The 144,179-nt window shown below is 43.9% G+C and overlaps 1 protein-coding gene, 2 long non-coding RNA genes and 1 other non-coding gene across 8 annotated transcripts; 2 read left to right on the forward strand and 2 right to left on the reverse strand.

Moving 5' to 3' along the window:
* Window positions 1–36,126: 36,126 nt before the first annotated feature.
* LOC123282205 (uncharacterized) lies at window positions 36,127–57,928 on the reverse strand. 4 transcript variants are annotated; one of them, XR_011499390.1, is made up of 5 exons: window positions 57,848–57,928; window positions 57,403–57,580; window positions 56,256–56,433; window positions 54,140–54,272; window positions 36,127–52,165 (listed from the first exon to the last, which is right to left on the reverse strand). It is a non-coding gene; the product is annotated as an uncharacterized lncRNA (long non-coding RNA). The 4 variants fall into 4 exon arrangements; XR_011499388.1 differs by lacking the exon at window positions 56,256–56,433 and having other exon boundaries at window positions 57,484–57,580; XR_011499389.1 differs by lacking the exon at window positions 57,848–57,928 and having other exon boundaries at window positions 57,484–57,600.
* On the forward strand, window positions 47,988–57,440 carry LOC106823551 (uncharacterized). The gene is made up of 5 exons (XR_011499394.1): window positions 47,988–48,115; window positions 53,249–53,887; window positions 55,388–55,425; window positions 56,366–56,407; window positions 57,392–57,440. It is a non-coding gene; the product is annotated as an uncharacterized protein (transcript).
* A 116-nt stretch (window positions 57,929–58,044) lies between the features above and the next one.
* On the forward strand, window positions 58,045–61,657 carry ZNF281 (zinc finger protein 281). 2 transcript variants are annotated; one of them, XM_044762694.2, is made up of 2 exons: window positions 58,045–58,176; window positions 58,288–61,657. In XM_044762694.2, exon 2 carries the CDS (start codon window positions 58,306–58,308, stop codon window positions 60,961–60,963), a length of 2,658 nt encoding a protein of 885 aa, XP_044618629.1. In that variant the 5' UTR covers window positions 58,045–58,176; window positions 58,288–58,305; the 3' UTR covers window positions 60,964–61,657. The 2 variants fall into 2 exon arrangements, with proteins under 2 accessions (XP_044618629.1, XP_044618630.1); XM_044762695.2 differs by having other exon boundaries at window positions 58,049–58,176; window positions 58,292–61,657.
* Window positions 61,658–62,856: 1,199 nt separating this feature from the next.
* Window positions 62,857–90,980, reverse strand: LOC123282269 (uncharacterized). Its single transcript, XR_006522307.2, has 3 exons — window positions 90,904–90,980; window positions 90,516–90,701; window positions 62,857–78,300 (listed from the first exon to the last, which is right to left on the reverse strand). It is a non-coding gene; the product is annotated as an uncharacterized lncRNA (long non-coding RNA).
* Between the last annotated feature and the right edge of the window lie 53,199 nt (window positions 90,981–144,179).

Raw genomic sequence — 144,179 nt, forward strand, 5'->3', positions numbered from 1 at the left:
TGACACACGTGCCGTTAGGCCATGTGGTCTCCGTATGAACACCACAGAGTGTCCTTACTCAAACCTAGATGGTGCAGCCTATCACACACCTAGGCTGTATGGTACTAATCTTATGGGACCACCCTCTCATACATGGGCTGTCGTTGACCGGAACATCGTTATGTGTCGCGTGACTGTAGATGGACGATCTGGGTGGGCCGGGGCCTCAGGGTGCAATGCATGAACTTTCCCTCGCTTTCCCATTTCCCAGCCTCCTCCATTTCCAGACATCCACTTATTTTTGCTTTCTTTCGAGTCAGCCCTGCCTTCCCTTTTCTATTTCCTTACTGTAGAGTCTGATAAACTATTCATACACACAAAAAGTCAGATCGAATGACATGTGTTCCTACCCCCAGTGGCTTTTGCATTCTGATTGTGAGCCCAGCCCTTTTGTCAAATTGTGAAATTTCGGGAACTTGAACTTACATTGAAAAATGCACTACAAAATGTCAAGTATACACAGAAATAACAGTAATATTAATAACACTTCATAGGGTGACGGGTCCAATGAGCTGATCTTTTTTAAGTGTCTGGTGCACAGCACACACTCAATAAATGGTGACATCACTATTGCTGCCTAGCGAATCTCTATGACGGATCAGAAGCTGTCATCTCTGCGGTTGCCGTGGAGACAGGGCATCTCCCTCACGTCCTCCTTCCCGGTGTAAGCCAAGCGCGGTCCGGTGTTGTGGCGATGAGTTTCAATAGTTACGAATTTTATACTATATTTCTCATGAGTGTTTTTTAAACTTGCAAAATGTGTGCATTTTCCCACTGTGATGAAGTTCAACTTACCAACAGTAAGGAGCAACCAGTGGTGGGTCTCGCAGGGGAACGGCAAGCTTGAAGCGCAGAGACCCACTTTGGAAGCCCTAGAGAGGACGTACGTGTGATGGGCATTCAGGGAAGGCCGCCTAGCCTCACATTCTTCTTTCCTTAAATCTCCCCACAAGCAAGTTAAACGTGTTTAATGAAGCGAATTCTGTAACGCACCTACGAGATACCGTTTGCAGGACACGGTTTCGAGGGGATTCGAGGCTGACGGTCAGGTCCTGGGAGGGGGGCTGAGGCTGGTGGGCCCTCCTGGACTGGGACCGAGTAACCGGGTTGTGATAAGCCAGGAAGCAGTTCAGTGGCAGCTCCTGCTCCCGCTGTCGCTGCTGTGCCTTTTTACTCCTGCAGCCCCCTCGTGCCCCCAGGCAGCCTTTCGAGCACCTCCTTCCTGTAGAATTTCTGTAAACCATTGGCTCAGACGCCACGAGGCCGTAGAAGCAGCTGGCTCTGAGGGTCTGGCAGGATGCACGAGTTGGTTGTGGTTCCGAATATCACTGAGAAATTCTCCGTCCCTGTGTTCCCCAGGAGAGAGGGGAACAGTATCCTCTACCTTCGGGGAGAGACAGCAAACTGGCCAAGCTGCAAAACCCAAGTGCATTGTTCGTACGGGAGTGTTGAACATCGTTTCTTCTTCCAAAATGTTTTATGAGGGTGACTGACAGTGAGCCGCGGGGGTGCTTTCTGAGACTCCCACTTGTAGAGTGAATTGCCGAGTGTGACATGGTCCCTGAGTTAACTCCTCCTTTGCAGCAATATCATGATTTCCATGTATAATCCGGTGGCCTGTTACGGAGCGACAGGGACTCCGACCACCCTGAACCCAGGCTAACACAAGGATTCGGAGACAAGCTTTGTTTTTCATTCGTCTCAAAAGGGTCACGCCATCCGCTCCTGAACAGTGACTTAGGCTGGCTGAGGGAGAAGCCGGGGACAAGGCACGTGGGCAGAGCTCCACGCTCACCCCACCGTGCACTGTGCGTGGGGTTTCAAGGACACCACAGACGACAGCGATACGTGGCACGTGTCCCGTTTTCTGGTTGGGGCAAATTGAGGCTCACCGGGGTTGATGAGGGACAGAACGAGAAATAAGTCCCAGACCCAGATCTTGCCAGTGCAGCTGCCATTTTCTTCCTACCACATCATGTCAACACACTTTTCTTTTAAAAAATGAGGGAATGACAGTTGACAACCTATGCGGTCTCTTGTCACTCTTGTGTTTTGTCAGTACGACTCTGAAATACGAAAGCTGGCTTTTCAGGCTCCGGGGAGTGTCTTGGTCAGCGTGGTTTCGAAGGCTGCGTCCCACAACCAGGCTAGTCCATCCTGAGAAAATTAGTCGTACCCTGAAGTCAGAGGCAGAAGGAGATGACTTAGCGTTCTTTGTTTTTACTGCATCTAAATACGTCTTGATGAGTGGTCCCTGAGTAAATGATGGGAACAAGACAACGACCATTCAAAGACACTTAGAGATCCTGATCCTTTTTGCAGCAGTTTCAGAGATAGGAGCAGAATTAAGAAATCAAAACGTTTTTGAAGAAACTCTCGGCAGTTGAGTTTCATGCTATTAAAATAAGACGTTACTAAACTAAAGCTGCCTCCAACGGCCACACGGCTCCTGAGGCTCGTCTGCACAAAAGTAGCAGGGTTCTTCTGGGGGACGTTGGGAGACCCATAAACCCCCTCTCATTAAAACAGGATTACAGAAATGTATGTTCCATGGGAGAAAGTCAATTTTTAAATATAGGTTTTTTTTTTTTTTTACTTCTAAATAGAGTAAAACTGTTTCCCTTTATTTTAAAATGTAAGGCGCATATTCCTGAAAGCAACATGACCGAAGCGCTCTTGTCCTAAACGTCTACTATTTATTTGTTTTGCCATTATCGGGTGTCTCAGCAGTGTCTCGTCATGCCTCATGTCACACGAAAGCAAACACAGTCACGTTACATTAATGAGCAGGCTGAGATCATGTAGCTGACTGGCTATAATTCTCTGCCCCCTTGCTATTAAAACATGACTCTAAATCCTAGCCAGCTCTGGAACAAAAGGCCCCACAATTAGGATATAGTAACAGAGTTCATGGTATACACAATTTGATTGCTTCAATGCTCTTTGTCGATCCATTTTCATTTTACCTGCTATTTGTATGTGGTAGTAAAAAGTCAAGTGGAAAATCCACTCTTTGGTATTTTAGGCACAATATTCATTTACCCAACATGTTTGGCAGGATAAAGTAAATATAGGGAAGGCGCTCTATAATCCTGGTGTTTGAAGTCAGAGCTAAGCCCGCCCTGCAGTGTGATTGCAATCACAGACCTTTTCCATATGGATTCATGTTTCCAATGAGACCTGGTAACGATCTCCATCTAAAGGGATGATCAGTCATCCCCAATACCACCTGATGGTTAGCCAGACTAGTCTTTACCAGATAGTAGGATGTCAACAAGCACTAACTATTTGGAGCAGAAATAAACGTTCTGTTTGGGCTGTTAGTTATCCAAAGGGGCCAGTACAGACTCTGAGGAAAAGCAGAGCTACGTGCCCAATATATTAAGCAAAACAGCCCCAGTAACAGTGGGTCCGCACGACGCTGTCTTCCTGGCGGGGAGCAGCCATCGCCGAGGTCTGCGCGCACCTCCGTCCTGCCCGTGAGCTGGCACGGTTAGAGCTTAGAGGCTGCACGGAGCAACCGTCCGCAGCTGTATGACTTCCTTCAGTGCCAGCACCTTTCATTCTTTCCAACAAGTGTTTGGAGGAACGTGTTGACGCTTATTAACCTGTTTCTTGTCTTACAAATGTGCTTACGCCTGACTGGTGGCAAACCCGCCTACCTGACAGCCCTCCGTGTAATCGACACGGCGGGAAGGGCTGCTACACTGAACAGATCTGTGCGGAGTTGTTATTCTTTGCAATTACCTTCATTAACGGAAAGCATGTGTCAATCAACTCCGAACTTTAAACAAACGAGTGGTTTGCCAGAAAAATGCATTTCTGTTTCCTCTGGGCGCATGTGCGCTTGAAGATGAGTATATGTGGAGACAGGTAGGAACGCTGTGTTAGAAACATGTTTTTGTAATTTTCTGAATATATGGTTTCCCCTGGTTTGCATTTGATAACTTTAAATGCAAATAAAGTGCACAACAACTCCAGAGAATTATGTCAACAGAGTAAGTTTAATAAATAGCTAATTTATGTACTAGTGGGAACAGATAGTTTTAAACTAAGGCACACTCCTTCCTGAACTTCTGCAGTAACAGTACACATGTACGTTGATTTTAATCACCACTGCTCACAGAGGATATAAATTTGAAAACACGTTTGCCCTCCTGCTCTATCATAGTGTAAATGGACCACGGCGTCGTGACTGTCTTGATCTGATCAGACTTCACTTGGGTCCGGAATCTGCAGCCAAAGCAGAGAACATTCCGGGAAAGCATTGGGAACTTCTACGGGTTCTGAACTCAAGGAGCCCTCTCATTCCACCCTTCACCGATGGTTCTGGACCCATCCCTTCTCTCCTTGCAGCAGACGCCCCCCTGCATTTGGTCATTCGCTCGACCGACCCACATGGATGGAATCACTGTGTGTGCACAGCGCTGCGGGGGAGTCACCAAACGGACAAGATGCTCCAAGGAGGACGGAGGGAAGGAAAGAGGAGAAAAGCTGCAGAACTCGCCGCATTTCCATTTCCAGCCTGTGCCTTAGGCAAACTCCTTTTCCGCTTCCCAACAGTAGCCGTTTCCCTCCACCAGGGGGTGTCCAGGGATAGAGAGAAAAGACAAGGTGGGGGAGGCAGCTTCGCAAACTCCTCGGCAACCGCCTTCCCTCCCAAGGGCCGGGATGACGACGGAGGAAGGTGAGCATCTCAAAAGGTCTGGGGACCTCAGTTCATCCTCAACACAGGAGCCAGAGGGTCCTTGTGGACTGTCCTTCCTTAGCCTCCAGCTCTCCGGCGCTGCCCAGCTCCGCAAGTGAGGGCCGAGACGCTGCTCCCTGCCCTCCGCCCCTCCTCCCCTCATCTCCTCCTGCTCACCCCGTCCCTCAGGCCGCTCCAGCCCCCACCTGCACCCCCCTCAGCCTGGCCCGGGCTGCTCTCTCCACCTGGCACTCCCTTCTCCAGATACGCTCCCGGGCCTCCCCTTCAAGTCCTTGCATATGTCACCTTTTCCATGAGACCCACTCTGACGGTGCTTTCAAAAATCGCAGCCCGCTCACTCCGTGCACAGGCAGTCCTGCCCCTTTCAAACAGCCCTGCAGACCTTCTAAGGCACTACATGACTTCTTTCCTGTATTTATTGTGTGTCCCCTCACGAGGGGTAAGTTCTGAGGGGTCGGGGCCTCTGCTTGTTTGACCGTGTGCATCGTGTGCATCCCCAGCTCCTCGCTTGCAACCTAGTGTCTCTTAAATTGTTTTTGAATAAATGAGCATTTCCAGATCCCCGTGACCCAGCACATCAGCGGTGGCTTCTTTGGAATGTCCTTCACTTTCGGCCCACTCACTGCGCGGGGAGCTCACGATGGGAGAGACGGGCGAACGGTGTGCTCCGAGCAGGGGCTCAGCTTTAGTGAAGTCCTTCCTCCCGTCTCCCCGACCTGTGAGCTCGGGGAAACAAACGCCTCCTCTCCAGGTGCCGGCGGTTTTCATTCCTAAATGGAGACGAGGGCGACACGAAGCGCCTCAGAGGGCTGCGGCGGCTTCCCCGGGGGGCTCAGAAGACGAGTGATGCTCGCAACCTCTCAGACGGGCCGTGGGGGACGCCCCGGGGGCTCTGGCAAAAAAGAAACCTGGGGAGAAACTGAGGGCTAGTCCAGAAACTCTCGGTTCCAGGCGTCCTCGGAGGTGCAATGATGGATGCAGGTGAAGAAGCTTCTGGAACACTTTGAGAAAATTTGACTCTGGGGCGCTGACTTGGAAAAGAGGTGCCCACGGGGGTGGGCTGAGAGTGGGGACATTCAGAGGGAGAAAGTCTTCGAAAGTTGTGGCATTTAACCTGGAACCGAGGGGGACCCACAAAGTCCATCGTGGCCCTGGTGTGGGGCTGAGCATATGGGGCTGGGTGGGCGCTGAGCAGGGCTGTCTTTCGGGACTGGACTCGATCCTGTACCTCAGGCAGGGTCCTTACGACACACAGCCCTGATCGTCTCCGTAAGGAGGGCTCAGAGTTCCACGCGGACCTGGTAGTGGAGGCTGTGAAAATGAGCCAGACAAGTAGAGAAAACTGTTCATTACTGGGAAGGAAGAGGCGCCATTAAATTAAGTGGGAGGAGGGGGAGAGGGGAAAGCGTTTATAAGATGCCCAAGCGGGGCATGCAAAGGTCTGGACTTTCCATCATCAAGGAAAACATTTCTGGAGGTGACGGGTCCTGTCTCTTTGTGTTACATGCGATTGCTCTGCCCATAATAGTCCAGTTAGCACACTCTCTTTGAGCCCACATGATTTTTAAAAAATATGAATGTCTCAGCATTCATAGTTTTCTGCAGCTTTGTTGAGACGTAATTCACATCCCATGCAATTCGGCCATTTAAATTGTACAGTTCAGTGGGTGTTGGTACATTTGTGCAACCGTCACCACAATCAACTTTAGAACATTTTTATCACCACAAGAGAACTGTACCCACTAGCCCTCACTCCCGGTTCCTCCCTCCTCCCAGCCTCTAGCAATCACTTACCTCCTTTCTGTCTACAGATCTGCCTGTTCTGGACATCTCGTAGGAACGGAATTAAACAATATGTAGACACTTGTGACTGACTTCTTTCACTTAGCATGTGTCTTCAAGGTTCATCCAAGTTGTAGCAAGTATCACTGTTTCATTCTTTTTTAGGGGTGAATAATATTCCATCATATGGACGTACCACATTTTGTTTATCCGTTCATCAGTTGACGGACATTTGGATTGTTTCCAGTTTTTGGCTATTATGAATAAGACTGCCATGCACGTTGGTCTACAAGTTTCTGTGTGGATATATACTTTTATTTCTCTTAGGTATTTATCTAGGAGTAGAATTGCTGGGCCATATGGTGACTCCGTGTTTAACCTTTTGAGGAACTGCCAGGCTATTTTTCAAAGCACATTTGCAGTAAAGCAAGACATTTTATAAATGCTCTGGCCTTTCAATGACAAGAACTACTTTTCATCCTACCCTTCCCCTAAGAGCTGGTCCGTGCAGCCTGAAGATGCCAGGGGGGCCGGCCTGCCCCGGGGGGCCAAGGGCAGGTGTCTGGGGGGCCTGATGGAAGAGAGTGGAAGGGAAGCGGACAAGGAGGAGAAAGAAAGAAAAGAAAGGGCAGCTGAGGCCAGGGTTATGAGGGCTGAGCTGCCTTTTAGGGGCTACCAACTCCCAAACCTAAAATTTATTAATATATGTGGATTATGAGTTTTCCGAGTAATTCTCTCAAGTGCTCAAGAGGGGGTGTGTCTGAGCTCCACGTAGAAGGCTGAGCATCGAGTGCTCGGCTGCAGCCTGCTCACAGGGCGACTCGGGTCCTGTGCTGAAGGGCAAGGGGGCAGGAACTCACCTCACCCATGGAGCGTGTCTCCTCCCCGACACGCACAGGAATCCCCGGGGAGCTTTGAAAAACCACGGAAGCCGGGGCCTCGGGCCAGGATTCTGCGGGTGCTGGCCCGGGGTTGGGCCTGGGTGCAGGCATATTTCAAAGGCTCCCCAGGTACTTTCTATGTGCAGCCAGGGTTGGGAACCTCTGATGCAGACACACCGTTTTTATATTTCAACAAACATTCTTAAGATAAACACACTGCCAGGATGATCTTCCGATGTGCCATAGAACGTTTTCAGAAGCGCTTCAGAGCCCCGATTTTTGCTGCTTCTAAAAAGTGCTCGTGAGTAAGGGATTTTGAGTGCAGTATTAATTGGCCTCCTTAACTGGTCAGAAGTCACTCTCTTTTGGGATTGGGGAGCCCGTCTGTTGGGACCCATGAAAATCTCCAGTGGAGCTGACCCAGGTGAGTGTGAAATCAACGTGCTTCCAGAGACCCTCCAGCCTAGAATTGTTCCCGGATCCGAAATTTGAGTAATGCTCTCTCCATCATTCATACATCCCTTCAGTATGTATTTTCTGGCAGCTTCTAGGTGCCCCGTCGTGACCTGGATCAGCGCTGTGGAGTCAGGACACTGCATCTCTGAGCTCTGGGACTTCAGTCTCCGTGAGCTCAGTACCTTCCCACCGCCACCCGAGGCCGGGTCACCTTCTTCTCCAGCCCAGACCTCTGCAGGTGCCTCCTGAAGGGACTCCTTGCTTCTGCTCTTAGGCCTCTACAACCCCTTCCCCTCACAGCCCGAGGGATCTCTTTAAAAGTCGATAAATCACCTGCCACCATTCCCTAGCTCAAAGCTGTCCAATGGCTTCTCATCGGACTCAGAATAAAGTTCAAGCTCCTCACGCCTCACAAGACCTCACCTGTGACCCCCTCTCCATTCTCATGGCCTTCCTGCTCATTTCTTCCTTGGGGTCTTCACACGTGTCATTCCCTCCCCTTGCACTGTCCTTTCCCCAGATCATCAGTGGGTGCTTTCCTCTGCTGTGGCCCTTGGGAGACGACAGGTCTCTCCAAAGCAAGGACCCTGTGCCACTCATCTGTGTGTCCTGCACAGCATCCATAAGGTGTAGTGCATTCAGGAGGTACTCAGTAAGACACTTGATGTCATCAATGGACAGAACTATAAAGAAAGCCACCTGCCAGGAAAATCCCTGCCCAAAGTTCTCCGGAACAGGTAACTCAAAAGAGCCAAATCAGCATAGCCAGGCCTGATGGGGTTCTCCCGCGGCTCAGAGAGCTGCAAAGATTTTACGCTTGTGCAAGCAGATCTCTAGAAGAAGTAATTTTCTCTTTAGGAGAGTGGCAGCGCACAGGATCAGCAGTAAATTCCCAGTATTTTACAAGAAGATGAAAAGTGGAAATCATATGAAAAGTAGTAATCATACACCAGCAGCACTGACCTCTGAGCGTTAATGGTACGGTGCCATAATGCGGCCATAATTTCTCTCTCTCTCTCTGTGTCTCTGGCTCTCTCAACTATGGGAAATGCTGAGTGGCAGGTCTACACAGCACGAAGGAAACCAGCAGTAGTATAAACAGGTACGTTTGGCCATAACACAGTCTGTTTCCTGTATTTCTTCTCCCGTTTCAGTAATATGGGCTTCGCCTCTGTATAAATAATGTGGACAATAGTGTGGTACTATAAAGACATGGTCCCTGATGGCTGGGGTCCCTGGGTCACACCCTCAGGTGAAGATGGAGCCCAGGATGGAAGATAGACACCATTCCAATCTGTTTTCTTCTATCTTTGCGCTTAATGGGTTTTCTGAAACGTTCTTGCCCCATAAGCATTCATTCTGCTTACTGTTTCGGAGTCGCTTCTCCTCATTCAAAAGTTGTTTATGACCGTCCTCAGTGTACGGTCATATTTGGAAATATATGGAATAAAGAAAAACCCGCCACTCATAGTTCCACCACCCAGAGAAAAGTCTTCCTAATTTCTAGATTCCTGCGTGGGAAAACTTTAAAATATTTCAACTTTCTTTTCCCCCATGATTATGAAAGCAATACATCTTCATCACAGGAATTTTGGAAAACGCAGAAAACGGTAAAGCAGCAGAGGGAGAAACAGCCCATGAGGAAGAAAGACTTTTCGATAATGAGTATTTCACCGTGGTGCACATGGCAAACCAAAGCATTGGGCTGATGGTGGAAAAATTCCGAATAAACAAATGCAAAACAAAGATGTTCCCCTTGGCCTGAAACCAGCAACACTCGGAGCCTCTCAGCATCGGTTCTAGCCCAGCTCTGACACTCACCAGCCTTAAGCCTATTATTCTGTTGATCCTGGGTTTGTGTTTTCGTTTTTTTAAGTGAAATCAATGGCTTACCTCTCAGGAGAATTAAGAGCATAAAATGAGGCGGTAAACACAAACGAATATTGCTCTTATTTATAGTAATATTCCGGGGCCGGTTCCCACGCATCCTTCAGGTCCGTTAGCGCAGCCCTCCCTTGGGGAGGCCTCCCCGGACCCCCAGGCTGGGTGAGGTGCCCCCACTAGGAGCTTCCACAGCTACCGGTCCCCAGCAGGTTGACTGGCGCTCAGTGTTCTTCGCTGGCTAAGCCAGTGGGGGGCTGGCTGGTTGGTCCCGTGTCCTATCCCAGCACCCTGCACACTGCTGGCACCGCGGAGGCTCCATAAGTCTTCGTTGGCTGAATGAGTGAGACTGCTATTGAGTCATTGCCGCAAAGAACGCAATAGTTGCTGGTTTGCTTTTTATATAACGAAACCAGGAATTGAGCCATAAAGAGCCAAAGAAATAAAACTCAGGAGACTCCAGCCGCTTAAGGCAGATTTGCATCCTGGATGGATGCCAACGTCCTCTGTAAAACCGCCACCCTGGGCATTCACTGGGTGTGAATTTTGTGCCGACAGAAGAAAATCTATTAAAACTTCATAACTACGACTTTCCCCCCCCCCCCCCCAGGCCAGCTCCTTGAGGCCAGAGGTAACAAAGGGAAGACTGCGGAAGCACGAGGCCTGGGAAGCCCTGGATTCCAGTCTAGCCTGGCCCGGCCCAGCTGTGGGGTGCTGGGCACAGGTCACTGCTCCCCAGCTCTGCTTGCCTGTCTGTAAAATGAGGTGGTGGGGAGGTTGCTGACCCTTTGACTTATATTGACCTGAAACGTAAAAACGTGTGAGTCCAGCAAGGAACCTTTCTGTCACAATATCTGGCAAGAATGAATCCATTTAAACCAAAAAATGTGGAATAGTAGAATTTGTGCCGTGTGCACGGCTAAGTCTGTGTGGTCAGTGTGTGCACAGAGGGCTAGACCAAGAGGAGAAGCCACACCAAGACTCCACGGGGCTGGTGAGGACATGTGCCATGCTAATGATAAACAGATCCACACAAGTATGTGTGTGTGCGTGTGGCAGGGCAGCGGAGTGGAGGGCGGGTTGGGGATCATAGGTAAATTTTCATTTGTTATTTTTGGTAATTTTCATAGGGCGCAATATGTTTTTCATTGCGACATATCTGTAGCATGATTGACAGGCTATTGCCACCATCTCCCAAGGTCTCACAATTGGTCCCAGCGCAAGGACGTTCTCTATTAAAATTGTAAAACTATCTCTAAGCATGTTATTTTGTTGCTAAGCTCTTGGCCTTATTTCATTTTAAATGACTCTAATGAAGTACCTAACATGTTTAACTATTACCCTGATATTGTATTTAATATGTACCTAATGTATATTAAAAGCGCATAATATCAAATATCTCCAACTTTACATTATAGCGTTAATGACCCTGTGTTCTGAAACTAGTAGTGTGCTTACTGAATTATATAAGGGATATTTTCAGGAAAGAAATTGTTTAAGATTTGGACGGGTGAAAAAGTAGTTTTTGTTTTCTTTAATAAAATATTTTTCATGAAAAAAGTTTCGTTCACGTGTAGTTACTGCAGGATGAGAACTTGTGGGCTATTCTGGCACTATTCTTCCCCGCCCCCCCCGACCCCCGTCTCTACTTTATCACTCTGTGTTCATTTAGTAGCGAAAAGTATCCTCCTCAGCTGAGGGAGGATGTTTCCGAGGAAGGTACTGGTTATCTAATAATAAAAAGGATGCTTGACTCTTCCTACCGTGCCGTCCTTCAACATCACTGCATATTTTGAGATGAGAGTGATCTATTACACATGGAAACTCTTCACTATTACTTTACAAACTTTTAAAAAATAGATGTTTCAAATCAAGAAAGAAATGTGTGGTAGACTAGTAATTTCATCAGAGCATAAAAGAAAAAAAAACCTCTACTCTCTTATAACAATGTTTAAATTGTATAGAGAAATAGCTTTGTCCTTTGTTTGAAGAGAACAATGGCACAAGCCTCTGAGGGAGGATGATTTGTCTCTCGCTAAACCGCCCTAACTGTTTATGACAGCAAAAAGACAGGTATCATTAACCTTAGGTGTTGACAATTGAGAATTCATGGGAATGAGTTAGAAAAACGGTGGACGGGTCCCACACCTGAGTTTGTGGAGAGCAGATGGATTCTGTGAGCCATTGTCACTGACTCCTATATTACCAGAAAAGAGTCCCCTCGAATTTTCACAGAGGGGGGTTGGTTTCTTGTCCCTTCCTTCTGAAGTTGAAGTGAAAATTCTTTTCAGGAAAAATGGATCTATATTCCAATCAAAGTATTTCCCCAGGTCCTAGAACCAAGTTTATTTGTAAATCCATAATTTACTGAACTGTTTTGCCTTCCTTTGTAAGCGATTCTTGTATCAATTAGTGATGGATTCCTGATTCATTTATTTCGGCTGCTGTTCTTGGATTTTAAAAGCTTGCATTCCTCAAGATCACTCTCTTCACAAAGACTGTCAATAAATTTCAGCCCAGGACGGCGGCTCCAGCTCTCTTCTCCTTTACGGGGTGCTGCTGTCGGCATTCGGAAGCAAATAAGAATTCGGTGACCCCAAGAAAGTATCGGATTAAAACCTACCAATAAAAAATGAAGCTTTCCCAGAGAAAACACTCTGCAGCTATCCTTCACTTCAGAGGCACGTGGCAACAACAGGAATTTGGGCTAAGATCTGGTCTCAGGGTGGCACACATTCATTCACGTTTCAAAATCTTTTATATATGCTTATCTTCTTATGCGCATATGGCTGGACTACATTAGATCTACTTAAAATCTATTGAGAGTATTGATTTCTCTTCTTCAGAAAAACCAACACAGTGAAATAGTCTCCCTCCTCTTATAAAGCCCATTAGAGAAAACCAGAATCGTGTTGACATCAAGAAGAACGCTTCCTAATGTACGTGACAGATCGCTGTGGTTCAGGAGACCCGACTCTCTTTCAAATCTAATTAACTGACGTTGTCACACTTGTGAGCTAGTTCCGGCCCCCGTTTGCACAGCAATCACACCTCTATCAACATCAACTTCCTATTTCGTAACCAGAGGTGGCTGAGAACAGGACTAATTAACATGTAACTCTCTTAATGATATTTTACCAAAGTAGCACTATTACATCCAATAATTACACAAAGTGTTTGATTTTCATTTGGGCAATTTTGTAAAAGATAATCTTCAATAACTATGAGACTGGAGTTTAAGAGTGTACGATTTAGCTGAAGTGTTTTAGTAAAACTCGGTAGATGAGTCAGAGACCCTGAACTCCCTTAATAGCTGTTATGATTTTGACGTCTTCTTATCTTGAAGAAATTGCCGAAAAGTTGAACAAAACTAATGTGGATGGCTATAATTGAACTGGACAATATCTATATGGGGAAGAGGTGAAGTCACTATATTTAGAAACAAACGCTTGCATCCCATCCCAACTGCATATTCAGGTTAAATGTGTGCACATCCTGGGAGCCGGAACATCTGTTTCTAGCTTGTTGTTCCTCTTGGCTGCTTTTCAATTGGATTTCCTCGAGCAGGTCCCAGGCTTGTCACCGCAGCCAGGGTCTGTTAACCATCACCACCGGTCCTACATTAAGTAGGAGGTTCAGGGCTGAGCTAATAACTTGCCTGCCTTTCTGACTGATCGCAGTGATGCTCTCTGGGGCCGCTTATCATCAGCCTCCTCGGGGAGGGTGCTCTTCTTTGTCTGTACCTCTGGGGAGAATTGGTTTTGTTTCTCCTTGTTCCTGGAGTTATACGTGAAAAGACAGAGCTCTCGCTCTTGCTTCTATGAAGCGGCCGGGCGAGGCTGTGCCCGTGTGCCCTTTCTGCAGGGACTCTAAGTATTTTGTGTGTGTGATGGTTCTCTTTTCCTTCTTCTACTCTGCAAAATAGAAAAGGAACTATCATTGAATAGGGTTTAAGGAAGCCAGGCAACTTTCAGAAAGAAATAGAGTACTTGAGCGTTCGGAATCGTGGTTATGATTGGGCACCAGATCCCAAGTGGAACATGTTTAATGTTTATAGGGTGGCAAGTGTGTCGTCCACATCCCAGGGGGTGAGCTGGGGGTGGGCTTGGAAGGACATTGGCAATTGTCAAGATGCTTATAAAGGTCTTTATACAATTCAGTGGCTTCCACCTCACAAGTGGCGCAGGCTGACCCTATCAAACGGGATGCCCAGACGCAAGGCTAGATGAAAAGCACGTAGGAAGTTTGTGAACTGGCAAAAGGGGGACACCTTGGATTTGCTTCCCCTTTCTACCTTCTAGGTGGCTTCTGAGACAGCAAAGAAACTTGGGTTCAATCCCCGCCTTGTATCCTGGGGTTGACACCATCCTGTTGCGACTGCCACAGCTAAGCTTTGATTGCCAGGGGCTCTCTGACAAACCTTGCACTGAATGCAAACATCACAAGTATTCCTTCCCTCGGGCAGGCCTTTCATTGGGAATTGTCTCTTTTGCCACACCTTGCCCTGGTCCCTCCTGTGATCTGTTGCAAGCTGAAAACAGATATTAGACGAGTAACCTGGAAGTAACACCCCGAGGGACCAGGCCCAGTTACAGAAGCACAGGAAATCAGATCAGCACACAGTACTATTCTGATGCATGTGGTGTTCCTCTTTTGGGGGAAATCGAGGAGGCAGGTGGACATTTTCCACATTTCTAACCACCAAAGTCATGAGTAAACCCAGCGCTGGGCCTTACTAAATATGATGATAAAAGCTCTTTTGTTCTGATTTTATCTATCTCCTTTGCTTACCCATTTTATAAGCACTTCTGGAAAAGGAGCCAATCTTTAGGAGTTGTAGTCATTAAAATCTGCTCGTTAGCCTGCTTTCTAAGTCACAGAATTCCATTGTTAATGCAGTTTGAGCTTGAAAGAGAAAATAAATCGATGACATAAAGAATAAGCAGAAAATTCTAGCATTTTGAGGTAAGCCTGTGATTTCCCTTTTGACCTTGCAGAAAATGCTGGCGAATAGTGGGCATTGCCTAGATGGCCAGCCTTGCACAGAGCGCTTCACTGCATTGTTTCCCTGAATTCTTACCAGAAGCCCACGAGGTCTCTGCTGCCTTTATGTTTACTGATCCAAAACTGCAATTGTTCCAAAAGTTCATCAGCACAGCAAGCGTCGACTCCTCCTGTTTAAGAAAAATCTGAGAAATGCCTCTATCCTTCCCTCCCTTCAGCCCCATCCCGTCCACCCCTTATAAGCTGAGGGGAACTTGTATCGTATGTAAGTATGGGATCAACCTGAGAAAAACCCTGAAGAAAGGTGACGTAAGTTGAAAATCACCCGAAACTACAGCTTCAGTCTTGAGCTTTTGCAAAGAAACAAAAACATCTGGAGGGAGGAAAAGGCAGCAGAGAGTGGCTAGGAAAAGGAAGACCCTCATGGGCAATAAAGGTGGTCTCGAAACTGTTAATTTCAACACCACTAAGACTATCATTATTGTGATGCCCTTATCCTTAGATATCCTAGATATCTAACTAATCTAGCACTCCATATTAGAGGGACTTTCCTACTTTCCTTCTGGCACAGACGCAATTATTTAAAACCATAATGAAAGAATTCCCTTAAGAACAGTAACATGTAAATACCTTGACCAAATCCGAACTATTTCCAAATTCTGTGTGTGTTTATGGGGGGGGAGGCGGTGGGGGGAGGAGAGATGCACATTAGAAACTAGCAGCATTAATTCAAACTCCTTATTTCATTCAAAAAATCTGCTTTAAATGATTTCATTTACTACATCTATTATTTCATTGACAATAAATAACAATGTGCTCATACTTCCTGTTTTTATTGCCATTTTCTTCCTGTTTTAGGACTTTGTTTTACTTTGACATAGTTCCGCTCAGGCACCAAATTCAATTTTGCGTCCTACTTTCTCCCCCTCAGCATTATATCTCAAGCACAGCATTTACTATGGTCTTAAATAAGATGCAAAGACAAGATTTTTAATGGCTATATAATATTCCATCTAGTAGGTGGTCCAGAGTTACCCCCATAGCTCATGTTTTGAGGTTGTTTCCAATGTTTTACTGGCAAATATGTTAGTGTGTGCAAACATTTTAATAACTAGGATTTTCTTTATGTTATAGTCCCAGAATTAAATAGGGTGCATAGTTGGAGGGATCTGAGGTTCTTTAACTTTTCAGTAATAGAAAGAAAGCTCTCTTTCAAGGTTTTCTTTTAGCAGAGGAGCTAAAACTGCGACTCTAGTGAACTCGTGTATCTGACCCACATCTTACTACTAGACGGAGTGGTTCCTGGCTTATTCAGAAACACTAAGGTAATAATCATAAAGAAAATTTAAAGTGAAAGAAGCACATTTCATATCTTGCGTTCAATACAAGCAAGTTTTCCAGAGGTAGAAAAGTTCTGATTTATCTCCATCGGTGTATAAATTTGGCTTGTGAATATATCTTAGGGAAGCTAGATGGAAATAGGAGGATGCAAAAACAGAGAGGGTGTATGAACAGGTCTGTAATGATATAAAATTTATTCTGGGGGCGAGGTAAAACTTAATGGTTCGTAAATAGCAAATTCATTATATTTTTAATACTCGCATTATATTAACACCATATAACATCTTTATGGTACCGTTAGTAGCATTTAAATCCTTGACTCGACTTGAAAAACAAACATTTCCAAATCTTGACCATGAAATGATTAGCCAAATAAAATGTTTTAATAAATATTATTGGATTAGAACATGGTTGGTTGGCTCATAAACTGTCTTATAAATGTTTTATGTCATCTGTTACACTGCATTTTTAAATGTTAACAAATTAATTTATTTTAAAGGCCACATCAAGGTGAAAACACCTTGTTTTCACTGGCACATCAGGCAGCAGGACGATAGATCATGGAGCCATTTCTAATTCAGCACATCAGTGGCAGAAGAGATGTTAAGACATAAAATGTGGTATGGTTTGTTAAATATTCATTTATAATTTGCATTCATTATTAAATTATGTGTTGGGCTAATCTTTAATCTTAAAAATACATAGAGTGTCATAAAGCTCTCAGAAGACATAATAAATATTTTATTATTTAGTGTTACTTTGAGTGTTGACTAGAATGCACACAAATGTTTGTCTGTAATGATACTTAATTATTCCAAGGAGATGTGACGTGCACTGGTATGAAGTTCAATAATTCACTCAAGCCTTCAGGTCACTAAGAGAAATATCAGTTTGGGGACACCATCTCTTCACAATTAACAATGATTCAACTGCTTGCTCCTCATGGTTCCACTGTCATTTCATTGCCTAAAACCATTTCAACACAGGGTGGTGACTTTGAGGGGCTTATTTTTTTGGGGTCTCAACAACCATCACGATAAACTTCACTTTTAGTATAGAAGCTTGAGAGTTGACATTCTCAGAGATTCAGTCCTTTGAATAGACTATCCCAGAATACGGTATATTCCAGGCTAAGAATTCCCATGCTTGAATAGTCAACTATTTGATTAAGCTCCATAGCCGTGATATTCAATTTGCATTTACTAAACTGAAAAAGTACAGCCATGATGAGAAAGCTGGATGTGACGGAGTGGTGATTTGTATTATAGTCGCCTGGTAGCTGCCCAATGAACCATGTAAAAACAGTTCATTAAAATGTTTATGTGCTTGGCTGGTTAATGCAAAGAAAGCTTTATTGCAGGCTTATAAAACCTTGGTAACTTCAGGATGGAGCCAGATCAATGCATTGTAATAACGTAGGCATATGCTTCATCTCTCCGGGAGTGGAAAGAAGAATCCAGAAACTTCCTTTTCTTCCTCATTTCTATGACCACATATTTTCAGGTTTTTAAAGCTAATCTAGACTTAATTCCTTTTAGCTTTTTTTAAACTAGATAAAATTTTCCAAGTTCACTTGTAGACAATTTGTAATAATTTTTTTTTTGCATAAAACCATGGAGTATTGTTTGTAGTAAAATCTAATCAACGAATATGTGATGACTGCAGTTTGTTTGGAAGTTAAACTTTTATGGAATCTCAACTATATTGAATATCCAAAAATAATCAGTATCAATTGGAAAACAGATATGTTAATTTATTTGTCAGCTTGTTTCTCCCATTTCCCTCAACACTTCTGGGGATCACAGACACATTTTAAGCCCATGAGGATATGACCGGGAGACTATAACTATGTGATCTTTAAAAAAATACTTAGGGGCTGGCCTGGTGGCTGAGTGGTTAAGTTTGCGCGCTCTGCTTCAGGGGCCCAGGGTTTCGCCAGTTCAGATCCTGGGCGCGGACACGGCACCGCTCATCAAGCCATGCTGAGGCAGCGTCCCACCTGCCACAACTAGAAGGACCCACAACTAAAAATATACAACTATGTACCGGGCCGCTTTGGGAGAAAAAGGAAAAATAAAATTAAAAAAAAAAAATACTTCTGAACCATTGGGTCTATAACAAGAAATGATAAAAAAAAAACTTCCTTAAAACAAACAAAACACTCATTTTTAATAGAAAGTTGACCTATGTGGGCATTTACCTTCACAGGGTGGGCCAATCAGACTTATAGCCGGAAAGGCGTATTTCCAACCCACCTACACAAAGTCTTCCAATAAAAATGGGTTATTCATTCGATTAGTATGTTGAAAAGTGCCTCAAAAACCAGCATGAGGAGAAAATATGCTTGCAGGAGCCAAGCCGAAGGTGCTAAAAATCATAAAATAGTATAATAGTAAGAAAGATATCTTCATATGTTTCCTCTCCTTCTCTCGCGGTGCACACCACTATTTATTATAACAGAGAAAGACACCATACAGTACATTGTCACAGTCAAAACCTATCTATTAAAATAGATACTTCTTGCACACAGCAGACGGTCTCAAAATATTCTTAATGTCCTGTGCATCAGCCAAACTATGGAATTTGAGAACCGCACCTTCATGTGCTTGTGAACATCAAAATCTACTCCCCGCCCCCCACCTCCTGTGAATTGGAGGTTGCGTGGCTGCCTCTAATTGGCATTTGGCGCTATTTTTTCCTAATTCCCAGGTCTACTCCACCTAAGAGAGCGTTCTTTTGGGATTAGGTGTTATATTATATAAAGATGAATTTGACTCCAACACATTATATCTATTCAAAAAGTATTAGTAATAAATCAAAGCCAGCACCTAGCATAATGCTTTACACATGGTAGACACTCAATATACACTTGTTGAATGAATGAATGTTGAAGGAGTGGACTTCTAAAATCTGCTTTGAAATGCAGTGGCTGGGTCCTCTTACCTGAGGATATGAGGCCAGGTAGAAGGAAGGGAAGGGAAGAATCCATGAAGGTAAATACATGAAGCCAAATATTGACCTGCTCTGGAGGTCTAGCCTAGTGTTCAGACGGACACAGAGCACCATTTAAAATATCCCTTAGCACACTACTCGATGGACATCAGATAGTTTTCCTTCTCTATGCAGGTTTTTAAAGCAGACTTGGGTTGAGTTGGGTCTGAAGCCACACCAGTTCAAGACCATTTAATTGAGAATCTCTTCTTATCTTTTGAGATTGCACATCCCATCCACTTTCATATAAGATTAAGAGGCTGTAAGCAGTGATGTGGCCTCTGGTTGGTGATGACAGATGAGACACTTATGTGCACTGACCCACATCTTACACCAGCGCTACAGACGTCAGTGGCCACACCTGATTCGATGACTGTTGTGGCTTCAGATGATACTCAAAGCAAGTCAAGAATCCATTGTTACCAGAATTGTTTGACTAACATCTGTGCGCGTGCTCGTGTGCAACTACGGCAATGTGAGTATAGTGAGAGAGGTGACAGCACAAGAGGGGAAAGAAGGTCCTAGATTTGAAACCCGCCATACCCATGATTATGGCTTTCCAATTCCTAGGATGAAAAAAAGAACTTGGTTAAGTATAATTAAGCTTCTTCATCTTTTGCATCTTTCAAAAAAGCTGGGTAGTGTGCAGAGGGGAGGGTTTGCTCACCATGTGGGTCTCCTCAAGCCCTCTCAGATTTAATTGCAGGCGTAAATGACCCCCAGTCCTGCAGCATATCAACTTGATGTGTATAATTGATAGCCAAACATTTTTTACAGGCTGTTAAATGGTGAGGCCACAATGAAATGTATATAATGTTGATTAAAGTGATTTTTTTGTACAAAAGGGTCAGAGACATTAACAAGTTAAAAGAAAGTGTGAGCTCTGTTCTTATTCCTCTAACCCCGGTTGAGTTTTTTCCCATAATTGACACCACATGTTTACGATGCCTATTTTTGTCAAATTTAAGGCTGTGAGTCTTGAGTGTATTTCGAAGTGCTCTTGAGATTAAGGCGCTCACAGAGTGCTCGGAAAGGTGGATTTCAAACATTATTGCAGCACATGGTAACGGAGAAAGATTTAAATAAACCCCCCTAGCGTGCCTTGTATTAAATTGTCTGGCTCATAATGGCAGACTAAAGTAAGAATAACTCTGAAAAGGATTCAAACGGACACCTAAATGATAATTACCGGGTAATTTTGTTTTGGTTATAATTTGCAGTGTTATTTTTATAACTGACATGAGACATAATATATTTTTCAGGGTTCTGCAATAGCTGAGCAACAAATGGAAGCTGTCAGAAAGCATTTGTAGGAACAGTTATTGCAAGCTGTGAGATTGTTGAAATGCTGCACGGACTACATTTTTTTAAGCCCATCCATCGAACACTTTCCTAAAAGTGTAATGGCTGCAGACGTGTCGTGCAGCGAGCCCTCTGCCTAAGCTGTTAAAATCCTCTTATTCTCATTAATGTGAAACCGGCACGGTATCTCTCAAGGATCTTTTCAACACGTCCTGTGTCATTATGTAAACATCCCTGAGCATCTGATGCTGTGGGGGCTGTGGTCTTGACTCTCCTCCTGTCCTCGGACCCGTCGACCGTCTCCCTCATCCTCACTCTCCTCTCTTCTGTCTGCTCGGGATCTCTCTGCGGCACCAAGACACTGTAGGGTCTTTAGCTCTTGGTCCTTAACTGGCAGCCCTCAAATCTACTGAATTTACTGACCTCTGCCCGAGCCATGAACTGAGACCGACGAACAGACCACCCAAACTCACGGCAACTACCAGATGGCAGTTACACTTGGCCCTTCCCATGCGACATAATTTCATGGAATTCACCTCTCTGCTCATATGGCTCTGATTATTTGCTGACTTGTAATTTCAGTTGCTTTCGTGCAAGTCTTATCTTCCTTGCCAGACTGTAAGCTCCTGGACGACATGGGCGAGGCTGGATGCTTTTTGCATGTCCTCCCTCCTTCCCTGGGCTTCGCATGGTGCTCTGCCCAGTGTGGGAGCCCAGGAGATGTGGGCTGAGTGAATTAGTGACATTTAAGCTAGAGACATGGAATATCCTAAAGATAATCCAGGTCTGGATGCCCAGAGATTGGCCACATCCCTGGCTAAATGGATAGCTACTCAAAGTAAGTTCACAGTTTCTTATTTCCATAGATATGAAATCAAGAGGACGTATATTTTGAAATTTCCGCAATATCTTATTTCCAGAGATTTGAAATCAAGACGTTATATCTTCCTTCATCGAGGAGGAAATAGCTCTCGGGCCCGGCTGTGGCAGTACAAGGCTGAAGGAGTTATAATGATCCTTGAACTCAAATCTACTGATAACACATTTTATTAACTGGTTGGAGACCAGAATAAGACTTGTGGGGGAACCCAGCATGTCACAAGCAATTCTAATTTCCAGGCACAGAAACTGTACATTTTAGCAGTAGAATTTTGTTTGACTTTACTAGGGGGTTCTACCAAGCATTTAATTTCTTTTTTCCCTTAAATTATAGGAAAATAGTACCTCCCAGCCTCAAGAACTCAAATCCATTGAACATTATAATACACACACTGGCATTGTATTTTGTTTGCTTGATAGTAATTTTGGGGAAAAACACAAGAAGCTAACTGACTGTGTTTCCTTATGAATGTTTCTAACTTGTCCAATTTTTCTTGACTATCTCTTTTTACACCACATAGAGATTAAAATAACCAAACCAGTTACTGAAATAATTCAAACAGGAAAAGTCAGTACTTTTTCACTTACACTGTTTTCCACAAAGAAGAATTCTTTCATTCCAAATTATATTTTCCTCAATCTCTGTCCAGTCTTTGATATTAAATTTTCATTGAGATGAAATATTTTTCTCATCATAAGCTCGTCAACGCAGGTATTTCTAATATGTTATAAAAGTGAAAATTCAAGAGTCCTGAAGTTAGAAACATGTTTGTGTCTTTTTTCCATGACTAACCCATGTCTATTCTCTATGAAATTGATGTCAAAAAAGTATTATATATTTTCAGTAGGAAATGGAAGGCTGCCCCCTACTATCCTTGTCAGACCGTTGTATCCCTTTAATCATACTTTTCATTTCAGTACATTGAAATTTCCGTTACCAAGGACAACATCATAAATAAAAGTGTTTGTGAAATTTTACCTGCAGCTTCCTAACTTTGTGCATTAAGCATGAGACCAGCAGAGAGGTGGTCAAATGTGAAAATTTATAATCATTTATTACGTACGGCTGAAGCAAGAGGGGAGTAAAAGCGTGAAGGCATACATCTATAAACGGAAGCCGAAAAGCTTAAATGAAAAGTAAAGTGAAGTTCTGCGTCTTGTCATAAAGTAATGAGAAGCTAGAGCCTTTATTCATAGCAACCCCAGATGCATTTACTCTCAATCTAGCTTCAGCAGTAAACGCTTCCCTGATGGATTGCTCTGGACTTACAAAGAAATATTTGTGCTCTACATAATAGTATACTTAGGAGAATGACTGCATGGTTGAGAAGATTCCATAAGGCTTTATAGCTGGTGGTGTTACTGTAATTTAATCACAATGTAGCTAATGTAGTACTTTCATATCATAGGTTACTTTTTTATTTACCATTTATTAGTAACTGACAGAGTCAATCATCTCTACATCATAAACAAATCATGGAAGGATTCCACAGGAACCCGAAAATCCCGGCAGAGATGGACGGGGCTTGTTTTCCGCTACCACCTGCCCTGTAATGAGCTGGCCATCAAATTATTATTTAGATCTGTGAAATGTAAGGCAGGCTCCTGGTCCGCAGTCCATTGGCCAAAGAAAACTTGGGAACATTTTATGTCGTGAATGCAATTAGCAGTGCACGTCGTGTATGCACAGAAATAACACACTGACCCGGTTTGAGCAACGCTTAGAAGCCATTTCTGAAGAATCTTAAGGTAACCAGCCAGAGAAGTTTTCTAACTGTCCTGTAATATATTCATGGACGTTAACACAGTATTGAGCTCAAACCAATGCTTTCTCATTAGAATTTTCTATAAAAAGTTTTTGTTTTTACATTTGAAAACTAAATGCAACTGCTTTTATACTTGCTGTTTCTATATATTCCTCCTTTGATAAATAGGTAGATAGAAAGGCAGGTAGACAGAGACAGACAGGAATAATTAGTTGTTACATAAATCAAGCCACGTTAACCCGGTTGATCCAGAGAGTATTAATCGAGACAGGAAAAGAAGGGTAGTCACGTACCGAAGCTGCGCGACGTTGTGGAAAGCAGACTGAGGGCAAAGCCAAGTCTAAGTCAAGGTCTGGTTCTCTGACCCTGGACAAGTTTCCCGACCTTGGGGAATCTCAGTGGTTCCATCTGTAAAACAGGACTAATGGGATTTATCCTACTAATCCCTCTGGATTGTAAGCATCAAATAAGATATTGCATGAAAAAATTCTGCAGACTGAAGAGGTGCACACACTGTCGGGGCTTTGGACATAAAAGACATTAAATAAATGCAGCATTGAGTGTTCAGAGCAGGTACTTTTTAGATATTTGCACAGCTTTTATTACCAAGTGGGTGCAAAAGTCATACAAAAAAAAAATGTCTGTCATTCAGCTAATATGTATTGATGACCTACTATGCATCAGGCACTGACAGAGCCCATCGCAGTAAGAAGAACTGACGCAAGTTTCTAAAGGGATGGTGAATTTGAACTAGGTCAGATGCTGGTCGACAGCCACACGTCCCAATCATCCTTCTAGCATCTTTGCTCCTGGGACTCTATGCCACTCGGCCTTCCAGCCTAATTGATCAGATTTTCCAAATTTTTAAATTTCTGGGCATTTACAGACTCTTAAATTCTCTGCAGATCTTCAACTCTCCTAGGGCTAGTACCATGTGAAGTTGTTAGGCTAGAATTCAGTGACAGTGACTGATCCCTAGTTTGGGAGGTGACACTTGTGGAAATAAAAATAGCCCTGCTCAAAAGCACAACCTTAGATTAACAACTCAAAGCAAGAGAAACAGTCTTCAGGTAACTGGAGTGACCATTCAGTTGAGAACAGAAATGTCAACACAGGCATGGCCTTTATTGATTTCTTCGTGGATGTTATTTAGTTCCTGGAATGTCCTCCCCTTTGGCTGTCAAAGTCGCACTGATTCTTCAAGGTCCAGTTGAAAGGTTACCTCTTCCATGAAGTCTTCCCGTCCACCCCTCATATTCCATCACATGATTTCTTACTTATAATTCTAAAGTTCTCCTTATATTATAGTTAGCGCCATGTCATTATTTATTATACTTTAAGTTTTTAAAAGCAAGGGCAAGTTGTCTTCATCTTTGAGCTCCTTTTGGCTTCTGGTCTGGTCTCTTGCACAAGAAGTTAATCAAATGGTCATTGAATTTAATTACCACCCCTTTAAAAAAATTGTGATACAGGCATTTATATACCATTAGCATTTGTCAATTTTGATGACTTCAAAAACAAGAGTTAAAGCTCTTTTATGCACAATGAAACAGCTGTATATTGGTTTCATATTTCTTTTATGAAATTATTATCTTTTTGGGGGTGAGGAAGATTGGCCCTGAGCCAACATCCATTGCCAATCCTCTTTTTTTTTTTTTTTGCTTGAGGGAGATTAGCCCTGAGCCAACATCTGTGCCAGTCGTCTTCCACTTTGTATATGGGACACCTCCACAGCATGGCTGATGAGTGGAGTAGGTCCGTGCCCGGATTCAAACCTGTGAACCCAGGCCACCGAAGCAGAGCATGCAGAACTTTAACCACTTGGCCACGGGGCTGGCCCCTGAAATTAATTTTTAAATATCATCAATTTTGCATTTTAAATGCAGTTTAACTTTATTTTGTTTTTCTCCTCTATAGTACCTTTTAATTCTTCATTCTGTACATCAGGCGACATAGAATTCTGGCCGGAATGGTCCTCCGGTATCTTCTGCTCTGGGACGGGTACAAGAAGACTCCCGGGACGTGGAAGATGAGAGACCTCCCAGGGGTCTTAGCTGTCTCAGAACTACAACAGATCCGGGGGGTCAGACCCCAGCAGAAGAAAACACGGTGAGGAGCCCTCTGGGCGTGGGTTCTACGTGACCTGATGTTGATGGAATATCAAGAGGAGACTGAACACATTCCACTTTTCCAGCCTCCCTGTGGCTGAGGCACATTATCTCCATTCTAGAATATCGAACATTTTATCTCAGGACAAGAGTACAGAGCTACAGCAAAATAGGATTGATAAAATATGCCTCAAGCCCTCCTACTCGAGGTAATTTTTAACCATTTTCTAAATACATTTATCTTCCTACAGTATAAGATGTAGAAATAAACTTAAATATTTGTATTAGCGATAACAGAGAATCATGATTTAGTGGAAAAAACCGTTTGGGAAGTTCTGTGTATTACATCAGCTCTAACACCACAGCAAACCCCTTTACCCATCTGAGTTTCCAGTTTCACATCTACTAAAAAAAAATTAATTTTTCATAATGTTTTTCATGTGAAATGTCTAATTATACCTTTTAAAATTAGAGACTAGAATAAATTAGTTCAAGTTAAAATTTTTGAAAGTCTACTCTGTGCTAATTTCTTTGGTGGGTATGTGTGTGCATGCACATGTGTGAGCCTATGTTTTGGAGGATGTTGTGAAGAGAAAGATACATAAGACCTGTGGTCGGCCCTGGTGGGGGATGCAGACCACCGCAATGTCAAGTGGCTCACCCCAGAGGATGACCTATGAGGGACTTCATTATTATAAGCGGGATCTCTTATAAAATATTGGAGACATATTTCCCAATTCCCTTTCATTTTAGTTGATTTAAATGTCTGTTTTCCTTGACAGGATTCTACCACCTTTCGTGATTTTTTTTCTATTTTTTTTTCCAAATCTTAGGAAGCGATCATTCTTCCAAAGAAGCGGTAAATACATATGGGTTTTTCATGATTTGATTAATATTTAACTCTTTAATTCAAGTGCTGTCAGAGACACCTTTAAACCTCATTTTTCTGGATACACACAAAATAGAGGAACTTGCAGGTTTAAAGAGCTGCTTGGAAATTTTAGGAAAGCAGTTTATGACATTACAGAAATCAACCCAAAGAAAAACTAGCTGGGTTTAGACAGATAATCCTCACTCTGGAGAGGTGTAATATGGAGAAAACAAAATAGTAAGGGGAAAATATTTGACACAGTGCCGGGTGTGTAGAAAATACTCAAATCCTTGTTGCCTTTGAATCTCAGGGCAGATGCTCACAATTACTCCTGAAACCACTTGAGGTTCCAGACATACATCCTAAGTATGATGCTTTCTACTAGAGGGAAAAAGTGGGAAAGGTAAGTAGCCATCAAAATCAGTAAGGATGCAAGCAGAAAGAAATTGGACCCACATTTTTGCATTTCTCTAAATGTGGCTCTAAATTATATAGTTCCTATTGAAGTGTAATTACTTAACATAATTTCTTAAATACAGTGTTAGTATTCCCGATGTCTAATGACAGTATTTAATGTATAGCAATGACAGCATTTAAGGAGATTATTTAGCTGCCTGGAGACACGCAGAGCCGAGTGGGAAAGTCTGCCAAATCTTCACCTCGATTAATTATATTCGTTCTTTCAATATGATTTACTGAGCTTCTACTCTGTGCCAGGCACTGCGGATGCAGCCGACAACCAGCTGTGGGGCTCAGTTCTGCGAGAGACAGAGATTAAACAACGAATTACGAGGTAAGTATTTAAATACAACTGTGGGGAGTGCTTTGAAGGAGTAGAGGAGTGTGGGAGGGGGTGTGTTAGGTGTCCCCGATGGAAAGCCGGTTGATGGGGTATTCTGCAGGTGAGTTCATGACTCAGACACCATCCACTCGCATCTACCAAATCCAGCTTCTCCTACAGGTGCAGAATACCTTCTTCCTGAAGAAGCAGAAGGACACAGTGTGTGGCGAAGATGGTCCTACGGACCCATGGTCATCCCTGGTTGATGGGTGTTCTAATCGCCAGCGTGTCCTGGGGAGGGGGGAGGGGACAAGAGGAAAATTCTCTCCGTATGGAAAACACAAGGGAGAAGCTCACAACCTGGATTTTTCCATCGACTCAGGGATACTCGGGGATAGTTTAAAGGTCATATTGGGCTTATTTCAAACGTTATCAAATAAAGTCTCCGATAACAGAGGACAGGAGGCAAAGGTGAGATTTAAAGGGGTTAAGGGAGGGAGGAAATGTGAGAGGGATTAAGAAAAATTTGGAAAAGAACTGAAAAGAGAAAAGGGGAGCATGTGATAACACTTCAAGTTATGAGGGGACAATTTACGGTTACTCAAATTAATGCACTAAGTCCTTTTGTGGCGAATATTCAACGGAGCGCTTAAATGTGTTAGGTGATGTGCTAAGAACGCAAGGGTGAACAAAACCAGACCTTATTCCTGTTTTCATGGAGTTTGCAGTCTACTAAATCACAAAATAAAATAAAACATAGGAAGAAATGTGTAATTAAAGTTGGATTCAACTGGATTGCATTAGATAGGTGCTATGCAGCACAGTGCAACAGGGGAGCCCCGCCTGGTCCAGGCCCTGGGGCTTTAGGGAAGGGCTATCTGGGTGGAAAGGCGAAGAAAAAGTATAAGGTTCACCGGCGGGGGGGGGGGGGATGGAGTGCTCCAGGGAGAGGGGCTACGATGCGCAGAGGCCCTGTGGCTGAAAAGAGCGTGAAGCATTGGAGAAGCTGAAAGACATCCAGTAGGGCTACAGCTGAAAGCAAGAAGGAGTGTAGTCAATGAGACTTGGGGGCCCAGAGGGTTCAGGCTGGACAGGGCTGAGCAGACTATGTTTAGGATTTGAATATTTGCCCCAAGAGCAACGGGGATCTGTTAGAGAGCTTTAAATAATGAGTGCTATAGAGTTTTGTAAAGATCGTTACTGTTGCTTGAGAAGAACACATTGGAGACGCAGTTGAATGGATGCAGGAAGACCATTTGGGAGGCTATTGCTGCAGCCTGGTCAAGCGATCATGGAAGTGTGAGCTGGGGTGATGGTGTTGGTGGTGGCCATGGTGACGGTGAAGAAGATGAAGAGAAGCAGACGGACGAGGCATAGATTTAGCAGGTGAAGTTGTCAGGACTGGGAGAAAGTTTCCGGCTCACGGAACCGGGTGGATGGTGGTGTCATTTCCTGATGCAAGGAAACCTGAAAGAGGACCAGATGAGCCGTTGAGACAAGCAAGTGGAGATGTTGCCCAGGCAGCTGGATATTTGTGTCTGGAGCTCAAGTAAGTGATTAGGACTACGATGAAAATGTGAGTGTCACTGACTGTGGTCACAATTAAGACAGCCAAAAGAGAGGTTTAGTGTGAGAGGACTACAGTGTTTGGGACTAGTCTTGAGAAATTCTAGCTTTTAGAGCTCAGGGAAGGGAGAATGAGGCTGAGGAGGAGATAGGAGGGTAGAATCCTGATTGTAACTCCAACTTTCTGAATTCTGGCATTCCGGTATATTGTACTATTTCTTTTTATGGAAAAAAAATACCATTATACCATATTCTACAAACTCTGCCCTGAGTCATTTGTGTCTTGAAACAAATCTAGACGGTTACACACTGTTCTAAAGTCTTTAATTGAACAAAGATGTCTTTGATTTACAAAGCACTTCGACCACATCCCTCTCCTGTTCAAAACCCTTTCAACGGTTAAAATGTTGCCATTTTAATTCCCATTTCCTGAGCTAGTGAGGTGATTATTTTTTCCTTTTCTCATACAAATAGGTAGATGGGAGCGCCCTTAAAATTTAGGAGGGAAGGGTGGAGAGAAGAAAAGACGGAGGGAAGTTTCCAGGCCCGATTCCCAGCATCAAAGTCTTGCTTCTCTCTGCTCCCATCCTCTGAGGCCTGACCATGGTTTGCCTAGAATAATTCTCATAATAGAAACAACCATCTCCTCTGCAGAGAGGGTCAAGCTACAAGGGCAGCCTGGACTCTGGGCTTTGGGGATGGCAGAGCATCTGAGGATGACAAGTGCAAGGGATGGTGGCCACCTCTCGCCTCTTCTGAGCATGTGCAGTGGACCCTCCTGGACCACTCCTGTTGGTTTGCTCTCCTATTGCGATCACCAGATGGGAAGATAACGAGGGGACCTCGGTATCACCAAAGCCAAGGAAGGTGTTTCAAGAAGAAGGTCAAGAAAGACACGGCCTCAAATACGTCCATGAAGCGGAAGAGATTACTTTTAGTGGGAGCCGTTTGGGGGTGAAGGGGTGGAAGCTGTTTTCAAGTAGGTTGAGGGGTACGTGGCGGGTGAAGAAATATATAGGAAGCACAGACGACTCTTCAGGAAGTTGATTGTGAAGAGAAAGAGAAAGAGAAGACTGGAGAGGATATAGGGGCTAAGGAAGGGGTTTGCTGTTGTATTGTTCATTGAGATGGGAGAATCTTTTAAGGATGTTTAAATCTCTTTGGCTGGAACTCAGTTGAGAGAGTGAGGTGAATATTCCTGGAGAGAAAAGAGACAACTAGGAGTACCGGAAAGTGACATTCCTGAGAAGGAAGGAGGGAGTGGATTGAAGGCCTCTAGGGCACGGGGCCTGAAGCAGCAAGAGGGGAGGAAGGGGCAAAGGAGGTTGGGAAATGGGTGGAGATGCTCTTGAAGTAAGGGCTGAGTCTGTGATCACAAAAAGGAAGGAATCGAAGTAATTTAAAAACTGGGTAAAAACCTCTCTCATTGGATTGCGAGCTCCTGGAGGTCAAAGGCCTTGTCCTAATTATCTTTGCCCCAAAACAAGCACTCAATAAGTGTGTGTTGAACCAAATTGATAAGAGCCCTCCTATTTCTCAGATCTCTAGTAAATGAGTGTCAAAATGCAAATCCAAACCCTACGGGCTGTCGATTACGATCTAACATAGAAAACATACGGAACTTTCTTAGCCTGCTGGCAGAGTATATTTTAAATGATGAGTGTTGATGTAATGAAGGCTCGCCATTTTTATAAACAGCATTGTCACTGATACATTTTTATTTTAATCTAGTAGAACTGAAGAGCGTAGCTTGCCTGAATGTGAAATTTAACTTTAGCTGTTCATTTGCCTGATTTAAGGCTCAAGCTAGTGCTCCAGCGTGGTCTGTTTGCATGTTATAGACCTGTAAACTAAATTTGCCTTATTTCACGGTATTCATGGTAGATCCATAAGTTAGGAAGAATTACACATCAGAACACTTGTAATACAGAACAAATAAAAATCTAGCCTGTTGGTGATGACCAAGACAGCCAGCCAGCAAGAGGATTACATTAGGAGAGAGCACTGAACTGTGACTTCTGGTTTCAAAATAAATGATCCCCATAAACAATTGAAGCAGCATTAAAAATTTAAGGATCGGTTTGGAAAATTTCCAATTTCTTTATTAAACCAGATTTCTGGAGATAGAGAATACGTTTCCCTTCCTGTTTTTAAATAAAGTTCATTTGTGCCTGGCTTAAAGTAACCCGACACCTGTTAAGTATCTGAAAGAAGTAAGGCCTTTGCTTTAGAGGATTCGCTTGAGTCACCATTGAACGACATCGTTAGAATATTCATTCATATCCATTTATATTGATATTAATTGGTTATCCAATATCTAATCCCGTAAGTGAACTCACATAATTTTTGTATTCTCAGGCTTTTAGGCATACATATCAACGCTTAGCATGGAGCCTGGCTTATCACAGGTGCTTGGTGAGTGTTGGTGGGACAAATTAATGCCACGCAATAACACATCTAGGTGTCAGGTCCTCATCTCCCCCATTCAACAATAAATGTAGGACAGGGGCTGTCTACACCTCACCCTCCCATCTCTTACATGGCCAGGCATGCAGTAGACACTTCAGAGATGCTTGTTGAATGAATTCATAATATTATAGTTGTAATTATTACTGAGTTTGTATTTAATTAGTAGTATCTCCTTTCATTCATTTTCTCTCTTTAATTTTGGTTCTTTCTTTCATCAGCTTTTTTCCCCTCCCCTTCTATTGGTCAATTTCTCCTCTTTTGCCTTTTCATGTGTATTTTTGGTATTAGTCCTTTCGCATTTGCCTTTTCAAGTATATTTTGGTATTAGTCCCTCCGTAGTTTGCTGTCTGACTGCGTTGGACAGATCAGGTAAGGCAGCCTTTTCTGTTGTAAAGACCCACAGAATCAACAATTTGATTAATCAAGTACAGTCAGCACAATGATGACCCAACGTGACACTGAAACACTTGGATGTCCTTCAGAATTTGTCAGCTCAGTTAACTTCAGTGTGTGTGTGACTGTGTGTGAACGTGTGTGCGTGTGTCCCATTCACAACCCCATTCCTCCTGTAATAGAGATAAAAACGTTCTCTTCCCCTTCTCCTTTTGTGGTTTGCTGACTTTTCCTTGTCCTGTATTAATAATAATGCTTCTGGCATTGGCGGGTCCTCACGACCATCACATTTGTGGTTATCCCACGTCTCGGCTTCCCGTGGATGTTTAATCACCCGCAAAAGCAGCCCGTTATGTTTTATACTCCACTGCCATGAACATTATTTCTTAAATATATTTTGATTTAGCTCAACGGGATTCATTTATTTTTGAAAAATAAAGTGGCAATTATGATAAGTTTTTTCATATGAGGAGTCCAACACTCAGTCGTTCTTGCTTCCACATTCAGACGTTGTATTTTTTTAGGTGGGTTCAAGAAAGCAACATTAAGCTATAACTGAAGTTTATTTGGTTGACATCTCAACAAACTGTATCTCCGTGAATAATAATAATAATTACTGTTTTCAGTTGAGGGCTCACTCCGCGATAGTATTTTAATTATATTATTCCTAATCCTTCCAACATTCATACAAAATGATATTATTCTCCCTCTTCAGGTGAGGAGAGCGAGGTTTACGGAGATTAGATTACTTGCTTACAGCCATTTGACTAGTGGCTCCATTTGAAAAAGAAGCCTGAGACACAGTTTCCAGGGAGGAGCCTAACTCAGAAACGGGGTAAAGAGGGGCAGGACTGGGTAGAGATGGCGGGACAAAGAGGCCAGACACGGAAAGGGATTCCCTGACACACGACCTCCTCCCGTGGCTCCTGGGGCCCAGGTTCCCATCAGGAATTCCGGACACCACTGCTAAATGGAGCTAAGAAGCTGGTACCCCACTCCAGGACAAATGTCTGATTGGCACAATAAGCAGAGAAAAAACAGAGATGCGAGGATGCGAGTTGGACATTCTAGGTTGGTGTGTGTCAAGGCCGCTCCCCACCTGCATCGCATCAACCGGGCATGTCTGTTAAAGATGCAGGTTCCTGGACCTGCGGCAGACCGACTTCAGTGACTCCTGGGCGGGGGGTGGGGTGGGGCACGCCAGGTGACGCATGTGCACACTCAGATGGGGAAATTCCTAATTTAGGCTAAGAGCCAAGAGATTGGGGGGGGGGATAGGTGCTGTGAGAGGAAAGATGGTCTAATTTAATCTTTTCACCTTGGTCTTCAAAATCCACTTACTATGCCTGCTTTGCTAGCATATATACTAAAAATAATTAAACAAAAAGGACATAAATTACTTATAGTTTAGTGGGATGATTTTTGTTAAAAAAATAGGAAATGTATGAAAATATAAAGAGGACGACGAAAATAACAGAAAATTCTACAACTGGAGAAAAGCCCCATTACTATTTTGGCTATTTCCTTTCAGTCTTCTTCGAAATTCAAATCTCGATATATTTATATAATTGAGGTCACACTGTCTACATTCTTACCTCCTAACATTGTATCCATCATAAGCAAATTTCCAAGTCACTAAAAATTCTTTGAAAAATTAATGACCGCATAATATTTTATCGTTTGGATGAAACAATTTATTTAACGATGTTTTCATCATTGCACATTTAAGTTGCTTCCGTTGTTTTTCCTCTTATAATATTCAGTGTATCAAATACAGCTCTCATTATTTGAGATTCAGCTTTACTGAATTAACTAATCCTTTTTCTTATGTCTCTTAGAAAGTTTCAAGCAAGTTTCACTCCAGAGGTTCTAAAAGGTACGTATTTCAGGTATTTCTTGGTATTTTGCACTGTGAGATGCATGCCTATCCCGCTGGGGCCCCAGGAATGGACATCCCTAGATACACAGCGACTGGGTAATGAGTGTGGCTTAGAAGGACATTATCAGAAAGAATGAATGAAACAGTTATCTTAATAAAATCGAAACCAGGGGATTTTGCTGAAGCTGCTTTCAAAACATGAATGACCCATGCTGACATAAGGAAAGAATAAAGATTACAAAGTTTGGTTTCTATATGATTGTTTTGGGGGTTTTCCAGTGAAAAAGCGTTATTTACTAGTACTGTGGAAGTATGCCAAAAATACGTCTTCAAATGCAGAAGGGATAATTAGGTTTTTGCTGTCCCAAGTCAAAAGAAAAAGAATTACTTTTTGTCCAATCTCTAAAACTCTGGCCACCTGCCTGGTATTTCTCTTCAATTTCACACTTTGGAATGGCCTCCAGGCAGACACCACTCAGGAACGGTCCCAAAAAACAAAGCTGCCAAAATAACCCGTTCACTCACTTTTCAAAGCAAACCAGCCATCTTAAATCTATATATAGGGGGGTCACTGAAATTAACTTTTGCTTATGAAAATTATTGGTTTTGTGTCATATTTCTTACAATACAGCCATTGCTGATTGTAAGCCAATGAAATTCACGGAATTTACAATAAATATAACCTATCTCACCAGAATCTTCAAGCCTATAGAATTTTAACTAGATTGTGTTCCTTTCCCCACAAAACTAACCCTAGGCAAATTTTTGACAAAGACAAAATGTGTCTTTGAATATTCTTGCACCGATGACTTGGGGATCCATACACGTCTTCCTCTTTTCTGCAGGCAAATCATTCACACCAGGTTACAAAGCACCGATAACCACTTAAAATGTTACTCCTCCCAGACGTCATCACCTCAAGGCAATATTTCTCAAACTTTAGGGTACAAAAGCGTCCTTGTTAAAATGCAGTTCCTGTTCCCCCTTTTCTGGGGGAGACCCAGGAATCTACACTATTCATACACATCTCAGGTGCTTCTGATGCAGATGAAAGAGAGGCACACAAACTCAGGTGGGTGAGAGTATAAATACTACCCAGTGGCAGTGGAATTATCATATTGAGTACTGGGCTTTTTCCTGTGGTTCCCAAAATGGAAGCAAGGAGACGGCTCTTAATCTGCCCCAGGTAGGACAAATTCATTCCTCAGCTGTTCATTCAACTATTCATTCGCTCGCTCACTGATCACTGATTCCCTCACTCATTGATTCCCTCACTCACTTAATAGAGACATTTTCAATAAACACTTTTTCTTTTTAGGAAGATCAGCCCTGAGCCAACATCCACGCCCATTTTCCTCCACTTTACATATGGAACACCTGCCACAGCATGGTTTGCCAAGCAGTGTGTAGGTCTGCACCCAGGATCCAAACTGGCGAACCCTGGACCCCCAAAGTGGAACATGCGAACTCCACCGTTAGGCCACCGGCCCGGCCCCAAATACACACTCTTTTAGAGAATTGAACAGAGGGAGGCACCCAAGGTGAAAAAAAACTTTATATGTGCCCATGAACTCTAGTATGGAACTTGGGCATATTAACAAGGAACTGCAGTAAGAGACGAAATTCAGGAAATACCAAAGGATTTCAAAGTTTTTTGGGAAGTTATTGTTTACCTATTTCTACCTCATTTGGTTTCAAAAAATGATTTGGGGTGGCTCGAGGGGATGCATGTAATACAACAGAATGAAAATAAAACAGATGAAGTAGTCAGAGGAATAGAAAGATAGGCAAAGAAGATGAATCAGAGTCAATACCATATACAAAATGTCCATCTTAAGCATAAGAATGACTAGAGATGGGCAGCACATTGGGGTCTGAGCTTTCTCAGCTGCCAGAAAAAAGAAAAACCGAAGGTGTCCCATTCTGTGGCAAATTCACTGTATCCATAAGATGTAGAGTTTCCCGGAACCACGGCCTGAGAAAAATCTCTTTTTTGGGTCTCCATAAAGGAGAGTTTTGTGATATTTTGTGACAAACTACATTCCTTCAAAAAACACAGAGTTGTGCTTCATAGAGCTGTTTATTACAATGTTAAAATGCTCTTTGGTGAAAACAATCCTAGCAATAGCCACACACGAAAGAATGAAGTTGGACCCTTGCCTCACACCATACATAAAAAGTAACCCCAAATGGATCAATGACCTGAAAGGAAGAGTTAACATTAGAAAGCTCTTAGAAGAAAATGTAAGGGTCAATCTTTGTGACCCTGGATTTGACAGTGGATCCGTCTCTATGACACCAAAAGCACAAACAACAAAAACAACAAATTAATAGGACTTCATCAACATTGAATCTTTTGTGCTTCAAAGAACACAACAAAGAATGAAAAGACAACCCATAGTGTGTGAGAAAATACTTGCAAATATAAGGAGCTTCTTTCTAGAATCTATAAAGACCTTTTGCAAATCAATAATAAAAAGACAGCCCAATTTAAATAAGGGGCAAAGGATCTGAATAGAAGTTTCTCAAAAAAAATATACAACTGGTCAATGAAAGCTCCTGAAAAGATGCTCAACCTCATTGGTCATCAGGGAAATGCAAATCAAAACCACAGTGAGAGAGAACTTCACTCTGAGTAGGACGGCTGTAATGAAAAAGTAGATAATAACAAGTGTTAGAGACGCTGTGGAGAAATCAGAACCTCACAGATTACCAGCAAGAATATACAGTTACTGTGGAAAACAGCCTGGCAGTTCCTCAAAAATTTAAGCACAATGATACTATTTGGCTCAGCAATTCCACTCTGAGGCATGTATCCAAGAGAAATGAAAACATATGTCCACATAAAAACCTTTACATGAATGCGCATAGCTGCATTATTCATAATATCCAGAAAGTGGAGACAAGCCAAATGTCCGTCAACTCATGAATGGATAAATGAAACGTGGTATAGCCATGCAGTGGAATAGTATGCAGCCATTAGAAAGAAGTGAAGTACTCGTACCTGCCACAACATGGATGAACTTCGAAAATATTGTATCTTCCTATCGATAGGCATGGAGTTTCTTTTGTCAATGAACAAAAAGTCTGATTATACATTTTGGCAAATTTCATTTTTTATGTTATCGTGCCATAGACCTCTTTCTATACTTAAAAATGACAAAACGTAATTATCAATTCAACTCCACACTCACTGTTATAAACAACATTTGTTTTTTTTGACACCATTATAAACATAAAATTGCATGTTTTTAAAAAAAATGTAATCACTCCTAGGCAGCAGAATTTTGGGTGATTTTTACTTTGTTCTCTGTACTCTTGCCACTTGGATTTTTTACAACGAACAAATATTTTTTTAAAAAAGGAATAAACTACTCTTTTAATCACACAAAGCTAGTCTACATTCCAAAACAAAGATGAGACAAAAGAGGGATAAATGTGAAGCTCTGATTTCACGTCCTCTAAACAAAGCACAAAAGACAAAGGAGGGGAGGGGCGCAGTTAATCCCAAGAAGATCTGGGGTTTTAATTCATCTCAAGCACATGCTCCCCATGCACAGTCACATGGTATGATGTTGTCGCTCAGATTCTAAGGCAATTTTCGGCTACACTAACAGAATTATAACATGCCAACCATTGGACTGTGAGCTTGTCCAACCACACGTGGACTCAGCTCCACCTTTGCCCTGTAGTAAGACACATGACCATCCAGGGAGCGTTCACCCGAGGAGAGAGATCAGAAACACTGTCATAGGTCCGTGTTGAGAAAACTGACAACAATTAGCTGGGAAGAGAGAAGATGCAAGAGCACACGTGTGATGGCTTCAAATACTTTGTGCGCTGTCCACAGAAAACAGCATAGAGTTCTGTGTTGCCCCCAAAGAGCAAAATTGGGACAAAGGAATGGATTTTACAGAGAGGCAGAATTCAGCCCAATGTTACCATATAAGTCAGTGCTGCCCCCAAACAGAGCTGGTGCCCACAAAGCAGGAAGTGTAGAACATTTCCTACCGTTGCAAGTGTTCAAAGAAGGTAGGTAATCACCTGACAAGGAAGTTACGGTGCTGGGAAACTGTTCCAGATGACAGACAAGCTCCTCCTAAGTCTAAGATTAGATGGTTTATTTTTTCCCCCGTAAACATGCATCCTCATTGGCCTCAGAGTCCGCTCACTCCTGACTACTTCTTCATTTTATCAGTCACGTTAAATTACAACCTCATGCTCCTTAGTTGGAGGAGCCTGTGGCTCAAAGGACCGATGACTATTAGGGAGGGATTTCTTGGTATGAGCTCATGCCCGAGAAACTGGGGAATGTATCTTGCTGAACAACCTCATGCGTTTTCACCTACAGGATTTGTCTCAATAATGGAAAGTCTGGTTAATAAAAGATATGCAGTGGTACCTGAATCTGGCAATGATAATTCAGGTCCCTCCTCCAAAGACCCATCAAAGTCACTGCCAACAGGTCTCCTATTGATTGCCCCACTCTCTTGGCAAGGGTACTTTTATGTGAAACACTGACGTTTACAACAGTTACAATAAGGTTACCGACAGTCAATAAGTTACTGAAAGGTCATTTTAGCATAGCTATTTAAAGGTGATCCTTTTGACCAAGTATTTGGTGTGAGAGACATTCTAATCCCTTAATGCTGTCCCTGAACCTTATTTCTAACCCCGACTCAATCTTTTGCCCCATCCCTGAGTCTTGCCTCATCACAAAACCTTACCCATTCCTTTTGTCCTATTCTGTGACAGAGCCTGAGCTCATCCTCACCCTCTCCTGTCTAGAGAAAGGGTGTGGTTCCCTGGGAAACTGAACTCAGAAAGCTTTAGGCAGGTGGGAGAAGGAATTTCTCATCAGTCTCTGGGTCTCCTTTCTTAGATGCAAAAATCTGGACATCAAGATGTCAAATGAAGGAGGGAGTAAAGGAGGATGCTAAAATAGTGCCCACCATATGGAGGCGAGCCATCAGCTACGATGGGATAAAATCTACAAATTCCTAAGGGGGAGATTGCTTTCTAAGCAAGATTATTTATTATATATGATTAATCTCTGTTGTTTCCTTTCTATGATACTCAATAACGACAACGCCTTTATTTAGTCTTGCCTATAAGTTTTATTTCCACTTGATGATCATAACTGATTCATTTTTTAATTTGATGATCTGTTCAATCATTCATTCACCAATCCATCAAACATTTATTGAACATTGTGTTCAACAGTGGGAACACAAGAAAGAACAAGATACAGAGCTACCCTCAAGATGCCCACACTCTGAGCTGGATGGGATCTCCATCCTTGATGCCCCCGAAATGCAAAGGTCTAACTTAGGGGGCAGTAATGGCCCTGCTGTGATCTCTACTGGTGAATTCTCTTCCCAAAGGCCAATCTTCATGAAGTAGCTTTTTATTAAGAAGGAAGCTCTCTGGGAAATGCCTATTCATCACTGGAAACCTACATAAAATACTTAAGATAGTGTCTGGCATCTTATCTAGTAAGCCTTTCCTGACTTGCCCTGACACTGCAGAATTATGAAAAATCCCCCGGGACAACTTTTGTACCTCACTGTGTACCTCTCTGTCTCCCCCTCCAGAGAGTTAACTCCTTGAAAGGAAGGACTGAATTTTAGCATTACTGCGTCCCAGCCCCAAGCAGAGTGCCCGCCATGCGGCTGGTGCACGGCAACCACCTCCAGAAGCGGAGTGCCCTGAAGGCTCACTGGTCCACTGTTGTCATAGCAACCTACTTCCCAGAGTTGGGGTCACCCCTCCTTTTAGATGTCTCTCCCCAGACTATCTAGATACCAATGTTCTTAGACTTGCTGAGCTGCAATGGGAGAAAGCCCTAGAGAAAACCCTTCTGCTTTAAGGAACAGTTCTCCTTCTCTTACATCTCAACATTGTCTCTGCTTCCATTTTAAGCTCCCAAACAGGAGCCCTTTCTTGTGGGAAGAGCTGACTGCAGCTTGGTCATTTCTGGATATGTCTGTCCTTCCTCCAGAGCACCATGGAATGGAATCCTTGTGTTTTCACACAGGGAGGCTCTCCTCTGAACTTCATTTAATGTCCTGAGCTAGAAAAACGAGTCATTATCCTTAAGTCTGTTATTCAGGATAACCTCTACCGATGCTGACAAGACTTTCTAAAGCAAAAACCAGAGCTCATGTTCAGTTACACAGGGGAATATTCACGAGGTGCGGCAGAAATTGGGACTGTCATAAATAACTGGGACACAGTGTCGCTGGGCGTCACTCTCTCCTCTCCAAGTGTAATTCTTCTGAATATCAAGCATGTGCTCTACTCTTACAAAAGTATACCACAGTGGTCAATAGGTGCACAGGGCCCCCATTATTCTTCCATCCAATTCCAGGAGAAGGCTGTGCAGGGAAAGAAAATGCACTTGGACCCAAGGTTGAATCTCCAGCTTTGTTACCTATTAACCTGTGACCTTGGGCAAGTTAGCTGACTTCTCTGAGACTCTTTTCTTATCTACAAAAGGGTTATTTGGGGAATAGACGTGATGAAGTCTATAACACGTCGAGCAGACACCACGGACACGTGATATGTTCTGGATCCTCTTCTGTCTTCCTCGGCTCCTGTGACACACGGAGATGATCCCTGTATAAAACCAAACCAAAATAAACCAACACAAGATAAAAATAAGTTTAAAAAAAGGAAAAGACAATGGGTTGAAAGTTCTGGCTTCCAAATTCCTGAATACTTCACTCCACGAACGGTGGTCACATACAGAATAACCTGGGTTACATCTGGTGGGGTCCCAGTGTCCCAAGAGGGATTTCAGGATCGGACATTGTGTGTTTCTTTGGGTTGACAGTGGCCACATTCCCTAGAATCACGTTCTCTACTCACGTGACTTTGCGACGTTGATTCAATTTTTGTCATGCACGTTGATGAATGCCATTCAGGACGCAACTCAAAATCTTGGCCAAATCATATTCTGCATTCCTTCAACCACAAATAGTGAAATTTATGGATTATCATTTTTGGTAGAAATACAAGTTGTCTGTAGATTTGCTTCTTCTGTGTTTCTCTGCAACTAATATCTTGAGAGATCAGGTTTGTCTATCAAGGGTTCCTTGTTTCAAAATCGGTTTATTAGTTTGTTTCCTTAGAAATGGTTTTAAGTTTATTATTGATGGTTTTTCCCTAAAATTTTCGAAGCCATTAAAGTGAGGTTGACTAATACGTTACGTGCAATGTAGACAAAACTCTGAAAGGAAAACAATTTAACTTAAATTTAAGGACAATGCAAGTGTGTTTGTGATATGTTGTTCTGTAAAAACAACAGGCTGCGAAGCAGAAAGTACAGAATGAGCTGCCCTTCCCTTTTAAAAAGAACGTATGTATATATTTAGGTATTAAAAAAAAAAAGACTAGAAAGATAGATACCAAAGTGATAATGGTGGTTATCCCTAAGTTGTAAAATTACAAATGACTTTTAAAAACAATTTTCTAATTTCTAATTTATAGATGAACTGAAAGGTAGCCTAAAATGAGCATAAGTCACTTGTCTAACAGGAGGTTAAAAAAGCCTCAAAAGTTATCTTAATTTTATGTGTCTCCACAAAAGGTATGTTGAAGTCCTTGCCCCCAGTACCTTAGAATGTGCCATTATTTGGAAAGGGCCTAGGCAGATGTAATGAAATTAAGATGAGGTCATTAGGATGGGCCCTACTCTAATATGACTGATGTCCATATAAGAAGAGAGGAGGCATAGAGAGAGAGAAGATGGCCATGTGATGACAGAGGGAGAGATTGGAGTGATGTATCTACTAGCTAAGGAATGTCAAGGATTGCTGGCAAAAACCAGAAGGTAAAAGAGGACAGGGTTTCTTCTCTACAGATTTCAGAAGGAGCCTGGCCCTGCCAATACTTTGATTTGAGACTTCTGGCCTCCTGAGCTGTGAGATGATAAATTTCTGTTGTTTTAACCTAAAAAAAAAAGTTATCTTCATTTTTAAAATCTATCTTTTAAAATGATAAGCTCAGATGGACCACTGTGTTAAAGTTATTTATATGTAAAGAGCTCTTACAAATCAATAAGATTTCAAATGCCTCAACAGAATGTTTACAAAGGGCCTGAATAAACAGTTCACAAAAGAAGAAATTTCAATGTCCAACACAAGTATAAAAAAGAAATTCAAATTAAAGGCCACAAAATTGATTAAATTTTCATAAATTGTTTCATGCTGGTGCAGAGGAGTAAGATAGTAATAGGAGCTACCATTTTTTGTGCATTTACTTATATCAGCACTGAACCAAGCCTTGAAGCTTAAGTAACTTACAAGCAGTGAATTTGACTCAAAATCCTACACTCTAAACCATTTATTAGTTGGGTCAGAAAATACGAACATTAAGTCTCTGGAAAAATATTGTCAAATTGCTTTCCAGGGAGTTTAAATCAAAATAAACCCTCTCACCAACTGCTTAGAGCCTACCTTCTGGGAATTTACCTCTCATTCAAGGAAATAATCAGAATGCAAATAAAGATAAACACAAAAGTGTGCAGAAGTGAAACACATAGATTAGAGAAATAGTGAAACAAACTACGTTACATCCTATTTTGCTGTTCTTAAAAAATGGCTCTTTTGAAGAATTTTTAATGACCTAGCAAAATACTTATGATACAATATTTTAAGCCAACAAAACACCCCAGCCAGATAACCATTTAGTGAAGCCACAAACCCAGACATGGAGCTGCCAGGTAACTTTTTTTGTGTCCCACTCTTAAATACATACAAGAGAAAACTTAAAAAAAAAGATACTCCCAAATTCTATTATTAATATCATTAGTATCCATGAAACGAGAATAAGATGAGAACAAAACAGAGTTTTTGAAAATTAAAGTAATACGGTCTGACAAACTAAAAACTTAATAAAAGGTAAGAAGATAAAGTTGATGAAATACCTCAGAAAGCAGAATGAAAAGATACAAAGGTGGAATGTAAGAAAAAGAGGAAAGTTAGAGATTCTATCCAGGAAATCCAATATTCAAAGAATAGTGTTCTCTAAAAGTAGGGGGCAGGGGGTGGGGAACAGGGAAATTAGAGGAAGGAGAGGAAATTGTCGAAAGGGGAAAAAAAAAAAAGCAATTTAGGAAAACTTCCCAGACATGAAGGATAAGAATTTTCAGGTGGAAAGGGCCTCCAAATGCCAGCTTGATGGATGAAACTTCACCCACACCAACAGCATCATCAGACACTAGGAATAAAGAGGAACAAGCTTCCAGACAGAAGAAAGTAGGTTTCGCAAAAAGGATCAAGCGTAAGAATGGCAGCTAACTCCTCAACATCAGCCCTAAAAGCTGAACGGTAACTGAGCAATGTCTTACAAATTCTGAGGGAAAGTCATTTCCAAACTAGAGTTCAGCACTATCAATTGTTTATGATGGAAATACGAAGAGTTCTTCCGATATGTCGGGTTGCAACTTTGCCTCCCATTCACCCTGTCTTGGGAAGCTACTGAAGGATGTGTTCCAACAAAAAGAAAGAATAAACTCAGAGAAAGGAAAGCAAGGGGTCAAGGAGGTAGAGTGGGGTTAAAGAGAGCCAAATTCACATTTTCCATGGTGGAGAGTCCGTAGATGGAATGAAAACCAAAAACTAGGAAGTAGCAGTGTAAGCATATCATTTAGACTTATTGAGTTAAGTATGAAAACAATCAACTAAAGGAGTAAAAATCAGTTGCCTCTGGGAATGGGAAATTGGAGGTGGAGGTCAATGTTTTTATGACAGGCCTTGGAGAGCTATTTGACTCTATAAATCATGTACATGTGGAACTCTGATAAAAACAAAAATTAAATTTAAAAATTAAGGTACATAATATCATTGCTCATTGAAGGAAGCCATATTAATATGATTTGAATATGTTGCTTTCTGATGATCTAACTTTAAATAGAAATAGCACTCAGAGAACCTAGGAATAGTTGACATATATCCTTGATACAGTCTCTCACAAATATCAGGTGTCTCAAAGGAGCCTTTGGCAAGTGATGGGTTGCAGTCAATGGATGTGTGAAACTTTGGAAGTGCCCGAAGAGCTGGTATTCTGTGATGTGGATGGAAGGGCTTCCAGTGAGCCTGGAAGCCAGATATATAAGGCAGAAGTGTCCTTGTCTTGTGCCACATCAAGAATCGCTGCGTCCTTGGACAGATTTTGGGTCAGCATGCTTGTACAGGTGGGATGTAGGAGGAAGGGGACATGCCAGAGTGCTCTGGAACATTTTCAGAGCCATCTAGTAGCCCAGAATCTTGCTGCAGTAACACAGAAGACATTATTTCGACCTGAAGAGCTCTAACCTGAAGGCTACAACCCAGTGGAGCTCTCAAGATGTCAGCCACAAAAGCATTCCCAAGTATCTGAGTATCATCTCGTTGAAAAGAGTCATTTTACAGCTACTTTAACCTTAAAACAGGTCTACTGAAGACAACACTCTTACTATCAATATAGTTGGTGCTAAGTTGCTGCTTCCTTTTCTACTAAGCAATAGGGTCAGCTGCCTCTGAAGTCAGCACCCAGGTGAGAGAGAACATTCCAGGCCATTAGCTGAGAGGTCAGAGTTTATTCAGTTCATAGAATAACTGTTACTTAATTTAACTATAGATTAAAATAATGCGGAGCCTACAGCAAAGACTTATTTTATACTCTTTAGGACTAAAGGTTCTTTCCCCTGATTTAAGCAGTAATATTATACTACAGGTTTTGAGAAAGAATGATTAATATTCCAGGATTTGGGGACAATTTAGGTACTGTTTATGAAGTCAAGAACTGAAAGTCTGGTTATGTTTCAAAGATCCACATTATCCTTAACTACTCAATGGCGAAATAAAACAGGATGTAAGGTATTGTGGACCCATTACTCTTGAAAACTGCTTAATCTTCTCCTAAGATTTTAGGTTGAGTCCAAAAGCTTGTTGAGTAAAAAACTCAAGATCCTTGGCAGAAATAGCAGATTTCGTCAGTGCCGCCTTTTAAAGATGGGTCAGATGAGCTTTTAAATCCATCTTAGGAATTTGTATTTATATCCTGTCTTCTGTAAGAAATTCGCCAATTAGTCTTTCATCTACCCTATGAAGTGAGCAAAGACGATAACTACAAGTTTAATGGAAAGAGGAGCGGGCATGAGTAAGCCATTTTATTCGTCAAGCAGAAGCATGCTATCGTCAAACAGATGCCAAACCAGCAGCCACAAGGTCCAGGTCCTCTCTTTGCTGCTTTATTTTGTAATGTTAGGCAAGCCACTCACTTCCCTCAGTTTTAAAGTGGAATGTAATGAGGCCAAGACACGATCACGCGCCATCAAAGTAATTTACGAAGTAGAAAGTACTAGGCAAACGTTTACAAACGAACAAATGAAACGTCAGGAACTGACAAGGGAGATTGCACAGGGTTAGTCTTAAGAATTCTGGCTCTTATTAATACTACGGCTAGGGTTAGACTTCAGGGGGGGATTTCCAAATATTTTGGCCTTGTGTCATCTTATTGTTGATTTTTAAAATTTCATGCTTATGCTCTATTTTAAAAAGTTTTTCTTTTTTTTTTCTGGTATATATATATATATAATACACCAAATTTCCCACCAGTTGGTATACTTATAATAGAGGAGCCCTTGGATTTGAACATCTCGAGACTAGAATTCTGACAGTTGACTATCCAGGCAACCTAAGCACTCAGTAGTATATGCTCATAGTAAGCACTCAACAAACACATGTCCAACGACCCCAGCTCGTGATGAAGTTCAGCCTGGAGGGTGTGTCAGGCCAACTCAGCACCTTGACACGAGAACTCTACTGAACCACACTCTGATGTCCAAATGGTACGCGTTCCAAGAACCGCGGCTGGCTTTGGCAAAAGATACTTCAGTTCCACTTGCCAACATTTTTATGCTTTCTTTGTTTTTCAAATTTTTCAACAGACCGCGGCAATTACTCAGTGAATTTGTTTGCTAGAACAATTTGCCCCAGTTCCACAGAAGAGGCTACTGCGGCCTCTTTTTGGTTCGAATCAACAACTTCTGTCCTTTATGTTCTGTCACCAGACGGCAAAGTAGCACAATCCCCCTGTTTTCCTTAGACAGTCTATTCTGTGTAATTATCTTTTAGACACAACAGGAAGCATGGGACTTGTTGTCAGCTCTGAGCTTCTGGGAAGTTCTCGAAACTCAAGAGGTGGTTCGTTTCTGCTAAATGTTAAGATGCTTTTTCAAAACTCTTTCTTGGAAATGTGTAGCGACATCTTCTTAATTGAAAGTGGAAGTCTAGATTTAGGACAGATATAGTCATAAAGAGAGCAGTTAAATATGGATATTTCAGATTTATTAGGTTTTTATGTTTATGGAGCCCTTTTTATGTTATTTGGAGGGGCAATTCCGATTATAAAAGAAACACAAGTCCATTGGAGGAACAACAGAGAGAAAGAAAGAATAAAAATGCAGGAAAAAGACATTTCCTTAAATTTTACCACATGGTAGCAAGTTTAAACATTTTGGTATGTTTTTGTCCATTTTTTTCTATGTGTATTTTTATATAGTGATTACATTGTGATACAAATTTGAAGGTACTTTTTGTCATTTAACAGCTGAGAATATTTATTGTCCCATGCTATTACAAATCTTTTTGTTTGGTTGGGTTTTTTTGTCCTTTCCTTTGGTGAGGAAGATTGGTCCTGACTTAACATCTGTTGCCAATCTTCCTCCTTTTGCTTGAGGAAGATTGTCCCTGAGCTGACATCTGTGCCAATCTTCCTCTATTTTTCATGTGGGATGTTGCCACAGCACGGCTTGATGAGCAGTGCACAGGTCCATGCCTGGGATCCAGACCCACAAACCCTGGGCCGCTGAAGCGGAGCATGTGAACTTAACCACTATGCCACTGGGCCAGCCCCTAAAAATCTTTTGAAATCTATTTTTAGAAAACATTTTCTGATAACAAAAGAAATAAAAATTTTCAAAAATTTTAAAAGTTTAAAATTTTTATAAAAGTATATAAGGAATAATTTTATATCAAAGTATTATAAGGAAAATAAAATTTCTCCATAATCCTACAACTCAAGGGTAATTATCATTAATACTTCAGCATATTTCGTTTCTTTTTCTTTAAATGCATTTTCTTTTACATCGCTGAAATCATACTTGTTTCATATCCTGTTTTTCTTCACTCGTATATCTTAAGCAGTTTCCCACATGATTAAAAACTTTCTGTAAAAATTATTTCTAACGTCTGCCTACGTTACATCACACTGCTCCACCAGAATTTGCTTAGCCATTCCTTGACTCAGTCAGGGCTTTTTCCAGCAGTTTAACTCTGTCCTGAAATGATCCAGGAGTCTTGAATTTCACATTAATTTTCAATAAATAATGAAATAGCTTGAGAAATTCACATCAATAATCGAAGAAAGAAAAAAATGGGTCATTAGAGATACGCAGTCAAGATGGACTCATTCTTAACCATTGGCGCTGTGCCAGGCTCTAAATTTATGCTGCAGGCACATTTTCCAAAAGAGGATTGAGACGGTTTATGGACACTCAGAAATTAGGACAAAGTAAAAAGGTGCTAACGGCAGGCCACAAATTTGATTCTGAGCAGCCAGCAGCCAAAGCAAATTAATTTTAAGATTCACAGTTTCCTTTCGACGAAAACCAAATTCGGCTCGGAAGGGCAGCATTACCTGGTATGGAGACCTCAGAGAAATCTTTACACAAGGAGCAAGACAAGGGCAGGGCATTGTGGAGTATGCACGAGTCTAGAAGAAGGGAGGTCTGGAGTCAGCTTATGGTTTTGCCGCTGACCAGCAGTGCAAACTGCCTAAGTCACTTAATCACTCCACCATTTAATGGTCATTTTTAAGTACCCACTATGTGCCCCTAGAACCACAAAAGCAAATAAGAAGTTAGCGTCCTTAAGGGGCACAGATCCTGATGGAGAAGACAGGCATGGAAGCTGTTTGATTGAATACACGGTAGCAAAGTTGTAGCAGGGGTAGGAACAAGGATGCGAATGGCCCCTCCGACATCCTGTGACTTTTAGGTTACCCCAGACACCAAATACCACCTCCTGCAAAATCCCATCGTGTTTGTCAAAATCAATATCCTGAATGAAGAAATATTAAAATTTTAATAGGACTGAATTGACTATCAGTGAATCGACCACAACTGGGAATGGCAACTGCTTTACGTAGAAAACTGAGGACGCACGCAGGCACGCGATAGAAACGTCTGTCTACTCTCGCTTGCTTTTGTCATCGCAATGTGGGTTGTTTTGCAAAATCCACTCCATCAAAGAGTTGTCTTTTTTAATTGTATGCTTTACCGGAAAACCGACTCTCTCTCTCTTTCTTTCCTCTCCTATGTCTACTCATGTTCTCCTGAAAAACAGTCCAGCTGAGCTCTCCTTCCAGAACCACCATCTTCACGCCCCTATCTTCCACGTTATTACTGCAAGTCTCCGTTTGCTGTTTCACCCTCAAGTTTAAAATATTCACATTTCTTTGGCACTTACTTTTCTTTGGTTTCTCGTATCCAGTCAATCAAGCTCTGCAACTTTTTTTCTGAAGAGCCCGTTCTGATTTTCCACTCCCCTCTGTCCTCACTGACAGTTCCCTGCCTCCGCTGGGGTGAGCCCTCATTTGGGATCCTCTGGTATCTTCCTCACGTCCTTCTCTGCTTCTATTTCCTGCACCCCCTTCTAATTATCCCAGGAATCTTTACATCGTTAGCATCTACGGTGATTTAATTCTTAGAATTCCTTTAATAACTCTGCCATTTTCCAGAGCAAATGACTCATCTGGTCTTAATGGAAAACTACCAAGACTCTAATCAGGATTTTCCATCCAAGGAGGTTTTATTTCACACACTCTCTCTTTTCACACAATCTTCGTCTCTCAGGCCTGAGACCCCTCATGGGTCGCTACGATTTCCTCTCCTCTTTTAAGACTCAGAATCCCAATTATCCAGGGATCCCTCAATGTTTCACTTTGCATTTTCTTAACACCATAATCCAGGTATGTAAGCCTTTATTTGTTTCTCATATACACATTTATTTGCTTTGCTCTCCCACTAAGTTGTGTGTCCTGAGGATGGGGACCCAGGGACCATGTCTGTGGTATACACTAATGGGGGTGGCAGACATTCCCCAGGTGACAATTTCTGTCCTTTCCTCTCCCTCCTCTGGCTCTGGCTAAGTGGTCTGAATACAAGTGGTCATCTTTTAGGATCTTGTTTTTCTGATCACAGGATTGGCTAAGGGGTAGGCTTGTAAAACAGCCTGAGCCAATCACAAGAGTCCACTCCTTAGACCACAGTGACTGGTCCACTGAGGGACATGTGACCCAAATGGGGCCAGAATCCAGTCTCAAGAGTTGTGAGAGAAAAGCCATTTTTCCCCTTCGTGTATAGGAGCTGTAAGAATGACAGCCTGGACCTGCCGGGCACGACATCTCCCACCAGAGACAAATGCTCTGGGAGGATGACCGAGAAGCAGACAGAGAGTTCTTTGTTCATTTTTCTTCTTGCCATCTCAAGATTTAATTATTCAACTATTTATTCAAGTCTGATAGCTACCCCAGTATCCTTCCAATAAACCTCCTCCCCTTTTGTTTCATCTGGTTTGAGTTGGGTTTCTGCCATTTGCAACCAAGCGGGTCTTGATTCATATAATATTTAAAAAATATATATATAATTTTTTTTTTGGTGAGGAAGATTGGCCCTGAGTTCTCATCTGTTGCCAATCTTCCTCTTTTTGCTTGAGGAAGATTGTCACTGAGCTAACACCTGTGCCCATCTTCCTCTATTTTGTATGTGGGATGCTGCCACAACATGGCTTGATGAGCAGTATGTAGGTCCTCGCCCAGGATCCAAACCCACAAACCCGGGGCTGCCGAAGTGGAGCATGCGAACTTAACCACTATGCCACTGGGCTGGCCCTAAGCTATATTTTGAAATCCTTGTAGCACAGACCTGTAAAATGATAATCCCTATATATGGCATGCCATATATATCATATTATCATATCTGGCCACTCATCTTAGCCCAAAAAAAGATACAGAAGAAAAATTTTGTTGCCAAAACTCAAAACAGTGATTTCTTTATCTTACATGACAAATGTGTACAGAATGCTTATTTTGAGCAAGGCATGGTGCTAAAAATTTTGCTCGTTTGCTCCTCCCAACAATCCTCTGAGCTAGGTCCTATTATTATCTCCGATGAGGAAACCAAAGCCCAGAGAGGTGGAGTAATTTGCCCCGGGTCACAGAGTGAGTGGGTAGTGAAACTGGAAGGAATTCTTCAACTTTATCAGGCATCAGAACGACTGGGGTGTGTGTTAAAAATGCAGATTCCTGGGACCTATTAATTCAGAAACAGACCAAGAAAAGGTAAGATTACTCTTTAGATTTTTTTTTTACATTTGCCAAATGTTCTTATCTCTCATCTGCAGCCTTTAGTGATTTTAAATTTGGTTGGGAGTACGTTTCATCTTTGATTTTGTAATAGAATGAGATTCTGCCACATGTGGATCTGATATTTAAATTACACTGACCTTGCTTCAATAAATAATACCAAATATATACCCTTCAGGCATTCACGAGAGATCTTAATCTGGAACTGACTGCCACCCAGCTCATTGCAAAGGAATTGTGGAAACAGATATTTGAGGAGGACTTGACCAAGGAACATGCTTACGATTTAATCCTTTGGCTTTTCTTATTCTGTCACTCAAACAAAATAAATCCACCGCAAATCCGTGCTTGGACTTTGTTAGTTTGGTTCTCTGTGGAAATGCCTTCAGCATCTCTCCCCATTAACTAGCTCCCATTTGAAGCTCAGCTGACTGCAGTCTGGACACAGCCCCCACCAGGCTTCTGAAGCCGCTGACACTGAGGTCAGCTGCAGCCACCTGGAGACCGTATGATTATCAGATTCAGGAGGCGTTCAGAGCCAGTCCAGCTCAGTCTAAATCCTGCTTCTGCCATCTCCTGGCTCCAGGACCTTGCTGAACCCCTCTATGCTACTTATTGTTCTTATCTATAAAATGGGGATCAGTAGGGTACCAACATCCTGGGGTAACTGTGAGGAATGAGTGAGGTGACGCTCATCAGCTGATTAGAACAGCGCACACAGTAGGTGTTCAACAAATGCTATTCACCAGAGTATAAGCTCCATCAAGGGCAGGCTCAATGTTTGGCTCATGACCGTGTCCTCCGTGCCTGACATACAGTAGGTACTCAGATATAAATGGAACGAACCATTAACTCCCAATCCAATAGCATTTCAGGTCCTTTCTCACTGGACCCAACCGTGACACGTGATCCCTCATAGAGTGACCTCATGCCAGGCAGTGTTCTAAGCACTTTACAAATATTAACTCATTTAACCCTATAACAATCCTATGAGACAGGTACAATTATTGGGTGCATCTAATACTTGACGAAAATGAGGAACAGAGATATTTAGTAATTTGCCCAAGCTCACGCAGCCAGCAAGAGCAGAGCTAGGACTGAAACCCAGGCAGTCTGGTTTCACAGTCTGTCCTTTAACCTGTGTTTGCCGCTAGTCATTTCTTCCTTGTTGAAACTCTCTTCCATTGGCTTCCATGGAAACATCCCCTTTTAAGCTCTCTGACTCCCCTCCACAGGTTCTCTTCTTTCTGCTCATCTCTGAAGCAGAGAAGACATTTCCCAGAGCTCTGTCAAGGTCAAGGCCTTTATTTACTTTACTTGCTCCCGAGTCGATGGCTTCTATTTCCATCCTACTCTGATGATTCTCAAATCCATACCTCTGTTCCAGACACCCTTCCTAAGGCTCAAACTTCTGTGTCCACTTGCTCACTGGACCACACTCACATGCAACATATGCAAAATAATAAAGGTACTATTTTGCCCATCAAAGATGCCTTTTTTCCATTTAATTCTCTCTCTTAGGAAATCGTACCACCACGCACCCATCACTGAAGCCAGCAATCTAAGACGCATCCATAACTCAGCTCCCTCCTTTGCCCTCCATGTGCATCAGCACCCATGTCTATTGAGGGTGCCTGACAACCATCGCTGAATTCTCACAAGAATGTCCTTGATTTTAATTCCCTTCCCCTGACGACAGCTTCCTAACTGGCTGTCTGGCCTCTAATCTGTGCAGCTTCAATCCATCTCCCTCATTGCTACCAGAGTTACTGAAAGAAGAAACTCATGACATCACCTTTCTCTTCATGGAAGATTCAAACTCTTCCATGATCCCCTTTTCCTGGAGAGGAATACCTGAATTTCTTGATGTGATATGCAAAGGCTTTCACTGTCTGCTCCTCTCCCGCCTCTGGTTTCATCACCGTCCCCTCTCTCATGGGAAAACCACCTGCTCTAGCAATCCGCAGTTCCTTGCAGGTCCTCTGGAGAGTTCTGTGCTCTCACAAAGCTGTGCTTTTTCAGAATCTCTCTCTGAAGTGCCCTTTCCCAGCTGTCTCCCTGATCACTCTTCCTAATCCTTCAAAAATCACATCTTCAGAAAAGTATCAAACAAATGCGCAACAAAAAAGAGGCAATCACTTCAATTTTAGCTCCCCTTTCACCACCACGCACTTGCCCGGGCACAATTATTTGTTCCATTGTATAAACTACTTATGTGTCTTTTACTCTACTAATCATAATGAATACATATTTATTTAAATATATTATAAACTCATTTAAAAAATAAATTTACTTTAAATAAAGTCATCTTTTTTGTTCAAATTTATTGTAGTTTTTATGTTAAAATAAATCAAGGAATCAAGGGAAAAACCCACAATCTTATCCCCAAATCAAACTAATATTTTATTTGTCCACCTTATATTTTGACCTTTATCCGTGTGCAGATCCTGTTTCCTATATTCATCGGCAGATGCTCCCTAGAATTTTATATTCCACCTCTTCTGTTGACAAGGTCACCCTCGTTTTTCTAGTTTGCTTCCATTTCTCTGGTTTCTGACTTACCTCCTCTCCCTCTTGTCCTTTCCACTAGGAAACCAGTGACGACAGTCTGGTGTGTTATCTTTCCACACCTTTCTCCTGTTTAAACAGTTATATCTGGGGAGGGGGAAGGAGGTTCTGTCATTTTTGTTTTACAAAAATGAGAATACATAACACACGTGTCTTTTCCTCTTGCTTTTCTCATTCAACAACGCATAGAAGTCTCTTCATGCTAATAAACATAGCTCTACCCCGTTCTTTCAGCTGCCTCATATCACAAGTGATGGAGATGCCACCATTTGCTCTGCCATTCCTGCACTGAAGGGCATTTGGGTCCTTTCTGCTTCTCTCCTGCCACACGCAGGGCTGTACCAAGCAGCCTCAAACATACACAGCCTCGTACACTAGTGCTTTTGTTTCTAGGGGGTTTAGCCCCTCAGATGGGAACTGTTTCTAGAAGGTAGGTTGGAGCATGATTTATAAATAAATAAAAGCACACAGCATAGCGCCATACATTCAGGGAAGTTCACTAAAGGATGATAATGAGAAGGATATTTGGCTATGCGGTTACCTAGCAGCCTGTTGATGGGAAAAGATATGTTTCCCAGCAACTAGCAAGTATATATCTTCAAATGAGAATTCGTAAGGAAACTACAAAAGACAGAACCTGGCCCATAGCAACTGAGAACCGTTGCCGCAAAGCCTGTTTTCTGTTGTATTTGCTAGTCCATTTTAGACACGTAGAGCACCAGGGCTACGCGAAGCCTTCTCCGTGGACACTGAGTCCCTGACCTGTGGAGCTAATCAAACTGCAATACGCTTTCAAGAAACCCCAGCTTTGAAACATCTCACCAGTTGCATTGTCTTGAAGCCGGTGACTTGAGAGTTACGAAGGTGTCTATTTAAGGCAGTGTGTGTGACAGAACATTATCTTAGGAGTCAGAACAGTAATCCTTGGCTCTGCCAACTTGTCAGCCTCGTGGTGCTTTGAGCAAGCCTCAAAATCCCCATATAAAAAATAAAGCTAATAATACTCACGCTGCCTCCTTTGCAGTATTGTAGTGGGGAACAAACGGAATTATGTAAATGAAAGCGCTCTGAGAGAGCTATACACATATTAGCATTGTTCACATCACTCTGACTTTTCAGTAGACAATGTACCGTGTATGACGGCACCTTTCCTGTTCTTTGTATCGCCAGGAAAGAACATATTACCACTTAAAAGAAGATTGATTTTGTAGCAGTCATGAAGTGCACGGTGAAAGTACAGAACAATCAGTATAAAAGTAATAGACTAGACGTCAGCCACGGACTCTATCTGCAGATATCCTTCAACGGACTTCTAGAACAGTGAAAATATTTACAGAGCTGCCCCAGGGTTTTTAATGTTTCACAGATAAATGAGAATAAAATATCAGAGGAGGATTTTTCTCCCCTCTTGCCCTTAAGTTTCTATTTTTAACTCCTATACAGTATCAGATGTAATATCCTGGTGTTCTTTCCCCAGCCCTGGCTCCTGCCCATAAAATACACACATGCTGCAAGAATCCAGCTACGTGGGGGAAGGCTTCCTGCCCAGTTACAGTTATTCTTACTGGGACTAAAACACTGAGAAATTGGTACCTCTCTAGATCAATACTCCATACGTGTTATGGATGGACATGTCTATGGATGGAGTAGCAGAAAGCACCTAATGGACACGAGGGATCGCTCGGGACAGAAACGTGGCGTACCTGCAGGGTTCCCTCTTTGGCAGGACAGAATGTTGGTATAAGGAGTTGCAGAAATCCCAGTGCCAGTTGAAGTTTGGCAGTTGGTTCCTTCCAGCTGTTCTTAAAGGTATTGTCTCCGCAGGGATTAAAAGGGGCTCAGAGTGATGGCTTATGATTTTTACGTTTAGCTGTGTTTTGATTCTTCCCTTTGGAAAATAGAGCAAATGGGATGTCTATCCAGTAGTAAAGGCTTTATGGAGCTCTGTAGAGTTTGATCTCAATGATTGCAACCATCAATAGCTGGTAAAATCAGTGGGGAAAAGTCATGACGTGTGAAGCATACAACTGGATTAACTGATTATTATTATGAATGTCTTACCTCTCATCTGGTTCTGGTGCCATCAGGTAGACAACCCCAGAGAAACAGTGGTGGAGATTCTCAGAGTGATTTCAAGTTTCAGACTGTTTCTAGGTCTCTAGAAGTCCTCATTTGGGGGCTTGCTTATCATGCTCTTAAGTGTGAAGAAAAAGGAGAAAGAGAAAAAACTTTTGAGATTGAAGCTGCCTTTATTTAAAATCCTTTTTCAGTCTAGATCCTTCTTTGAAAAGGGAGACTTGCTGTTGATCATTTTCCATTCCTTTAAAGGGTTAAATGTACTAAAATTTAAAATGTGTAACAAGTAACATGGAAGGGCAGTAAATAAAAATATTAGGACATACTCCATGTTCTTCTCCCTTTACCAAGACGTGGGGAAAAATGTGATCTTTTTTAACTGTCTTTTCTTTTAGAGAAAACTGAATTTACAAAATAGAGGGTAGGAGTGATTATACACGTTATACAAGGCTCTCTGACTTTCAAAGGATCATATAGATTTCACGGAAAAAGCCGAGTTTCTTAACATATAGAAATCATAGTGCATATTGTTCAATATACAGGAAATTGTATTGTCAGGAACTCATCTCCTGCACAGAGCAAAATACTCCTATCTCATAAACAGAATGAAAATTCGAGTGATATCTCTTAATTTATATTATCTATATAACACAATATGAAGTGCAGAATTAGCAATGACTAACGGAAGAAGGACTGTTAATTATCTCATAGTTTTTTCATAAATCAGAGAAGAAATATTTTTCTCTTGAATTATCTAGAATAGGGGCCAACAGCCTATAAAATGAGTACCAAGTAAGCAACTTGAATTCACCCTGTACTGTGTGGATCTTGACAAGGGCTACCTGAAGGATGGAATTGAGTGTTAATACTGGGCTTTGGGACATCAAACATACACAGTGAGAAAACTCTCACTATACTAGAATTTTTTAAAGTTTATGATCAAAATGGAAATTTTTGGTTGTTCCAAAGCTCTTTATTAATCTTTCTTATTAATACAAATGCATGTACTGCAATAGTTTTTGGTTCTGAAATCATATAGATAGTAGTATTGAAAACTAATAAGATTAATTGTAACAAATGTACCATGTTATGTAAAATGTTGATAATAGAGGAAACTGGATGTGAACTCTTGGTATCTTCTCAACTTTTCTGTTAATCTAAAATTGTTCTTAAAAAAATAAAGTCTTCTAAAAAAGAAACTAACAGGAACAAACTCTTTTTTGTTTTATTCAGTGTCCTTGTTCTACGATTGTTTCTATTATCTGTAAGATGTAAGTATTCAGAGGTAAAGCAAATATTAAAATATTCCTGTAATATTTTCCTTGAAAATATCCTATTACTTAACTATTTGAACCATTTCTGGATCTTAGTCCAGATGCCCATTTAATATTTGGTTTATTAGTACCTAACAAGAATAGTACAATGTAGATTTTTATTTCTTCTGTAAGGCAAAAACACATAGAAAATTTCGTGCTCCCTATTATCTCTAATAAGGTTAAACCATATCAAAAATTTAAGATTTTAAATTTAAGAGTGAGACTTAATTTATATTTTACAATTAACTAAGTATTTTCTAAAGCTAAGGACTAATAAATAGCAGATCTTTGAGACTTTTATTATATATAAGATACAATAAAAATGTGTACAGTTTTACAACAGCTGATAATGTGAAATATTATCTTAACTTGAACTGGCTTTTAAAATATTATTTAAAAACTATTTATGCTTATTACCTTAACTTTATCCTTTTAGCTGTTTTACACTTTAACATTAAAAATTTTTTTTACCCCATTGAAGCCTGTAACAAGTATATTCTAGTTGCTGCAACCTAACACAGTGCTGAGAAATACTGATGCTTAGTCTATTTCTATGACTACTTTGATGACATTTTCTGAGTTTAATTTTTTCACTATGCAGCTATCTTTCAGAGACTGGCATATTGATTTTTCTAATTAATATTCTATGTATCTGAGATGGTATTTTTATTTTCTATTTCCCAAGAAGGGAACAGCACGACCACTCTAAGTGATGTGCGGGTATGCTATCTTACAAATGCTCAAGGTACAGCTTCTAATGTTGAAAAATAGAAAAACAAATTGACCTTGATGAAGTGTGTCTTCTTTTGTCTGTTCCCAGGAAAGTTTATTTCAGGTATTTCTACTGCGGAAATGATTAGCGTTAACAGCCTTTTCCCTCCATTTTATTTTACAGGGTCTCTTCATCTTCCTGATATATGGGGTGTACCACACAGAGGTAAGTCGGCTCGGAGTATCTCAAGGCTGACAGAGTGAATGAGAGAAATGACAGGTTTCTTATCTTGATAACTGAGGAACAAAGTTGGCTTTTCATATGAGTGTCCCACTGCCCTTCATGCATGAACTAGCTTATATGCATCCAGCTTACCATTAAACACTGACACCCTGAATAAAGGGACAGCCTCATTTCTCACAGGCATTGACTAATATTTTACAACTGCCCTAAGTTTTTGAATTTTCAGTCTTTCTTTTAACACTTCACCATACTTGACAGTATTAAAGTTTCACAGTTTAAGTGGCAGAATGCCTATACGTAGTTGCATGGAGTTAGAAAAATACTAATATTTCTTATCTCAAAATGCTCGTTAAATATTGTCCTTCTTTTGAGCAGGCTCAGAGAGGCCTATAAGGATTCGTTAATAACCTTTATGGTTTCAATTGTGAAATTTCTCAGAAAAGCCATTTATTATTTAATTATGAGAAGTTATTTAGCTAGAAATATTGTGAGAAAATTGACTTATTTCATTAAGAAAATGTACTATGTAAATAAATTATTGTCATAGTTCTAACTCTTTCATGAAGAAATGTCTGTGATTTATAGATACTCTTTGTGATAGTTGCTGGTTTAGATTTTTCCATGCCTAACAGGAAAGTGAGTGCCTTGTGTACATTACACACTCAATAAATATTTGATTTTTGTTGCTCTAACTTTGATTTCAAGGTTGTACTGTGTAATTTTCCCTTAAGAGAAAAACTGGTAATTCTGCATGCGTTTCTCAGTAGGTAGTCTTACTAGGGGAGGGCAGGGTGGATCCTAGTATAGATCCCAGAAGGGCCTGGTGGTCAATTTCTCAAAAATAACACGAGAGGCCAGGCAGCAACACAACGTGGCAAACAGCCTCATTAGCCAGCCTGAGCAGGTATGTGGGCATTTAAGCAACATCTGATGATGATGAAGCCTGTGTGTGGGCGTGTTTTACAGGGCTGCCGCACCTGGATTACACGCGCTTTCCTTTTCCAGTAGCCTTCAGGTAGGTTGGCAGCAACACAACTTTTTTTTTTTTGCAACGGTACCTGTATTGCGGTTTCAAAGTAGGCTCTTCCTATAAATGCCAAGGACACGTGCCCATTATGACAGTGTTTCCAACCTCAGAGGGATCCCAGCTGCAATCTGTTTTAAGAAACATTGAGCATTTGAAGCTTAAGGCTTTTAGGCAGAATCCAAAGCGCCCCCAGTCACCCGCTTCTGGGTCCGGATTTTGACTCAACACCCGGACTGCACACCGCAAAGCCGAGCAAGCCGCCCCCGCACCCCGCCCCTGCCCAGGCCTCAGTTTCCCCATCTCTCCCTCCAGCCCCTTTCTCCGCAGCACGGCCCCGCGTGTCCACCCGCCGGCCCGGGGCGGGAGGGTGGGGTTCCGCCACCGGAGCGCCTCACCCACGTCCCCCCTCCTTGGGCGCGGCCCACCAATCGTGGAAGCCTCTCTCCCCGTGGCGGTGGGTGGGGGCTTCCGAGGCCCCGCCCCTCGAGCCCGGGGCCGCCCCTTCGCCCAACCGCCCGGGTGATTGACAGGCGGGCCGGGCGGAAGCTGCGGCGCAGGCGCGCCGGCCCCGCCGAGCTCCCCTCCGGCCCGGGCCGGGGAGTTCCCGGCAGGCTCCGCGCCGCGCCTGCGCAGTGCGGGGGAGGCTTTTAATTCCATTGTGGAGAGGACGGCGTTATTTTTACTAACCGGAGGCGGAGGCGGCGGCGGCGGCGGCGGCGGGACCGTAAGTGGGGCGGCCAGCGGGGCGGGCCTTGGGCGCGGGGGGCGGGCGGCGGCGGCGGCGGCGGGCGGGGGTCCGGCCGGGTCCCACGGCCTGCTCTCCCCTCTCCCTCAGCCAGGCCTCGTCCGGGGCATGAAAGTCGGCGGCGGGCTCCTGAGCGGCGGCGGCGGCGGCGGCGGCGGGCCCGGCGGGCGGGCGGAGATGGAGCCCTCGTTCCCCCCGGGCATGGTCCTGTTCAACCACCGGTTGCCCCCGGTCACCAGCTTCACCCGGCCGGCGGCGGCCGCCCCCCCGGCGCCGTGCGTGCTGCCCCCCGCGGCCCCGGCCGCCGAGCCCCCCCCGCCGGCCCCGGACATGACTTTCAAGAAGGAGCCGGCGGCGTCGGCGGCCTTCCCGGCGCAGAGGACCTCCTGGGGCTTCCTGCAGTCGCTGGTGAGCATCAAGCAGGAGAAACCCGCCGAGCCCGACGAACCGCAGCCGCAGCCCCACCACCACCACCACTACGGGGGGCTCTTCGCCGCCGGGGCCGAGGAGCGACCCCCGGGGCTGGGCGGCGGCGACGGGGGCGGCCACGGCGTCATCCAGGACCTCAGTATCCTCCACCAGCACGCCCAGCAGCAGCAGCAGCAGCCCCCGCAGCAGCAGCAGCCGCCGCAGCAGCCCGCCCAGCACCCCCGTGACGTGCTGCTGGGCGGCGGCGGCAGGACTGATGACCACCCCGGCCCCGAGGAGCCAAAGCAGGACACTCACGTCAAAAAGGCGAAGAGGCCAAAGCCGGAATCTCAGGGAATCAAAGCCAAGAGGAAGCCCAGCGCATCTTCCAAACCTTCTCTGGTCGGAGACGGAGAAGGGGCCATCCTCTCCCCAAGTCAGAAACCTCACATCTGCGACCACTGCAGCGCCGCTTTCCGAAGCTCCTACCACCTGCGGAGGCACGTCCTCATCCACACCGGGGAAAGGCCCTTCCAGTGCAGCCAGTGCAGCATGGGCTTCATCCAGAAGTACCTGCTGCAGAGACACGAGAAGATCCACAGCCGGGAGAAGCCCTTCGGGTGCGATCAGTGCAGCATGAAGTTCATCCAGAAGTACCACATGGAGAGACACAAGAGGACGCACAGTGGAGAGAAGCCATATAAATGTGACACTTGCCAACAGTATTTTTCAAGGACGGACAGACTCTTGAAACACAGGCGCACGTGTGGTGAAGCCATAGCGAAAGGAGCCGCTAGTGCAGAACCTGGGTCAGCAAACCATAACAACATGGGTAACCTGGCTGCGTTGTCTCAGGGAAATACAAGTTCCTCAAGGAGGAAAACGAAGTCGAAGAGCATAGCGATGGAGAATAAGGAACACAAGGCGGGGAAAACAAATGAATCACAAATTTCCAATAACATCAACCTGCAGAGTTACTCTGTAGAGATGCCCACCGCCTCTTCCAGCGGGGGCATAATTGGCACTGGGATAGATGAACTACAGAAAAGGGTGCCAAAACTGATCTTTAAGAAAGGAAGCAGAAAGAATACAGACAAAAACTACCTGAATTTTGTGTCGCCGTTGCCAGACATCGTTGGACAGAAGTCCTTGTCTGGGAAACCAGGTGGTTCCCTTGGCATAGTGTCGAATAATAGTGTGGAGACCATTAGTCTTCTGCAGAGTGCAAGTGGAAAACAAGGTCAAATAGGTAGTAATTATGATGACGCCATGCAGTTTTCAAAGAAAAGAAGATACTTACCAACTGCCAGCAGCAACAGTGCCTTTTCTATAAACGTGGGACACATGGTCTCCCAGCCGTCCGTCATTCAGTCTGCAGGTGTCAGTGTTTTGGACAATGAGGCCCCATTGTCACTTATTGACTCCTCAGCTCTAAGTGCTGACATTAAGTCTTGTCACGACAAGTCTGGGATTCCCGATGAGGTTTTACAGAGTATTTTGGATCAGTACTCCAACAAATCAGAAAGCCAGAAAGAGGATCCTTTCAGTATAACGGAACCTCGAGTGGATTTACACACCTCAGGAGAACACTCAGAACTGGTTCAGGAGGAAAATTTGAGCCCAGGCACCCAAACGCCTTCGAGTGAGAAGGCGAGTATGTTGCAAGAATACTCCAAATACCTCCAGCAGGCTTTTGAAAAATCCACTAATGCAGGTTTTACTCTTGGACACGGTTTCCAGTTTGTCAGTTTGTCTTCACCTCTCCACAACCACACTTTATTTCCAGAAAAACAGATATACACTACATCTCCTTTGGAGTGTGGTTTCGGCCAATCCGTTACCTCAGTGTTGCCATCTTCCTTGCCAAAGCCTCCTTTTGGGATGTTGTTTGGATCTCAGCCAGGTCTTTATTTATCTGCTCTGGATGCCACACATCAGCAGTTGACACCTTCCCAGGAGCTGGATGATCTGATAGAGTCTCAGAAGAACTTAGAGACTTCGTCAGCCTTCCAGTCCTCATCTCAGAAATTGACTAGCCAGAAGGAACAACAGAAAAACCTAGAGTCCTCCACAAGCTTTCAGATGCCATCTCAGGAGTTAGCTAGCCAGATAGATCCTCAGAAAGACATAGAGCCTAGAACAACGTACCAGATTGAGAACTTTGCACAGGCGTTTGGTTCTCAGTTTAAGTCGGGCAGCAGGGTGCCAATGACCTTTATCACTAACTCGAATGGAGAAGTGGACCATAGAGTAAGGACTTCAGTCTCAGATTTCTCAGGGTATACAAACATGATGTCTGATGTGAGTGAGCCATGTAGTACAAGAGTAAAGACACCCACCAGCCAGAGTTACAGGTAAGGTCCCCAGAGTGACCAGGCTGGAGGTCTTCTAATGTAATTTTGTTTTATTTTGAGAACACTGCCATTGGAATGTTTCTACACGATCCTATTAAGAATAATGTAATGCCCTTTCAATGCAACTTTTCATATTTAGTTTATTTTGTTAGCGTGATTTTAGCTCTGTTTGTATTATGATTTTTAATCAAAATCAATAGATTAAAAATAGTTTGACATTCAAAGTGACAATGTTTAGCAATCAAATTTACATGTATAGATCGTCAGGGACTAGCCCAAAAGTTAAATGCAAAAAAAAAAACAAAACAAAAAAACCCTACAAAAAAACAAAACAAGAAAAACACACAAAAAAAACTTTGTTGCTAGGATTAAGGTTATTCTAATTGCTTTACTCTCAGGAAAGTGTAATAACGCATGGGAATTCTGTACGTTATCACTGTAATGGAATATCCAATTTACAGATAGTATGGTATACATTTCATCATTTAAGTAAGGGATCGAAAACATTTCAAATTGCTGTCTCCATCTGGGCTGATCCAAAATTCTGAGATGTTGGCTACCTATATTTTGTTGCAGCTTTTAAATGTACTCTGAACTTCCAAACCACATTCATTCCAGCCTGGTAGAACAAATATTCTTGGATCTTTGATCAAAGCCTGGAATGATAGCTTTAATAGAAGAAGAAGAAAAAGCACCCTCTCCTTATCCCAACTGTAACAAGGCTCTACTTCCATTAAGATCTACTGACATCCAGCACAGTGTTGAAGCCCACGTGGTTGGTTGGTTCCAGTGTTAGAACCCGAGTTGGAATTACATGATTCTTCGAAATTTGGGGTATGCGGTATTTATTATACATGGCCTAAAACATCCTGCTCTTGTCTGTGCTATTACTTATCACCCACACTTCTGTATTTTTTTTTTTTATTCTTACTCTTAACCTGTCCTTTCTTAGAGTTCTGGGCCTGCCTTGTTTCCTCTTCTCCCCATCTTGACAGTTTCAATCTTAGAATGATTTACATTCCAATAGATAATTCATTATGCATTTTATATGCCTTACAGCCTCCAAATACTAAACAATAGGGTAAACATCCCCTCTACCTTTTCTAAAAACAAAACTTGTGCAGATTTCCATGTATAATAAAACCCCACATACTCAGAGCTGTAGATATATCAGTAAGGTGGTAATTTCAACTGGTGACATAGCTAGTGTGAGGGATCGTGGTGTGTCTGCATCTGGTAGTGACATCAGAACCTCTTTGTGAAATGGCAGCCTTTAATGTACATTTTAGAAGGGTGCATTAGTCAGTATTGTACAGGGGTCTTGTAAAGTCATCAAAACTTGCTATGAACGCTAATTGCCATTTGAAGCTACTGGTAGACAGTGGCTCTGCTCTAAACCACTTTTTAGCAATTGTATTTTTTTCCTGATTATATTTTTTAATGTACTTTGATGTTTATGCTGATGAGTTTTTTATGTACTTTTGGTGATGTTTCAGTCTTATGTACTCTTCTGACGTCAGAAAAGTACCACTGGTTGTTTGCAGTCTTATTGTGTAATCAGCCTACACAGGCTTCCATGTATAATAAAGTAATTAATATTGTGCAAGTGTAAAACACTTCTTTTATGAAAGCAGTGTTTGGAAAATAAGAAATTATTAAAAATGGTTACAAAATACTAGTTAATTTCCTCTCCCCGCTTTCCCCCCTTAAGTCTGCTTTACCAGCTAAAGGGTCACCTATTTGTCATTGCAGGATTGTTAGAAAATGTGTTTAATTCTCCTAAATGCGCTCAGTACTAAAAGGTCTGTATTTCTTACCTCGGTAAGTGCGGTAAGTTCTGTCGGGTACAGAGTACAAGCTGTAATGGAAGGATGGAGAGGACCTTTACCACTGTATCTCTTCAGCTGTATGATTTTTCTCCAGTGTTTTGTTTTCTACAGGTTTTGAATTTTCTTTAACTTTTATTGTGTGTACTGAATACTGCATATGTATTATTCTGATTGTTTGCTCTAGTTTACTACCAATAAAAGACCTGTTAATCACAAAATTGAAGAAAGGAGATATCACTTAATATGAAGTCACATTTTTCAGATTTTTCTGTTAACTACAGTTCATAAAATATTCACATCAGTGGTATAACCTGCAGTTTAGGGACTTGTATTTTTATTGTATTTTTTTTAACTTAAGTATTTCATGTTTCTAGGTTTATTTTATTTGAAAATTGGTTCAATATTTGTGTTTGTGGCGCACTATATGGAAGAAGAGAAATTTAATGTGTAAATTAAGAACATGTTTTGTTGAAATTGGGTTAGCCATCCTAAATATTATTCCAGAGAGAGTATTTATTGAGGCTTCATTTTAAATCAGTTTCCAATGTCTTTTGGTTCTAGGTGCATCCTTTTTGCCTCAAAAAAGGTTGTAATAAAATAACAGTATGCCACAAATAAAAATGGTCTTGAGCATTTTTAGTAGGAAAGAAGTATCGTGAAACCGTAGTTAATGTTAAAAAAAGGTTAGAAGCGTAGATATTAGAAGGAAAGAGCTAAGAACGTGTAAATGTTGAAGATGCGGGACACATGTTTCAACATTAGTATGTATGTTCAGTTTTAAAGATGCGGGAGAAGAGATTGTAGATGTCTGTAAAATCATGAGAAAACTGCTTTGAAATTGAGTGGTTACAAATGTTGAGGAATTAGGAGTAAAAATATTAAAGGGAAGAATAGGCCCCTTTGCCTTTTTCATACATGATACTGTTGTAGGGAAATGATAAATTATTTTAAGCTAAACATGGCTTTCTCTGTGGAGAAATACCTACTTGTGGGCCCATAAGATTAGGAAAAAGTAAATTAGCTTTCTCTTTGCCAAGGTTATTCCCTAGATTTGGTCATTTTCTTGAACAAGTGTGCTCAGCAGAATCTCACCCATTCTGCGTTGATGCCCACCTGGAGCTCTGCACAGATGCATTCTCTGCTCTACATTAACCCTGTCATTTTAACTTTTTCCCACCCACTCCTTTTTTTTTTTCCTTCTGTGGAATGTTTGTATCTAAATATGATCATTTTAAAGTTAAGGTTTCTACTTTGAAGGTGTTAGAGGAGAAAGTAGGAAACTAGGCTTTGCATTTCTGTTGTGCTGCTGTCAATTCAGGGTAAGGGCCACCATAGTTTAGCAGTTGCTGGTCAGTAATTTGTGAAGAAATTCAATAATGAGAAGAGAAAAATGTGAAAAAAAAATCTGTGCTTAAAATCTTTTAATGTTTTTTGGAAATTGCAAACGTTAATACAAATATTTCTACCTCAAATTTAGGTTTTTTGCATTACACTAATCAGATGAGAGAGACAGGAATTTTTGTTCATTCCTGGTATCTGACATTTTGTAGTTATTTGCCATGAGTAGCGTTTAAGCCTGAACTGGGTGACAGTTTGAGCAATATGGCCTTGTGAGGACACACGTCATCCTTAGCTTCCAAATTCATAGGTTCTTATTAAACTGAAGAACTTCCCTCAAAAAAAATTAGCTTCTGAACTTCAAAGTTATATTTTTAGAGTAGACTACATCTGAAGACTATCATTTTCTGAGTTTTATGGTCTTCGTGTCTTCTGCGATACTGAATGACAGGCTCTCATTTTTAAAATGTCATGCAAGATTCCTTTGTTAGTGCTCTGATAGGATCCAGGCGTCACGCTGCCTGAGGCCATGTCAGCTGTGGTCCATGCGTATTTCTGTTACAGCGTCCCTCCTCCTGGTCAAGAGGAGAGAGCTGTGGTGGTGTGCTGGGCTGCTTGTACCCTCTGAGATGATGGAGAGTTCCTGATAGATGTTGAGGAAAAAATGTTCTCTTACTTCTAGTTGTTACATTTTTTATGTCCTTATAATTTATCGCTTGAAATGAACATGAGCATGAAGACCACATCTGGGAATTCTGTTGTCTTAACTCTGGATCAAAAAAATCCTCTGTGAGATTATAGTTAGTTTTAAAAGAGATTGTTCCCATAAAGAGGGCATATGCTTTTTAAATTACTTTTGCTTTCTTTGTACCTATTTTGCTTTTTAAAAAAGTATTTACTGTATGTGACTAACTTAAGTAGATTTTACTTAAATTCTTGATGAACCTTTGGCTCACTCTAGGGAAGAAGTGCACAACATTTTTAGGGTCCCAGACTCTGTGGGCAGCTGATGATAGAATTGGTGCCTCCCTACTCCCATACATTAGCAGAAATAGGTTTGCATGCGAAAATTTACAAGCCAATCTAGATGCTCACAGGAACCCTCCCTAAAAAGTTCTTAACCTTTGCACCCCAAGTTAAGAATCCCAGCCTTAGAAGACTGCCTAAATATTGAAATTTTGTTATACAAATAAATTAGTCAATACCTAAACTAGAAAAGCTTCAACTGGTAGGGTCCTTTACAGTTTCTTTATCTGCAATTCAATCAATTACTTAGCATTTATGGAATACATTTAGGTTACGTAAACCCATAGAGTTTCATGATAAGCTGGTCAGATAGTGAGCTGAATAGAATTTAGAGTTGTTTGCACAGTTTCTTATTTGACAACAAGGACCGTAGAGATGCTAGACTTGACAATAGTTCAGTATTTTCCGTGAACAAAGAAGTGTGTGAAGAGTGTGTAGTGACTACAGTCAACCACTGTGGTTGTTTACACAGAAGTTGCTTACGTATCTTGGCAAAAATGAAAGCCCGCACCGTTTTACCTGAAAGGAATAGTGTTGAGTTCTTAAGAACATGAAGACTACTTCATGCAGCCTGCGTGTGACTAGCTAGGTTGAAACGTTCTGTGCAAGATAAGCCTTGTAAAGCATGTTATATGTTGAAGTAGGTTGTCTCTCGGGAAATGGAGATCAATAGCTGGAGGAGATTGTTTGTAAAGATCTGGACGTTATGCTCCAAAGGGGAAAGTGTGTTCCCTGTGTTTGTGGGGAATCAAAGAAGAATGGGCAGAGGTTGTCGTGAAGGGAGGTAAGGGATATCTTAGAATGGAGAAGAAAAGGAATAGGTTTTGAAGGAAAATAGGAAATATGAATTTACTCGGATATTGACGGGAGTCCCTGGAAAATTTAAGTAACTAGAAGAGATCTGTGATTGGAAAACTCTGTTCTTATTTTGTCATTCTTTTAGTTCAGACTTCTTTTGGTACTTTGGTTTGATGTGAACTTTAGTCCTATTGTGGAACAATTAATAAACAACTCTTAACAGGCAACTGTGGTGAAGGTCTGTTCACATTCCCGATCTAGGAAAAAGGTGGCTAATCTTTGTGTTTATATATTAAATCTTTTCTTTAGTAACTCATAAAATCACACAGCTTCCATTGGTTGGTGAGAATTTCAAATAAATTTTCTTACCAAAACAATTGCAGTCAAAATTACTGTCATATGTGATTAAGTGATTGCACAGAATTTAGGAATTCAGACAAAAACCACATCCCCAACCCTCCAAAAAAAGAAATTTACAAGTGCAGTGTATAAAGGCAAATTATGTTAGGACAAAGGAAAAGTGTGAGTGATTGTAAAAAGTTGGAAACTCCCTAATTAATAATTAGTTTTTAAGTTTACTTTGGAAAGTATTGTTTAATTTTAACTTGTGACTGGCTTATTTGTTCGTTCTACTTTAAGTAAGAATATTGTTTTATAAGCATTTTCTGTTGTAAAGTTGGTCTGAACTGGGAGCTAAAGTTTTAACCTTGCGTTTTGGGGTAAATACAGCTTTTTAAGTCTGGAAGGACATTTTTAGATTAATTTTCAGAGCAGATTGCAAAACTGAACGACAAGGTCAGCACCATGACTGTTTGATGTCTGGTTGCGCATAAGTGAGGCTCTTGCTGTGAGGAAGCCAAGTGCAGACGTGAGAGAGAGTTCTCCTTTCTGGAGGAGAATGAGAACTGTCAGTGGGTGTCATTGTGGGTCTCCGCGAATAGATACCCATGACCTTGATCACTTCAGCGGTGGAACTGGGAACATCCTTTCTGAGGCTGCAGTTTCTTACTTCGTGGCCCCGAACAACTAAAGTGCTTAGCAGAGATTATGAAGCAGACCGGACGAGACCTAGAGTTTTCCTCTTGCAAATGGATAAGGTACCGGAAGGGAAATTACTATGAAAACGTTTGCATTTCATAGACCCAATATGTAAATTTTACTCAGTCATAAGCACAGCATTAGAAAACCGAGCAAAGTTCATAGCACTGCATAAAGGCATTAAAACGTTTTTAAAAATCGACCTTGCACTACTTTCCACTGTTAGAAGTAGCCTTTCAATGAACATCTTAAAATTACGTTAATATTGTTAGGGATTATGTTTGTAAGGCAAGTTGCTGTGGAATTTTATTCCTTTGGATTTGGGAGACAATGCTGCAGAAGTTCCAAACGTTTAATTTTTTTTTTTTATGAAGTCTGCTAAGATATTGTGGATATTTCTATACTTAGTCACATTCGGAATAGTTAGCTGTGTATTGTTTTATGAGTGTTTATGTCAGTAATTTAGCTGATCTCTTAGTGGTTTAGTTTAGAAAATCTGCAACAGTAATCTGAAACCATTACTCTTAACTTTTTAAATTGCCTCATTTTTACTAAGGAAAAGATTAGGTTATGACTAGACTTAGCCTAGTTTGTTCAGGATTTATTTGAATATGATAAGCTATGAATGTCGAACTTAGTGTAGAAAACAGAGTATTAAAGTTGTTGTGACAGGTTTGTGTTGGAAAGGGAAGGAAGGACTGTTGTGTAAGGAGAGTGGGAAGGGGTCTGAGGAGGTTGATGTCAATGGACTTGTTTCCCACGGCCACGCAGCTACCAGACCTTCCAGATTTCAACTAGAAGTGTTTGGAGGACTCGTCACGTCCCCATGAACTGTCAGGGTTCCTGCCGGGGAATCCCAGGAGTGTGGTGTGAAGCCAAGATTCAAATGCGATCTGGGGAGATTTCTAGGGAAGACTGGTAGAATGAATAGAAAACTACAGGTTTTCATTTCGTTCCCTCTTTGATTTTGTTAACCCTCTGAAACAAATTGATGTTTGGCAAGGAGAGAAAAGTGGTATCGATGATTGATAGAATGGTATTTTTGCCGATAATGCTAGTGTGTGTGACCCATAAAAGGAGACAAGGTGGTACTACTTGGGAAAAGATGGGCGAAAATGGAGTGCCTTGCATAATAGTATATTTCTAATAAGTACATTTAAATTTTCTGTCTTGAAACTTGAGATTTTGAATTACTGTCATTCAGTATGGGTAAACATCTTAATTTGGAAAAAATAGTATCACAAACAACTAGTTTGTAATACCAGATAAAAGAACATTTTCATTCTCAGCTAAATATTAAGTAGTAAAGAAAGAATTATAAGGGGGAACATTTTTTTTGCTTTTAAATCCTGTCTCTTCATTTATGTATGTAATTTAAAGCTTATACAACATGTAAGTAAAATGTTTTAGAATTGGATGTATGATTATGAAAGAATTTCAAGGCTTCCCATAGCATTTAACGATGGAAATTATTTTTCTGATTTCCAAACCCAAAATAAATAATATGCATTTTATGATTTAATAAGAAATGATCACTCTAGATTATATTTAGTCATTCACCCAGCTGAACCAGTACTCCATCTGGAACTAAAATACAAAAACATCTTGAACAGCCTGAAAGTACTGTTTGTTAAAAATGTTCAGTACTGAAATATCAGTTGGAATTTTGGCAGCTGAATGTGAGAGCAGAAATGCAAAATATTTGTAGAATTGCCTTTCATATTTCAGTCAGTGATTTTGTTTACAAACCATGTACAAATAATTATTTGGATGGTCATATTTATTCTCACCACCTCCCTGCCCCCATGTACTTGCTTTGTAATAAAATATTCAGAATACAAATTACTGGGGCTGAATATACTAAAAAAAAGTTATATTTTCCGATGGAATACTAGCAAGAGCAGATGGTGGGGACATTGGTCAGCAATAAATAAGATTAATGTGTTTGGAGCTATTAAGATTGTGAAGAGAAAGGAAAGAAGTTTAGCCTATCAGTAGGAAGCAAGCCACTGCCTGAACCTGAATTGACTTGGGTTTTGAAAAGCTTATTTCTGGTAAACATGCCAAAAAATTGAGCTTCAGAGAACAGAGATTATTTGTGAAATTCTTTATTCGTGTAAGGTTTAAGGTATATCCAGTTTCTCCCTGTGACTCGAGAATACCCACTTCATATCTTTTAGGAGGCTTTTAAGTAAGTGTTGGACATCAGCAGTAGTTTGAGTTTTTAATAAAATGTAAGTCAAAGATGTTTTTTGGAGGAAAGCTGAAATTTTTCACTTGATAAAATTACGATGCATTTTTCCTAGAAATGTCAAGGTGAAAAATCAGTACTTCAAAGATACTGAGTAAAAATTTACATTGTGAACACGTGAATGAATTATCCTTTAAAAAATGATCACTATAGTGCATTTGAGTAGAAGAGGACAAAGAAATCATAAACTTAGTTTAACTTTGGAAATGGATGTCTTAAAAATTCTGTTGTTCCCTTCTGCCATTTGTTCTATGAAGCCATTAGTGAAACCTATTAACTTATTAATTTATAAATGAATTTGTTTTAGTTATATTTTTTCTTGTATAAAGTGTCACTTGATTTTAAATTAGGAATAAAAAGAGGTGTTTTGATAATTTTATAGTTGTAATTTGCTGATTTGATTTAAAACTGCATTTTGTGATAAAAATAAATGGAGCATTTTACTGTTACCAGAGGCTCTCATAAGTAAACAGAATTTTTAAGTTGGAAATGACGATGCTCAGTGCTCCTCTTCATTTTGGTCCTGATTACGTTATTATCCAAGTCGAAACTGGAGGGTCAATTGGCTGGTCTTGAACTTGGAATACATACGGATTCTCTCCTCCATTTAGCTACATTTTTTTTTAAGATGAGGGGTTGCATTTGTTTATTCTATCTCTTTAGCCTCTTTTTTGTTGTTGTGGCTGTGGTGGTGGTTCTTTTTGGAGGAAGACTGGCCCTGAGCTCACATCTGTGCCCATCTTCCTCTACTTTATATGTGGGACGCCTGCCACAGCACGGCTTGCTAAGCGATATGTAGGTCCGCACCTGGGATCTGAACTGGCGAACCCCGGGCCGCCAAAGTGGAACGTGTGAACTTAACCGCTGCGCCACCGGGCCGGCCCCTCCACTTAGCTACTTTTAATCTCGTAATTTTCAGCTGCTCCTGTTCTACCAACTACTAAATTCAGAGGTTGTGTATGTGCTGCATTGTATTAAGTAATGTTACAGCAGAATAACTGGAAAAGAGAGCTTTTGCTAATCTATTATTAAAATCAGACACATTAGTCATTAGTATTTTGTATTACTTAAATGGCAATCAGAAATGAAGCTGAATGTATTTTTTAATATTACACATTGCAGTATGTTACTTCCCAAAGAAGACCAAAAGGTATATAAATGATCATTGCATTATGGAAAAGGTGCCATGTGAATATGAGATTATTTAGTACTGGGATTTGCAGATTGTTAATTCCATGAAGTATTCCATGCCTCTTACCAGCCTGAGGACTGAGAGGGCAGCAGCACAGAGAAGTGTGGCAGGTCCTCTTCGTTAGCAAATAACTCGTCCAGTTAGTCCTCTCGGCCCTGACTCTCCTCTCAGTGCAGAGCTGTTTTAGATGCTGCCCAAATGCACTCTCTGATTGTGTGGGGCTGGCTATGTGAGGTGGGCCAGCAACACCGACATCACCTAGGAGCGTGTTAGACACCGGAGTCTCAGCCCCCAGGCTCACTGAATCAGAGTCTGCATTTTAGCAAGAGCCTCCAGGAACGTTACACCTTGAGAAGCACTGTCCTAAAGCTTTGGCCTGTGCTGCGGCACTTTCTCCTGAGCCTTCTTGTCTCATCGCTAATCAAGATCCATCTGAGTCCCCCATGTCGTTACTTCAGATTTCACCACTTAGTTTTTCTTTTTTGTTCACTTTTCTTCTTATTGAAATTTAATTGATGTATAACCCTGTGTTTGTTTTAGGTGTACAACATGATGACTTGGTGTATGTATATACTGTGAAATGATCACTACAATAAGTCGGGTTGACACCCATCACCACACATAGTTATAATCTCTCGTTTAGTTTTTTAAAAATCAATCCACTGAGCAAAGTCTGGGTGCCCACTACATGGCAGGCACTGTGCTAGGTGACAGGGGTGAAAAGAAAACAGAATTAAGCATCTTTAAATTCTAGTGCAGGAGCCGGGTGGACAAACACATCACGTGATGAGGGGTAGGGTGAGCACCAGGAAGAGACGTAAAGGGACCAGAGAGAGCAAGTGAGGTTGTGTGCTCCTTCAGAGGGCAGTCCTGGCAGGGTAACGTGGGAACAGAGACCAAAGGAGGGAGGAAGGTGAATCTGGAGGAGAACACTAGGGTGCTGATAACGGACCGTGAGCATAAAAACGTCATCGGCGATAATTACACTCGTGTGGCCTAGCTCGCGTCACCTGTGTGCTGGAGGTGGGAGGAGTCTTTTCATATCGCCGGGGAAGAGCGGAGACCCAGGGAGGGAAGGGACCTGCCGTCTCCTAAGGTTACACCGTGGGTGGAATTGGTCAAACCCCTTCTTGGGTCTGCATCTTGTGGGTTTGTTTTGTGTTTAACTCGACTGTTCTGCCTTCTTTCTTCAGAGGTCCTTTCACCTCTGAAGATGCGTATAAAAAGCTTTATTAGACCTCATTTAAAATCTTGGCTCCGGCACTGAATAGCAGTCGAGTTCCTTCGTCTTCCTGACCCTGCAGTTTCCTCATCTGTGAAGAGGTGCAGGTGGCACCCACCGTGGGACGGGGGCTCCTGACTGTTCGGAGGCGTCAACAGTGCCTGCTGGGTCAGTATGTGACCGGTCCAGGGGGTGCGTGTGCACTGCGCAAGGCTCTCGTGGGGACGGAGACACCAGAGGAATGACCAAGTCAGCAGGTCTCAACGCAGAGCAGTTTGGCCACCTAGGGGATGATAGGCCATATCTGGAGACATTTTTGGTTGTCACAACTTGGGGTCAGGTTGTGTGCTACCGGCGTCTTATAGGAAGAGACGAGGGATGCTGCTAAACATCCTGCAATGCCTGGGACAGCCCCCCACGGCAAAGAATTATCCAGCCCAGGGTGTCAGTGGAGCTGAGGTGCAGAAAGTCTGCTCTGCACGGTGTGCCACTCTGGGGCTAGTCTGGGAACAGATGGGGGATCTTCTGGAATACTTAAGATAACCTGACAATTACTACTTAAGAAACGAATATAGGGCTCAGGCGTGGTTAGAGATGGGACAATTTTTAGTGAGAAGCTTTCCTAGAAAAAACTCCTTGGGCCTACCTGATTACATTATTTAATTTTTAAGCTTGTTTTTAAGCAAATTGCCCTTTTATTCCTGATCATTGTGTCTGACAACCCTGTTGGTTAAGTGAAGAAACTTACTGCTTCTTAAATTCTAAATTAAAATCACTGATGGAATATCGAGGCATTTGCAGGCTTCACTCAAAGCTCTGATAATTCTGTATATTCTGGATAATTTCCGGCTCACTAATTATGATGATAGATTTAGGATTATTATGTGGTATTTAGAGTTTGAGATCAGCCTAATTTCTTTAATGAGAATAAATCTATTTGTGGCTAACTAAAGTTCCCTGTTTATATGAATTGTATGTTTATAGCTAACATTTAAAAAATCCATCAGTCAAGGCAGTGGTGCCTAATCTCTCTTTTATTCCAAGACTTTGTTTCTTCTCTTTAAGAAAGCAAGCTCCTCCCTTAAAGACAAGTCTTACTTTGTGTGCATTATATGAGTGATGCCTTTATGGGCGTGCAGCCGTGGCATGGGCTTGAGCAGCAGGTCAGCAGCAGCTCCTGATCCAGGCGGAGGAGGGAGGAGGCGTGTCGTTAGGAGGAGTGGCTTATTTGTGACTTGAAATGTCATCCGTTGGAATGTCTGATTTTGGAGCTGCATAAACCAAAAGAACGCCCGATGGCTGTGTGCCCTGTCATCCTGGGGCAGAGTGTGCACAGAGACAGAGCGTGCAGCCTGAAGACCCGAGGGCTGCTCATGGAAGTGCCACAGGCTGCTGGTGGCGGTTGGACACGACCATTTATTGAGCAGCTACCTGGTGCCAGAGATTTTGCAAACTTTGCCCCATTTGATTCTCCCGACAAGCCCGAAAGGCAGGGTAATATCAATCTAATTTCACAGACGAGCAAATCGGGTTAGGACACTTCCACCAGAGAAACACCGGAAACGGTGGAGCAAGAAGGCAAACATGGACTTGGCTTGACGCTTTCCACCACTCACGGTCAGCCTGGCGCCACGTTCCTGCGTGATGGGATAGAAAGGGCCCCAGCCTTTCCAGAGGCTGATTCTTGAAGCACGTGCCGGCTCCAGAACTCGTGAGCCGTGTGACCCAAAGGAGACTGCGAAACCTTTCTAGATCACTTCTGCCCACAGATGTCAAAGTGCTGGCCTGCCTGGTTCTCAGGACTGCTGTGCCCATCACCGCAGAGAACAGGAAGCTGCCCTGTGATAGGTGAGGTCTGTGCCCCAAGAAATCCTGACCTGCCCGATTAGCGGAAAAGTGGTCGACTGGCATGACCGGGCCGACTGAATGACCAGGAGTGAAGGCTTTCTATTTTCACTCCTCCTTTACAGAATCTTCCCACGTCCTGCTTGTGACTCCCCCGTGAGGCCGTGTCGATGCTGTTGGGCTCAGCTGTTTGTCTGCAGTTTGCAATGTGTATAGTTTATAGTGCTAATATTTGCAGTTTGCACACTGCAGAAGTTTCAGGAAAGCAAATTTTGTAACATGAGAAAGATTATTCTCTGTCCCTACGATATTCAGATTATTTTTGAAGTTTCCATTGGAAAGATGAATATGAAGGAAATTTAGTATAAATATTAACCACCTTCCTCATTTTGTTTCCCCAAAATGTAACAATTTATAGAAACACTTGGCTCTTCTTGTTATCCTGTCATAGCATTCTTGCCTAATAAATATTAATAAGTAGATAAAGGAAAATATAATTTTCTCAAAAATAGAAGTTGCATCCTGATGTCAGCGTTGTCTATATATCATGTAGTTTGATTTGTTTTCAGAGTAACTACTTTAGAGGAAAAAAAGAAAATAAACGATATATCTGAGAGTAAAAACTCTAGTGGTTATATATAACTGTATTTTTTGAATTATAGTCTATTGAGGAATCTTTTCTGAAGCAGTTTAATATAGGACTGACTTAGAGAATGAACTGAGAAGTCGAAGATAATTTCAGAATGTTTTGAAATTTTTTAAAGCAAAAGTGCCACGGTTTTCTCCTGCTTGTGTTTATAATCTGATGACTGTTTTTTTTGGGGGGGGGATTCCTTATTATTTAGCCAGTTAGCTGATTTAATCTTTTCCAAAAAATTGGTAGAAGGGAAAACAAATTTGTTGCTTGTATTTGGGATTTGACTTCAGTATTCTAAGTATGTGAGTGTCAAGCATAAAACATAATTGAGGAGATTATAGACACTTCTAAATGCAAACCAGTAGTTATTGTTATTAAGATGCAACTCATATTTTTTAATTTTTAAGGCTTTAATTTGACTAGTATGCTTGGCGATTTTTAGCAAAAAAAATTTTAAAGATGGCTAAGATTAATAATAATATGATAGTTCTATGTAACAGATTTGCTACATTGTTGAGACCTCCCACTCTAACATGCTGACATACACCAACCAGTCTTTTCCAGTGGATTTAATGCCATCAACTTTTACAAAGGTGATTTTCAGCATTAGCTTTTTAAAATGAAAATTTCCCCAAAAATGAATAAATACACGAGCATTTATAATAGTCCATGTTTCAGATACTCTGCGCTGCTGAATAGATCCTAACATCAGCCAGATATGTTTTGCCCTCAGTCACGGAGGAGATCAATAGAATTGATCAATGTAAAATCAGTTTCTGTTGGTGGCAAGGCAATTTTATATCACTTTCCTAGTGGGGCGGTATTTCCTTTACATACAAAGGGTTACTGACTAGGTATGTTTGGTAAAAGACCAAATATTACGATTTTACATTTCAACTCAAAAATTTCTCCACTTTTCACTTTTTCAGTGTTTCAGTTTTTAAAATATGAAATCACTCCATAACAGTATTTGTGGCATGCCAGGCACCACTAGCTGCTGACACTGAAGTTAGATCAGACATGGTCCTTCCTCTCGAGCTTCACTGAAGTCTGGTGAGGAAGAAGGGTGTAATGAGAGAAGGAAGTGAGGATGCTCTGGGGGTGTATGGGTGGGAATTTGCCCTGGCTTAGGACTCATGGAGATGTGAAAGATGAGGAGTTAGGCAGCCAAACAGTAAGTGCAGAGAAAACAAGTGCCAAATTTGAGAACGGCCATGACTGTGTAGCCAGTGGTGCCAACCGGAATGGACAGGACAGCAATGGGAAGTGGATTACGGGATTGGGGTGGAATCCAAGCCGGATGGAAGGGACAGGGACAGGGACAGGGGAGAAGGAAAGAGCACTCAGGGGGTTCGAAAACAGCTGTGGTGGAACTAGATGAGTAAGCCAGAAGAGGAGGCTGCAGTCAGAGCGGAAGGCCAGAATTCACATCAGAGAGAGAGCAGGTCTGGGCCTGACGAGGCCTCGGGTGCCTCTGTGTGGGACGTGATCGAATTGGCACAGGGCGGGATAAAGCTGGAGGTAGGGTGGTTGAGAACATGAGGGGCAAAGTGTTGGATGGCTGGTTCGCCTGCACCTTGAAGATACTCAGAAGGATGGCAGGACTTGGAGAGGAGAGGAGCGAAGGAGGTGAGGAGAGGTGGTTCATAGATGTCAGCCAAGACAAGTGGTGGAGAAGGAGATACCCAAATGCCAAGAGGCTCAGGGAAACTAGTTCACAGGAGGGTAAACGTTTTGGAAAGTTTTCAGAAAGGAGCTATGTGGGATGGGGAGGACCCCCAGCCCACCCAGCCCCAAACCCTAGTCTTTCTTGATTCTCCCCATTTCAGTCTACTGGCAAATCCTACTGATTGGTCCCTAGAATATATTTTCAATCTGTTCTCTTTATTTCCATTGCCATGGCCCAGGTTCAGCCACCACTATCTGTCACACGTCTAACTTCCTAACTCTCCTCCCTGTTTTCATTTTTGCTACCATGCCATCCGTTTCCTCTAGAATTTCTCATGTAACGTCACTCCCCTGCTTTCAACGCTTCGGTGGCTTCCTACTGCTCTTAGAATAAAATCCAGGCTTCCTGTGAGGCCCTGCCCAGCCACTCTGCCGTCAGCCCTTCTCAGGTTGCGCCTCGAGCTTCTGACACACCGGCTTCCTCTGCCCCTGCGAGAAGGCGAGCCCCGCGCCAGCTCAGCACTGCGTGTGCCACTCTGTGTGGCTGGATTCATGGCGCTCTCTACGCGGCCTGGCACTTGAAGGTGCTCAACTAATGTTTGTTAAACGAGTGAAAAACCAGCCTCCTGGAGAGAGGACTGGGGTCGGGGCGGGTGGGGGGGTGAGGCTCAAGTGAATGCCAGAGGTCGAGGCTGTGGGGGCTTAATTACGGAACGTGAGTTCCAGGGGACGCGAAGGAAGGCCTTTAAAAGGAGGAGTGTGGCCAGGAGAGTGGAGGCACAGAGAACGTGGGGTCTGTGGGACTAAGAGGCTGTGTAATTATGGCCTAACAGGTAAACTAAGTATTACGAAATAGACCAGGGTTTCATGTGGCCAAGCCGCCCACACTCTTCAGATGATTTTGGGCAACTCAACACTGCTGAAGGTTTAAGGCTTGGGTGAGGGCATAACTGCAGAATCCTTCTGCCTCAGGTTATTTTTTCCTACTTTCCAGGAATTCTTGGTTTGGGGATTTACTTTTTGACTAGGGGTGAGGAAAAACAGTTTACTGTGGACTTCATTGCCTCTCCATTACATTAGAATAGAAGCTTTCAACCTTTTTTCCATGACCCCACTGTCAAAACTATATTTCATGTTACCTATGATACAACTCATATAACAGAAAGTTGTCACACAAAATAATATCTTTAGTATTGCCTTCTGATATATTTTATTCTATTTCATTTTTTAAAAAGTGATCGTCGGGGCCCACTAAAGAGCCATCTGTAACTTGAAAAACACTGTTCTAGAAGCTGAAGGTATCATTTCCTCTGAACGATAGGATAGCTTATCCATCTGTCTTGATTTTGTCCTTCTGGAGGGAGGGAGGGAGAGAGATGGAAAGGGAAAAAAGGGGCTTCTGTTTGTGACTCTAGTGTTTACGTCAATATTTAGGACAGCTTCTGAATATTTTTCAGTGAATAAGCCAGTAATTCAAAGGCCTCTGACCCATTTCCTTTTCCTTGCTCTGTTTCCGAATGTCTGTTGCACAGGGCGATGAAATGGAGAAGAAGTGACTAATTCTTTTCCTTTTATCCACCGTCTGTCATTCTTTGTCTTTATTTGAAGAAAGCATCTTTTATTGCCATGCATGCCAGAGGTAGGCCTTCAACCGCAAAGTTACTGTGCTCATATAAATGATTCTAAAGAAAGACAAATTTTAAACATTTTCATGAACCGTGCAGAAATTATGGAACAACATTTAGAAGTGAAAATATTTTAAGTTATAGTCCTTTAGGTGAACAATGCCCATTAACAGTATGAGCTAAGATGCTGAAGATAACACGCCAGTACTCAAAGGGGACTTGGTGGTATTTTTACTTAAAGAAATGAAGTTCAAAGACTGCATCCATTTTTATATGTTTCTTTTGTTTTTTCTGATTATCATGAGTACGATGTTTACGGTGAAGAAGTTGGAAGATACAGAAAAAGAGAGAGAAAAGCAGAGCACAGGAGCTGACCTGGTGGCGTAGTGGTTAAGTTCCTGCGCTCTGCTCTGGCGGCCCTGGGTTCGCAGGTTCAGATCCTGGGCACACACCTAGACACCACTCATCAAGCTATGCTGTGGCGGCACCCCATATACAAAATAGAGGAAGACTGGCACAAATGTTATCTCAGGGACAGTCTTCCTCAAGCAAAAAGAGGAAGATGGGCCACAGATGTTAGCTCAGGGCCAATCTTCCTCACCAAAAAAAAGAAAAAAGAAAGAAAAGCATTCAGCATTCTGGCAACCATTTAAGTGACATTTTGTTGTATTTCCTTTCAGTTTTCCCTATGCACATAACATTTTTGTCCTTTTATTTTTCTGTGTAGTTTTGAATCCCACTTTAGTTCCTTGAAGCACCATTACTGGTTGTTGGTAATTTTTCACGGTTACGATGGTGAAACATGTAACGCTCTGAATGCCTTTGTGTGCACTTCTTTATAGCTGTCTCCTGTTGTTCTGGTGTGGTCAGGTCTGTAAGTAGAATATGCTGGGTTAGAAAGTCGGAAAATTCTTAAGGCTTCGCTATTGCTAGATTGGCCTCCCGAGAGAGTGTGCCTGCGTACTCTCACCTGCTGTGCATGGAAGTGCCCCGCGCACCCCACTCTTGCCAACTCTAGAGATTTCTTTCTAAGAAATGTTGCCGTTTTGATAGGAGAAATGCAATCATTTTAATTTGCATTTTTATGATTATTTTGGAAGTTGTTTTCTTATGTTTATTGGCCATTTTTCTTTGGTTAAGTGACATTGCCTACATTTTGATTTCAGACATCATTTAAGTTAAACCCACCGTTAATGTAACGTCCCTGTAATGTGGACTCAACTTTCCTTTTGGTAGTTTAAATCAGTACAACTTTCCTGCAGGTCAGTTTATATCTAAAGTTTATACCAAGCTCTACGTGCGTAGAGCGTGTCAGCCACCAATTACAATTCTAGGGCCATTCCTATGGGCATGCTGTGGGACGTGGATCAGATCGAACAAAGATGTGCATCCAGCACTGTTTCTTAAGAGTGAAAATGGAGACGTTCTAAATGTCCACACAGGTGGACTCATTCCGTCTCCATAGAGTGCAGTCTTTAAAAACAATTCTATAAAAACGGAAAGATGCTCAGTATTTACTCAGTTACAAAAAAGTTGTGAGATAAAGAATAGGGTGATTCCTGTTTTCTTTCTGTAAGAATGTACACGTAGGAAAAGTCTGGCAGGGTTAACAGTGTATTATATCTGGGTGATGGGATGGGGGGAGGTATTTTTTTCCCAAGTCTTTCTTTGTAGATTCTAACTTGTCTAGAGTGACACATGTATGCGTAAAAAGTAAAGCTCTGCAAAAAAAACCAACAAAAGTGAGACGGCCTAAATTTCACAGTGTCAGTGTTATTGGAAGCAAAAAGCACACTTGATGTAAAGGTATGGGGCATATTGGCACATGGTTACTTTAGCTAGAACATGATCTGCTTAAAAATAAGCTAACGTAAAGCGTCTTTAAACTCACCCTCATCATTTACTTGGAATATTATTTGCTCCATTTTAAGTTAATGTGAAATTTAAATCCACTTTCGTGAATATTGACAGGTCTTTGGTTAATATGCTAATAAGAAAACTTCTTACCCCAGCTTGGCTCATGTTGTCAGTCATCCGAGCTGTTGCCCTTCCTACGCAGGGAAGGGATGTTAATCCAGGGTCAGTAGAACACATTTAGAGTTTTTCTGAACTCTAGAATGGTTCCAGGATGGCTCTGTGTTCAGCAATAAATCCTATACCATTTTCCTTTTTCTTTTCTTTTTTTTTGTGAGGAAGATTGGCCCTCAGCTAACATCTGTTGCCAATCTTCCTCCATTTTATGTGGGGCGCTGCCACAGCATGGCTTGATGAGTGGTGCTAGGTCCACGCCTTGGATCCGAACCTGCAAACCCTGGGCTGCCGAAGCAAAGTGCACAAACTTAACCACTACGCCACTGGGCAGGCCCCTCCACTTTTCTTTTTGAAGGAAAATTAATTTTTAAAGAGAGACTGAGTTGGGTTGTCTCTTTAAGCACATGAATATTAAGAGAGATGACAGAAATTCATTTTAGTCGTATATTACCTGTCTTTAACAGATGTGATCTTTGTTACGTTCTTTAAGGCTCCTGACTCTGCTCTTTCCCTCAGGAATGATTGCTTCCTCCGCACCCTTTAGCTTTAGAAGGCCAGCATATCTGGAATCTGACTCTAGATTTATCATTGCTGAAGCCACAGCATTGCATTTATTTATTTTTGACGCAGCTCTCTGCATTCCTTGGTTACCAAAAGCCACACTTGAATACTGCATACCTAGAGAATGACGCACGGCTCAAGGAAAGGTACCCGGGACTCAGGGAAATCTAACTGGGATGGAGATCTCTTTGGAACTCAGGAAAGTGTCGTTTGCTTAAATCCTCAAGAACTCTTGTTAGAAACCTTTCTAGAAAATCTCAGTGCATTATTTTAAAGCTGGTTTATGCTGAACTCTGCAGCCACCGTTGACCAGCTTCTAGTAACTAGAAGCCACAAATTGTAAGGCAGTTGAGGAAATCTTGTTGTTTTTTGTGTGGTCTCTTCTTGGTGGAGTTTTCTTTTCCTCTCTTCCGTGGTAGTTCTGGTTCCGTGGTGACCCTGGAGAGCTGGATGGCTACCCTGAAGAGCCGCACTGGCTCTCAAGTCATCTGTGGTGAGGTTGCCGTGGGCCCACTGCCGTTCCCACAGGTCTTTTCATTCTGCAATTCCCTCTATTAATTTCCTTGGAAGAGAGCTACCTGTGAGGCTCACCATGGTGGTTTCTCCCTTTATTTTTTCCTGTTAAATTTATTTACTATCTCTTTGTAGAGATTGGTCTTTTGGGGAATAGAAAAATAGGAAACATTCAGCAAAGGGTGTGTCTGTGTCTCAGGGTGCTGGGCCGTGTGGGGCAGATGTGATCCAGGTCAGTGCAGCTGGAATGGCCGGGCCTCAGAGGGGCGCTGGGCTTTGAACCCAGCCTTCCCTGCGGGGGCTCACGCCGGAATGTTCTTCTGCTGTCTGCCTTCTGTGAAACGGCTTCCGACCAAGCGCTCTGTCAAATGATCGATGAGAAGTAAGTTCGGATTCCCTGAGTGGTAAAGAAGGAATCCATAGTGAGTCCAGACTTCCTCCAGGCGTCTCAGCATTCATTGAACGGGCTGTTCAACAAGTACCCAGTACCTGCCCGGTGCTGTTTGAGGTCCTGGTGCCACAGGTGATGTCCTGCCGTCAGAGTGTGTCGCTGGCATCTTTAAAGCTGGTTTCTGAATAGAACGTCTATGTAGATAGTTTTATGAATAACTGCTGCAAAACGGTGCTAAGGAAAATGAAGACGTTTCGGGGGCACATCTCTTAAGCTTCCCATGATCTCCTGGGCTGGGTAGACCAGCTGTGGGCTAAGACTTCTTTCCTATTTCTCCAGCACTTTTCTTGACTTAAACAAAAGCCATAACATTTTAATATTCATTATGTATTTCCTGGAGCACCCATATTACTCATGCTTTTGAGAACAAACATTTAAATCTGGGTGGAAATGTAACCAAGATGTGAAAATGTTCATATTCTTTTTTTCTTTTGAGGAAGATCAGCCCTGAGCTAACATCTGCCGCCAATCCTCCTCTTTCTGCTGAGGAAGACTGGCCCTGAGCTAACATGTGTGCCCATCTTCCTCTACTTTATATGTGGTACACCTGCCACAGCACGGCTTGATGAGCAGTGCGTAGGTCTGCACCCAAGATCCGAACCGGTGAACCCCGGGCTGCTGAAGTGGAACGTGCAAATTTAACCGCTGTGCCACCAGGCTGGCCCCCAAAATGTTCATTTTTTGACTTGGTTACCCTAGTCCAAGAATTTTAGAATCTAGTAAGACGTATCTACAGTGTTATTTTTGATGGTCTCCCCCAAACACAAGAGAAATGCCTTATGCCCCACAGAAGGAACATTAAAATAAATTCTGGAGTTTATTAGACGGCAAACATATTTAACCACTGAAAATTATAAATATGAAGTGCCTGGCAACATGGATAAAAATACAGCGAAAAGGAAAAACCCCCAAATAGCACGGGTACCATGAATACAATTTAAATTTATCTTAATGTATTGATAAGGAAGGAAGTATTTGATTTGGTGCAATGAGAGTATTATGCCATTAATACTTTTTTCTTCTTTTATACTGACTTTCATGAATGTCACTATAATATTTGTACAAAAATAAAACAAAACCAGTTGAGTTAATACATCCATGCTATACCTGGTTTTGGAATGATTATTAATGTGGGCAAAAATATTGTCTGTTATGTTGAACCCAGTGTACAGAGAGGGTGGCGAAAGCAAGTACAAGAGCTGAAAATGAACGCTGGACTTCTGTACTTTCTTAATTTTTAGCTAGGCTTTGAATTGCCACGATGATGCCATGAAATATCAGTGTGAACCACATCAGAACACACTGCGAGAAGGCTGACGTGAAATATCACTGTGAACCACGTCAGAACACACTGCGAGAAGGCTGACGTGAAATATCAGTGTGAACCACGTCAGAACACACTGCAGAAGGCTGACGTGGAATATCAGTGTGAACCACGTCAGAACACACTGCGAGAAGGCTGACGTGAAATATCAGTGTGAACCACGTCAGAACACACTGCGGAAGGCTGACGTGAAATATCAGTGTGAACCACGTCAGAACACACTGCAGAAGGCTGACGTGAAATATCAGTGTGAACCACGTCAGAACACACTGCAGAAGGCTGACGTGAAATATCAGTGTGAACCACGTCAGAACACACTGCGGAAGGCTGACGTGAAGTATCAGTGTGAACCACGTCAGAACACACTGCGAGAAGGCTGACGTGAAATATCAGTGTGAACCACGTCAGAACACACTGCGAGAAGGCTGACGTGAAATATCAGTGTGAACCACGTCAGAACACACTGCAGAAGGCTGACGTGGTGCGTGTTCACCTAGGTTGTCGGGGGTCCATGTGCAACGAACTGTGTGGATTGATAGCAACACAATGTTTTATCCCCAAGATTACGCAAAGTGGACTCGCACCATAGACGTGATGCACCCGAGGAAAGTGAGTGTGTTGTGAAGCCATGCGATCGTTCAGGGAGTGCACGGTCGGGTAGCTCAAACTGAACCAGCAGTCAAGTCTAGATCCACCTTCACACTCATGCTGACAAGGAGAGGCCCTGTGAGATCAAGTCTTTTCCTGAGAATCCCGATATAATGAAAACTAGTATATCCTAAAGTTACTAGATTAAGGCAAAATGCAGAAATTAAAATGTCTTTTGTCTGATTGCGTTTCTACAAATTCCCTGTTGAATTAGTGAATTGAGTATCTTCACTAGTGATAATTAAGAAGTATGATAGGAAATTTGTAGTTCCCTGTTAAATTGAGTGGACTCACAGATGATGCTGTAGCTGGAATCTTGTAGTTTTTAAAAACTTAATTTTTAAAAAAATTATTTCTAGGAACGTAGGCCTCTCCTTAAATTTGAGAGCGCTTTGAACTTTGAACAGTCGAGATCTTTCTTAGACTCTGTCTGGAATGGGAAGACTTGGATCATTCATCATGGATGATATGTCATTGACTTAGAAAGCCTTTTACCAAATCTCATGTAAAAACAGAATTCTGCATTGTCACGTAGCAGCCTGCCTACTCCCTGTTCCGTATCCCTTCCTGCAGCCAGCGATAAGCTACTTACTGCGCCCTTGGACCTGGTCTTTATTTAGTCCCTCAGTCATTCATTCTTAGGAATCTGACTATCTGCTAGATCCCAGGCACTGTCAGGTGCTGGAATATACTGATAAACTAAGGCAGTCAAGGTTCTTGCTCTCCCGGAAGTAACGTTCTAGTGGGAGCAAGCAGAGAATAGCAAGGAGGATAACTCCATTGTGGTGAGTGCTACCAAGAAAGGACACAGGATGGTGAGCTAGAGAATGGGGTGGGTACGCTAGACTGTCTCTAGGAAGAGTTAAGACGCACTTGGGCCATGTCGCATTTCCTAACACCCCTAGGAGCAGCCCTGAGCCCATCAGTAGACACACTGAAATGGTGAGTTAGGGGGTGAAGGAGATTACAGTGGGATGAGGAGGTGCTCAAAACCTATTAGTCAGTTTGACCAAGAAACTTCTGGAACTCCAACACGATTGAGTCTACAGAGACAGTCTTTAGAATGGCCCCACTTTGGTTCTATTAAGTTTTAACATCCAACTTTTAAATATAGCATGCAGCAAATGTATTCACTTTTGGGTGCAACTTCTTTTCTGACTTAAGGCAAGTATTTATGCCTCTAAAATTTCACATTACAAATGGTATTTTTATTTTGATGAGCTGTGTTCCTTTCTTCCTGCATTCATTCATTCAGCCAATATTTATTGAGAACCTACTAGGTCCTGGAGACGCTGAGGTGAACAAAATAACAGTAATCTCTGCTCCCATGTGGGTGTGTGCTGGTTATGCCACTCCCAGTCCTCTTCCTTTTCCTTCTGACTTTATAGGAATATACTGCTACCACCACCGCTTATCATGACACCATGTCTGGAAGACGCTGTTTGTGTGGTGTAAATAGATCTATTTTGTGTTCTGCTGCTCTTTCCCCTTAAACATTGTTATTGTCAGTGGTTTTTATTCTTTGGGATGTGGGTAGTTTAACTTTTATTAGGGTAATTTTGGTGTGTTAGATACTCTTTTGGCCGTCAGAGTGCTTTTCTTTGTTTAGGAGCATATAGAACTCCTGGTCCCTGACTGATTTTGCAGTCACAACATAGCTGGAGTGAAGATCCAGCTTGAAGCGTTGTGAGATAAATCATTTCCACATTCTTGCTTAAGTGGCCATTTTAGTGTAGAGAAGCACATTTTCTGTCGAAAGCCAACGCGAATGTCTCCTTGACCCAAGGTCTCAACAGTTTTTGAGCAACACAGGTATGATGGTTTAGAAAGAGCTCCATAGATAAAGCCTGCAGAGTTTAAATTTTTCCCTTTGAAGACACGGAAAAAGCATTCATTTGAAACAGTATAATTCGCATATATCAATAATGAAGAGAGGGTCTGTTTTCGTTTCTTATTTACTGGCACGCCAAAATACCTCTGTCCCCGGGACTAAGCATTCGCTCAGCAAGGGCTCAACTTCTCCAGACGGATTTCTGGGTCCTTATGAACATTTTCATCTCAAGACACTGAAACAGATCTGTAGATTTTGTTTCTTTTTTAATGCCTTTTATAACAAACAAAAACTCTGTCTCCTTTCACGTGTAAACATCGATGGCTGCCATCTGCGTGAACGCAGAGCCCGTGAAGACCAAGTTACGGCTCGCTCCCCGCGTCGTCTGTGGGGAGCATGAGCTCTCTTTGGTAGCAGACCAAAGCAGAGGGGCAGCCCCACCTCGTCATCTGCCCTGGGGAGCTGTGGGTTTGTCTAGGAGAGAGCCACTCCCCAGGCGCCTTGGGTGTGAAAAGTCCATTTTTGAGGAACAAACATCAAAACAAAGGCCTCACAGCTGTGTACCTTCTACCTCCGAGACCAGGATCCAAAGTCCATCTAGAAACGGCTTAGCTGCCCCCAGAGCCAGGGGCGGCTGAGCACAGGGGGTGGGCCCTGAGGTTTTCACAAGCCACGTCCTCTCCAGGAGGAGCCGGGCTTGGGAGGCAGATACCCGCAGCCGGTCCCTTTAGGAGGGGACCTGAGCCGGGAGCTCTCCGGAGGTGGAGCCACGTGCCTGTCCAGTCTGACTGTGACCTGGGCTCCCGGGAAGCTCGGTTGACTTTCGGGAGGTCCGAGGGGTGGTGGCCACACTGATGTGAATGTTTGGCTGGCTGTCAAATGTTGGGCTAGCGCCCTGCCCCCAGCTTTTAAAGGACAGATGTTTGAAATGAGCTGTTGATAATTTGAAAAGAATTTCTGTGCTAACTTATTTTTATACAGAGTGGCGTATGAAGCCTTGTACGTAACCTTTTTCCTTTTGAGAATTATCAGAACAGTGTATCAACATTATAAAAAGTTAAGGAAAAAGAGGGGGAAAAAATCACCCTTAATCCTGCCTTCCGTTTTTCTTACATGAAGATAATATTTGAACATGGTTGCAGTCATAATGCATATCTAATTTGTATTCTACTTTTTCATTTAACGTTGTCTTCATTTTTTCCATATTTTGACAGTCTTCGTAATTCATCTTTAATGACTGTGTAATTTTTCCTTAGGAAGATGTCCCATAATTAACATTTTTCCTATTATTGGGCATTTGGGTTGATTCAGATTTTGTGGTGAACATCTTTTTTCCTTTGGATCATTTCTTAAGATCAGTTTCCAGCAAGAGGATTGCTGCGTCAAAGGGAATAGACATTTTTATGACTCCTGATCCACACTGTTAAATTGCTTTACAAAAGGTTTGACCTTTTTCTTTGCACAACTTTAAAGGTGAATCATCAGCCATGAGCCATTGCTTACATTTTTGGACAGTTAATTATTATTCCCATATTAGGCAGGGAGAGCAGCTCTGTGTACATCTGAATTTCTTCTAATTGCTTTCATTACATAGAGCTGACTTGTTGCGAAAAATGTCCTGGCTGTGAGACGTTCCAGACAACAGAGCCATCACTTTTGAAAAGTCTGGACCAATCCCAATTTTGTAATCAGTTCCCAGAGTTGTTCGTATTTCTTTTGGCAGAGATGTCTGTCTCTGTGGTCGAGCACAGCTGAAGGGTTGAAGTCACAGGGCGAGCTGATCAAGGTGCCTATTTTAGCATTAGGTTGGCAGCCTGTGGCCAGGTGTCTGGGTATTTTGAGAGAAGTAATTTTGAAAAGTAATTTGCAATTCATACTGTGAATAGCAGCCGAAAAGTCATATGCAGGGCTTCTGTGGAAATTCATTCTCTCCCCCTCCCTCCCTCTCTCTCTCTCTCTCTCTCCTCTTTATGAGTTGGAGGATAGTCATTAGGTTTTGGTGAAAACACACGGACTGCAGGCAGTCAGGATGTGTCCGTCCTGGCCGCATGTGCCACAGTGCCTTTGCTGTGCAGCAAATTTCTTGTGCTGGGTTTCCCCCTCTGACGAGCAAGGGTGTTGGAAACAGGAGTCCCAAAGTCCCTAAAAGTTTTTAGGTTCTCTGTCCTGAGGATGACTCCAACTGTGTCTTCGTTTTTGCAGCCAAAGATGTAATTTCCCTATTCACTGCTGCTTCTGTCAGGCAACAATGGAAAAGAACAGGATGTGAAACACAGGCCAATGTTTACAGTTTGACATTTCCACCAAAGGATTTCATGGCGTCTATCATCAGAACGAATGGCTAGAACTATTTTAACTACCTGTGGCTTGGATTTACTTAGGCCATCCCTTCTCCTCATTAATATGTTAAACATAAAACCAAGAAAAGAAAATAGCATTTGCTCTTGTCCAGCGGGTTCAGAGGAAGTTGATCCAACGTGTGGAACTGGTCTTGAACTGACTGACCATTACTTTATTTGCTGACTGTAAAAATTCTAGCATAAAAACTAGCATTCTCAGCAGCAACATCTTCAAACATGAAGGCCAACAGTATTTTATTTAGCATAGCATTTTGAAAGTCCAAAGGCGATTTGGTAAGACTTAGGCCATTCAGGGGAGGAGTAAAGGATGGACAAGGGGTGGCCGTCACTTTGTTAGCTGTGTTATTTCTCATTTAGCCAGTTATGAGAGTAGCTATGCTCGTCTTCCCCTGTGAAGGCACCGAGTCAGAAGAGAGCTTTCGTCAGGAAGCTACGTGGTCACTTTCCTGCACATCGTGGGAGCTGCCCTTGGGGGGTTTTCTGTTGACCACTAAGGTCACGCTGGCTGAGCCTGAGCAGCATACTTCACCTGTCTGTCTCTGTCCTGGTGAGAGGCTTGAGGCGTAGATTAGAGCTCATACACTGACAGCACAGCTGCCTTCGTGCAAGTGAGTGAGGATGCGTATTTATCGAGGAGCCCAGTCTCCAGCCTGTCCCCAGGGAGTAGCTGCAGGAGGGCGCCGGATCCCAGGCCTGGAGGGCTGAGACTGCTGGAAGTGGGTTTCAGCGCCATAAAGCCATTCACATTCTTTCATCAAATTCAGCATGGGTTTTTTTTTTTTTTTTTTTTGAGTGCCTGTTATGAGGCAGGCGCTGTTTCAGGTATCAGGGGTACTCCTGTGAACAAAGCAGCGCCCCCCCCCCCCCCCCCCCCCCCCCCCCCCCGCCTGCTGGGGAGACAGACAGTAAATAAGTAAACAAACATGGTTTATCAGATGGAGATAAGTGCCCTGGAGAAAACACAGTATGTGGAGACCAAGAGTGACACGGGGTGGGAGGGGCACTGTTTTCGGTAGGGCTTTCAGGTCACATGAGGTCAGATCAGCCTCTCATCAGAAGACACTGCAGCGTGTAAGAAGGAAGCAGGGGAGCTCTAAGCTTGTGATGTGAATATTGGGGCAAAGGCATCCCAGAGTGAGAGAACAGCATGAACAAAGGCCCTGAGGCAGCAGCATGCTTGGTATGCTCCACCAAAGAGGCCAGTGTTGTGGCCGGAGTGGAGTGAACAGGGAAGAGAATGGAATAGGGACTGAGACCAGAGAGGTGGGTGGGGCGGCCTTGTAAATTAAGACAGGGACATTCTTGGCCCTTTATTTTGAGTAAGATGGGAAGCCATAGAGATTTTTGAGCACAGGTGTGGCATCACCTGACTCTGTTGGAGCTTTACAGTGTGCTGTGGAGTCGGGGGCGGGGGGGTGGGTAGTGTGGATGGGAAGGAGATCACCCAGAGCTGTGCTTTCCAATATGGTAGCCACTAGCCACAGGTGGCTATTTTTAAGTAAATTAATTAAAAATTAAAAATTCATATCCACAATGGCACCACCCACGTGTCGAGTGCTCTCACATAGTCACATGTAGCTACTGGCTACCGTATTGGACAGTGAGATACAAATCATTTCCATCGTCACAGGAAGTCCTGTGCACAGTGCGGATGGCGTCTTGCAGTCTTTGTAGGGACTTGGGCTTTCACTCTGGGTAAATGGAAAACCTTCGGAAGGTTTTAAGCAGAGGAGGAAGATGCTCTGGGTTCTGATTTCAAAAGTCCGCTGGGGCTGCTGTGTTGAGAACAGACTGTAGGGAGGCAAGGGTCTAGATAAGAGACCACGAAGGGTCTAGATAAGAGATGGTCGTGTCTTGGATGAGGTGCTAGTGGAGGTTATGGTGACAAATGGTCGGACTTTGAAGGTATTTTGAAGGCAGAACCAACAGGCTTTCCTGTTAGAACAGATGTATGATTTGAGAAGAAAGTGATACAAGTGTTGGCGGTGATGACGAGGGGAGAGAAGGCAAAGCACGGGGAGGGACTGGACACGTGGAGGAGGCCGGCCCATCATGAACCGGGAGGGAAGGCAGGCCTGTGGCTGGAGGAAGGAGACCGAGAGCCCTCCTCTGAGCAAGAGGAGATGAGGAGGTCGAGGGAGCCACAGGGATGTTGGAAGTTCAAGGACGGTGGAGAAGGTTCCCAGTCCTTGTTGGAAAGCAAGTTGGACAGAGAAACATAACACAGTTGTCTGACGTGTTGAGGGCCCATCTGAAGTGGGCGACCAGGAACCCCTCTACCCTCTTGATCTTCTCCAGCACAGTGTGACTGCTCATACGCAAGTAAGGGGGGAGGAGAGGGCCAGGTTCATCGAGGGCTGATGTTTTTCTATGTAGATTTGCAGGAAATACAGAAGGCAAGGGAGTCAAGAGATTGGCAAGAAGGATATTACAACAGATCACGGACTCTAAATTGAAAAAGGAGGAAAGTGAGAAAAGCAGAGCGCCGGGGAACTGGGAGAGCGGAGGGATCAACAGACTGGAGGCTCCAAGCTTTCCGAGAACAGGTGGAGTTGTTGGTCATGCAAGTTCGATGGAGACATGCTCATGGAAGAGCTGCATGCTGGGGTCGGTAATTCCCCGGGTGGGGCTGACTTAGGTGATGACAAGGTCAGCCTTTGAATCTATGCGGATTTGTCTTCAGTACAGGCTGGCTTGCTAACTCCCGGAATTCCATATAATCTCATGGTGGATCTCATCTAAGCAGGTTTGGTAACCAAAAGCCCGAGAGCTCGGGATTGGGAGCCTAGAGACCCACCCACAGTTCCGGGCCTGTCGCACACTGGCTGCGGAACTACGGACCTTGAGGAGCTGAACTTTGCGGTCCCTTCCATCTCCAGTCATCTGAGTGGGTGTGACAGCAGCAGCATCTGAGGCTGGGTGTCCTTAAGGTCCTGGGCTGACTGGACTTTCTGCAACTCTCTCCGCCTAACAAGCATTTTCCTCTTTTAGTTTTGTGAGCGCTGTGTAGGAGAGCTCCTTCAGCAGAAACGATAGAGGCTGTTGCTTTCAGAATCCAATGTGGTATTGTGACCGGTAAATTCCTATGAAGCTCTGAACGTTTTATTGACATTTGTTCGGGAGAGATTCCAGGAGGCAGAACTCGTGCCCTCCACCCCCACCCACCCCGCTCCCCCCGCCATCCCCTCATCGCTCTTCCCTCTCTAGGACAGAGAGAATTAAGAACAATCTAAGGTAAATTTTTAACAAGATGGTTTAGCTTGGGCCTTGTAGGTTTGCCTGATGAAGTCAGTGGTAGCTTTTAGCTAAAATAACCACACTGTTTGCACAAGTTGTCTGGGGTCATTAGAATGATCGGACTGACTTACCTGCTGTTTGAACGGGTTGAGCCTCCGGAGGGACAGAAAACAAAAGGAGGGTGTTGAAATGCAAACAGACAGCTCTGGGTTCCCGTTCCCAGCTGCAAAATAAAGCTGAAGCTGACGTCAGCATCTCCTCGGAGGCCTGTGGAAAAGCTCTGGGCAAACCTCGCAGGGCGCGTGTCTCCTCGTGGACTGGAGTCCAAGGTGGGTAAGAAAAACAAGACACCAACAAACAAAGGATTTCATACTTGGAATTTGCTCGGCACCAGTTGAATAGCTGATTGTGTCTTGTTTCATCCCCACCCCCCCACCCCCTTTTCTGCCTGAATAGATAATCCTTACAAAACATCTATTCATTCTACAAGGGAAAATTTCGGGAGTGCTGGATACTGACCTTGGCAAGATGAATGGACCCAGACTGAGCGATGGGTTTGTGTGCGTTGCGGCCGACGTGCGTTCTGGCGCTTTGTCTGCCAGGTTAAGAATATTTTAGTAATAGGAAAGGAGGATTTATGGCATTTTAATTAACACAATGAAAGCTTAAACTTGCAGATAAAACTATTAGATACATTATTTTCAGAGCTTATTTTTTAAGACAAACTTGATTTTGTTGCTTCAAGAAAGGACCTGCTGATAATTAATGGCAACTTTCTTTTCTATTTCAATGTGACCACTTTAATTGATATGCAAACAATTACTTTTTAAGGGAAATAAGGAGGCAGTGCAGCCTAGCGAAAAGGACACACTGTATCAGATTCTTCATTGCTTAATTAAATTTGAGCTCTTATTTGATTTCTGCTATGAACTGGCTGTGTGACTTTAGGTAAGTTATTCAGCTCTTTTTTTTTAATTTATAAAATTGGAATGAGAAATATGTGACAGTAAAAAAAAAAAATTTGTAAAAGCATTTTAAAGTCCCGTGAGAATGGCACAATCAGAAACCACAGTTGGGTGGGTTTCTGAACTGAAAAATACCTGATCTTGTCAGCAAACCTAAATTTTAGTCTATTAGTTTATTTTTTTTTTAAGGCATCATTTAATTTCAGGTGCTTATGAACTCTTCAATTCGTTAATGGAAAGAAATGCCATTTACACCGGATGGCTACATAGCGACCTTATTCTGGTAAGATAATCTCTTAAATCCTTATATACACAGTCACTAACTGTTGGCTTTATAAGGTCAGCAGGAGCAGACGAGCTGTGGGGCTGTCAGGAGCTCAGCATGTCCAAGATAGCACTAACTGGAACAAACACAAAACAGCAGATCGTTTCAACAGCACCGACCAGTTCGAATGCAGCCCAGCCTGCACAGAGGACTCTTAAAAAAGAACTCGCCAGCCGAGTGACATTAAATAGGGAGATTGTTAGGTTGTGTCAGTGGAGTTTAGCTGTGCCTTATACAAAAGCAAAGTTCAGGGCGTGGAATTCCTTAAATTCAGTTCTTCTTAAACTATTAAAGGCAACAGCTTGCAGGCCAGCTTTCACTTCTGACTGCTGACCACTGTTGGAAGAGAAAGCTTCTGAAACCGTCATTCCGGTCTCGAGGCCTCAGACAAGCGCCGCCCGGGGGACGGAGTGAAGTCTGCTGGGGTTGGCGGAGCCTCGTGGTTTTGGGAACAGGGAATGCCAGGCCCCCGGGTTCTGAGTTCCAGCATCGACTGCCCACGAGTGAACCTGGCCAGCCACCCGCTGTCTCGTGTTTCCCTCTTTAGAGAAGAGCTGAGACTTGACTTTTTCGGGGGTTGCAAAACACGTTAAAAAGGATAGGAAGGCACCATGCAGACATGGGAGTGTGAACTGTCAGAGGAGGCGAGTCCTATAAAGGCAAATGTGTTCTTGCGATAATTGGAAGTTGATCATCTTTATGTCAGAATAGGGAGTTTGATTTCAAAATAGAGTTTCATGTTTGAAATTTTTTATTTGACCAGTGTGAATTCGGGTCATTGTTCGCTCTATTAATCTGTGTTGCTTACTGAAAGGAAACTGTTAACAAGCTACCTTACCAGAGCGGTTAATTGCTTATCAGAGAACAGAGCCCCAGGCTTTCTAGAAATGTGTATTAAAATTTAGTAACCTGACTTTCAAAGAGGGAGGCTAACCTTGGTTGAGTACAGGGCCCTGTGCCTGGGTTTCTATATGTGTCGTAAACAAACCAAATACACAAAGTAAATTCTCTAGGGACCTTAACCCAGTTAAACCAGTTGGTTTTTTCGAAGAAAACTGATTGAGGCTCCCATTTTATCCCTCACTTTCCCGGGACAGCTAGCTATTCAGCACCAGCTTGGAATTTGAATTCTGACTTCTTTCTGGACGTCACTTGGATGGCTCATTAATATGGCAAACCTTTCTAAAATGGAACTCAGTGTTTTTCTGTTCTTTTAATGGTGCGGCCACCCTCTCATCATTAAAAAAAAAGAGAGTGTAATTTTTAACTCTCACCCCCTCAGCCTTCTTTGTACTCTGCTAATCCAGCCAGTCCTGAAATCCTTTTAATTTTTCCATCTGTTTCTAGCGTCTCTCTTCTGACTCCCAGTAAAAACTATACTATATTGCCAGCATCCGAAATTAACAACTGTATCATTTTTGTCCTGTTTCAATTTATTTTAGTGAAGAAAAACTCTAGAGATAAGGTCCAGTTCCCTTTGAATATTCCAGTTCCATTCTCTCTTTCCAGTCTTACCCCACAGAGCCCACATTCAGTTTGATATGGGCTTTTAAAATATTTTATATATATTTACGTGTACCCCCAATTAATATGTAGTATGGTTTTATGGGTTTAAATATATATAAGTGGTTCCGTATGTCCCCATTGTCCTATGATCTGCTTACTTTCACTGAACGTTGTTTTTCAGATCTATCCATGCTTATGTAGACATACAAATACATACATTCTACGCACACTCGCTGTTTTTAATTGCTATCTGGTATTTCATGGTATGATCAATACTACATTTTATTAATCAGTCCATCAGTGGATATGCAGATAGTTTAAAAATTTTCACTAATATAAACGATGCTTGCATTACTTTTACGCTTGTCAGATACAGGCAGTAGTTTCTTAGGCTCTAGATACCTAGATGCAGAATTGCAACATTTTGAATATGAGAGAGGTTACCAAACTGACTTTCAACTGTTTGAAAACTGTTTCTCTAAATACTCTCCAACACGTGTCAGACTTGGTTTTTTTTTAATTTAGTTAAAATAATTTTTTCTCGTGATGAGAACTTTTAAGATGTACTTTCAGCAACTTTCAAATATGCAGTACAGCATTATTAACTATAGCCACCATGCTGTACGTTACATCCTCATCAGACTTCTTAATTTTTGCTGATTTTAGGGGTAACGCATGGTTTTCTTTGGGTTTTCCAGCTCCATTTCCGTCCCTTCTGTCCACGGTCCTTCCCTACAGGCAGCTCTGTTCAGGGCGCGCTCCTGGTCAAACCCTTTGAGAGAGCACTCCACTATCTATTTGTTCTACACCACGCCCGGTCCTCTGCAAGTGGCCTGGCCAGCCTCACCTCTGTGCCCAGCTGCAGCAAAGCGAGCTGCTCACCATTTTCTCAGAGTCAGCTCTTGCTTTTCTGCCTCTGCAACTTGAGCCTGCAGTTCTGCATTACTTTATTGATTCAATAAATATTTATTGAGTTCTTTACTTCCTGCCAGGTGCTGGGAACAGAAGGGTGAACCAGAAAGACAATACCTAGGCATGCAGGGAGCTTCCAGTTTTTAGCAGAGAGTGGGGAGGGGCAGGAAAGAAACCAGTAAAGAAACAAACAAGATAATTTTTCATAGTTTTAAGTACTCTAAAGAAAGTAAAATAGAGTGTTAGTGACTTTGTATGGGGGAGGGTGTCAGGGGATGTGGCGTGTCCAGGTGGAGCCATAGGGGGCCAGGTATGTGGAGAAGGCTTCGCAGAGGAGATTATGCCCCACCTGAGACCAGCAGGGCGAAGCTCACCCGCAGGCCAGGAGTGGCCCCGCTGCCCTGAAGGACAGAGCTGCCCCTGTGGCCGGGCGGTGGGGCTGGGAGAGTGGTGGATGCTGCAGGAGACCGGGGCGGGCGCGCTGTGCCCTTCCAGGCCCTGATGCTGGCTTCAGCCGCAGTTTGCCCTTTAAAGCTGTGGTCCATCCTCTTTTCATAACCATCCTGGATGCTGCCGCTGAGAGCTGTCCTTCTGGACCATCACAGCACAGTGATGGGGGCCTCATATGGCACTTTTCACAGCACTCTGGGATCTTGGTGTCTGTTCTTCCCAAGAGCTACTTTGCTTTCATTGTGCTGTTTTGTTTTTGTTTTTTGGTGAGGAAGACTGGCCCTGAGCTAACATCCGTGCCCATCTTCCTCTACTTTATATGTGGGATGCCTACCGCAGCAAGGCTTGATGAGCAGTGTGTCGGTCCACACCTGGATCTGAACCAGCGCACCCTGGGCTGCCAAAGTGGAGCCTGCGAACTTAACCGCTGCGCCACTGGGCCGGCCACTCACTTTGCTGTTTTGTTCCACCTCACAAGCGACAGCCGTCTGTTGTTTGGAACGAGGGAAACACAGGGAGAAAAGGCACAATGCAGAAGCAGCCGGTCCTCTGTGACTGACCCTCTCTGGAAGGAACTGAGTCTCAGTGAAGCAGACTTTCCTGTACGTCTCCAGGCTAATCTTCACAGCAGCCAATAAAGTGGATTTAGTTTCCCTTAATAATTGCTAAGACCAGTGGTAGTTCTCAAAGGGACTTTTTTCACCCTGCCCAGGTTTTTTTCTCAGAATAACAATTAGATATTAACAATTAATAGTTATTAGCAGTCCTATTCTCAACGCTGTGCCTGCTCTGAGCTTTAGCTTTTTGTGAAGAAGTGGTGGCGTGTGACCTGCCGTGGGAACCTCCCCCAGCATCACCCACTGCCAGAGGCGACACTGTGCGCTGGAGACGGCGATGTGTACTTCCATGGGGTTACACCCCTCTGTCTTCTGGATGATCTGTGAATTGTGGGGTAGGTTCATCTTACAGATGAAAGAACCGAGGTTCAGAGAGGTCACTCCTTGTCCCCAGGTTACAGAATTAGTGAAGAGTGAGCCAGCATTTCAATTTGGGGCTTCTGACCACTCCTCTGTGAAGCCGCCCTGCTTTCGAGCATCTAGCAAACACTTACCAACCACCTGCTATTTCCAGACACAGTCTCTGCGCTCTGACCACCGTGAGGTCCTGCTCATGGCTTCCTGCCCCCCAAGTCTCAGGTTCTCTGAGCGCTTAGCAGACAGTGAGGGGAATGGGTGCACCGGGTGAGAGTGTGGCCTCTGCGGGCAGCTGCCTGCTGGGTCCCGGTCTTCTCTCCCAGCTTATTAGTGTGGCAGGTTATCTGGCAGCCCTGTGGGTTTGATTTCCCTATTTTTGAGTTGGGGGTAATCACAGTGTTTATCTCCCTGGGTTGTGGTAAGGAGTAAGCGGGATAATGCCGTAAAACGCTTCGTGAGCCCTTGGTTAATATTTGTGTGGTCTCGGGTGTCAGCTCAAATACTGCCTACTGGGGAGGCCCACCTGGCCCTGGAGCTGGTGTGGGCCTCCCCAGGCACTCAGCACCTCTGCCCTCTGCCTGCAGCCTGCCCGCCTCGCTCTTGGTGGCTTTCCCACTCTGCACAGGCTTGTTGACTGCCTCGTCTCTCCCCACGGCCACGTGACCACGTGAATTCTCCGTGGACTGGTCTGCTTGCTCACGGCTTGGGCTCCTGGGCAGGGCCTGGCATGCAGTCGGCTCTCAGCGTCTGTTGGTTGACTGGCTCCCTGTTTCCAGTAAGCCTGAACTAGAGCTTCCATTTTGAACAAAATAATTGCAACTCTGGTTTCCCGTCAGCATGCCCTGGGCATCAGCGTTCCCTGGAACTCCGTTCCCCAGGCCTCAGAGATGACCCTGGGTGACCGTGAATCTGTGCACATGGCTCCAGCCCCTCCTTCAGTCTGCATTTCCAGCTATTAATAAAACAGTCTTACAGACATCCCAGAGTCAACGTGGTCACCACCGAGCTCACGGCCTTTTGTTTCAGGCCAGGCCCTCCTCCTGTGTGTGTCCCCAGCATCATCTGGCTGAGGACGTGTGCCTTCACCCACCCGCCTGGAGACCTTGGAGGGACCCTGCATCTTCCCTCTCCCCTCACCTACCCTCAGCCGGCAGCCGCTCAGCCACCCAGGGGGCTGCCCCAAACCTGCCCACCAGCCCCAGCGAGAAGTCTGGAGCCAGCAGTCAGCCGCCTGACTCTAAGGCTGTACCCTGAACCTCAGGTTTCTCCAGCGAGGTCCCTCCTTTAGCCTCAGGATCACGGCTTTAGTTTGGCCTGGATCTGGCCCGGACTGTTGGGGCAGCCATCCCCTGCTGCCTGCAGGCCCTGCGCCTTCCAGCAGCCCCTTCTACCCCCCAGGGCAAGCAGTATCCTTCTTAAATACAAACCCAGGCCTAGGACGCTGCTGAGTAAGAAACACTGTTAGCTCCCTTTGCAGCTTCTAAAGTCTGACCTCCTCACACAGCATGAGAACCCCTTCTGGGCCTTTTCCTAGCCTCCCTGTCCCTCCTTTGCCCCCACCCCCCACTGCACGTCAGCCCCAGGTCCTCTGCTAGACCAGACAGGTTCACACGTGCTGCCCTGGGCCCGACCCTTCTCCTCTCTGCGCAGTGAAATCTTTTTTCATCCTTCAGCATTCAGCTCCGAAGCCACATCCTCTGTGAAGGCTTTCAAAGAGGGCCCCAGGCCCCCGCCCACCCGTGTCCCTCCCACCTGTGCCATAATCTGGCGAACCCCCTTCTGAATCGGAAGTGCAGCTGTGAGAGGTCCGACAGCTGAGAGGGTGCTGCTGGAGACAGTGGGACAGGTCCCCGAACAAAGCCCCGGGGACCCTCAAGGAGACCCTCCGAGGGCTGAGGACGGCCCCTGCAAGGCCGGGAGCGCTCCCCCAGCGCCCAGCTCAGCCGGGGTTTGCTGCACGGGCGATGTTGACACCAAGCCTGTGAGTCTTTATGATCTGATCACATCCAAACCCCATGTGTAAGTCTCGGTTTTCTCACCAGAACAGCTTACGTCTCCCAGCTCCACTTCCCCGTCTGTAAAGCGGGGTGACAGTGGCTCCTTCCAGGGGCCGCTGCGAAGATTCTGGGAGCGACGTGGCGGGAACTGGCAGGCGCGGGGCCTGGCGGAGGCGTCCGCGTTCCAGGCACAGAGAGATGCGCAGGTCATCGCTAGAAACACGACTGAGGCCAGGTCCCGTCCTAAAACAACTTTCTAAAGTGAGGGTTTCACTGGGAATTTCAAAAGTTAAGAACATGAATAAAATTTAATATCGGCTTCAACGCACGGAGGGGCATCCTCCTGAATTTGAGAGTATTCTCTTTTTCACCCGTGCGATGTACCGCTGGGCTGGGGGAGGGGTGGGCCACCTTTGTGTCGAGGCACCTTTGTGTCACACCAGCTCGCTCTGATCCCAAACGCGTCCGCGTCGGCACACGGGAATCGTCTAGGCCAGGGTTTTGGATCCCTGGGCCCCGCCCCACACCTCCTGACTCCGAGATGGGGCAGGAAAGGCACTGTAAACTGTAAATCTACGCTTTTAAAAACCTCCCCTGTGGTTTTGATAACCTGCAAGGTTTGGGAACCACCAGTACAGACGCTGCTAGAAAAGCACCGTGCTCAAACGTCTCCATTTCTCAGCTTCGTAGTCTTTGAAATGAAAAAAAAAAAACCCAACTAGTTTATCTGCCGTTTCGTAAACAATATTAGCTTTCTCAATGCCTGTTTCACCTTCTGTGGTCTGTTTCTCCTTGGGGCGGAAAAAACTGGCTTCACTTAAACAATAAGAGAGGAAAAAAAAAGGTGCAAACTTGACCAGCTTCCTCACCTTTACAGCAGCGGTGGGGTATTTCCCCCACGTCCTACGGGGCAATTCAAATGCTAATGTATTTAAGTACAACCATCTTTTTGGCAATCAGATAGACTTGTCTTTATGACAGTCTTATTTCTCTTTTCTCTAGTCCATATTTGTTATTATTTCTATTTTTTTTTTTTTTTTTTTTTTGCCTGCTAGAGAAGCATATGTTTAGATTCTTTGACCTTTCAAACCGTAAATTAAAAAAATTCCCGTCCTGGTATCTTCTCAGCAGAACTTGCAAGAGGCGAGGAATGCGCCCGCCCTCTAAACCTGAGGTCTGCACTTTGAATGTGCTGAGTCATCTTCTCTTGCAGGGTCAACATTTTGCACCTCGGAAAAGTACTGCAGAAAAGTACTGTGAGCAGGGATGTCGTTATTCACATACGAATAAGAGACTGGAAGGGGGATGGTGCATAGAGACAGCGTAACTTATTATTAGCTTTTCCAGCTTGTCTTGAGAGATTTCTAATAGTCCCAAGAGTTCTCTTTCTGGTTGAAAATTTGTTGGTGACATTCTTTATAACTCTTTATTCCTATTTCTAGAAAGTGAAAATGAATATAAATGGTAAAGCAATTGTCTTGCACTGTTTAGAAAAAGGAGAAAATTAGTCTTTGCCGTTATTCTGAAGTTTTGCATGATTAAGATTCTGGAATTAGTTCTCTATTAAAGAATGATTAGCAAAAAAAAAAATACAGTATTGAGCTAGATATTGCGAGTTGATGTCTAACGAATTGAACTTTTAGGAAATCTGTTTCCCTCTGTTGATCATGTAGTTGGATGGACATTGAAGAGCTGTCACTACCACTATATTAATAGGGGAAGTGACAGGAAGCTGCAGAGTTTCCTTAGAATCAGGAAGAAAGTTTGTAGAACGCTTGCTGGGAATGTGGATTATAGATAGAGAGAAAAAGTCAGAAAAATTGTATTCAGAACTGCTCTTTTACTTTATAATGTAAAAGCGGGTCCCTTCAGAGTAGGCGTTTGGGACTAAAGAGAATGCAAACATTCCTCTAACAAGGAAGTCAGAAACTTCTGTTCACCGGGATTAACAAACATCCCAAGGTCATTTCACAAGGTGGAAATTTACTATAGGACCGACCAACATGCTCTTCCTCCAGAGCGTTTGAGTCACGGACGGCGCGCAGCTGCTGCATCCCTTTGTGGGTGGAGCAGTGGGGCCCAGCGTCCCTGACCCAGGGCCCGTGAGACAGCAGGCCCCCCACGCTGGGTGCTTACTTAGTATGAGCCAGCCACTGTGCTAAGTGCCTTGACTGCATGGTCTCATTCCATCCTTAACAGTCACCTTGAAAAGAGGAACTTTTATTTTTAGTACCCTAAAGCTGAGTATACTAAAACTCAGGCTAAGTCATTCCTGTAGCACTCCTGGCCCGTGGCAGGGTGGGCATTTGAACCCAGGCAGAATGACTCTAATGCCCTGGTGTCTCTGTGGACAGTGCCTCTTAGCTCATAAAAATGACTACTCACCAGCAAGTCATGCTAAATAAATATGGAAAGAACGTCATCGGTTGGAGTTCTTGCTTTCTGTCTGTGAACAACTCAGAAGGGGCAGGGGTGGGAAGGGGGCCGAGAAGAAAAGGCGGAAAGGCTGCCGAGAGCCTGTTAGGAGCCAAGTGGGCTCAGAAAGGTCCTAACTTCATGCCCTTCTCTGCTCGGAGCTGTTCTGTAATTAACACCTACAGATGAAGCTGTGAAATGTATTGAAGTTCTGTTGTTTTTTTCTAGTTTAGATTGATGGACATAATAGAATGACTTGGCGTTGAAAGAACAAACAAAAACCCTGAGCTAACTGCCTTTCATCCGACTCTCTCTAGAGCTGGAACTGGGCCAACATTCTGCAGGTAGCCGAGGGCCCGTGTGGGGCAGGACGAGGACACAGTGTGCCCCGGCTGGCCTTCAGCAGAGTGGTCTGAAGAAAGGGTGCAGTAGAGGCAGTGGGCAGACTCATTTCTGAGTTTCGGTGGTTTATAAGCCTGGTGATCTGGGACAATCGATTTGACCCCTGGGACATTGGGATGGGGCCTTTTCTTCACAGGGGCCAGAGGAGACACTCAGCAAAGTGAACTTTTTATTCTCCTTTCCTCGGAGGCCCAGGTGTGACTAGTCCTGAGACAGAGCATCTGGGTAGAAGGGTGGGCATGCCCTGGGCTCAGGTGCCAGTGTCTGAGACCCAGCTCAGGTGAGGGCGCTTCTCACCGAGGAGAGGAGATTTGAGCAAAGATTTGAAGTTGCTGGGTGAGTTAGCCGTGTGGGGGTCTTGGTGGAAGAGGTTTCCAGGCAGAGGAAACAGCTAAGGCAAAACAGGAAATTGCCTCCTGGCAAGATTTAGGAACAGCGAGGAAGTTGGTGTGGCTGGACCAGAGTGAGTAAGGGGCAAGATGGAGAAGGTGAGGTCAGAGAGCTAAGAGGGGTCAGGCTGTTGGTCACCATCTGAAGGACTCTGGATTCCACCCCCGGAGGAACATGGAGCCATTGCTGGGTTTTGAGCAGAGGAGGATGTGATGGGACTGAGGTTTAACAAAGATCACTGTGATGGCTGTCTTGAGAGCAGACCCATGGGGGCAGGTTCGAAGCAGGAGACCAGTTAGGAGCCATTGCAGAAATCCAGGCAGGAGAGGATGATGGTTCTGACCTCAGGTCCATGATAGCACAGTGGGTAAGAAGTGGTCAGATTGTGGATATATTCTGAAGGTAGAACCAACAGGATTTATCGCGAGGTTGGATCTGGAATGCGAGGGAGAAGTCAAGGGTGACTCCAGGGTCATCAGCATGAGCAACTGGAAGGATGGAATTTTTCAATGCCTGGGATGGGGGAAGATATGCAGATGGAACAGATTTGGGGGGGGGGAGACTGAGTTCATTTTTGTCCACGTTAAGTGTGAGATGTCCCCTCGATATCCAGATGAAGGTCAACAAGTGGAAAGAGAGAGGTCTGATCTGATGAGACAAATTTGGAGGTTATCAGCATATAAATATTCAAAGCCTGGAGACTTAAAGAGATCGTAAAGGGGGTGTCGATAGAGGAGAGAAGGGGTGCAAGGACTCCGCTTTGGGGAGCTCCAACATTGAGAGTTCTGAAAAAGAAGACGAATCAGCAGAGGAGACTTGAGACACGGCAGCCAGCGAGGCTCTTGCAAGACGGCATTCCCGGGGCACCTGGAAGGGAAAGAATTCTGGGTGAGAGGGAGAGAGAATGCAAAGACCTGGAGGTGTGAAAGCCTCATTTGGGAGAGAGGAGGCGAGGATGGCAAGTGGTGTGGCATGGGGAGCTTGAGCGGGGAAGAGGAGGGGAGAGCCCAGAGGGGAGGCTGGAAAATGGGCTCCCCCAACTTGTTGTGGGCTTGGACACTCAGCTTCAGACCTGGGGCGTTTGTCTCACCATAGTGGCGACCAGGATTTATTGAGGTCTTACTCTGCTCCATCATGTGTCAGCACTGTGCTAAGCCCATCACATACAATTCATCATTTAATCTTTACGCCTACCCTTTACGAAAGATGGTGTTTTCATCCTCTGCAGATGAGGAAACTGGGACTCAGCAAGGTCAAAGATTTCGCTCAGGGTTACTCTTTGAGTAACTGCCTTTAACCCAGGCAGTCCTATTCCAGAGTCCATCCTTTTAACTGCTAACCGGTCCTGTCTCCTGGAGGTCTGGCTCTTCTTAACAGAGTGTCAGAGAATCAGAGGCTGAGAGCTCATGTCGTTTCTCTGCAGGATCTCTCAGGGGAGGTGCTTACACACAAAGGGCCAAGGAAGATTTGGGGCACCAATGAAGGATTTCCCGTGGGACAGTGACTCTTGGGATCTGCTTCGTTAGCATGTTGACCTGGCGGTGGTGTGGTGAACAGAGTGGATGAGGTTGCCGGGGATGTGAGGAGGTTGATTTGGGAGACGTGAGCTCAGTGTGGGGCTCACGAGGGCCTGAGGGCTGGCCAGGGCACACGCTGCAGGCCGCAGGGCCTGGGCTCAGTGACAGCCGAGCCACAGTTGTGGGGCCGAGAGTCAAGCAGTTGAAGTAAATGGACCAGTCTGGGTGAGGGACGCAGTTTTCAGACATTTGTCATCCGTATGCACCTTCTGACGTGAATCCCCCTCGGAAGACGTCCATCTCCCACTTTACAGGAAAAAGGCACACTCTTGCCCTCCGTCGTCTCACTGTGGTGTGTTTTTGGGGTCTGTGAAACCCTCCTGGACTCCAGAGGGGCTGTCCTCAACCTGTCACAGGTCTGAGAAAGTCACTCGGGGTGGGGTGACTTCCTTTCACAGGGCTGGTGGCCCGGGCTGTCTGCTTTCATCACTTTTGGAAGGAGACCGAAACATAATTTTTGATGATAGATTGCAAAGTGATCTGGGCGCTATGACTTGCATGGATTTCAAAGATTGGAGAGACGTTGCTGTAAATAGAATACTTCCATTCCTTCGCTTGTTTATGAAAAGAGTTTCTCAGTGATTGCATCGCTAGACAGAAAAGGAGTGAGGCAACGAAACCAGACCGTTTCATTGTAATGATAAGGCAACCACAGATGCATGAACTAATAATTGGAAAATAAACCCAGTTCATCTCATTAAGGGGTATACTTCCAATAAAATTTCACTTTTTTGTGTTTAATAATTGTCAAAGTTTGTGATGCTTTCATGAATGTGCACTACTAGCAACCAGAATTTACTGCCACTCAACCCAGAAGGACCTTTTGTGTAGTTGGTGGATTCTGGTCATAGAAACTTTGACCTTAATTTTTAATTCATGTGCATAGTTTGTGAGTGAGATGTATGAAAATGTTGTCGAGAAAAGATTCTGAAGCATGAAAACAAATTTGGTTTAAAATCTGTAGATAACACAAAAACTGCATATGAGCGTTCACCGCTGCCTTATTTGTAACAGCCAAAAAGCGGAAGCAACCTAAACGTCCAGCAGCTGAGGAACGGATAATCAAAATGTGGTGTGTCCATATGGTGGGACATTGTTGGACGATAAAAAGGTATGCATGCTGATACACGCTGTGAAATGGATGAACCTTGAAAACGTGCCGAGTGAAAGAAGCCAGGCACAGAAGATTACATCCCACGTGATTCCACTTGTAGGAAATGGCCAGAATGGGCAAATCTATAGATGGAAAGGAGATTAGTGGTTGCTTAGGACCGTGTAGGGGAACAGGGAATGGGGAGTGACTGCTAATGGGTACAGGGTTTCTTTTGCGGTGAGGAAAATGTTTAAGTTGATTGTGGTGATGGTGGCATAACTGAATATGCTAAAATGCATTAAATTGTACGCTTGAAATGGATGAATTGGATGATATGTGACTTATAGCTCAGTAAATCTGTTAAAAGATCTGTGGGCTAAGTGGAATGGAAATAGGAGTTAAAACAGTGATAAGAATGATTCTGACTCTTAGAGAAGTTCTTGTGCATGTCCGAAACACTATAAACAAGATTCTTTGCAACCATTTAAACTTGGGATAAAAAAAAAAATGTGGATGTCAAATTAGAAATCTCATAGGGATACGTAGTTTTTGTTTTAGGAGATTCCTGAGCAGAAAAAGCTTCAAGCCCAATGGACTAGCTCTCCTAAAGAGAATGGTTAGACTGAGTGAGACAAGGGGACTTAAGAAGGAAAATTAGGAATACCAGCATTGAAGGAAAATGCAGGAGAAAAGCCGAGGTGGGAGGAGAACCAGGGAGCAGTGTTCCCAGGTGGACGGGACGTCCGGCGTCACCCGGGATCACGCCAGCCGAGGACTCAAAGCCCCCCACCCATTGGGTCCAGTGGGCAATGTTGAGGTCATTGACTTTGGCACCATCGTTTGAATATATTAATTGCAGTCCAATGCAGAGACTGGTGGCTGGAAACAGCTGAGAGAGGTCAGGGGGGAGGCTCAGAGGGAGGAAGTGAAGACACCCACTGCGAACTGCTCTCTGAAGAAGTGAGAGCGGAGATAACAGGCAGCCATTTGGTAACTTTTGGGAGAAGTGGTGTAAAAAGGTGGTTGTCGCTGTAAAGATGCGATCAACTGGAACATGCTTGTAGACAAAGGGTAAGAAGCCGGTGAGCGAGAGGGCAGGGCGAAGGGAGAGGCTCATTTGTGCAGTGTGCACAATGTCCTGCAGGTCAGCTGGCCTTGGCTGAGGCAGGGGCAGCCAGAGAGGTGCCTTTGGCTTGCTTGAGGATGGTGGGCCTGCCAGCGAGCTACCCATGTCGTCACCCTGCAGTTCTCGTTCAGGCCATGAGCCACTATCTTCCGACACTCCGTTTCCCAAACTGCTTATCTCTCCACAGCTCATTTTTAAGGTTGCAGATGTTTGGGCCACAGTGGGATACCCATGTGGGTGGATCGGCCACACGGGCTCAGCATTCTTTTGCGTTTGACTGATTTAGGGTCAGCGCAGCTCCAGCATGTCTTGGATGGGAGTGACAAAGAGATTTGAAGGTAAACATTTTCCCCTCACCTTAGTTCATTTGAGTTATGGCGGGAGTTAAGACATCAGTCCTCAAATGCTAAAGGGAGCGGCTCACGGGTGGGAGGCCTAGGAGCTGCCGTCTTCTTCTCTGGCCCGGAAGGAGACCGGGCTGAGCATGCACAGGCCCACTGGGGCCCGGGGTGCACAGTCAAGGGTGCAGCCTCCACCACAGAGGGCCTGTGAACAGGGAGCAGGATCCCCCCCCGCCCGCCAGGTGTTTCATTGTTACCCCAGCTCTCTCGAACCTATTTCATTATCTTTACACTCTTATGAAACGCTCTCAACAAGAGCTGCAGCAACAAAAAGAGAAGAAAGGAAGTCTGTAGTAATACTCAGAGAGAGGCGGTGGGACAAAGCATCTTGCGTTATTCGCTGCTGCAATGGGAGGAAAAAGTCTGAGCGAAGGGCGTTTCTTACCTTCTCCATGGATCCAGAGCTACAAGGTTATTTGAAGGTCACATTGGACGGGGTGAGGTCACGGTGAGAGCATTGACTTCCTCCCCGAAATCCTCTCCGTCTTTACACAGTCTCTTTCCGTGGCTTCGTGTTCATGCATGGAGAATTGCGAAGTGTGTGATAAGGTGTCCGGGTGGGGCAGATGTGGGTCAGGTAGCTGCATTTGAGGCTACCTCGGCAGCCCGTGAGCACCTTCCCAGGAAATACTTTGTTGTAAGCATACTAGTAGTAATGATCACAACTATTAGCAGGAGAAATTATTTATCTTTGTTTTTGTGTTCACACTTACTATTGTCCTTGTTATTTTTACAGGGTTTTGTAGCTGGATGTTAAGTTCTCCCATTGTAAGACAAGAGCATCACAAACACAAAGATCAATAGTCCACGGCCTCTCCAAATCGTAGCTCTTTGCCAGGCGTGCATGGGTCCTTGTCCTTGGGTGGAATTCAGGGGTTTCGTGAACTCGGGTGGAGAAAAGACTACGTTTTCAGTAACCTCCAAGTGCAGGGTCGGTTTCCTTCAGAGGTGGATGGCAGTGGGAAACCACAGCGGGGTTAGCTGTACCTGTGACCGTCACCAGGAAATCACACGTATTTTCATATCGTATTACAGCTGTTTGCAGCTCTCTTGAAATATGGTGCATACGTATCACTACTTTGAAATACTGGGAATTATTTGCCCTACCACTACATCTTGTCATTTAAGACATCACTAAAAAGGCACGTGTGTCGTTACGTCAAACGTATGTTTTAATGGTTTGAAAACTGTACTTCACGACGTTTTCTGCACATGCCTGTGTGTTTTACCTTGTTCTGAGAAGGCTTCACAAGGCTGCCAGGGGGCATTCAAAGTACAAAGAAAGGTTCAGAGCCCTTTTGGGTGTCCGGTCTCGTGGGGGAGACAGGAAGCCTAAACGGTGAAAATCAGTAGGCTAGAAGCACTCCCAGGAGCTACAGGAACCCAAGTGGGGGATCCAGCCCAGCTTCAGGGCGCCTTCTGGAAATTCCTGAGCTGCCTCTGGAAAGAAGAGTGGAGAGGAGGAGAAAGAAGCAGGCGGTCATCTCCAGGGAGGGAACAGAACAGTGCTGGGGTGAGACCCCCAGGCCCCTGTGGAAATGAGGAGTACTGACTGTTAAGTGCTTGCTTCCTGTGCTGAGTCCTGTTGACTCAGGTGGTGGGTAAGCTCACTTTTTCGAACAATTTTTATGGGGCCAGGGTGGACAGGGTTAAACTTCCTTGAAAAAATTCAATGGTATCGTAGAATTTTGGAAGACAGCTTTATTGAGGTATAAATTCATGTACCATAAGTGCACACATCTGGTAAGTTTTGCCATGTGTGTGCCCTGAGCAAACATCACGGGTAATGAATGAGGATACGAACATTTCTATCACCCTCCCCCAAAGTTCCCTGGGGCCCCACCCCTCAGCCCCAGCAACTGCTCATCTCCTGTCTGTCACAATGCATCATCCACTTCTCTAGAATTTCGTGTGAACGCCATCATGCGCCCTGTACTCTTTTTGGCTTCTTTCCGCCAAGGCGCTTGGGTTTCCTCCATTCTGTTGAAAATCCAGAGTTCATTCCTTTTTATTGCCCAGTAGTCTTTATTATGGAATCGTGCACTTTGAAAAGGGGGAAAAAAAATAAACCCTTGTTTTCATAATACAAAATTTAAGGAGGGAGGGAGATTCCCAGTGCTTATCAAATGGGAATCTGGGTTAGATGTGGAGAAATGCTGCTCTGGAGTGTGGTCAGGGCGCATTCCAGCCCCAGGTTTTCTTCTTCCGTCGAGGCCAAGTCTGGGTGCGTTTGGAAATCTTCTCGACCTGAAGGCAGGCAGCTCCTCGGGACGCCCGGACAGCGCTGCGGCCACAGGCCCCTCTGCTGAGAAGATTTGTGAAGCCTCTGCCTAAGGAAGTGTTCCAGAAGCGTTCTCTGTGTCATCTGTTTCCCTCACAACCTCCCCGTTTGGTAGATAAGGGGCAAGAGTTATTTTCCATGTTGCATAAATAGGAAATGAGGTACGACGAGTCCGAGGGAATTAGTTCTCAAGAGAGCAGTGAGTCACGTGACATGGAGGACCGCACACGGCCTCGCTCATCCCCAACCCCAGCCTCGCTGGTCGGCTGGGCTCACAGTTTTAAAGAAAATACAATAAATCCACTTTCACTCTTGTTCTTGTGTGGGTTGTGATAGAACCTTCAGACTAGAGGAGGTAAGGGTTTTCTTGTCAAAACTTGCCCTTTCCGCTTGGTAAACGCCAGCATCTGTGCTGACTTCATTCAGTTGAATTCAACCACCGAGCAGACAGGACAAAAGGACCAAATGAGAATTAAATGAATTTTGGTGTTTCTTACCCTCTTTTGGGTCCAGAAAAATGTATGAAATACAGAAGATCAAAAGGAAGAAAATAAAAATCCAGGATAACCCTCCCACCCAGAGATGACCTCTTTTGGGTCACGGAAGATTTGAGAATCTGGTGAAAGTTATAGCTCCTCTCTCCCAGAAAAATGCGCATATGAGCACGTACACACACAGTTTTGCAATGATTTCAGAGTGTTTAGAAACGTCCCTCTGCCACCCACCCCTGAATCTTGGCCTCAGGAATGACCTCAGGGTGAGTATTTTGGCATGAAATGAAATAACAGTGCCTTCAAGGAAGCACCCAGCCGTGGTTGCTGACCAGAAAGAGAGATTAAAGATAAGATCCAGGTGGGTTCGGGGGGCCGGTGGACTGGTGGCATGGGTGGTGTTTTGATAGACAGGCCTGCCTCATTGGGGGTGGGGTGTCAGCATCTGGAAGAAGGTATTCCCGGCAGAGGGAATCGTCTGAGACAGGACGGAGAGCGGTGCGTAGAAAGCAAGCAATCCCACAAGCCCAGTTTGGCTGGAGGAAGCCTGTGTGAGCAGGAATCATCAGAAACAAACCTGGAAAGATAGGGCGGGTCCCATCGTGAGGGACAGCGAAAACAAGGTGAGTACTCCTTCCCCCCCACCCCCAGTAAAATGTTCCATAATTCCTTTCATTTATTTATTTTTTCAACCAAGGGTTTTGGGGTGCATATATGTGAATAATACGTATTTATTGCGATAAATTAAGGAAGTTACAAAAATCAGGAATTCTCCTATAACACAGTCTGATCTCTAGTAATAGTTGGTACGTTTCGTCCGCGTTTGCGAACGTTTGCATCACACTCCCAACTCTGACCCACCACAACTCACGGAACTCTTCTCTGTTTGTGTTCTTCCTGATTATTTAAGGCTCAATGGGTATTTTATACAAATATTCTTCTTAATTTTTAGGAGATGAGTTCTTTCCTTAGCATAGTAGGATCGTGGAGGAGGAACTGTTGGTCAATGTGTAGGAACTTCTTTAGGAGACTGAGTAGCTTGTGCTCATCAGCAGCTTTCTGATGGGGTGTCGACCTGCTAGCTTATTTTCTTCCGTTAATTTTACTTATTACATTCCTCTCGGTATTCTTTGTCTGCTCCTTAGCCTGTTTCTCAAATACTGGTACACCCCAGAGCCCACCCCTGCTGGGCCTTTTCTCACCGAATACCTGCTCTTCCTGGTTCTCATTCACAATAAGCCAGTGGAGCTGAATGCCTGTCATGTACCAAGCACTGTGTTTAATGTTATCACGTGTAATTTCGCCACAACCCTGTCATGTAATGGTTAATATCTTCCTTTCCCAGATCTGGAGACTCAGAGAGGAAAGTCACTTTCCCAAGGGCACAGCCCAGAGGCTCCCAGGGCATGCCTCTGCCGTCGCCTCACGCCTGCATCTTCAGCTCCCTTCTCTGCAGAGCAGCACATCCATGACCCTGTGAACCTTTCCATTTGGGGTTTCCATAGACGCCCAAACTCAATATGTCAAAACTCAGCTATCAGCTCTTACCCCCAAGCCTCTCCCGCATGACATTAGCAGGTCGGTAAGGCACCCTCGATCATTGTCTTGTCTTTGACCTCCCCCTACTCACCCCGCCGCGGCTGTATGCTTGAATTTGGTGTTGGTCACTGTGTCTTCCCAGCCTCGTGGAGCTCACTCTGTGTGAGGGCCCCTTTAGCCCGGCTTATTTAGTGCAGGTGCAACTTACACGTGGTCCCCCTGCCTTCAGCCGATGTGCCCCTCAGCATGGTCCTCACTATTGACAAGTTGAGCAAACAGCTTTCTAAAGCTCTCCATGGCATCTCCCCACCTCAAGAACTTTCAGTGGCCTCAAAATGAAATTCAAGTTTCTCAGCACGATCTCTGGGTGCATTACCATTGCTGTCACCTCCTCTCTGCCCCTTCGGCTCCACTCAGGCCTGCTGCTCTCCCGTGTTTGTGCTCTGGGTTCCAATTCCAGGGAAGTCGAGGTTAGAATGGGATCCCAGCCAGGTCTCTGTGGCTCCTTTGCCTGGAAACATCACCGCCACTCCTCTTGGCTAACTCCCGTTATCTTTCAAGATCTGGCTAAAGTGCCCGGCCCAGGAGGCCTTTCCTTCTTTCTCCTTCCTCCTCCTCCCACCACCTCCAGCATGCCTCCATCCTTCATAAAAATTATCAGATTTTATTTTAATTGTCTGATGACCATTGTGTTTTTCCATTTCCCTGACGGAGAACTTTGAGGGCGGAGGCTGAGTGATTATTTCATCATCTTCGCACTCCCGCAGACGCTCAGTAAATGTTGCCTGAGTAAACTGTGGTCTTTCCCCCGAGCTTCCGGGCACATAGTAGGTTTCCAGTGGCCGTGTCGTCTGTCAGACCAGGTAAATAGAATTGGGGCTCTGCAGATTCGACTTTATAAGGATGTGCTGCGTCAGTCCATGGGTCCATGAGTAAGAGTTTGTCTCCAGGTAGCATTTTGAATTGTAAAGCTATCGCCCTGTTTTAATCAGATAGCGTCTGCTAGCAACACTCGCCCCCAAATTTAGTGGCTTAAAACAATCATATATTTAGTTCATGCTTCTGTGGTTGGATGATTCTGGTCTGAGCAGCCGGGCTGATATCTTCTGGGCTGGCTGCACGTCTAGAGTCAGCCGGGGTGGGTTAGATGGCAGCCAGATAACCCGGGAAGGCCTTGCTGACGGGAGCCTGGGTGCGGCTCCCTGTTTCCTCTGGTTTCGCAGGCTAGCTCAGCCTCCTTCATGTGGCGGTGTGAGGGCCCAAATGCAGCAAGGGAGGGACCCCCACAGGGGAACAAAAGCCACTGCTCATATCGCATTTGTCATAAAGTCACAGGACCAAGTAAGATGCAAGGTGTGAGGAAATAGACTCGACCCCGTGACGGGAAGGCTGCGGGATCACATTGCAAGGAAGTCGGGGTAGAGAATTTGTGGTCAGTTTTACAGATTACCTCACTGGTCACTGATTGCATAATTCCACAGGAGTGTCTGATAGATATAGGCACTTCACGAAAATCTGGATTTTTGGATAAATTATTGGCCACGTATACATATGTCTATATTCTGTACTTATTTTGCAGATAGGATCGAAGCATGCCTAGGCAGACCTGAGCCTCTCTTTCCAGTTCATCTTATTTTTGGATCCTTCATCTTAGTGTTGTAGAGAGCTCAAATATTGCAGAGCTATTAATAAAATGTTAACGGAAAGCCTCAAATACATTTTTGGAAAAGAGAGTTACTGAAGAATATTGAATTCAGTGTAGAGCTGAATTAATTAAAGATGGTGCCAAGAGCCTGGTGGTATTGGACTAGTGCCGAGGATGGATAAAAAGCTCCGGAGAGGTTTGCTTTGCATTTTAAAAATACCCTGTGCATAAAGCCGCTCCATGTCTCTGTGCCCCATTGTCATCTCCCAGCAGAGTATCTACCTACTGGAGTTATCACATATTTCTAAAGTTGTTTACTTTTATTGGCCGGGTTACAATCCAACCTGCCTAACATGATTATTTTACAGGTAAGCAAGCTAGGTTATAAAACAGTGGCAGAAAAAGGAGGGAGGTGAATGGTGTTTATTGTTCTTGCACGCAAGTAGCCATCCATCCCGTCAGGGCCTCGGAAGCATGGCTTATGTGTCAGCCATTGTGATACGGAGAAGAATCAGACAGAACTCCTGCCTCCAGGAGCTCACAGCCAATGTGGAGGAGAGAGACACAGAAGTGCAGGTCTGGAGACAAGTGCTAATGAAGTTTTGCAGATTCCACGAGCCAAGGTTTTTCGCATTTGTTCTTAATTTAGTAATGACAGAGCAAGCGAGCAGCTCTGGAAACTTTATCTGGGACGTCTGCCCAGATGTTACCCCAGGAGAGTCTCATGCATTAGGTCTCAGGTAGGGCCCAGGTATTTGTATCTTGAAAAAGCACACGTGATCTGAGGGGTACCCACTCTTAAGGAGCACAGCTTTGTAAGATGTTGGGGTGCAGCTGAGGTACGAGAATGTGTTTTCACGAAGTTTGGAGGGAGGGGTGCTGTGTCCTCTACTTAGAATAGACCAGTGTTGTCAGTGACCAGACATCATTATTACGAAGGTAATACAGACTCCAGAAAATGTATAAAATACAGAAGATCAAAAAGAAGAAAATAAAAATCACGGATAACCCTCCCACCTAGAGATGACCACTGTGTGTATCTCCATGAAAATCCTTTCATCTTTTTTTTTTTTTAAAACATACCACAAATGATCAGACTCTTTCACATGAACTGCTTTTTTCATTTTTCGTATTTTCACGTTGTTAACTAATCTTCTACGGCATTTTAAACAGCTTGGTAATATCTGTTGTACATACTTTAAATTAAATTATTTCACTAATATCCCATTCCTGGTGCCGGGAATTCATAGACAAATAAGACGTGGACGTTGTCCTTTAGGAGTTCAGGGTCTAGCGCAAGACACACATATGTAAGAAAGTATAACACAATTAAGGAATTACTGTAAAGAATACCTTGGTTTACACTTCAGCCAAGTTATCTTAGCAAACTTTTGCTCATCCAAGACCCAAATCTATTCCATGTCACTTCCTGGTAGGCCTGCCTTAATAACTAATAACCATTAATAATAGTGCCCATTTATTGAATTTCAGTTATTCAGCAGGACGATGCGAAGCCCTTACATAAATTATGTGAAGTTCAGAAGAATGATGCAAGATACATTTATTTTAAAAAATAAATTCCATTGAGATATAATTCACGTACCATGTAATTCACCCACTTAAAGTACAATTCAGTGATTTTTAGGATATTCACACTATTGTGCAGCCATCCCCATGGTCCATTTTAGAACATATTTATTACCCTGCAGAGAAACCCTCCCCATTAACAGTCACTCCCCATTTCTCTCTATTCACCCAGCCCTAGGCAACCACTGACCTACTTTCTGTCTCTAGATTGGTCAATCCTGGACATTTCATATGAATGGAATCATACAATAGGTGGTATTTTGTGACTGGCATCTTTCACTTAACATGTTGTTAAGGTTCGTCACTGTTGCAGCAAATAATCAGCACTCCATACCTTTTTATGGCTGAATGATAGATATTCTATTGCATTTGTATATAGCACATTTTGTTGACCTACTCACCAGTTGATGGACAATTGCGTTATTTCCACTTTTTGGCTGTTATGAGTAAGAATAATACTGCTATGAACATTTGTGTGCAAGTTTTTTTGTGGATGTACATTTTCATTTCTTAAGGGTATACCCCTAGGAAAGGAATTGCTGGATCATACGGTAACTTTTTCTTCTTTGAGAAACTGCCAAACTGTTTTCCAAAGTGGCTGCACCACTTTACATTCCCACCGGCAGCATATAAGAATTCCCGTTCCTTCACATCCTCGCCGACACTTGTCACTATATGTCATTTTGGTTATAGCCAAAGATAGGTTTTATTTTGTATTTTTGGTGAGTAAGATAGGCCCTGAGCTAACATCTGTGCCAGTCCTCCTCTATTTTGTATGTGGGATGCTGCCACAGCATGGCTTGATGAGCAGTGTGTATGTAGGTCTGCACCTGGAGTCCGAACCAGTGAACCCCAGGCTGCTGAAGCTGAGTGCACGAACTTAACCACTGTGCCACCAGGCTGGCCCCCTAAAGGTACGTTTTATTATCCCTTTTTTCAGATGAGGATACCAAGGTTCAGAGCAGTTCCCAGACCCTAGACAGGTACCTTGCACTCTGAGACACCCAGAGTTCGCCTGCCTGCACTCCCATAGCACTTTGACTCAACCTTGTCTTGTAACCATTGAAAGAGGAAAACAGGGGAATGCCTGTGGAAATTAAGTTTTTCTCAGATACTTTAGTATATTTTTCCTGGATTAGTTGGCAACTGAGTATTAACATATGATGGATTTTTGTAAATGACTGGCGTTCCTCCTAATGTATATGCCTGATTTCATCCTGCTGCCTCATGACATCAAACTTTACACCCGGGGCAAGTTTGCGTATGCAGAGTACTGTATATACCACAAGAGTGGTAAGGCAACCACTGAAATGTCCCCAAAGTTTAGGATTTCTTTACTGTCAAAATGATCATTCTTAACCGGAACGAAGTGGGTAAACAAAGAGAAACTCACCCAGAGGGGTTTGCTCCAGGGGCTCCCGTCCGTGACTGCCAGGCTTCACTTGGATCTTGAAACATGTAAATACAGGTGCATTGTACCCCCCGACCGAGTGAGTTAGAATCTGTACGACTGGCTCTGGGGTGTCTGCGTTTATAAAGCCCCCTGGGTGATTCTGAGGCTCAAGCTAAGGTTGAGCACCAATGGTTTATGTGACCAAATGATTTGCAGGAGGATGGTGATTTTGAGAAAAGTGACAGGTGGAGCTGGCCGGGGGCCCCCAGTCCGATTGTGCTCGGTGGTCTGCTGCGGAGGGTAGGAAGGGCGGTGGTGGGTTGGGGACACTGGGGTGGCTTGGCAGATGGGAGAGGGCAGCGCAGGTAATGTAGAACAGGGATTGAGTGAGGCAGGGGCTATTTTTCAAGTCAATGAGAAGCTCTCTTAGAGAGAAAAAATAGTCATATACTAAGACTTCATTTCCCCGCCAACTGGCTATTTTTTTTTTCCATTTTTATTTTGTTTTATATTTTGCAACGAAAGTGTATCCGTGGTTTTATATCTTCTAGCTTTGGGTACACTATATAGTGAGTATATATGACAGGCCAGAAGCATTCTCTTTTATCTATATCACATAATTTTGTGCACAAAATAGAACTTAAGCTCAACTAGAGTGACCCTATCATTACAGATGTGACAAAACCGAAACCTGAGGACATTACGGGTCCAGGTCTCACAGAGCAAGGACTAGAAATTGCAATCCTAGGCCAAAGGCTGCTCTGTCTCCACCATCCTTTGTAGCCAGCCCAGTTGCTACTGACACAAACCCTTTCAAGAACCTTGCAACCAATATTCTCTTTAGCTTTTCTTACATAAAGCTTTGGCAAGCAAGGCTTCTGTCATTCAGATGATTTTCAAAGACTCTTTTTAGTTTATTTCTGATATTTAAGAATGGCTCTGTGATAATTTTTATGATACCCTTCAATATCTCCCCCCCCAGTTTTATTGAGATATCGTTGACATATAATGTTGTATTAGTTTAAGGTGTACCCCCTTGTTACTTTGAAAAATTTCAAGCCTAGAGAATAGTTGGAAGAATAATACAATGAGCACCTGTATTTTTATCTAGAGTGACCAGTTGTTAACATTTTGCCACATTAGCTTTTTCTCTCTCTCTGTCACTCTCTCTTTTCTAAACCATTTGAAAGTAAGATGCGGACATTATGGCACTTTGTACTTCAGTAACTCCTGAGAATAAGGATATTTTCCTACGTAAGCAGAGCACCATCATCACACTAAAGAACTTTAGCGTGGATAGAATCCTATTATCTGGTACACAGTCTCCATTTGTCCTGTTAATGCTCTTCATAGCTTAAAAAAAAAAAATCCAGGATGTAAAAATCCAGACATTCCATGTAGCTGTCATGCTTTTAGTCTTCTTCTTTTTTGTTTTTTTAAAGATTTTATTTTTCCTTTTTCTCCCAAAGCCCCCCAGTACATAGTTGCGTATTTTTAGTTTTGGGTCCTTCTAGTTGTGGCATGTGGGATGCTGCCTCAGCGTGGCCTGATGAGTGGTGCCATGTCTGTGCCCAGGATTCAAACCGGTGAAACCCTGGGCCATCAAAGTGGAGCGTGCAAACTTAACCACTCGGCCATGAGGTGGCCCCAGCCTTTAGTCTTCTTTAATCAAGAACACCCCGCCCCAGGGGCGGCCCAGTGGTGCAGCAGTTAAATGCACAAGTTCCACTTTGGCGGCCTGGGGTTCCCAGGTTCAGATCCTGGGTGTGGACATGGCACCCCTTGGCAAGCCATGCTGTGGTAGGTGACCCACATATAAAGTAGAGGAAGATGGGCACAGATGTCAGCTCAGGGCCAGTCTTCCTCAGCAAAAAGAGGAGGATTGGCAGCAGATGTTAGCTCAGGGCTAACCTTCCTCAAAAAAAATAACAGCATGGCCCTTATTATGGATTTCCTGATGTGGACATTTTTGAAGAATCCAGATCCGTTATTCTGCAGACTGTTCCTTGACGTGGCTTTGATCGTCTCCTCATGAGTAGGCTCAGATTATCCATTTCTACTGTGGTACCGCAGAGGTGATGTTGGGTCCTTTCAGTGCATCCCATGTAATGGTCCCCATACAAGGCCTCATCCCTGGGTTCAGGGGCATCACCAGATTTCTTCACTGCAAAGGTGCCCATCCCCTTGTTAAGTAATAAGGAGTCTGTTGGATGATACGTAGAGTTTGTGTGACTATCCTTTCTCCAGGTGACCTTTCATCCCACGGTTTTAGCATCCAAGATATTCCTTGCCTGAGTCAGTTGTTTCAGTGGAGGCTGCAAATTGGTGGTTTTCCATGGCTCGTTCCTTCTACATCTCCTTGTTGGCAGGCTGTGACTTCCTGTAGCCGAGTAAAGATCACTCAGGAGTTAGCTGAGCCTGTGAATGGTACTTTATTTGGAAAAGGGTCTCTGCTGATACAGTTTAGGTAAGGATTTTGAGATGAGGAGATTATTCAGGTGGGCCCTGAATCTAATGACGAGTGTCTTTGGCAGAGGGAAATTCAAGACCGTTTCTCCCCTAGAGCTCTGTAGGAAGTGCATCCTGCCAACACCTCGATTCCAGACTTCTGATCTCCAGAGCCGTGAAAAGAATAAATTTCTGTTCTGTTAGGCCACTCAGTTTGTGGCAGTTTGTTATGAGGCCACAGGAAACAAATAACAAAGGTAAAGAGGGTTTTTTTTTTTTTTTTTTAACATGGAAGAAATATTGGCCGGTTTGAGCGCTGACGGGAAAGATTTAGTAGAGCGGGAAATTTGATGCGGGAAAGAAGGGAGTGTGCTGGAGAGAGGTCCTTGAGTAGGTCGGAGGAGACGGGACCATATGCCCTGGGGAGGGTTTGGCTTTAAGAGGGGACTTGGAGAGGCCATTTGTATGAACTGGAGGAACGCAGAGAATATGGGCCAGGTGTAGATGTGGTTTGTAAAGGGGACAGTGGCAACTGGTGACTATTCTCGTCCCACTGCTTCAATTTTCTCAGTGAAGTAAGAAGTGAGATTTCCAGCTGAGCGTGAGGACAGGGGACTAGGGGCTGGACATTTGCTGAGAGAGGAGAGGTATTAATTATTTTGGGTTTGTATTACTATGGAGAATAATGGCATAGCCAGACGCGAGTTGGCGTATGTAGGCCCCATGTATGGAATTGTCCTGCAAAGAAATGCTGGATGCTGCTGCTTGAACACTTACTTTTCTTGATACTTGTTGAACATTCACTCCATCACTTTTTTCTGGGCGCCATCTTGTTCATGGAAGATCTGGAGGGTCAAGTGGAAATGTAACCACGGACCCTCCAGGACCAGTTCAATTGACTGCATCTTATCAACAGAATAATTGAGTGGTCTTTTAGGAGCTGAGACCCCCTTGTCCAGTTCAGGCCAATTGAGACCACCATCCCGTCAACTGGGCCCTCGCAAATGCTTGACAAGTGATCTTTGTGACATCGAGGAGCTAAAAAATCCACCCTCAGATCATGGTAAAGCCGCCATTTTGTGACCATGCACCCTATGAAGAGGCGTGAAGCTTGACTATGCTTGCACAGATCACCAATGACCTCACCTCTCCTCACCTCCAATCCTCTGTCTCCACACTTCAGACCATCTTGCTCCCTACCCCATAAATATCCCTGAGTCCCCATTTTCGGGGAGGCGGATTTGAGACTGGTTCTGCCGCTCCCTCACTTGCATGCCTTGTGATTAAACCCTCTTTCTGCTGCAACCTCATCGACTCACTGACTGGCTTTCTGGGTGACGGGCAAAAACAAACCTGGTTCCATAACAGAAATGAGTACGGATCATTCTGGAAAATGAAGGAGGGGCATTAAAAGTCTCAGTGTGGGGGAAAATAAGAGACATTTTTAGGCTATCTGAAATAAAAAAAAATACTGAAGAATTAGCTATATCAGAATTGGAAATATAGAATAGTAAAACTTAGATACGTGGTGCTGGATAGAAACTTGAGAAATGGATGTAGCTTTGATGAAGGGAGGGGCTTTGTCTGTTTGGCTCATGGTGCAGAAGAGGTATTTCTAAGCACTTGCCACATGGCCTAGACTATTGTAGCCAATGCTGCTTAGAGTTAATATTTTAGTGGACTCATCTGAGATACAGAAATGGAAAAATATACACACAGAGAGAAAGAATACATTGTGTGCAGCAAATCTGTCTGCACCCCCATTTCAATTCTCGTCACCCCTCCACCCTGCCCTCTCCCAAGGTATCTAACCTATAAACCATACCAAGGGCCCTCTGGTTGGGTTTGGCCAGTGGGGAGCCCCAGCAGATGGAGGGAAAGTAGAGAGTGAGGTTGAGGTATGTATTTCCCCGGCTCCCTCCTTGTGGTGTCACCTAAGCTTGGCCGTATCCCTAAGTTCAAGGTCACTGCTTCTCTCAACCTGTCCTCTCTCCGCGCCTCTCTGAGTTCTAGTAAGCACCCGCTTCGTGCATCCCGTCAGGCCTAGAGACCAGCCCTTCTCCCTGGGGTCTCCTGCACACTGTCTACCTTCGTAGATAGTCTCCTTGTTCAATCCTGCTTGGATTATCCGGACTTGAGAATGCCATCTATTTCCCTGGTTGATACACTTTGACTTGATAGAAAACCTCGATTCCTTAGAAATGGCCATAGTGTTTCATACCCAGCCTTGCTGGTATATTATTGTTGGTAAATACTCCAAACAGTTGCACCATTTTCACTCTCATTATTGTCCAAGAAAAGCTCTTCTGGCTACTATTAATGTTTAATTTCTTTGTGTTTTCCCTTAGACCACCCTAAATTTCATAGCTTATGCTATGTGCTAAATGTGCATTACATCCTTAATCTGCTACAATTTTCTCTTTCCCCGACATCCTACTCGCAAGTAAAGCACCACCTTGATCGTGAGTGAACAGTAGCAACTATCTAAACATTCCAGTCCATATCCATACGAATTTTTTTCTCCTTCTAAAGGACTTCAGGTAATAACATATGTCCTGGGATACTTGTCTACTTCACATGACTGCTTGTTTGGTGATTAAATACTATGTCCTTCGAATGCCTATGGAAAGCTGGCCTTCCCTGATTTTTCTCTCATTGTAACCATGAGCCAGGCATTCTGATTATTAGTGCAGAGTGGGGTTCTAACTTTTGAAATTTAGGCCAGAAATCCTTTGTGTATTTTTAACTGCAGAATCGCTTCCCCCCACGTCACCTCATAGGTTTTGCTAAATACAAGATAAACATAGACAACTGTGAAACAAGAATATTATGGACGTTGGAATCTAAGAGATTTCTTTTTCTGTTTATCATTTTCAAGGGAAAACTTTGTCCTAAGGGAATTTCCAAGGATATGGGTGGGGCTTGGAGGAGGCATGACAATCCCCAAATCTGGCTGCCTTGTTTTGTGTGCGAGGTTGATCTGCAGCATTAGACGTCTCCTGCAGCCTCCTGTCCTTAGTTTGCAAAGCACATGCTGTGAGCACTTTGGATTAATTGTGACAATAATTAAATGTAGAGGCTGCCAACTGGGGAGGCCAAATGCACAGTAGGTTGGGCGGGCCTCAGTTAAGGACGCCGCGCTGCAGACAAAGGGAAGGACTAGGATTATTTGGGAAAAAATGGAAGAGATTCCTAACATCCATGGAACACCTGCTGTGTGCCAGGCACTGTTGACTGGTGCGTCCCCAGGTTCTTACATATGTTCACAACCATCCTGATGATTATCCTCATTTTCCATCTTCAAACTGGGGCCCTGAGGAATTTGGATCTGGAATCCCTGACTCTTACTGAGTTATCTCCTTTCCAGCTACTCCACCAAGCGCAGGACTTGGGGACAAGTGGATGTGGCTTTGGGACCTGGTTTCTCCAATCACCAGCTCTGAGACTTCAGGCAGGTCACGTAACTGGCCTAGATATCACTTTTCCCATCTCCACAGAGCGGTCCGGGGTTTACACGTGATCAGGTATGTGAATGCACGGAGCCCCTTGTCTCTCTGAGACAGCCTCCCTGGTCTATTTCATGATCCTGCGTATTTCCTCCATACCAACCCGAAATCACCTCCTTTGGTTCTCCTGCTTGGAACACGTGCTTCCTCAGGGCAGGGGCTCGGCCTGTTTTTCTTCACTGTTCGGTCCCCAGCAGCACTTAGCACAGTCCCTGCAAACAGTAGAGACTGAAGAAATATTTGGTCGTCTCCCTCCTTCCTCATCTACTTGTCTCCTACTTTTCCTAGAGCTGTGGTTGGCAAAGGCACTCGGGTCAAATCCGGCTGTCACCTGTTTTTATACAGCTTGTGGACTAAGAATGATGTTGACATTTTTAAACAGTTGAAAAAATTAAAAGAAGAAGAAGAAGTCATGACATGTGCAAAGGATACAAGCTTCACATTTATTTTTTATTTTTTTGGAGGAAGATTAGCCCTGAGCTAACATCCGTGCCCATCTTCCTCTACTTTATATGTGGGTCGCCTTCCACAGCATGGCGTGCCAAGCAGTGCCGTGTCCACACCCGGGATCGGAACCGGCAGACCCCAGGCCGCCGAAATGGAACGTGCACACTTAACTGCTGCGCCACCGGGCCGGCCCCCAAGCTTCACATTTCTGCGTACAAATATCAAGTTTTATTGGAACGTATCCGTTCATTTACATATTTTCTTCAGCTGCTTTGAAACTCCACTGCAGAGTTGAGTTGTTGCGATAGCGTCCGTATGGTTGGCAAAGCCCAAAATGTTTACTATCTGGCTCTTTACACAAAAAGTTTGCCCAGCCCTGTCCTAAAGGATGAGCAGAAGTTGCTTGAATCCCGACAGCCTCTCTGCCTCCTTACCCTCGATTATTCACATGCGCATGTTTAACTCCTTCATTTAAACATTTACCTGTTCCACAAATACTTATTGAGCGCCCCACTTCTCCCACCAAATGGGTGATGGGGCTCAGCTCTGACTGTCCCCCGTAGTTGGTGGAGATGTGTCCAGAGCCCCGGGGGGATGTGGCTCCACTGGTGGTGACTGAATTTGTGTTAGTCCATCAGCGCTGTACCTCTCTGTTAAGCTGGCGTACGGTGGCTGTTGAACAGGAGGGAGCCGTGTGCATCTCGTGGGGCTGGAATCTGAGCCTCTGGCATGGGCAGTGTTGACGCGAGTAGGCGGTCCTCCTAAATGAATCCTGTTCTTCCGTCAGTAGTTTCCAACCCTTCGCCGCTTGGGACTCCCCTCTTTCTCTGCTGAGCTCAGAAGCTCTGGTCTCTGAGTTCGCATGTCTGTCTCCCCCGCCTCACATTGTAAATACATCTAAAACATCCGCAGACGGCCTTTTTCCTCTCCCGTGGTTTCCATTTCCTGTCCTCTGTCCCAGCTGGTGAAACGACGTTAGCTAAGGAGGAGGCGCAGAGGAGTGAGAAGAAATAGCAGTCAACAGTCATTAAGCGCCAGGCCCCAGCGTTCCCAGGGCTTTGACGCGCGTTGTCACTTTTAACCTTTTCATGGGGATCTTTTCTTTAAGAGGTGGGTGCATTTATTGTTCTCCCACTTGACAGACGAAAAAACTGAGGCTCGGAGAGGTGAAGCCACTTGCTCAAGGTGACATCACTGTAAAGTGGTGGAGTCTGAATTTGAACACAGGCTCAAGCTCTTACGGACCATGGTGACAGACCAAGCGTGTCGGCATATTCTATGACAGGAAAGCTGCGTGGGCAGAAAATGTGGGTCCTTTTTTTGTAACGGCATTTTTGGTAACTCCCTTGGGTACATTCCGGAGAGAAAGTGGGTAGTCACCGTCAGACATGTGCCCTTCATCTCAGACGAATCGTCTTCTGCTCAAGGGACTTGAAAATCCTAACAGGCCACAAACTAGACGAGAGATAAAAAGACGGACAGGTGTGCTCTTGGCTGGCGTGGGGATAGCATTCCTCTATAGAATTCAAACATCTTGACAACTCAGGATGTTTCTGGACTCAACCAATAACTGTCCATGATATCAGGGGCCGTTCATCGAGCAGAACCGACGAGGCCAGCCATGCCCGGGGTGTCTGTGGAATGTTAATCATGCTCCCGTCAAAAAGGAGTGGCCACAGAAGAGAGGGGCACATGGAATTACACCAAGTGAGGCAGGATTCTGGACTGCAGACCTCAGAGACCCTCCTCGAGGGAGGAGGGTGCACAGCAGTGACCTGGGCCACGTGCCCATGACCACCGTGTGGGCGGCCGCTCCAGGGACCTCGTGTGGGTAATGGTACCTTCAGCCTTACATTCTCCCCTTCCATTTCAGTTGAAGTTCCCAACACTTCAGCGACTGCAGAAAAGTCTGTGTCTTGTGTCAACTCACCAGGCCTTCTAGGCTGGGAAGGGAAAAGGACGACACCACGTTTCCAGACTCTGGAAGGTCTTCCTTAGGAAAGGATGTCGAAATTAATAATGCAAAGTTACGTTGGTGTTTTTCTGAGAGGCTTTCGGTTATCGAACTGCTACGTCTCAGGAAAAATCAAAGTAAACTGGGATCATATAAACTTTCCTCACGTGTTAATATTTCTTATGTTTTAGTTTGCTTGATCCTTTGTATATTGCTCAAATGTGGAGAGAGACCTCGGAATATAAAGCATGCTGCATCTAAAGTTTCAAATGATATATGCAGGACACACTCAGGTGACTAAGTGGTGGGAATTGTCGCCTCGGACTCTGGTGAAGTCAATATGTGAATATGTGGAATTTACTTGGAGTTTTCAGGAAATAAGGTATCATTGTTAGGATGGTTTCCTGTCATAAAAAATTCTCTAGTTTGGTTTTAAAATAGCAGCCTTAGATGTTGTTTTTGACTCAGAAATCTATAGGGAAATCTAAAATCGTATTTTTTTTTTTCTTTTCCTTTTTTGGTGAAAGAAGTTTTCATGTTTTCCACAGGCAAAGCATGACATATTTTTATTCCCGGTAATGCACAGATGATGCGTGTATTTACCACATGCCAATGTGAAGGTGGCCCAACTTTAAAAGCTGGGAAAACTCCATTGATTTCGATGATGGGTTATGTGTACAGAAAACCTTCCTTCAGACTCAGCCATGTCCGCAACTCCCAGTCCTGGGGGCTGGTCACCCCGGCAGCCTTCAGCTTATAGTCTGTGGCCGTCAGACTGTTTTGGACCCCCCCAGCTTCTTTGGCTTGCACCTTGTTACAGGCTTGCAGCTAAGAGCGGAGCTAAACCATTTCTAGACAGACCGAGCAAGGACTTATTTTTATTAAGTAGAAGTGTTTTGTTCTTACTTCCTTTACATAAAGTATCGGGAAAATAAATACTTTGCAAAAGTCTTTTCGGTGAGATTAACGAAGTCAAATCTTGAAGATTCAAAACCTACTCAGAGAGTTCTTTAAAAAAAAAAAAAAAAGCACCAGCTGGGGAGGAAATGCTGCTTTTCGTGGCAAGAGGAGCGAGAGGCGGCTGCTTTGGGAAGGGGGGCAGCTGGTGCTGATGCTCTCCAGGAGCTGTCAGTCATGAGACCGTGTTCTCAGGGTCTCCCAACCCCGTTGCCTTCTCTGACCCTTTAAAAAAAATTGTGTACAAAATATATGATGAAATTCACCAATGTAACCATTTTGAACTGTACAATTCAGTGGCATTTAGTACATTCACAACATTGTGCAAACATTTCCGTGATTTAATTCCAGAGCATTTTCATCACCCCGAAAGGAAACTCTGTTACCCGTTAAGCAGTCACTCCCCATTCTTTCCTTCCCACAGCCCATGCTTTCATTTCTGTGGATTTACCTCTTCTGGACATTTCATACAGATGGAATCACACAGGTGACCTTTTGTGTCTGGCATCTTTCACTTAGCATGATGTTTTCAAGGTTCCTCCACATTGTAGCATGTGTCAGTATTTCATTCCTTTTTATGGCTGAATGATATTCCACTGTACAGATATGCTATCTTTCATTTGTCCATTCAACCATTAATGGACATTTGGGTCATTTCCACCTTTTGGCTATTGTAAATAATGCTGCTATGAATGTTCATGTACAAGTTATTAATGAGAAACTGTTTTTAATTCTTTTTTTTTCTTTGAGGAAGATTAGCCCTGAGCTAATATCTGCTGCCAATCCTCCTCTTTGTGCTGAGGAAGACTAGCCCTGAGCTAACATCTGTACCCATCTTCCTCTACTTTATATGTGGGATGCCTGCTACAGCATGGCATGCCAAGCGGTGCCATGTCCGCTCCTGGGATCCGAACCGGCGAACCCCGGGCCGCCGAGAAGTGGAATGTGTGAATTTAACCGCTGCACCACCGGGCGGCCCCTGTTTTTAATTCTTTTGGGTATATACCTAGGAGTGGAGTATAGTATTGCTGGGTCGTAGGGTAATTCTATGTTTAACTTATAGAGAAACCACCAAACTAATTTTCTCTTGCCTTCTGAATGCTTTTCTAAAGATAAAAGTTCACCGCGAAACTGATATTCCAAAATCAGTTGTGGGATGCGCTAAAGAATGGTTATAGTTCTAGACTGAATATTAAAAGTCTAAGAGGTTTCTTTGAGGCCAAAGTTCATTCAGAATATTTTCCTAAATAAACAAGCAAGCATAAGCCACTTACCATATTTATTTACTTCCTGCCGTGGTCGGCTTCTTCCTACAACATTTGACCTTTTACAAAATTCAGTATCTCTTAAGAGGACAGTTATAAACAGATGACGCCGTCACTATCCACTTTGGCTTCATACATTTTCTGGGTCAAATGGAGGCTTTCTAATCTCTTTTGTGATTTGGATGAATGTAGAGTAATCCAAGGGCAGATCTAAGTTAGCTACTCATCTTCCTTTCTAGGTTAACTCTGGCTTACATTTCATGGTTGCCCAGGGCAGGGTAAAAGAGAAATGAAATCATTACAGATAATGCTGCTAGTTTTCCAACATCAAATTGGCTGGTGACTCTCCTTGTCCCCGTTTGAAGTGAACAGAGTGAAGAATGGAGTGTTGGGTGGACTGCCACAGACACCGTGAGCTCCACAGGAGGGGTCCGGCCCATTCCTCTATGGGCAGCTCCCCATCCTCAGCTCTCTGGTGGTCCAGCCTCCCCAGTGCTCCCTGGATGCTGGAAAATGGTCCAGGGGCTCTTCTCCATGATGCTCTCACCCAGGGCTAAGATCCAAAATATGTAACAATCAAGGTGGTACAGGCATCAACGTATCTGCACAGAGAACATGGACCATATATGATGCACCAGGTTCTGGAAGCACCCCCCACGGTGGGTCAGACTTAATGCTGTAGTCACTGGAACATGGGATGGTCTCAGTGGCCCTGGGAGGGGATGTTAAGGTAATGGTTATTTACCAACTGATATACAGAAGTATCTTCATATTTCAACAGCCAGTATGGCTGTCCTGATACACTAGGATTCTCTAAGTAGAAACCATGATGACATTCCTGCTTCCCCACCATCCTTCACTGGAAATCCTTCAGGATCACAATTTTGCTGTCTTATCCTATTGTCTTTCCACAGGAAGTAGTTACCACTCCTCCTGCTTGGAAGGCATTATTCTGCCTGCTCACCTCAGCTTCTGACTGAAGAGATGACCATTCTACCTGTATCATCCAGGAAGGTTCTATCATGACCAGCGAGGAATTCCTTGTATTTCCAGGAATTCCCGACTCTGTGGTGCTTGGAATGGCCATAGTCTTGTTTCCTAACTCCCAGTTGCACTTGGTCATTGTCCTGTTTAATAACCATCAATATTTTTTCAGTGCCTAAAAATAACCAACCCTCCACAGCCCTCCCGAAAAAATCACACACATACCTTTAGAATGGCTTTCTAGGGCTCCGTCTCATTCCCAACTTCTTTTGCAGTCACAGATTCTTTTCTTCCCCTTCTCCCCACAACAGGAACACGTGTTCTCCCCGAAACGCGCCCTCCTGTTGACCATTTCCATCCATCTCCTGATTCCCTCCTCGTCCCTTCCTGTTTGGGAAGCTGTGGAGAGGGACGTGACCTTGCTGAGCAGCCAGCCTTTGCTCAGGGTGGATAGGGCACCTGGAAGGAGACTCTGTGACTCCAGCTCCAAGACTGCATGAGCCTGGAGCTGCCGTGACCATTTATTCTCTGACGTTCTCCTATCTGACAACAAACCCAACATGGGAGCAGGGCCAAGAGATGAAGGGGCGGGAGAATGTGCCTGACAGGCATCAGCTAAGCCTCGGTTCACTCCTCGGACTTCTCTGCTGTGGGCAACAATACATTCTCTGTTTGCTGAAATGATTTTGCATTGGATTTTTGTCACTTATGAGAAGGAGGTGGCGTATCTTTCCAGGCACAGGTCCTACGCCAACTCCTTCATGTTCTTCCTTGGCTCAAGTGGCCAGCCGCCTCTTTTCTCCCCTGGCTCTTTATCTGCACAGTTTGACGCTGCCTGGGGTGTGCTATTTGTGCACATACTTCATCCTGCTGGAAGGTGAGGGCCCGCAGGAGGACAGAGCCCTGGAGGGCCAAGACCAGAAGACACGGTATTCATCAGGGAGAGAGTGGGTGGTGAGGCACTGAGCACCGATTGCTTTTTTGTGAAAGGAGGCAGGAGGGAGAGGAAAGGCTGGCTGGACAAGGGGGAGGGTACCAGACTCAAGGGTCCCTCAAGAGGACTCAAGAAAGCTCAAGAAGAAAATAATTCAGCCCCGGGTGAGTATGAACATTCATGTTTATAAACGAAGGGGAGCAGGGAAGAGGCAGAAGGAGGGTATCAGTGAAGGAGGGTTAATCACCAGAAGGCAGCCTCAGGAGGAGCAGGAGGGCTGGGATGGTGAGCGCGGAGAGGAGGGTGTTTATGCAGAGACACTGCCGGAGAAAACAGAAGGTGCTAAGATACGGCGCCATTTTACCGTGGAGGGGAGCTGAAGGAATGAACATGTCCTTTATGACTTCAATCTCGCAAAGCAGCGAATCATCAGTTTACTGGACATGTTGTATAAGTGTTTTAGTTTAAGACCATTTTCCTTAAAATTGCCTTGAGGATTAGACAGCAGTGTCTTCGTTTGTCCTTGAAGGGGAGGTCCCCTCTCACCAACTTCCTAAAGGGTCTTCTTGTCCACGTTCTCTTTCCACGTCAATCTCTGTCCAGGGTCCGGTGCTCTGAAATGCCAATCTTATCATGTCGCCTCATTTCTTGTAACCCTGCAAAAACTTAGAAATTCTAGGATGAAGCGTCTAGTCCTTAGCTTTGCACAGAAGGCTCTACCTTCTGTCACAGCCCACCTCCTGGGATCTATGTGACATGTGGGCCCTGCCTACTGGTTCAGACCATCTTCAACCACTGCTCACCTGCCCTTCCCTCCTCTGATCCCAACCTCACACTTTACACCCCAACAACGCTGAAGTCACCTGGCATTTTCTGCCACGTGCTGTGCTCTTTCTTCCTTCGAAATCTTTCTACATATTGCTTCAGTTTAATTCAATAACATGGATTGAGCAGGAAAGAGGTGCCTGATGCTGTGGTGGGACCTGCAATAATTTCACCCCACTGGTGTTCTGGGCAAACTCCTCTTCTTAACATCAGCTCAAGCCCCTCTTCTCTGGGGAGATTTTCTGCAATCCTTTAGAGAGAGCTCAGAAGCATCACATCAGATGTGAATATAACTTAATTTCCTTATGCAAATTCAACGTTTTTTTTTTCTCCTGCAACAGAGACTCTAAATGTGAACTAACTATCTTAATCTCGTAGTCAACTACAAAATATCTTGCCTACTCTTTATGACGTATTGGACATTACTGTATAAATACATATTATTGTGAATGATTATATGTGTCAACCTTGTATGTGATGGACAATTCAAGGGATTTTCCAGGGAGTAATTTTGAGTGTACTTCAGTTTCCCCTTTTCCCTCATTTTAGACCTTCCTTGTTCCTAAGATTAAGGTATGAGGTGAAAATTGCATAAATTATGCTCGAAAATCTCTAAGGAGGCATTGGGCTGGACCATGACCTTCAAGTCCAAGAATGAGAACTTTGCTCCAGTGTTTCAGTTGAACAGGAGCTGGAGCAGCGGGTTACCTTTAGGGCTGGCAGCATGTGGAAACCCTAGACTCTGGCCGCTGCTCGCCTTCCAGAGGCATTTGGGGAATGAGACGCCTGAGGAAACCACAGCGTAACGCTCACTGCAGGCCAGGTGCTCCTTGCGTGGAATGGCCCGAGCTATTTCTATTGCTTTATTTCTCTCTTACAAGATTTTTTATTGACTGAGTCTCCTTGAATTCCTTTAAGTCAAATGTTGGTGTGTTGTGACCCCGCTGCCCTGGTCGGCGTCTGTGAGCGAGTTCTAGTCTGGAACGTGTTTGGGGGAATAATCAGTCTGGAGGGAGTGGTTGAGGCTGGGAGTCTGGATGCATTTCCCCAAGGGAAGCAGTGTCAGGAGTCAGAGCAGGCAATCTAGGGGACACTGATGTTTGGGAGGCAGGAGGGCGAGGGTCCAGAAAGGAATCTGGAAAGCCATGAGCCTGCAGAGTGACTCGAAGGCCAAAGAAAAGAGTTTGAAGGAAAAGAGAGTGATGAAAAGTGTCCATTGATGTACAAAGAGACACTCCCCTATCTTAATTGAGTCAGATAAGGAGAGAGGGCGTCCTTTAGATTTCACACTTCTCCAAAGTGTCTTTGCTCGTCCCCAGCGGAGACGCACGGCGGGCGTGGAGATCAGACTGCAGGGCCGGGAGGTGGCCACGGGAGATGCACTTTTTCAATAAGGTCGCTGTGAAGAGTTGGGGGAGGCGGTGGGCGTTTACCAGAGAGAGGGGTGAGGGCCAAGAGAATGCTTTAAAATTAAGCAGAGTGGAAATTCTTGAGGCAGTTGGTATGCTGAAGAGCAGAGGCAGTTAAAAGGCGAGATGAGAGATAATAAGGTCCCGGAGGATTGGGAGGGAATGCTCTGAAGGCCTGATCCAGTATTTCACCTTGGACGAGGGGAGGGCAAGGAAGAGGAAAAGCAAACTTTCTGCAAGCCCGGAGTGTGTCTTCTTTGTGTTCTTGCCCCTGAGCGGCTTGGTGCCTGGTACACTGCGAGGCCTTTGAGAGGAGGGTGGGGAGACGCAGATAACACCTCGCTGTGGGTGGGGTCGAGAGTTGAGAGTTTGTTTTCAAAGAGAGTTGCTGCAAAGAGGAGGAGGTGGGACCATCTGTTGAAGATGCCAGAGGAAGTGGTGGGATGCGGAGAGGGAGGTGGAGGTTGGGAGGACCCACTGGAGGAGGCGGAAGAGTAGGAGGAGAAGCAGCTGTGTGGCTGGGAGGCCCGCCGAGGTCTGGGCCATGAAGTTAGAAGACAAATCTATGGGATTGGGGGGTCTTCTCCAGCATCGGGCAGCTGCCCCTGGGTAGGAACCAAGACGGCTGGGCGGATCCGGGTGAGTAATCTGGATGGCAAGAGGGTGGGGGCTCCTGTTTGCTAGCCTTGACTTTCCATGTCTCCACCTGCAAGCTTAGCACGTGCCGGGTCCCCGGACACAGAGGTGCAGAGAGCTGAGCTTCTCCAGCTTCTCCCCCAGGGGACCTGCCTCTGTGCGGTTGGTGACCACATGATGACCATGGCCAGTCCCTGAGCAAGCTCAGGGTCCAAGCTCTTGACCACTGTGGGCTTCTGGGGAGTCCTCCTGAGATCTGGGGCCCTTCTTATGTATATGGATGTTGGTAATGTTTAGATGATAAAAGTAACGCATGCTCATTGTAGAAAACTTGGAAAATACAGAAGAAACTAAAAAATCCCCCATAATGCTGCCTCCCACTGATGACTACTTTAACATGCTGAGTTTTCCCAGTGTGTGTTTGTGTGTGTGTGTTTTGTATAAAATGGGGTAATATTCTTTATGTAACTCTGTCTTTACCATTGAACTGTGAATGTTTTTACATGCCATTAGCCATCTGTTGAGACCCACAAGTGGCGTCAGTGCCCTTTAGGGCTGTATGTTCCTGTCTGTAGTCACATTCTCTGCTTTGCTCTAGGTTGCCCCTCCCCTTGGGTTGGCGCCACCCTCAGGAGTGTAATTTGCGCTCTGGGACCCTCCCGGTGCCTGTCTGGATTCCCCCCTTCCTGTGGATTGGTGGGGACCAGCTGGGGCTGGAAAGCCCTTACCACCCTATCTCCTCCCTCCTCAGGCTCCCGCTAAGATGCTCCTGGACCTTCCTGGTGGAGGTGTCTGTCCCCAGGAGACCATCTCTCCTCTACTTACTCTCACGGTCTGTCTCACCCCCTCCCCGTGTGTCCTGCTGAATGTGACAGGCAGTCCCCTCTGACATCCTGGGCCAGGGCACCTGGGTACATATCAGGATACAGTAGCTTAAACCGGAAGCACATAGTTTATTCTGAACTAACCCAGATTAATTCCATCTCTTAAAAAGTGCACTTTGGTCCTGATTCTAAAAAGTTATGAAATTATTGGAAAATACAGAAAAAGATGAGGAGGGAATTAAAAAATCAACAGCAATTCCTCTACCGGGAGATAACCCTCTGCAGGTTTGGTCTGTTTCCTTCCTGGTTTGTGTCTATGTCTCAGGTTTGCAGATATGTGCGCACGCAGAGGCTGACATAACCGAGAGAGGAATACATCTATATATTTCCTGCTTTCTAACTTTCACCTTCTCATCCTTCTTGAGACTTACCTTTGGGCTGATAGATGTAACAATTCACATCCCTGTAACATCTCGGGCTGCCAGAGAGGAAGGCGGGCTCTCCAAATATCTCCTACATCAATAGGGTTTTGTTTACTTCTAGCTATTTATGTGGATTGTATTTGATTGGGTGTGATGCCAGTGGTGGTTACATGAGTATTTTCACTGTTAAAAGTTCACCAAACTTAAAAATTCATCGAGCATATTTATGATTTGTGACCTTTATGTAAAATTGAACACATTATTCCTTAAAATATTGTGAATTTCTCAAACAAATCAGCATGTCCTCTAATCCTACAGACCACTTTTAATGTTATAAATACTGTTATTTAGTTAGTTTTAATTTATTATGGTTATTTCCATTTTCTTGATTTTTCAGTTATTCTTACTGGATCATAAAATACTGCCCACAGTCAGTTTTAAATCCAATTATTAGATGACCACTATCATTTTGCTGCTAGGAATGGTTCAAAATCAAGGGTTACATTTTTTCCAGATGTACTGATGTATAATGGACAATTGAAAATTGTATATATTTAAGGTGTACATTTGGATTTTTTTCTTAACGTGTGTTTTTGGTGGTAAAATATGATGGTGAAGTGAATTTATTTGCTAATAAACTACAACACAAATAATTTGCTATTTATACTCTGTTGAGGGAAACAGCAGAGTGGGAACACCAAATATTCAATCATTATTTGTAATAGCGGTGGACGTTGCTGTTTTTGTCATCCAGCATCTCTGCCCTGTTTCCATGACTACAGTGCTGTGATTTTACTTTTGTGGATGCAAGGGTTGTGTACTGCTGTGTAACAATATGACCACAAACTTAGTGGCTTCAAACAATATATATCACAGTTTCTGTGGGTCCAGGCACAGCTTACCTGTGTCCTCTGCAAGGCTGCAAAGCGTTGGCTGGGTTGTGTTCTCATCTGAGGCTTGACTGGGAAAGTATCTGCTTCCAAACCAGCACGGTTATTGGCAGAACTCAGTTCCTTGTGGCTTGTCGACCCTTGTCAGATCCTACAGGCAGCTCAAAGTCCTTGCAGGTTGCTGGACTGAAACCTCATTTTCTTGCTGGCTATTGTTCAGAAACCAGCCTCTGTTTCTAGAGGTCCGTGATGTTGTGATTTACAATAGGGAGTATATATTTGGTCTTCATCCCTGTTCCAGGCACAGAGCTCCTAAAACCATTGAAATTTCCTAAGTGATGAGAGTGATGACAGTGTCTTTTGTTATGTTAATGAGGTAACCTTTGGACCTCACCTAAGGATGGGAGCTCGTTGCCAGGGGACACAACCATGTGATTAGAGATTTCGAACTTTCAGTCCTATCCCCGGGCCTGGGGTGTGGGGGAGAGGGGATGGAGGTTGAATCAGTCGCCAACGGCCAATGATGTAATCAGTCATGACTATGCAATGAAGCCTCTGTAAAACCCAAAAGGATGGGATTGGGAGAGCTTCAGAGTTGGTGAATGCATGGAGATTCAGGAGAGAGGCACACTCAGAGAGGGCGTGGAAGCTCTGTGCCCTTTCCCCCACATCTTACGCTGTGTGTCTCTTCCATCTGGCTGCTCCTGAATTACATCCTTTTCTTATAAACTGGTTATCTAGTAAGGAAAGTGTTTCTCTGAGTTCTGTGAGCCACTCGAGCAAATTAATCCAACCCAAGGAAGAGGTCGTGGGAACTTCCAGTCTGTAGATGCTTGGTCAGAAGCTCGGGGGACAGACGATCAGGACTTGCAGTTGGCGTCTGAAGTGGGGGTGGGGTGCAGTCTTGTAGGACTGAGACCTTAACCTGTGGGATCTGATGCTCTCTCCAGGTAGATAGTGTCCGAATTGAGTTGAATTGTAGGACACCCAGCTGGTGTTGGAGAATCGCTTGGTGTGGGGGAAAAAACCCACATTGGAATTGGAGTCAGAGTCCTAAGTCCCTCGTTACATAGGCTCTCAACGTGGCTGCTGGCTTTATCAAGCCATCGAGGGAAAGAAAAGACTTCGGCAGGACAGGCGCTACAATCTTATCAGTCAGGATTATGTACGCTCTGTCACCTTTGCCATCTCCCATTGGTTAGAAGCAAGGCACAGGTTGTGCTTGTTCTCTAAGGGAGGCGATTATGCAAGGCTGTGATAACAGGAGGTGGGCTCTTGGTGGCCACCTTTAGAGTCTGTCTGCCACAGTGGGAATAGTCAGCTCCTCCTGCCATGTTTTGGGTGAAGCGGACTCCACCCTCTGACCTTGGCTAAGCCACCCCACCACATTCCATTTCCTGACCACAGGGGTTGGACCAAGGTTGGGTCAAGCCCTTGGGGGCTCATGTGATTCAAGCGTCTGGTGAATGGAATGCTAAACCATCAGTAAAGCCGGCTCGCCCTTCCCCAGGACAGGGAGAGGAGGCTCCTGGGAAGGGAGCCAGTTCAGAAACAGTGGAGCTGGAGGACGACCGTGTGTTCTGGTTTGCCGAGTGCAGCTCCAGTTTAGACCTGTTGTCCCAGTATAATTCTTACAAGCGTCCTCTTTTGCTCTCTAAAGTGTTGGTCTGGACAGTAAATGATGTGATTACCCTGGTGTTGAAGCGTCTTTCAGATTCGCTTGGAAAGCCGTGGGTAGGGCCGTCTCCAGGAGACAGCCTGTCATGCCCTGAACTGAAACTCAGAGGGAGAGCCCCCCGGCCTGCTGATTGGGAGAAACACGTGCCGTGTATATTGATTAAGATCCCGGGTGCAGAACAAGCAAGGATTCTGACTGAACATACACCAAATTCATAATTAAAGAATGATAGGCGTTGACTTGCCATTTAGCTGGTTCCAACATGGGCCCTGTCCTCGTATTCCAGGGGCAGAAGCAGCACAGGGTCCCTTAGATATTGCTGAGGATGCTGATTCCATCCAGAACTCCAGCTCTGCTGGTTAGGAAGACATGGAAGTGAGAAAGGGTCAGAGGAATTAGAATTTGGAGCCCTGTTTGGAAGCAACAGACAAGAGGAACCGTGTGACTGGACAGTGGAGAGTGGGTATTGTGTGCAAAGTCCCGGGCATGGAATCTTGAGGGAGGGCCATCTGAGTCTCGGGTGCCCTTCAGACGCCTCTCTCCCTTGTTCCTTCAGAACCTGGACTGGAAATTGCAGGAGAGGGGAGCGGGTACGTTCCGTGTCTTTATGAGCACCAGCCCTGCAGACAAATGACCAGGATCTGAATGTTGACTCTCACCCGGGGTAGTTGTACTGAGCCTCCGTCTCGTCGTTCATAAAGTAGTGGATGATGCTAAATTTCGAGGACTGAATGAGCTAATGCATGTGGCAGGGCTAGCACATCCCTCAAACAAGTCAGCCCTCAGCCAAGATCAGCTTCCATTCATAACATTTGTGGGTCTCCTACTGCGTGTCACATATTTTAGATATATTACCTAATTTCACCCAGTGGCCTAGACAGTATCTTCATTGTATAACTGGGGAAACCGAAGCTCAGATGATACTGTTTGCCTCGTTGGCTGGTGAGAGGTGCAGTGGGATCTATGCTCACATATGCCCGGGTGCATGGGATGCTGGTCCCTCCCCACCAAGTGGCCTGTCTGTCCCCTCCATCTCCAGAGCCTGGGACACAGCCAGGCTCACAGGCGCCCAGGAAGATGTGTGGGCTGATGACGTGAGTGCCTTCCTCTCCTCCCATGACGGTGCCTTCGTTCTGTCTGTGGGCACCGGAGAGGCGGCTTGCCTTGTGCTCCTCTCCACTCATCAGTGTGCGGCTTCTCTCCTCTAAGCCTGTGATGGTGGGTGCTGCGTCTCCAAGCTCACAGGGAATTTTCGGGAGGCCGGGGCTGCCTTGAAGTCACTAAGGTGGGAACTAAGTCCAGGATGTTAGATCCCAAGTAGTACTTTCCAGAAAGATGGTTTTGAACATCCAAGGATGGAGTATCCGGACCGCTTTTCTCTTAAAGATTCAGATCTCAAATGCACACTTGGCCAGCTGATCCTTCCTAACCAGGATGCAACGTGTGAAACTGTGTTCACATTGGCAGCTCAGCCAAAAACGAATATTTGGCATGCATAAAGGGCCACGGCTACTTTGGTTTTCGGAGGCCGCGTGGTTCGGAGGAAAGAGCCCCGGACTTGGGGCTTAAGCCACTTACGTCTAGGGCCTTTGCTCCCTCCCTTACAGACTCCAGTGATAATGCATCCCCTCTTCAGGCCGCCATTATTGTAGACGACCATTAAAACGAAAGGACCATCTGCAACCTTTATTAGTGAAAGATGGGAGTTGGAACAGAGCCTGAGTTGCCAGTTTTAATATACACAGTTTCAAAAGAACGTGCACAAGAAGATTCTATTTTTGTCATCTCTGGTTGATGTGATTCTGGGTAACTTCATCTCCTTGGTTTTGCCCATTTGCATTTCCTAATTTTGCTATTAAGAACTTTTTTGTTTTTTTGGCTCAGTTGAGTTGTTTAAAAGAAAAAAGTCATTAAAGGGCCGGCCTGGCGGTGTAGTGGTTAAGTTTGAGGACTCGGCTTCAGCAGCTCAGGGTTTGTAGGTTCAGATCCCGGGCGGGGACCTACACACTGCTCATTAGGCCATGCTGTGTTGGTATCCCACATACAAAATAGAGGAGGATCAGCACAGATGTTAGCTCAGGGCCAATCTTCTTCAAGCAAGAAGAGGAGGATGGGCAACAGATGTTAGCTCAGGGCCAATCTTCCTCACTAAAAAGAAAAAAAGTTATTAAAGATATCCAATGAAAAGGTTGTAACTTGCTTTTTGATACTTACTTGACACTTCAGGATCATTGTTGTAAATATCTGATATTGTACACTCGATGTCTCTAAGTGACAGCATACTAAATGTAAGATATCAGGATTATTACCATTGATTTTGTTAGGGGCTGTAGTCCTGTCTGATGGGTGGTTTGGTTACTCTTCCAGCCTGGCTTTTGGTGTGTGGCTCACAGGGGGACAACAGGCCTGTGGGAAACTGAGGTCCTTTGAGCTCTACTCATCCCCAGACTCCTAAGTTTGTATCAGGACAGATAATTATAATGAAATTGCAATTATTATATTATTGTATATTATAATAAAGTAGATTTGCCAGTTCACTTGAAGCATGGATAAATATGTTGCACAGGTCTATGACGAGTCAAAAGAAATATCGTGTGGTCTGTGGCCTCTTGGTCTTAGCATTTCTGGGGAATTCTTCAGGGTCTCCTGAATTCGGCTCTTCTCCATGCATGCTTATTCTTCAAAAGATGTCTCTTTAAAATCATTGAGGAATGATGCATATTCATGGTTACTTCTGCTTCTTTTAAACTGCTGATTATTCAAAGTGGCCACCTTCAAATATCAAATTTCACATCGAAGCCGCCTCTGTGATGATCCAGCCATTTTCTTCCTGTTCCATGGATCTGAGTCATCCCGGCAGCTGAACTTGAGAGGGACCAGGCCCAGCTGCGGTTCCTTCTGCCGGCACCACATTGGCCACCAACGTTTCTATTTCTGTTGACCTCAGTGGTCTTGAAATGTGTTTGCCCATATATACCTCTAAATATAATTTTGAAAAATTACTTTCTCTCTTGCATCATTTTTAGTGGATATCTCACATTTTTCATCATAAGTTTAAATATTAAATTTTGAAAATGAGTCACAAATCTGTTACATCCTTTGTTTAAGGGTTCTCACCCAGGGGCAATTTTGCCTCCCAGGAGACATTTGGGCAATGTCTGGAGACATTCTTGGTGGTCACAACTGTGTGTGTGTGTAGACCAGGGATGCATTCAACATCTTATAACGCAACCCACAACAAAGAATTATCGAGGCCAATACGTCAACAGTGCTGAGGTTGAGAAACTTTGATTTGAGCGTGTGCAAAGGAATATGAAAATCATGGTGATTTTATACTCACGAGCATCCATTTAAAAAATACAGAAGCAAACCCTTCTATACCTCTGTTCCTTTTTCTCCTTGAAATTGTATTCCCATTCTCTTCCCCTCACGGAATGTTATCCAGAGGAAATTCCTTTGAGTCTGAAAGTCTTACGAGTTACCATAAAATTCTCTCCTAGGAAACTATGTATGTTAATTGAATTTTTTCCAGCTATCCTATGACTATGAGGTCCTAAAGGTTACTAATTTCCTTCCCTATTGAGGTAGCTTTAGAAATGGATCAAACACCATAAATATATGACAACATGTGATAGATGAGTTTTCAACACAGAAACCTCTTGGTTGAGATGCGTCTCTTCACGGGATGAACTGGGGAGGGAAGTTGGGGGCCCGGTAAACAGTCTCGGGTGACCTGGAGACGTTCACCCTTGGGGCAGGGGGAGAGTCGTGAGTGGGAGGGATGTGGGTCCTGAATTCGGAGAATTGCCATCGTTGAGTGGGGGTAGAAAAGTAGAATTGGCAGGATATTCTCTCAGGTGGATCAATTTTAGGAAAGAAAGCATATGGACCCTGACGATTTTGAAATGCGTTTCCTTAAAACCATCTGTGCCAACATACCCTCCAGAAAGTCTGCGTTTTCCCACAGAGGCATTGGTACACCGGTTGGATCTAACTTTCTGCAGCTCTCCGCGTAACTTAGCAACTCTTTTCATTGAATGATTCAGACTGTTTTCGCACACAGCTAACACATGTTAAAGAGAACTAAGCCAGTGTCTATTATGAATACTTTATCAGTCAAGCAAGTAGAATTTCTCACAGGGGGCATAATTAGAGTGGAGGCAGTATATAGTGCTGGAGTTGGGAGGGCTAGTGCTGGAGGCAGACAATATTTTTGTTCCTATACTCATCATCACCAGCTGTGCAACCTTGTGCAAATTAGGACCAGCTCTGCTTCACGGCTTTCTCACGTGTAAAGTGGGACTAAAAATAGATTTCTCGTTGGGTTCTTTGGAAATTTAAGTGAGGTCATACATACAGTGCTTTGTGCATTGACCAATATGCAGTAAGCACTCCGTAAATACTAGCTGCTGTTATCTTTGGGTATTATAGTGTTGGCCCCAAGGAATGAGCGCTTCAAAGGCGGTGGGATCACTATTTCAGTCTTCTTTCTCAGATCATGGGTCTTTCGTGCACCAGTTAGTGTACCCGACCACCCTGATTTTATGGACAGCATTAGCTCTTTGAGGTTTCGCTTGACCATGCGTCCTGGAAGCCCAAGGTTCTGGAGCTGGTGCAAGGTGTCCGCCCTCACCAGGAGCCTGCTCTCATCTCCCGCTCGGCTTCACAAGGACAAACACAGACTCTCTAAGAACATCTGCTGGAAGGGTGGACCTCCAAGGCCCTGAAGTTATTTTTAATATCCTCGGAACGCTGTCCAGGAGCTGCATGATGTGGATGGACGACACTCCAAGTCTCCTCTGGGGTCACTTACACGAAATGTACGTAAAGGCAGGGCTCCTAGTAACAATACCAAACACCTTAATCCTCGTATCGACAACTGTTCTATTGGGTTACACAGTTTTAATCCCAGAGGAGTTGTCTCTTGACATTAAACTGTCCGAACAATATTTATATCTGCGGCTGCCCTGCGAGATCACTTAACCCCGCACGGCCGTTTAAAAGTAGTTAATGACAGAGCCGGCGTGACTCGACCCTCTGAGTGATCACAGAATTTCGACCCGTGCTGTCAGAGTTTATGGAGAAAGGCAGTTCGTCCACAGCCTGCTTCACCCACAGCAGGTAATTTGAAATGAAATGAGACAGTTTCTACAAGCAGATTGATTTGGGAATCTTGCCTGTTCTTCCCTTTGACCCTTGACAAGTTGACACTACAGAGATTGTGACTTTAAAAAATGATTGGGTGCAAATACATTTAGGAAGATGATTTACTGTGTGCTGAGGCAAGGACAGCGCATCCAGAGAGATGCCGTGAGGGCAGGTCATTGTAAACACGAAGAGAGCGTGTTTGATGTTTCTGTATGTTCTTAATTATCCCACCAGCTGAAGCTACTAATAACCCTTGATCAAGTAGTTCATATTCCTGGGAAGAGACTAGGTATCCAGTCTCAAGATTAAGAGATACAGTTTATCATAAACTTATTAAAAGTTACTGATTCCATTTGTTATTTTGGTCGAAAACCACAGCTCGTGTATGAGGATAAGAAACGGAGTTCTCTTTTATGGAGTCCACTTTTTTCTCATTTGTAAATACAGTTAGTCATATACAGGAGGAAACACTTTGATTAAAAGGGTGATAGTCTGATTTTTGATGATCAGAGTTACCAGCCATACTAGAAAAAAAATCACAATTATGCATTATCAAGTGCTCTTTTTCCAATCCTTTGTGACCACATTTAGATTTTCACACTAAATATTGTGCAATATTCAAATAAGTATTTTCCCTATTATTTTGACTTCTTCTGATGCAGCTTTTCTCTTAGAAGCGAAGTGTTGTCATGAATAAATACCATACATCAAATTTAAAAATCCAGTGTTTTCCAAAACCACAATAAAAACAATAAAAACATTAAAATGACGGTCAGGAAGATTATTTTTTAAAAGTGGTTATCTCTGTTCGCAATGACACAATATTTGTGCCTAGATTATTTTAAATGAACTTTGCAGTGGAATTGATTTATTGATATTCGGATTTGCCCTGAAGTCCCCGTGCTCCTTCACATTAGCCACAGGACTCGGGCCATCCCTGCAGCTTTTGTGTTTCTCTATTCTAACCACTTTGTTTGAAATATAATTTTGAAGATGCTAGTAAAAAATAGAACAAATTCTCTATTGGTCTCCGTTTAAATTATTTACTACCCTTTGGAGCCATATCTTCATTGAACTATGTTAAAAGTATTTTGCTGGAATGTTTCTTTATGTTGTCCATCGGGTTTAATAGACGCGCCGTTTAATAAGCTCTCTACCTGTGAGGATGGACTATTTGACCTCTGTGCCCTGCCACTGGTAGACATAGTATAAGATTGCTTTGTGAAATAAAGCTGTCGGTAACATCAACAAAATAAAAAATGATCGTATTCCAGTACTCTCTGCTGAGTACCATGACAGCGCTGAAATATGGAATAAAATTGAAAGTAGATTAGTTTTGGGTCTTAAGTCATGTTTTGACAAGAAATAAGAGAGGAGAACATATCTTTGAACTTTTAGTTTTAAAGTTTTTTAATGAAAATATTTATCATTTTGTAAGGTTCCTTCTTTCTCTATCACATTGAGGCTGTATAACCTTAAAACAATCTATCTCTTATTGGGAGGGATATAAATACTGTTCTATCTTTATATTAAACACCATAAAGGAGACTCGCACGGGCAAGATGGTTTGACACTTGGAAGTTAAGGAGGGTCATGCTAATAAAAAAGCTTATTGAAGAGGATGGAAAATCAGTCGTTAATAAGCTACATATTTTTAGGGTACGTAATGCATGTAAATACTGTCGACAAGCAGGCTGCTTTTGCTGTATTTTCTGTTAACCTTTTGGAACGGTTTGAATCTGAAGGGGAAGAATAAATATGTCAGAGTGGAGAGAGCCTTGCTGGGGATTGCTTTCGACATAAAGGAATTTGAAAACTGAGGCGACATGCAGATTGTGAAGTTTTCTCTCTCGTCTCCGCGGTTATATATTAATCAGAAGAAATCACGACTAATAAATGGCGTTGATGGGCAGCAGAGGGTGCGGGCTGAGGACAGTCAGCCTCCCAGGAACGTGCAAACCTCCTGTTTCACCAAATGGGAGATTGTGGCGCTCTTAAAAATGCTGCTACCCTTTCATTCCCTTTACAGAACGATTGCAAAGTGGGCAGGTCCCCGTGCATCTCACAATGAACTCTTCTCACGTTCTTTCCTTTTAAAACACATGATGCGCTAACTCTACGTGGCTCTTGCCTCGGGATTGCCCTTGCCTTCTCCAGCCTGCACAGCCGAGCTCTGCACAAAACCCGGGCAGGGCTCCAAGGCGGTCGGGGTGGGGCTTCCAACTGCCACTTCTTTTTTAAAAAAACTAAATTGACATTTTTCCCCCCTAGTAAATGTGAGTTACATGGTAACAGAGGGCTAAAACTGTGGCCAGACTCTTAGGGGATTTTGTTTTTAGTCATGAAAAAGGCAAACCTGTTACCCTCACCTTAAAATTTCCATAGTTGGAAATTTTAAAAATAAATTGAAAAATATTGGCTAAAAGTTCTGAAAAGGTTTTTTACGAGGGTTCAAACAATCTCTCCTAAGATATTTTAAATATCATTACAAAGAAAAAATTTTTAAAAATTTAGATGAGTATGAAATACAGCCATGTTTCTTAGTCTCAGTTGAGGTGTATGCCAAGTCCTATGGAGGTCTCATGATAGCCCCGCTTACTTTGTTCCATTACATGCCTTTAATCTTGACTTTGCCAAGTAATATCTTTAAACAGGACAGTGAATTACCGTGGTCATTCTGTTGGTGTGAGTTGTCATCGTTGGTCTAAGCTCGACTCCTGAGTGTGGAAGTTTGTTAAAGAATAACTATACAGTTATCAACCATCCAGACCAGGTTTACATGTATTTTATTCATGGTTTTTCTGTCAAATGTCAAGATCCAGGAGGAGCCCTGAGCATCCTGGGAAGGGTCAGAGAGCGTGTGCCGAATCCCAGAGGGTTGGGGACAGTCACACCCTGGGAAACGTCCTTGGCTGGTGGAGGTCCCGAAAACAGAACAAGGCTAGGAGAGAAGGTGACTGTGTGTAAGGTCACCAACATTAGAGGAGAGGTGAATTTTAGCATCCTAGAAGGGAAGAATCAATAGAAAATTAACAATAACTTATGGTAGGACAGGGATCTGAAAGTCATTCCATCGTGAAGAGCCATCCATTGAAATAGACAAGGGGACAGAGCTGTCACAGGGCGTTCTGAGTTATTAAAAAGCATGCACTTGAATGTCAGCCTGGGGTTCAGGTATTAGTTCTGCCCGCTAATAGCTGTGGTACCTTTAGCGAAAGATATGAACCTTCTTAGTGTCAAGTTTTTAATCTGTCAAATGAAGATAAGACCAAGGTGGCTGTGCTGGTGTGTGATTAAATGAAATGACCCACCTGAAGGTGCCTAACATGATGGCCCACCCACGGCAGCTGCCCCCCCGAATACTGGGGGCCTCCTCTCTTCTCTCCTCCATTCTGAAATAAGGATGCCAATCTCTTCTTCCCTTCAGATTTCATGAATCTGATGAGGTCCATTCCAGTCTTGTGAATGGAAATGTTCTAAAGGTTTTTTCACTTTCAGTAAACCAAAAATTCTTATTCTGCTTTCAGTTACTCTGGTTACTTGGTTTAAGAAATCTGGACGAGAGCCTTAATGTCATGGAATTTTCGAGATGATCTGTACTGTGGTTTTGTAATTGAGTGGGAATTAACTTTGTTTTAAAAATCATGAGCTGGATGCCTAAGGAGGCTGAGTCTGACACAGCAAGACTCTGCTGACTACAATTGTCCTAGAAAAGGGGTTGGAGAAAGCGGGAGATCTGTGAAGGATCTTCTGACTACAGCTGGAGTACCTGTCCTGAGAGGTCCCCTCCAGGACGAGAGTGCCAGGTGCGTCACACCGCCCACAGATGGGATGAGTGACTTTGTGGGGCCATGTTAATGTATGCTGTAGCCTCCAGGGTATTTGCTGTGCTCAGACTGACTTTTGAGGTGTCATCCAGCCGTTATTAACCTCATCATGATCTACAAGTGCAGAAACAGCAAGAGAGTTTAAAGTTCTAGTGAGGAAAGGCGGGTGATTCTGATGAAAATAAAAGTAGGAGTAATTTTCTAAATGGTGGCCAAGAACATACGCTGCCCGTGGTTAAGGGACGAGTTCTCGGTTGGACCATACATTCAGTATGCCACAGCTTCAGGATAAGAACTCAAGAGGTTTAACATCGTAACGGTTTTAAAGGTCTTTCGTTTCTTTGAGGATCTTCTTTATCATCATTAAAGTCTGAGGATAATAATTGTCAACGATACGTGTATGTGCTCCCTATGTGCCAGGCACAGTTCACTGTGATTTGTACAGATGTGCCTTGACTTACGCTGGGGTTACGTCCCGATGAAGCCATTGTTAAGTTGCAAGTATCGTAAGTCGAAAATGCAGTTAATACACCCAACCTACCGAACATCGTAACTTCAGCCTCACCTACCTTCACTGTGCTCAGAGCACTTACGTGAGCCTACAGTTGGGCAAAATCACCTCCCACAAAACCTATTTTAGAATGAAGGGTTGGATAGCCAAGTAATTGATTGAACAAGGTAGTGAAAGTGAAAAACAGAACGGTTAGATGGATACAGAAGGTCTGTGAGTGTATCGGTCGTTCATCCTGGTGATCTCGGGGCTGACGGGAGCTGCCACTGCCCAGCATCATGAGAGACGGTCCTACCGCATATCGCTAGCCTGGGAAAAGATCAAAATGCAAAATCTGGAGTACGGTTTCTACTGAAGGTGTATCACTTTCACACCATCATAAAGTCGAAGAATCGTAAGTCTGGGATTGTCTGTATCTATTAAGTAATTTAAACTTCATAACAACCCGGTAAGGTGGGTATTATTATTACTTCTATTTTACAGATATGAAGAAACTGAGGCACAGAGAAGTTATGTCACCTGCCTTTGGTCACGCAGTAAGGGGCAGAACTGGAATTCAAAACTGGGAAGTCTGGCCTGTGAGTCCATGACTGATGTAAAGCCTGGCATGAAGCATTGCTTTGTGGTTCGTTCATTCATTCAATCAGTAATCAATTCACTTATTATCTACTACCTGCTGTTTCCTATGCAAGACTTTGGAGCTAGAGTGGGGACCAAAAGCAGACATTGCCTTCATGAAACTTATAGATGGGAGAGATGGATATTAACTGAAAAAACCCAAATAATCATAAAATTGCAATATAAGGAGGAAGTACAAGATACCACGAAAGCTCACAGAAGGAGAATCTGACCTAGATGGGAAAGCTTCCCTGAGGAAAGGTAGCTTGAGCTGGGAGCTGAAAGATGAGCAAAGCTTAGCCAGGTAAATAGCAGCAGAACATGAGCCTCAAAGGCCCTTTGATGGGCAGGAGAGTTAAGACTGAGGAATTCCAGCAGGGTCAGTGTGACAAGCCAGGAAGAGCCTAGTGCCGGATGAGATCAAACCATGCAAGAAGACTTTGTGGACTATGGAAAGGAGTTTCTTGTTGATCTCAAGACCAATAAGAAGGTATTGAAGTGTTTTCAATGGGGCGAGGGAGGCATGACTTGAGTTTCACATAATCCTCTTGCTGCAATATGGAAAAATGGGTTTGAGATGGACCTGAGGTGGATGTGGGGAGGTTAGGGGTATGGGACCACTGCAAGGCCCCAGGTGGGATATGATGGAGCTCAAAGCAGAGTGTGACAGAGGGTGTGGGGAGACGTGGACAGGTTCAAGAGATACTCAGGAGGAGAACCAAGGAAGCTTGGTGATAGATTAGATCAAGGGAGGTGGGGATGACCCCTGGGTGTGGGTTTCTGGGGCTGGATGATGGTGGTGCCATGCCCTGTGACAGGACACTGGAAGAAGAGCATGGTGGTTTCCTTCTGGACAAGTTGAGTTTGGAGTCCTTGTTATCAACATTTTTAGTGATGCAAAGAAGAAAGTCAAAATGTAAATATCTTTGGGTGAAATTTTACTAAGAACTGATGCCATGTTCAACATCTACTGTTCTCTTATAAAACTGGAGTTTTATGTGAATATGCTTATTTTATTCCTTGTATAATACCACTTTATGTTT

The sequence above is a fragment of the Equus asinus genome, chromosome 30 (genome assembly GCF_041296235.1).
Source record: "Equus asinus isolate D_3611 breed Donkey chromosome 30, EquAss-T2T_v2, whole genome shotgun sequence".
Classification (NCBI taxonomy): Eukaryota; Metazoa; Chordata; class Mammalia; order Perissodactyla; family Equidae; genus Equus; species Equus asinus.

What these genes read in the sequence shown, in the direction of transcription:
- ZNF281 (XM_044762694.2), top strand. Translation starts at nt 58,306, where the DNA reads ATGAAAGTCGGCGGCGGGCTCCTGAGCGGCGGCGGCGGCGGCGGCGGC.